The 144,179-nt window shown below is 44.7% G+C and overlaps 3 protein-coding genes and 1 pseudogene across 5 annotated transcripts; 1 reads left to right on the top strand and 3 right to left on the bottom strand.

The window, feature by feature from the left end:
* Window positions 1-25,560: 25,560 nt before the first annotated feature.
* On the bottom strand, window positions 25,561-53,475 carry mfsd1 (major facilitator superfamily domain containing 1). 2 transcript variants are annotated; one of them, XM_056267980.1, is made up of 17 exons: window positions 53,282-53,475; window positions 53,033-53,085; window positions 52,545-52,657; window positions 51,517-51,559; window positions 50,831-50,898; window positions 50,636-50,744; window positions 49,649-49,751; window positions 48,944-49,042; window positions 48,744-48,855; window positions 48,529-48,585; window positions 42,261-42,417; window positions 41,598-41,695; window positions 41,406-41,518; window positions 41,138-41,185; window positions 41,005-41,056; window positions 37,504-37,609; window positions 25,561-25,644 (listed from the first exon to the last, which is right to left on the bottom strand). In XM_056267980.1, exons 1-17 carry the CDS (start codon window positions 53,433-53,435, stop codon window positions 25,585-25,587), a joined length of 1,545 nt encoding a protein of 514 aa, XP_056123955.1. In that variant the 5' UTR covers window positions 53,436-53,475; the 3' UTR covers window positions 25,561-25,584. The 2 variants fall into 2 exon arrangements, with proteins under 2 accessions (XP_056123955.1, XP_056123956.1); XM_056267981.1 differs by lacking the exons at window positions 25,561-25,644; window positions 37,504-37,609 and adding an exon at window positions 39,105-39,474 and having other exon boundaries at window positions 53,282-53,474.
* On the bottom strand, window positions 36,076-36,192 carry LOC130102094 (5S ribosomal RNA; annotated as a pseudogene).
* Window positions 53,476-54,076: 601 nt separating the features above from the next.
* On the top strand, window positions 54,077-67,875 carry lxn (latexin). Of its 2 annotated transcripts, none has more exons than XM_056267985.1 (7): window positions 54,077-54,149; window positions 61,928-62,080; window positions 62,610-62,672; window positions 66,832-67,015; window positions 67,252-67,388; window positions 67,548-67,610; window positions 67,692-67,875. In XM_056267985.1, exons 2-7 carry the CDS (start codon window positions 61,937-61,939, stop codon window positions 67,806-67,808), a joined length of 708 nt encoding a protein of 235 aa, XP_056123960.1. In that variant the 5' UTR covers window positions 54,077-54,149; window positions 61,928-61,936; the 3' UTR covers window positions 67,809-67,875. The 2 variants fall into 2 exon arrangements, with proteins under 2 accessions (XP_056123960.1, XP_056123961.1); XM_056267986.1 differs by lacking the exon at window positions 54,077-54,149 and adding an exon at window positions 54,868-54,908.
* On the bottom strand, window positions 56,134-119,026 carry gfm1 (G elongation factor, mitochondrial 1). The gene is made up of 18 exons (XM_056267979.1): window positions 118,829-119,026; window positions 116,517-116,669; window positions 115,909-116,041; window positions 113,106-113,310; window positions 98,055-98,171; window positions 97,818-97,968; window positions 96,756-96,910; window positions 96,590-96,674; window positions 89,152-89,289; window positions 87,371-87,472; window positions 86,409-86,465; window positions 86,182-86,319; window positions 68,397-68,479; window positions 60,155-60,317; window positions 59,130-59,274; window positions 58,900-59,060; window positions 56,519-56,572; window positions 56,134-56,434 (listed from the first exon to the last, which is right to left on the bottom strand). The coding sequence occupies exons 1-18, from the start codon at window positions 118,901-118,903 to the stop codon at window positions 56,303-56,305; spliced, it is 2,247 nt and encodes a 748-aa protein (XP_056123954.1). The 5' UTR covers window positions 118,904-119,026; the 3' UTR covers window positions 56,134-56,302.
* Between the last annotated feature and the right edge of the window lie 25,153 nt (window positions 119,027-144,179).

Below are 144,179 nucleotides of genomic sequence, written 5' to 3'. Positions count from 1 at the left end.
TTAACTATATAGGGAGCCCTTAATTAAACCTTACTATAATATTAAAGGTTACAATTAACGACAGAGCCCAAATTATTATTTTTAGTTGCTATTTATTTTAATAGTCAACGCTCAAAAAAAAAAAAAAAGTACTGTAAATTGCACATAAGACAGGTTTGCATTAACTTCTAAATCTAATATATAGTTAATTGTCTACTCCAATTTATTTTTTTAAATATAATAATTTAGACAGTGGCTGTCATAACTTGTTTTCATGACAAATTTATTTAAACATACATTAAACAATCAAGACATTACTAACAGGCTAAGTGAATATAATGAATATGCTAATATAGTAGTGCATATGCAAAATATGCCTGAGGTTTATGTAATGCTACGTGAGATATTATTCTCAAGTTGTTTTATTGATATCTTTCCACAGCTGAAACACTGGTTGAGAAATGTAAACATACCCATAGATATCCATAATAAAGGCTAGATGTCTCGTCCGCGCTGCTGGCCAATGGAGGTCGACGTCCACACTGGCGGCCATCTTGTCACAGGCAGCTCGCTCACTCGTAACATTGTGTTTTAATGGTGCATGTACTTTTTAAATAACCATAACTTGCTCAATTTCCTACCGATTTTTAAACGGTTTGGTTTGTTATAAACGTCAGAGATGTAGTTATGACACTGCACACTTATGAATAATAAGTGTATCAATAAATAATCATCCAGAATTATAGCCACGTTAATAACGTTTGTAAGAAACCAAACCGTTTGTAAATCCGTCAAGATTTCACCGAGATGAGAGTATTTGTGTTCGTGCTGATCACTCATCTTACATCAGGCACCACAGAGCCCGGCAGAAAGCTTGCCTGTGACAAGATGGCCGCCGGTGATGACGATAGAGACTCCGCCGTAAGACATCTAGCCTTTATTATGAACATCTATGAACATACCATCTTCATTTCTTCTTCTTCTGCGCTGTTTACTGTTAGCAAACAGCGTTGCATTGCAGCGCCCCCTTCTGGATCGGAGTGTGGATTGGGGAGTGTGGTCGAGCTTGGCCCTGTCTGCCGCCCACTAAATTCGACCGTATCATTTTCTGAAACTGGATGCAATGTGCAGTTTGTCCCGTGGCAGCAGTGATGAAAAGTGGGATTTATTGTGCCCTAATATTTCAAACTCTGTGTAGAAGACATTACACATGATACGGGTATGAATCTTTTTGATAAATCAATTTGATTCAAATGGTTTTGATTCAAGAATGTTTTTTGCAAATTCAAAATGATTCTATTGATTATTTATTGATTATGTAAAAATGCTTCTAATGTGTCAAGGGTAAGAAAAAGAAAAAAAACGACTTAAGTTTGTATATTGTACAAAGTAACTTGAAAGCATGTACATGCAGGATATGCCAATAAAATATTTTAGACCAAGGAAAATACTCTTTTTTTATTATTTTTTTACAAAGATTATCTCTATGAGTTTTCTTGGTTTGAATTGTCTTGATTTAAAGTGATCGTGGGAACCCCTGAGTCAGTAAATGAATCCAAATATTACATTATTATCTAATGCATTCCATTACCTCACAGTCTCATATGCAAATAAAGAAAAGAAAAAAGAGCCCTTAAATGCCTCTACTCAATCAAATAAACAGTGATAGCAGGAAAATGGCTCTATTTTATTATAGCAACATAAAACAATGAAAGGACATCTGTGCAGTGAAAGCGTTGTATGTCAGCAGTAGTGGCCACGTTATGAGCCGGCAGCTTTATCACTGGTTTGAGTGTGAATAAAGCTCTATTGAGAGTCAGCAGTAAGCAAGAGAGCTGCGATTAATTCGATTTTTTGCATTTTAATTTATTATTCAGAAATCCATGTTTCAAGATCAATACATACTGGCAGGCTTTAATCAATGCACCAGGGAAACAAGAGGATTGTTACAGCCCTACTTAAAAACCAGCGCAAAGAAACGAAAGCGCATGACGAGACTGCGCGAGTAACAGGGACGGATGTTCATCATTCTGCTTGCGTTCATCCAAAGGGTTTTAAAAACACAAATGGTGATTATAAAGGTTGCTAAATATCAAGGATTGTGTATGATGACTGGCTCAGCGACAATTGAAAATAGGTTTAACTGCTTATATCTACCTCTCCTGCACTTTGATCCGGAGATTCTGTACAACAGTGGGAAATTCCCCCAATGTCTGGGAAGTGTTGTGTCACAAATTACGGAAAATTCCCTCAATGGCAGAGAAAGAGTTAACAAGTTGTTCGCCAGAACAGTTCCACAACTTTACAGTTTTATTTAACCTTTATTTAACCAGGAGAGAACCTCACTGAGATTAAAATCTCTTTTACAGGAGTGTCCTGGCCAGTTATACAAATACACATATAACAATAAAACAATACAACACACAATAAGATATCATTAAAAGTACAATCTTAGAAGCATTTGCAAATCACTAAATCTTTTTCTAGTGCATGCATAAGTGTTTTAAAATTTCTGAAAGACACCAAATGATTTAGCCTCAATTTCATTTGGAGAGCGTCTCATTCTGAAGGTGCAGCGGATTTAAAAGCTGTTTTACCCAGATTACTTCTAGCCGGAGGTACACGGAGACTGTAATAAGACCATGAACGCAATGAATAGAACGCAACTGCTTTTTGTTGAATCATACAACAGAGATAAGGTGGTAAAAAAATAATAATTGCTTTGTATATCAATAAGTACCGATCCATTTTCCTTCGAACAGCAAGAGAAGACCAAGCAACTCTATTATATAATGCACAATGATGTGTAGCAAATGTGCAATCCGTAATAAATCTTAAGGCACCATGATACACAGCATCCAGTGAGGCAAGAAGATGAGGAGCATGCTGATACACTACATCCCCATAGTCAAGAATCACAAGCTTCTTCCTATTATTAAATGAAAAGCAAGACTTATTTCTAAAATAAAATCCTAGATTGTTCTTTATTTTTTGTTTCAAGTAATTAATGTGTGAATTAAAGGTGCGTTGCGCAACTTTTCATGTTAAAAATACCTGTTTTTCTATCCTATACATGCTTAAAGAACTGCCTGATGGGCTGAATGAGCCCTTCTCTGCGCACTGAGATTGCCTCTATAATCCTGCTCTCCGCATCAGCGAAGACAACTCGTGCGTCAAAGGTAGAAGATGGATTCAAAGAGACCGGCTTGTAGTCCATTCCAAACCCCAACACAAACTCCACGTAAAGTAAAGAAAAGAAAAACTTTGTCTAGTGCCACCAAAAGGTCCAAATTGGAGTCAGACAGGCGTCAGAGTAAGACGAGAGTCAACCTTGGGAAGGCATCCAACAAATGGAGAGATCTCCGGTCTGCTCTTGGTCTCAAACGGGATCCTCAGTTGGCTTTTTTCTTGATAAAACGGTAAGATATAGCCCAGTCTCTAATGTCTGATACGGCCAATCTATGTATGACAACAAATGACGATGCGTAAAATGTGTAATGCTTTAGCGTAAGCTAGATACATGTACAATCAGAATTGGTTTTACTACCATTGTTAGTGAACAATTTCATAAACTAGGAATTGTGTTCGGAAGAATAGTACAACATGAAACATAAAACATATCCAATAAAAGATGCGTGTGGTCCATGAGCGTGCACAACTCTGGTTGCAGTTTCGCTTGTCGCCAGAGGGGGCGTAGTTCTGCAAAAACTCAGAGACTTGCGTTTTGCACCTTTAAAATGTAATGTGTCATTAATTATGATGCCTAGGTATTTTTACTCTGACACTAATGTAATCAGTTTCCCTTGCAAAGTTCGAAGAGCAATAGAACTATCTAAAGATTTTCTAGCATTGGAGAACCACATAAATGTAGCTGACACCACATGATGCTGAACTGATGCCTGTCCTCAGCACAAACAGAGAATCGCAGCACAGAAATAAAGCTGTTCTTCACAGAGACTGTCACCATCTGCTCAACACACTTCAGTGTTCGCTGGAGTAGTGTGGAGGAAACACAGAGCCTTTGCCCTCATCAGTGGCTGGAGAGAACACCTTCAGATGGAGTGACGTGAAGGTTGAACTGTGACCGGTTTACTGCCGAGTGATCCAGTGCACCGATCTTACACACAGACACATTTGTAGCATCTGGACCCATCAGACACACACAAATTATTCATTATATTTAATGAATAATCCAGCAAACTCACTCTCCCAACAAAGGTCTATGAAACGTCCCCCAAAACTAACATCACAAATGAAGCTAACACACTGGCAGAACCGGTGTCCTGTTACAGGACCAGGGACGTCGTTAGGCCTATTTTAGGGGGGCTGAAGCTACCCCAAAATGTTCCTAAGCCCCCCTAAATAGGTAATAAGAACAACAATAACAATTCGATTTATCAATAACCGTATCCTCATTCATATTTTGAATTAGATGCAACAAATGATATATATCCAGCTACAAAAAATAGCCGAAAAGTCGGAAGTTGGACATAAGTACAGAGTCGTTGTGCTATCAAGATGATGGAGCGCACGTCTCGTTGCATTGGTGTGAACTCTGGCAGCTTTCGGAGCGTTGCAGACCGGAGCGCTGCACGTAACTGGAGGATTCATCTCGTCTCGTCGTTAGTTTGGTCTGAAGTTGAACTCGCTGTGCACCCTCCCGTCCACTAGGGGTGTAACGGTACACAAAAATCACGGTTCGGTACGTACCTCGGTTTTAAAGTCACGGTTCGGTACGTTTTCGATACAGCAAAAAGTAAGAAATGCCAGAGAAATTTCCTATTTGTTAAAAGAAATTTTTTTTTTTAATAAGTGTGCGTTTTACTACATCTTGAAACTTTCAGGTTTATAAATGGGTGTCATCTTTGAAGGATGAACAAATAATGTTTTGGTCATCACATTAAAAATAACATTTAAATATATGAAGAGTTCAGATGCAAAAGCCATTTGAAATTTTCTTCTAGAATGATCATTTTTATCAAGCTTGTATATTTAAGTTCAGTAATTTCACTTAAATGGCAATGAAGATTACCTATTAATTGTCATTTGAGTGAAATTACTGAACTTAAATATACAAGCTTCATAAAAATTATCATTCTAGAAGAAAATTTCAAATGGCACTTAGAGGCTTTTGCATCCGAACTCTTATATTTATTTATATAATATTTGAGTTTTGAAGTGCTGGAAAAAGATGTGTGAAGTACTTGAAAGCATTTCACTATTCCAGCCAAACTGGTTACAGTTAGTGTTACTATATTAAATCCATGGTGAATGTTGCTGGTCTGTGGACGTAAAGTATTACTAGTTCATTCACGGCACAATATTTCTCCTGGTGTCCACGTCAGCGCTGTTTGATCTAATAGAGATCTACGGTTAATAACGGAGAAATGTGAATGCTTCTCACTAGATCTCGCGCAGCGATGTTATTACTTCAGTGGCGAATTCAAATGTTTTCTTCACTGGATCTCTTAGCGCGGTGTAGTAACACTGTCGCTTGATCGAGATCGGCTCGCGCTGCACAGATGTTGCTGGTCCGAACTGATAAACGATCCGTGAAGCACATAATGAGTAGCGCAGTTTCGTTCTGCTTTCATTACGTTTGCCATTTGATGTTGCGCAACGTTGTGGTGATCGCGCCAGTGCGGATTTTGTCGGCAGGAAAAATGGTCCTAGGAATCGTTCGGTTTGTATGCGTACCGAACCGGAAGCCTCGTACCGAAACGGTTCAATACGAATACATGTACCGTTACACCCCTACCGCCCACACACACCGATACACACGCTAATCTAATGGTGAAAGGAAGATTGGTAAGTGTCGTGATACAGAGTGAAATTGTAAGTTGTTTTTAATTACCTGCTTACCTTTAGCTACGTTTTCTTGAGGTAAAGGAAAGGGGATGTTTTGGTTTGCTATGGAAAACTGTAGTCTAGCTAGAGTGAACAAGCAAAATACAAGAAATGTTTAACTTAGCAAGCTAATCACAACTCTTTATTCTTTGCCAATAATATAACCTATCTCTATAATAGGCATGTTCTAAAACAATACCAATCCCCATAGAATGTTGTTGTCACTGAAAACTAAATGTCATAGGGCCCTGTTAATCCTATTACCGTTGTATCCTTCAATTCATTGAGCAGATGAGATGGATATTCGTAGATATTTTAGCCGAGAGAAAGAGAAGCAGCCACAGGAGATTGGCAGGACAGTTGATTCTGAGGGAGCCGGTGTGATTGAGGTCAGTAATGGTCTATAGGTCTAAGGACAGTACATACAGTAATCATTACTCCAAATCTTTTATTCCTTCCGCCATCCGGTTATTGTATTTAGACAGTAGCCACTTTAAATAGGCATCACTGCATACTTTATCATGTAAGCTATTGATACGGATCCTATTTTTTTTCCTTTTTCTTGTACTGCTATTTGTCATATTTGTTTAACTTACCAACTTTTTAGCTGTCTGGCCTCTGTTTGAAGTCCTGAAATTAGCATCAGGGTTTTTTTATCTTAAAGGATAAGACAGAAGGAGAGGCTGAGGAGGAAAAGGGTCAACAGGCAAGCTACTTGAGGCAGGCTGAGCAAGCGGGTCCAGAGACAGAGGAGCTTGAGCAAATGGAAGAGAGAGAGAGGGAGACCAAACTGATCCAGGGAGAGAGGAGCAAACAGACCTAGAGAAGGAAAATGAAGAAGCAACTGTAGCAACTTCTTCCAGTAATGTGCTTGATTTAGGTAACAAAGATACAGGGCCCTGACAGGTGAAGCTGAAGAGCTACCCACAAGTGAGCAAGTGAGATAGCAGAGAGAAGAGAGTATCTAAGGCGAATTGTTGCAGTCACTTCCATGTTAGGGAGACAGGGAATCCCCTTTCGTGGTAATAAAGAAGGCGAAGACGAACCAAACAGAGGCAACTTTCTTGCTTTTATGGAGCCTTTAAAGGAGTTCCTTCAAAAATATAAACCTCCATCAAATGCTACCTATATCTCGTCAACATCTCAGAACGAGATTATTGATTGCAGTGCTCAAGAAGTGACCAATGTCATTGTATATGAGATGACAAAATCCAAAATGTATGCCATTATGGCAGATGAGGCAAGAGATGCACGGTCAGAACAGCTGGCTGTTTGTGTTAGGTACGTGTCAGAGGGGGAAGTGAAGGAACGTTTCCTAGCACTTACAGAGATAAAGTCATTTGATGCCCAGTCCATTGCTAGAGCTGCAGCAGCAGATCCAGAAGAATGGTGTAGCAGAACTTAAGTGTGTAGCACAAGCATATGATGGCGCAGCTGTTATGAGTGGGTCCACTGGAGGTGTGCAAGCATATTTGAGAAAGTTCCATCCTAAGGCTATCTATGTGCATTGTTATGCCCATGAGCTAAACCTAGTGTTGTGCCATACTTGCAGGGCTGTTTCAGAGGCTGTAGTGCTTTTCAGCTTGTTGGAGAGTGTGTGTTCTTTTTTCAGCACCTCTCTAGTAAATCATCATAAGTTCATGGAGGCTCAGTCCAGGCTTGGATTGACAGCAGTTGAGCTCGTACAACTTTCAAACACTCGCTGGGCGTGCCAGCTGCAAACCATTAATGCCATTCTTGAGGCATTACCTTCCATTTTTGAGTGTCTCTCTGTCATTGGATCCCCCATTGCTGTTGGTCTTAGAGCAAAGCTCTACAAGTTCTCAACAGTCTATGCACTACTGATGTTTCAGGAACTTCTGTCTGTAACTCAAGGACTCCACAAGCTCCTACAGAAGGAGACTTTAGACCTGGCAGAAGCTTTTATGGGCAAAGAAGCTGTCTGTGACACACTGAGGGGCAAACACACAGATGCATTTGCCACAGAAGAAAATGGAGGATTTTGTGTTGGAGACAACCTTGGGTTCAGGTACTGAGTTGATCAGCTCAGATACGTTGAAAACCAGTTTGCTTTTCCCCTGTGTTGACAGGATGGTTAGTGAGCTTGAACTAAGATTTTCAAGTGTACATTCAGGGCTCCTAAAAGGCATCCAGGCATGCAGCCCTAAATCTGAGAACTTCTTGAGTGAATCCTACTTGGATGAGCTAGCCAGGCACTACAGCATTGACTTGAAAACAGAGGAGGTTCTCGTAGTAAAAAACTGTGTTGCCCGCAAAACAGAGGCTGGATGTCCACACCAAGACATGTTAGCTGTGCACAACCTCCTAGACCCAGACAAGTTTCCCTCTCTGAGGGCAACCATCCAAGTTGCCCTTACAGTGCCTGTGAGCGGCTGTTCATGTGAAAGGTCCTTTAGTGCACTGCGTCGGCTTCACTCCTGGCTGCGTCAAACAATGGGGCAGAAAAGGCTTCACAATCTTGCAGCCATGTCGATTGAAAATGACATACTGAAGCACATAAGTCACAACAGAGTGATAGACCGATTTGTCACCCTTAAAAACAGAAGGCATTTTTTTATGCTTCCACCAATGAAGTAGACAATAAACAAAAAGTAACTGTTGACTGTGGTTTTAACCCTCTGGGGACGGATTGGACGGTACCGCCCAAAATGGCATACTTTTACAAAAGTGTAAATATCTTAAAAACTATTAATGATAGAGAGGTGCGGTCTTTTTTACCGTCTTCCTCAGATTCCGCTGAAAACAGTGATAACTCACCCGGCTTGTAAATATACACACTTCCTTGTTGTGCAATACCACTATGTAAAGGGCCAATGAAATCGATGTTGTTTGGCAGATTCCGCGAACAACAACCAATGGAAAAATTGCCGATGGCGAAATATTTTTCTTATCCAATCAGAGGAAGGTTACCATGACGTATCTAGCAAATCAGAGGACTCTGTAGCCTTGGAAGGGGTGGTACTATATAGTTAGGGATATGACGCAAACAGCGTTGAATGGAGAGAAGGAGAGAGAGCGAACGGAGGCTTACGGAGCGGATTATCAGAGAAATATGAGAGAGACAGAACAATTATAATATATATATTTATATACATACAATTATAACATTATTTATTGTTTTAGCACTTTTATGATGGCAAGCAGTAAAGATTTACGGTGGAACAAGCTCTGGAACAATTACTGGAGAGTGACGAGGAGAAAGCATTGCTTAGAAAATTCTAAGCATTCCTAAGAAAAACACCTAGGACTATTTGTAAATAAAGTTAAATTTTTCATTGTTCTTTACACATTTTATTTAACAATTACACATGTCTGTCAAGCAAAGGCTTTGACAAATACACTACCGTTCAAAAGTTTGGGGTCAGTGAGAATTTTATTTTTATTTTTTGGAGGAAAGAAATCAATACTTTTATTTATCAAGGAATAATTAATTTGATCGAAAGTGACAGTAAAGACATTTATAATGTTACAAAAGTCTTTTGAACTTCCTATTCATCAAAGAATCCTAAAAAAAAAAAAACTGTACAACTGACAGACCAACAACTGTTTCAACATTGATAATAATAATAAATGTTTCTTGAGCATCAAATCCTCATATTAGAGTGATTTGTGAAGGATCATTTGACACTGAAGACACTGACACTGGTGATGCTGAAAATTCAGCTTTGATCACAGGAATAAATTACACTTTACTATATATTCACACAGAAAACAGCTGATTTACACTGGAATAATATTAAATACTATAACTGATTTTTGTTGTATTTTTAATCAAATAAGCGCAGCCATGGTTAGCAGAAGAGAATTCTTTCAAAAGTATTTAAAATCGTACCGACCCCAAACTTTTGAACGGTAGTGTATATTTTTTGTTCAAAAACTGTTCGCTATTGTTGTGTGATGTGTGATTTCCAGAAATAAATGACAAAAATCGAATTTCCGTTTTTGAAATTCTCTAGTTTATTGTACATTTTTCACTCATACTTCCTTTATAAACACATTACATGCATGCTTATGTTATCTTAGGGTCTTCTGAATCCATAGATACCAAACACATAGTGTTCTATCTCCATTACATTTGGTTTATAAGCCCAAATGTAAAAATAGAGAAAACGGACCAAAAAGGGCTTAGTCCCCAGAGGGTTAAACATGATTTCATTCTTAATTTTCCTTTGAATATTTGAATACTGCCTTTGTGTTGTTGATTTATATCGTACATTGTATACATCATTTGGCAGAATAAATCATCTTTAATTGAGAGACGCTCAAACCTGTGTTGTCAAATTTCACTATGACCTTAAAATTCTGGTTCTTGGGTTAAACTGTATGCAAGCCAAACTACACAGCGAAATTACACTCTGATTGAACCAATCCACAGCAGTTACAGTAATTAGTGTAATTAAATAGCATTCTGTGGACAACTTTTCTTATATAGAGAGGAATTAGATATATTATGCTATTACTTCATCATACATTTACATGAGCAGACAGATAGCATTTAAGTCATTGCTTATAGAATAACTCATCAGGAGAAAAGTCTAGCAAATTCCCCCATGCAGCTTTGATGTGTCTAAAAGCTAATATTATAGTAACTTTTCTTGAAAGAGTAGAAATGGAAGAAGAGGATATGTACAGGACACATTGATACCGATGAGTTTTACGACCCCAAAGGAATCTGCAGAGTTGTGACTCTCACTTAATTATTGCTGAGAAGGAGAAATAAACCCTTTTAATCCTATATATTCTATATATAACCACTTGAGAAATGTATAAACATATTCAACAAATTATGGTCATACTTTAGTTTAGGGTCCAAATCTCACTACCATCTAACCATTACCTACGACTTTTGCCTCAATGAACTCCTAATTACTGCTAATTAATAGTAAGTAAGGTTATTAAGTTTAGGGATTGGGTTATTAAGGGATGTAGAATATGGTCATGCAGAATAAGGCATTATTATGTGCTTTATACGTACTAATAAACAGCCAATATCCTAGAAATATGCATGCTAATAAGTAACTAGAGAATAGTTTTAAAGTTAGTTAAAATAAAGTATTATCCAAATTATGATTTCAATTGTGTGATACAGTTGAAAAGGTCAAAACCTCTAAAGTTGGATTGGCCAAAATCACTATTTTACAGACATTGAATGTGTTTGCTAAGATATGCTTTTTTTAGCTTAGATAATAGTTGCACCATTGTGGAAAGTGTCTTTGTTCTGTTAGTGTTTTGTATTTTGAGTTGATTTGTGGGATATCTCTGTCCAGATAGGCTTGACAGATGTTTTTCCCCTATACATAGCAGTACTGTAGATTCCCGATATAAATGGCATGGTCCATTATCAGTCCTCCTCCAGCAGAAGTGTATGCGCTGCAAACTGTGATCTGAACGAGGACTCGCTGAGACATGAGCCATTACCATTACAGCTCATCAATAGACTAATGGAGGGTGGGTTTGTTTAAGGCCTTCAAACTCTTTCTTCCATTAGCAATCCTGTATTGGACGCGAGATAGGATTTTCTTTATTGCTTATCAAATTGTACATTACATCCTCCTCCGACTTATTTGTGTGTGTGTGTGTGTGTGTGTGTGTGTGTGAGGCATGAGTGGTATTCACCAGATAACTGTAATGTGATCTTATCACAATGCTTGGCTAAGGATTTGATGCATATTGCAATTTTAGTGAGTGTCTTGGAATATACCAAGTATTTCAATAACTCTGATTTATTAAACTTTTTTTTATTTGGGTTGAGGATGTTATGCAACAACAATGTACTAAAAACAGATCTGTGAAAGCTTAAAACGCTGCATTGTTTCACTTGTTTATGGTTTTTAATGGGTTAGTTACATTTTAATCATCAAAAAGCATGTCTAAACAATTTATTCATAAAACTTTAACAACATAAAAAAAATTCTTTACAACAGTGTGCATTTTTCTTTATTTTATTTGCCAATTAAAGTGTTGCACAACTGCTTAATTACTGTTTAATTATAAATATAGTAATACATTTCTGTTATCATTTTTAAAATGACTTGTATATTATAGTGAAGACCTTTGAGTTTCTCTGTGTAGAGCTGCTTATAGCTGAATTGAACTTCATCACTTATGAAACATCAACACACTTATTAATCTGAACTGAAAAACACTGAGCTGAATGAGACATTATTGTCTTCTGTAGGGCTGCCTGTACAGCTGGAATTGAATTTGTTTCATAATTTATTAATTTGACATCATTAACACTATTGTAGTAAATAGCAGGCAAACAGGATGGCAACCTCTTAACACACAATGTGTGGAAAAGTTTCAGTTTAATGGGATCAGGTTTCTGTGGACAACAAACTGATGCCCTTTCTTCCCAGAACCAGTAGAACGTGTCGATGCTCGCACTCATCACGTGACCGTGTTATTCTTGCACGGACTCCATTTCCAATAGTTCATCGCCCGGTCTAATCATCCATGATCGTTAACAGCTGTGTCTCATTAGCTCATTGCCTCACCCTATATAAGCCTGGTTCTCTCAGTCATTCGTTGCGAAGTCTTGTGTATAGTAATGCTGGTAAAGCATTCTCCTGGTTTTTGATCTTCTGCCTGGTTTCCTCTGTTTCTACCTGTGCCCCTGTTATTGGTTAACCGTTGTCCATGACCTTTGCCTGTTTTCGACTACGATTGTGGATTACCCTTTTACTAACGTTGCATTTGGATCCTCAGCTTTGTGTCTCGGGGCAGTTTGTTACAGCTGGTGAGTCTCAGAGCAATGGCAGAGGATCATGTCTCATATGCACCTATTTCAGTGAATGTGTGAGACATCTGATTCATCAGCTGCACTAGTTGAATAACATAACACGTTTATAATTTCTTAAAACAGTGTAGGAAATTTGTATATGTAAATGAAATACTTAATATTAGCCTAAATATTGTTTTGCATGTTATGAATTTTCATGTTTATCTGATTTTATATTTTGTGTTTTTCCTTTTTCGTGGCAATCATAGGCAATCACACTGCACTGCAAAAAAATGTCAAAGCCTTGACGGGCAAAATAGAAATAATCAATACATATCTGTTATCATTTAGTTTCGCATTAGTATCCTGTATAATTCCCCTGAAATGAGAAAGATGACCTGCTGAATTATGGAAAATAAATGGTGGTATTGTGGCTCGGCACGAAGCAGAAACATCAGCATTTATTTTCAGTTCATCAATTCAGCCGTCCAGACACAATTATTCCACTCATTTCACACTTAACAAATATAATGTGTTAATCTAAAGAAAAATATATCTCAACGTTCTACCCAAGCCACTGTTCCTAGTCTGAATCGAATGTGCTGAAAACACTTGGAATTACTCAATAGCTGTGCAATTATAGAATAATAATCTACAGCCTTTCATCATCAACCAATCAGAATCAAGAATTGAACAATGCTGCGATATAATATAATTTCCATAATGAGAATATATCTGTGCTTGACCAAAATTATAGACATCACAGACCAACTGCTTACAAATAAACCAAATGCAAACATTGTGAAGTGAACTAGTAAGACTAGACGACATGGAGGACTGTAATAACAGAAGTCAATATGTGAGTAACTATCAGCTCAGCTAAACTCAAAGCTCACAACCAGAATAGAGCCGATGGAAACTACTAAAGCTACGACAATCATCATTCACTCAAAACACGATTAAAAGGAAAGGGCCATGTGTCGAAAGGTGAAGACATCTGAAAATCTCGTGATGAAGATGAGGTGGTTCTATACCATTAAACAGAAACCTCCCATTCAAATTAATAGCACAATATTAGGATGAGGAGCTTGATACGGTTGAGCTGTTCTAAATGAATGTTTAGTTACTAATTAATACTGCTGAAAGAGCTTAATTTTCATGAAGCATGATAACCACAGACACGGATGTGCGGTTGGATGCCGCCCTCAGTGAAGACTTTACTGCGTGCTCCAGGGCAAACACAACAGCACAATCACAACTTCATTAATCAATCAACACAATTCATCTGACTACGCTCGAATGAGGGACCTGGGCGTGCACTAACAGTGTACCAGCAGCGCTCCTACCTCAGCGAGGTCCGGCCTCAGGTCCATCAGCGGTCCTCGCGCTCCGGGGCAAAACGCCAGGCTCTGGGGATTCTGGGATGTGAAGGGCAGAAGGAGAGGTTTTCAGACGTCTAGATATTTTTGGTGTACATCTGAATGAGACTTCAAACTTCTCACAAATGAAGCTTCTTCCAGCTGTTTTATGATTTCAAGTCCCCCTGTGGTGTAAATCCAGCTTTTAATGTTGTTTATGTGTCTATGTGGTGTGTTTAATACGCTTTAAGACACACCATGTGTAAGTTCATAAGTCGACAGCATTGCTGAGTATTTTCTGCTTAAAACTGCAGTGAACCAAAGACAGTCTCAAAAACACGGTTTGAAATCGCTGGTGTTTCTGACATCACAAACGACCTTGTAACCAATCAGATCAACGTGTGATCGTCAACCAGTGGATCTCTGAGTGAGTGAGTGAGTGAGTGAGTGGAGGCGGGGCTCATTTGCATATTCATAGAACCACGTATACTAAATGAGGCAAGGGTGTCGAGTACAGGTTAAGGTTAAGGCTGATTTGTACTTCTGCGTCGGACCTACGCCGGAGCCTCTACGCTATAGACTACGCATTGGTTTTCATTCATACTTCTGTGTCGTTGTCCGTGTTGACACGCAATTACACATGCAGAGGGAGCGTGTGAAACCCGGAGAGCAATTACGGCGTGAGGTTGACGCAGAAGTATAAATTGGGCGTTACATTCAAGATATTTTAAGGCATGAAGAAATTCTTTCAAGGAAAAATCATTTAAAAATATGTAATTTTGGTGATCAAAGATGAGATTTAAGGGACAAAATGATTGACTTCAGGGGGACTTTAAGACATGTATTACGTATCCTGAAATTCAGATCTGATCATGGCCTTAATCAGCCTTCAAGTCGACGGTTAGTATTGTGTGTGATGTAACACCTCACGTTTTGATGAAAAAGCTGGTTAAGTCTTGGACTTGCACTAATGCTACATGATAGAGCTGCATAATTCTGGATAAACTGAGAATCAATTAGAGATCCCGATTCTTCCACAATTCTGAACGGACAACTAAACAATATCAGATGCAATTTACTAAAGGTTCTGGCAAAATGTTAATCGCTTAAAAACATTTTTTTTCAAAGAATGATCCAATGGCTCACTCATAAAGACTTCACTTGTTTCATTACTGGATGAATCAGCATTTTTGAATAAATCTCTTGAATGATTCAATGACAAATACCTTTTTTTAACAGTGACTTGTCGCCACCTACTGGTGTAACGATGTAATCGATACAGTCTTTATTTTAAGCATCAAGTTCAAGAGCGTAGTTTTGGGGGGTGGGGGTGAAGTGTGAACTGTTTTAGCGGGGTCCCGGGGCATATGCTCCCTCATGAGGTTTATTTATTTGTTTGTTTTGTTTGTTTGTTTATTTTTGCAAAATGGTCTTTTATGGTATCATCCACACATGCAAATTTGGTTGATATTTAACTGCAATAAAGTATATAAAAACACTGCGTTACAAATTATTATGCAAATTGGAATTAAGTGTCAAAAACATAAAAAAAAAAAAATTCAATCAAACTCATGGATGGTATTGTGTCTCCAGGCTCTTTGGATCACTGAAATCAACATCTCCATGCATGACAATGCACCATCTCATGCTGCAAAGAATACCTCATTGGCTGCTATGGGCATAAAAGGAGAGAAACTCATGGTGTGGCCCCCAGCCTCCCCTGACCTCAACCTTATGGAGAACCTTTGGAGCATCCTCAAGCAAAAGATCCCCGAGGCTGGTAGGCCGTCCGCAACAAAACAGCAGCTCTGGGAGGCTATTCTGACATCCGGCAAAGAAAATCAAGCAGAAACTCTCCATAAACTCACAAGTTCAATGGATGCAAGAATTGTGAAGGTGATATCAAAGAAGGGATCCTATGTTAATATAATAATTTGGAACAGTGCATTTTGAGTTTTTATTTTTGAAAAAATAAACCCACTGTTTTCGTTGGGTGGTTTGTTCAATGAAATTCGACTTATACCCTAATGGTTGGTGGCTGGAAAATTATACTGACTGTCATTTGCATCGACTATTTAGGAAAATCAGTGTAAAATATAATTTGCATAATATTTGGAATGCGGTGTGATGACTTGTTTACATAGGATGTATTTTATATTATTTAAGCACCTGGAACCTTATGAGTTTGACAGTATTTTCTAAATCAGTGCCATGGTCAAACCAGAGCCCGTCTACGGAGAGCCTGGCCACTCCCTATTAAGTCCTATTGTACCGAATTGTGGTTGTAGTTCCACCAGATTTCCACAGGGGGCGATCGCCCGAGTGCAAAATGAATGGGAGTCTATGGAGCTAGACGGCTAAATGCATGGGCGTCGGAACCATTGTATATTGGTGGGACAAGACCCACCCACTTTTGAAGACCAATGATATTGGACCCACTCACCTTTACTGTCTCTAATTCAGCGCATATGTCTGCTCACTTTTCAGTCACTTGCAGTGATCTCATTGATTACTATTCCCATCTTAATAACGCCATTACCGTTACTGCCAAAAAAATTCGTTACTATATTTGATAGGGCTATGTAAAGATACACCAAACCCACGATTCGGTTCGTATCATGATTTTTAATGTAATGTAAAAGTAATGATTATAAATATGTCAAATATAGCAAGGAGACATTTTAATTGTTTATTAATAAACAAGTGTTTTTGTGTGTGTCGGCTGCAAAGATGAAGTTGACGATGCTGACTGCGATCTTTGCATTAGTGAACGCGCCAGAGAGAAATGCACATTTCATACGCATTACATAAGCAGAGAGCAGTCTGTTTTCTTTCGTTTTGAATTGTTCTGTTTAAAAGCTTTCTATATATATATATTTTTTTTTTTCAGGTCTGTGAGGCAAGTAGGCTACCTTATACTTATAGGCTACGCTGAGTTTCGGTTCATTTATGAGACGAGCTCCAGTTCATGCGCCGGCGCCTCCGTGTCGTGATTATTGTCTGCTATATTTACTTCTTATTTATTAAATCCAGGAAATTGGTTGATGAAACATTGATTAAAATTAAGATAGAATTAATACAAAACGAAATTCACTTTAAAGAAAGGCTTTGTGCTTTCTGTTTGAGGTCTCTGTGAAAGTTTTAAAGCAGTCTTTAGTGCCACTTTCCCAGAGCGCTCACGTCTGTAACGGAGAACTGTCATGTGTCCTAAGCGCGAGTCTCAGGTTCCTATGGGACATCATACGAAGTTTAAAACATTTAAATAGACACATCATGTAGTAATTAATGTATATGAATCTTAGTTGATTATAGGCTATTAGAACTGGTTGCTGAGACGGAGAATTAACGCGCTGTTTGATTTGTGATCGTGCTGTGCTTATTCAATTCATTCGAGTAGCCTGTATATTGAACAAAGCTTAAATCATTTAAATATACATACAATAATATACAATATCCTATTTGAGTTGATATTACTCTTGCCAAGCTGTGGTTTCTGAGAGATGCACGCATAGACGGATTTGAGCTCGTTTCATTTTTACTCTCACTCATTCACTTCACTCATTATTGCATAGATATTTTAGATAAGGTATTTGGCTTCGGGAACACCCCTAATCTACTCCAGTAAAAAAAAAAATCTGGAGGATGACCCACCCACATTTTTTTGCTTCCGACGCCCACGGCTAAATGTGTCTCTTTCACCCGATTGCCGTTGAGAAAACTCAGATTTGAATGTAGGTTTTGCAAGTTCAACATGGGTTATAGGTCGAAAGTTGAATGAACGAGTGCTTATGTCCTTTCGATTTCTTACAGGTTGAGTTGTTGTTGCCCATAACACGCTAGCAGTTTCTCTGGTCGTACGATGTGTATGACGTCCTTGACATTTTAAAAGACTTTTTAAAGCAAATAAGTGACTCTAAAAAATCTAACATCTGGTTAAAAAATCTGCATCTCGTTTCGAATACAACATTCAAATTACTAGACAAAAAATTGTATCCTGAGAAAAGTGTATTTTGACGGGTATATCTCCATAGACCTCTATTCATTCTGCACTCGTCCTGTGAGCGCCCTTATGTGGAGCCGGAGTGGAACTGCAGCCAGTTCAGGAGCCGGACGTTTACTGAGAGTGGGAGTTCTCCCCTTATTAGACACTCTCTGGTCAAACTAACTTAACTTAACATTTTCTTATACTGAAAATGTTCAAACAGGATCCATTCAGGCAAAAACACACTTCAGCAAATACAGAGCGGTGTAAAATAACAGTCAGAAGAACTACATTTCTGTCAGGTCCATTAAGTCAAGAACACACATGACAATGAATGATGAGGAAATTGTATTGAATAAATTGCAATTCAAGTTGATCATTAAAATTTGGCGGTATGGCTCTGTTCAGGGAGTCCTCTGACCTTTCATGAGCACCATGAAATAGCAGAGAGTCAGAGGACAGCAGCAGCATTAGGGAACGCTCACAGTTTAGTACTGGGAGAGCAGAACTATTCCCCCATATGAACAGATCAGCAACGAAATGCCACGTTATACACGACAGGAGGAGCTGGGGAGGAGGTGGGTTGCAGAGAGCGAGCAGCGAGCAGTTAGGAGCGAACTGAATCTGCTTAAATAGGGCGCCCTGATTTGAGCGTAGGTATTAGCAGCGAGGGGAGATGAACAGCAGATGCGCTGATGCAGCTCAGCTGAGCGATCGCTGATGAGACCGTGTAGTCGGCCGATAGCGTTAGCAGCATCTTCACTACCTGGCCTGCCAGAACTGACGCTCAATTCATGTTATTAATAACGATTTCATCTATTCAGACGTGCATTTCTCAGCGTTCTTGTCTCTAATCATTACAACACATGGGTGTTTAACCAAGGCAGACTCCTCTCACTCGCATAGCTTGTTCTTTCGGCGATGCCGTTTCTATGACAACAGACCGAAGACAGCGTGAGACTCGAGTGTAGGTGATCCTGTAGCACACGTCTCAGACCCAGAGGGAAAACTGCAGCGTGTCGACTTTCAAATGAGTTGAGGACCAAGATGTGACATGACTTCAGTTTGATGAGATCGTGTTCAATCTATAAAATATCTTCCAGGGTCACCTTATCCTTCATATTTTGCAGTTATATGCTTCAAGGTATACGAGTTATGCCCTTATGATTAATAAAATGGTTGTTTATGTCAACCCTGAAATCACTGGATTTTGCTGCATGCGATGATTCCCTCGGAAATCTATACTTTCTTTCATTTAAGACTCTTAGATGCCATTGACAAATCATTTATACACAATATTGTTACTCTCTTTCTTTTGTGTAACACAAAAGCGGATGTTTTGCAGAATGTTCCCATCAATCTTTTCCATACAATGAAACCATATCTGAATATATGGAAGAGCATATTATCGCTGTCTTGTGAAAAACATTTTTCAAGAAGATTTCAGTTTCTCTTTTAGCTGTAAATGAGTTCAGTTTTAGTGTCAGTTCAGTTCACTCCGGAGATGTGTTTACAGGTGCAAGTCTCTGTAAAGGATCAGTTCACTTCAGAATTAAAATTTACTGAAAATTTACTCACCCCCACGTCATCCAAGATATTAGTCTTTTTATATATGTCTTTCTTTCTTCAGTGGAAAAGAAATGAAGGTTTTTGAGGAAAACATTCCAGGATTGTTCTCCATATAGTGACTTCAATGGGGTCCAACGGGTCGAAGGTCCAGATGTGAGTTTCAGTGTGATTATGTAATGTGTGTCGCATCAAGGCTAGAGCAAGACCAGCATTAGTGGTTATAAAGTATATAAATGTGTATTTTGTTATAAATGTGCGCTGGTTTGTCTAGATCAGACTCTTATTCCTCGGCTGGATCGTGTCGAGACTTTGAAGCTGCACTGAAACTCACATCTGGACCTTCGACCCGTTGGACCCCATTGAAGACACTATATGGAGAACATCCTGGAGTGTGTTCCTCAAAAACCTTCATTTCTTTTCCACTGAAGAAAGACAGACATGAACATCTCGGATGATGTTGATGTGAGTAAATTATCAGGAAATGTTATAATACAGGGATTTAATGGAATTTTAAATATACTTTTATCTAGCTTTTTACTTAGCATATTAATCTTATTTCTGATTGCAATCCATGGAAAAGAGCAGCATGAACATCCCACTAAACATCTGCTCTTGTGTTGAGAACAGCACATCTGTAATGAGCTTAAGCCTGTGTTTCAGATTGTTAAGGGCCTTTTTTCCACTTACTTCAGGACCCTTGCGTCTTATGCACTTATCATTCATGGTATGCATTTAGTAGGCCTATTGTGCTGATTACTCCTGTTTCTCTTTTTAATAATAAATGTATTTTATTACACGTGTGTCCTCCTTGTGTTGATTATACAGTAAGAGCCTCTACAAGTTACAGATATCAGACTCACACATCCTTCAGATTGGTCAGATGACAACCTCCCGTCAATTTACATCATCTTTAGTTGTTCAACAATCTTGTTCTTTATTGTCAAGGTGAAACTACTTACCTGGTTCCTCGCAATTAAATATGTTCGAACGATATCAAGTCCGGTGTAAAATGACCAGTCAGCCGGTAGTCTGTGCATTCACTGCCAAAGATTTAACACAAAGTGTTCCTGTGAGCATGGACTGCATGAAAAAGCTCAGGCAGAGGCGAGGATATATTAGCATCTTGCAAAAAGACACAGCAGAAGCTAACTGAGGAGGAAGGAGGACATTTGAGTGATGCACACTATCTTTGCGCCAGCATGTCATGGACTGAGCTCGTAAAGCTGCTGTTGTGTTTGTGGTCAGGAAAGAACAGGAGCACAATGAGCTGATGTCCGTCTCTGAGGAGCTTTCACACTGAACACGAGGAGCACAGTCTTCAGACGACCGTTCACACTCTGAGAAGAGGCTCATTCTGAACACCTCGACCACCGAGAACAACCATTAAAGTCGCTGTGAAATTAAAATTGACAGTTCTTGGGGTTTCTTTATGTAATATTGCATTGTTTATTATGAAGGATTTATGGGTGCACATCATTATTGTGTTAAATTACTGTTCCTGGTAATCTTGAATCAGAATAACAGCTCTTCTCTTCTCTGATGACGAGGGCGGAGCAACCTGTCACTCACATGAGATCAGCCAATAGCAAACCACAACCATCCAATCAACTCCCCACAGACACAATCAAGCCCCGCCCACATGTGTTCTTGTTCCTGAAGCGTTTCACTCGATATACGACACAACAGAGGAGAAAAGACCAGAGCAACTTCACTTTCATGCCGACTTTAACCTTAACTTGGAAGGCACCAAACAGTTTGATTCACAATTAAAAATGTTGTCCTGAAGATTTTATTATATAGTATCGGGTTTAAAAGCAATATTGCACTTTTAATGGCCTGCACTAGATGGCCTTATTACTTAAAGTCCCCCTGTAGTCAGTCATTTTATCCTTTAAACCTCATCTTTGATCACCAAAATGACATATTTAAAAATTTTTACCTTGAAAAAAATGTCTTCATGTCTTAAAATATCTTGAATGTAACTCGACACCCTCGCCTCATTTAGTATGCGCGGTTCTATGAATATGCAAATGAGCCCGCCTCCACTCGCTCCCTCAGCTCAGAGATCCACTGGTTGGCGATCACACGTTGATCTGATTGGTTACAAGGTCGTTTGTGACGTCAGAAACACCAGCGATTTCAAACCGTGTTTTTGAGACTGTCTTTGGTTCACTGCAGTTTTAAGCAGAAAATACTCAGCAATGCTGTCGACTTATGAACTTACACATGGTGTGTCTTAAAGTGTATTAAAAACACCACATAGACACATAAACAACATTAAAAGCTGGATTTCACCACAGGAGGACTTTTAATATTTAATATTTTAAATATGTATCATAGAACAATTAAATATAATATACAAAGCAAATATGGTGCCAAATTTGAAATGTTGAAACACATCTTTGAGGTGATGGGCATCTGTGCAATCCACTGTAACAAAACGTTTAGTTAGATTGCTTAAAAATGTGGTAACATCACTTGTTTTTTCAAATATGAAAAATATTATTGAATCAAGCAGATTAGATTGCAGCACTGAAAGTCATATTTCGGGCTGAGATCAGGTAGTCTGACAGGTTTCCCACAGTGCACCAGTGACCTCTCTATAGCAGAGCGCTCTCAGCCGAACACAGTCTGATCACAGACCAGCTGCTCCCACCAGTGAAACCAGTGCAGGAGACACGGGGAAGAGCTGCAGGCACGCTCATTACCTGGACATCCACTAACAATTACTCAAGTCTACATTCACAAACATCTCCAGGAGAGAGAACTACTGACACAGAGAGATTCGTCTTAAGGTGCTCTTCGCACGGCGCTCAAACATGACAGAATTTTTTGTATTATTTCAATGAAAGGAATGTACTATATTTTAGTTTGATTATGTTTTTTATTTCATATTTTGTATTTTTAGGGGATTTTATGGAACTAATTTATATTTACGCTGTATTTATAATTAAAGCTGAAATTTAGAGGTTGAGGTGTAAATGTGCATCTGATCAAGTGTTGCTTGACTTAATAAACGCACGCGCTGGTCAACCGCTGCTAACCTGCCTCCATGCTCTGAAGGGTAAAGCACTGACACACATCCTCACACGCAAACTTCTCTGAGACGAAGGCTAAACATCCCCTGTGTCTCATGTTCAGACACACGAGAGGACGACGACGGGCAGAAAACGAGCGCGAGATGCAGATAATGCTTTAATATGTGTAATAATCAGCTCATCAAGCTCTGAGGCTGCAGAGAGAGAGACTTGATCAGCTGCATTTACTCACGCTAAACATTTGCTTCATGCAACTTTAGTACTACCAATACAGCTTTGTCCAGTGTCCAATAACACTGCGCTTCATCTGAACGCATTTATTCTGGCTGCAGGAAGGGTTATCCTCCATACTGCAGCGTTTGAGTGAACCTAAAGTATATCAGGCTGGACCAGGGGTGTAATATAGCGCGAGGACTGAAGATCTGACATCAGATGAGCAGTGGAGTATGTGTGTTTGAGTTTGACACCTCACAGATGAAACACTCAGGCCCGGTTCCACAGACAGGGTTTAGATTAAGCCAGGATTAGGCCTTGGTTAAATTAGGGCATTAAGAAGCTTTTGCTCTAGAAAAAATCATTACTGGTGTGCATCTAGAGGCAAAACAAAGGCACTGACATATTTTAAGATATGCTTTCAGTTAAAACCGCTCAAACATGCATTAGCCTGGGACTCGTCTGTGAAACCGGGGGTGAGAGACCTGAAGGAGGACACTATATGGAGGAGATTAACAACATTTACACTCTTCTTTAAGAGTTCGTAGCATTAAGGGGATAGTTCACCCAAACATTAGCCCATGATTTACTCACCCTCAAGTCAGGTGTATATGACTTTCTTCTTTCAGACGAATACAATCAGAGTTATATTAAAAAAAGGAGTATCGTAAGCTTTGACGCCTCTGGCGGATCAAACACACAGCGCTGGGCAACAAACTCAAGCTCCTCCCACATTTCTCTTGAAAAATTACCGTTTTAGACTTCTAATTCGTGACTGGTGTTTTGTTTTGCTAAATCCATGTCACGACCCCTTTAATGTGACGATCCACCAACAACTGTAACTGACACAACAACAGAGCAATGAAGGAATAGATGGGCTGAATGTCGATTAGTTATCAACACAGCAAACAACTGATATTCTCAGTGTCTAATATATGGCACAATGAGGCAAAAGATCCTTTTAAGACCTATAAGAGTGTAAGCATCCCAAAAGTCAATCTAAAAATATCTGAATATCAATAAAGCAAAACTATTTGTGTGAAAGAAGTGGTAAAACAAGCATATTTAGAGGTATGCGATCAATGTATGCTAATATAAAGTCAGCCAGTGAGTTTTTTCCCTCATGCTTGCTCTAGCAGACAGGTATAATCTCATTTAAATATTGAGTATTCGCAAAGCTCCAGCAGTTAACACTGTTACTCAAACAAGTATTTTCATATTTAAGTAAATAAATCTTATTTATTTTATTTATTTGTCAATTTTTATTTAATGTTGACTTTATTATGCAACCCAGTTTCCATTCTGGTGTTGTAGATTTTAAAATATTACATAGTGTAAGTTTTATAAATTTGGTCCATTTAATTTTGCTGTAGTCTATATGACGTGTCTAGCAAGAAAGTAACACAAATCAAACAACTCATGTCCCTTTGGTAACAGAGTTTCACACATTTAAAAAAATTCTAAATGTGAAATAAAACTGCTCCTACAACTGATTGCTTTGCTAAGCTCGATAATCAACATGTTCTGATAGAAAGCAGCTCTTTTTACTGAAATACTAAAGGCTTGATTATTGAAGAGTTCGAGAGATGATGACGGGCGCGCGCTCACAGGATCCGGTTCGGTTCGGAACCGGATCGATGATGACGGCTCGATCATTCAGAGCAACTACTGAAGCTCGAGCTGCTGAAACACCCACGAGAAAGTTCTGCTTCACCTCGTTATTCGCATGCCTACCGTTAAGATGAATTCACACAAATACACGAGTTTAGGATTTAAATCGACGCGTGAGACGAGCCAGCTGAAGTAAAACCCGCGTCAGGTGCCGATGTCACGGTGAATAACCACGAACTCACCGCGCCTGTGATCGATCAGAACCGCACGTGCTCGAATCTCATCATCATCATCATCAACACGGAGCATGTCAGAGGAAGAGCGCGTTTACCTGAGAGATGCTGAGAGCTGACCGTCCGGCGTCTTCAGACAGTCAAACACATGACATCACCCCCGCGAGCGTCTGACCCGCGTGAGGAGCGAGCGAGCGTCGCGTCAGGACTGTCCTGGGCTCTTCCTCTCAGCCAATCAGACGCTCAGCATCAGCATCAGTCGCGCGCTCCTCCTACTGATGCTACAGGGGACGCGGGGCTAGTTGTCACACGTGTTCAGTCTCTACTGTAAGAACAAGTAAACCTGACATTCATACATTTCTGATAAACCTACGTCATTATGTGGGTGACCGTTTACAATGTCCACTAACCAAACCTTATTCTGTAAGTCGTTTTTACTAATTATATTGTGCTGAAAAATCATTAGCCTGTCATACTAATTTAGGCTATTTAATATTAGTTCATTTTAATATGGAGAGCTGTAGCCTATGTTATTTAAACATCAGGTCTAAACTTCACCACAAAGTGCATGTATATATATATATATATATATGTGTGTGTGTGTGTGTGTGTGTGTGTGTGTGTGTGTAAAAACACTTCAAAATCTTCTTCTTACAAACAAAACAAGATAAATAAATGGCATAGAACATTATCTTAATAAAATGTGCAGAATTTGAGGTTTTGGAAACCCCTAAACAAAAACCGAAAGTACTAATGAAATGAAGTGACTGAATTGTAGTCGTTCATGTTAAATTGGTGAATTTTGCACAAGGACATGAGTGAGATTGTGCTGTTCCGAACCAACTCATGTACTGAAGGGCTTTTGCTGGATTTTAATCAAACATCCAAAATGCACACAAAATTAAAGGTTTAATAATACAAGTATTTTATTTCTAGCAGCAGTGATGCGCCACATGTTGCAGTGGCACACACAGAGACACACACAGACATACAGTCAGATACACACACACACTCATTTGAGCAGACTCCTGTAGGCCAGTGAAGACAGATGTGGGGAGCAGTGGTCCGGCATCTGTTGACAGAACATCCAATGACTTTCAAAGAAGATGACAAGCATTATAGGATTTATGTACAATTAGAAATAATCCTGCATTCATGGTTGCTAGTGCTTGTTAGGGTACGTCCTATAGCTGGAGGTTTGTGTGACAAATCAATCCTGAAAACAGGGTTCGTACAGACACTGTAAAATAAAATCCAGGACTTTAAGCACAACTTTTTGGTTTTCAAGGACTACAATTAGAGATCCCCTTATCAAACAATATCGTTATTATCTTTTAAATTCAAAAAAGGTAAATAGATAAACAAAAATAAACTAATAAAACAATGGTACAAATAAAGTGCAACAAGTAATGACTGTGGCAACTTTGAATGAAAGCTGTATTTATACTTGGATATTTATACAGTATGAGCAATATCAAGCTCATAGCCATGCAAAATGGCTCTATATCTATAGCAGTCGGGTTGCAACGTTGATTTTGTGTGCAAAGATTGTTTGATCGATAAAATGAAACACTAATTTCACATATATTGTTGTTGAAAAAGAGCAAGCCATTAATATATACATTTTTAAATATAACTCAGATTGTATTCGTCTGAAAGAAGTATGTCATGTACACCTAGGATGGCTTGAGGGTGAGTAAATCATGGGCTAATTTTCATTTTTGAGTGAACTATCCCTTTAATAACCCCAATCCAGCCAGTAGGGTTAGGTCCACCTGGGGGGCCCGTGGTGGTTCAGACTAGACTCGGCTGGACACTTCAAGGCCCAACCAAGTGCTTACCACAGCAGAATGGAACCCAAACATGTGTGTTCACCACAACACTCTCCCCATCAGCTGAGCTGCATCACAAAGCTTTGGCAGCTCGCCATCTTGCATACAAGAGTGAAAAGCTGGTGGCAAGGTCTCGACAGGATCAGACTGCAATGGAACTCTTACAGGCGAAGACAGTTCGAGTGAACATAAACGGAGTTAGGCGATATGCCACACCTTTACCAGTTTATGCAGTCCATGCCAACTTTGTCTGCCTCACCAACTTCAGTCCTTGCCAATCTGTGGAGTACAGAGAAGCGCCTCCTCCGGGATCTAGACCATGCCACAGCATACAGCTCAGAAATCCAGACACTTGAACAGGCTGGATAGACCACAAACGTGAGTCAAGAAATGTGGGAGTCTTCTAGAGAGTCATGGTTCATCCCGCATCACATGGTGACTCGATGAGAAATGAGAAATAACGAATTATGTTCAACTGTTTCTTTACCCATCAAGCAAACAATTGTAATGAATTGATCCTGCCTGGTCCCAATTTAAGCTCTTCTCTGCTAGGTGTCCTGCTGTGATTCAGAGCTGTCAGCAGTGCCATTAAAAGGTTTGTTTCATCAGGTGAGGCTACTCCCGAGGACAGACCACTCTTACAGTTCCTGTCGCGTGATATGCAGAGAGACAACCCTCCTAGTGTATACGAATGGCAATTCCTGCCATTTAGGACAACTTGCTCCCCATGCTGTGCCACATATGCACTTCAGAGGCACATCACTGATCACAGTCAAGTAGGAGATGATGTGGGGGATGCTTTTGAAAGACACTTTTATGCGGACAATTGGCTCCAGAGCTCCTCTTCCCCTAAATCAGCTAAAGGATCAGTCAACAAGGTGAGAGAGCTACTGGCTAGTGGAGGAGGCTTTGAATTAAGGCAATGGGCAAGCAACATCCCAGATTTCAGCTGGAGGTGTAGGTCAGATCCCCCTGACATACAAGTCCCATCTGCAAGAAGCAAGCCCTACAACAATGAGAAACATCTACAGGGTGCTTGCCAGCCAGTATGACCCACTGGGGTTAATCCCCCCTTTCACAACAAAAGCCAAGATTCTTGTTCAACTGTTGTGGAATAGTGAGAGAGAATGGGATGACCCACTGCTTCCTGGTGATATTCTTAAAGCTTGGAAAACTTGGGAGAGCGAACTCCAACATCTGGAAAAACTCTTTTTGCCTTGCTATTATGTAAGCCTCAAACTAGACCACCCCAGCTGCAACAATGAAGACAAAATCTTCTATGATGCTTCAGAGAGGGCCTACAGGCTTGTTGTATATCTGCGTGCTGAGAATCCACACGGCCATGATGAGGTGGCATTCATTACTGCCCGATCGCGAGTAGCTCCCAAGAAACAACTTTCAATGCCCAGGCTAGAGCTATGGCCTGCCTCATTTTATTTATGCATTTGGCAGAAGCTTTTATCCAAAGCGACTTACATTGCATTTCAAGGTACACATTTATATTCCTATCAGTTCTTGCTTTCCCTGGGAATCGAACCCATGACCGTGGCGTTACTGTTTGAACTACAGGAAAGCTTGTCCCCAACTTGCCCAAGTGTTGCAGAGGGAACTAACAGTGAACAATGCCCAAATTATCCAGTGGACAGACTCATGACTTCAAGGTATTTGTAGGGAAACGAGTTGCTGAGATCCAGGATCTGACTTATACCAGAAAATGAAAGCTTTAGCGCAAGTTCTGCCGGGAAAACTCAATCGTTACGTCACTTATTACCTTTACATCTAACCACTCATGTTCTAATGCTTGCAGTATAAAAGATCGGAACTTACACATGTCTGAGTTTGCAGATGCTGACGGAAACAATTACCTCCATCCTCCCTGCCACCACCTGGATGGTCCCTAAGCCCTCCACCCTCCCCCACCACCACCAGGATGGTCCCTTCCCCTCCACCATCACCAGGATGGTCCCTTCCCCTCCACCACCACCAGGATGGTCCCTTCCCCTCCACCACCACCAGGATGGTCCCTTCCCCTCCACCACCACCAGGATGGTCCCTTCCCCTCCACCATCACCAGGATGGTCCCTTCCCATACCTCCCGAGAGTCGGCTGCGCCCCTGCCTTCGTCTTCAGTCAGGAAATGCAGAGTCCGCTACCCTTGGATTGCGCGCTGCAGACGGGGCCTACGCCAAAGAACTTTATAAATATTTGCTTGCTGGGCTGTTAATAAATATATGCTTTCGTTATATCATTTTATCTCCTGAGTCTTTCTGGTAGAACTGGTGTTATGTTGACTCCTTGAACAACCCAGCTGATGACATCAAAGGGGAAAGACCCTACTGGAGTGCTTTACAGACCTAGTGAAGGCCACTGCAGAGTACCTTCACAAGGCAACCATATCTGATTCACAAAGTCCTATGGCTGAAACCTATCAGAAAGCTTAATTGGAGGTCCTATGAGCTGCTCAACTAGAGAGTTTTCCAGTCTTACTGTTGGTAAATCAGTACCATCATCATGCCGTTTAACAATGCTGGCACTTGAACTTGACAAAGAAGTGCACATCATTCGTGTTGATGGCAGAGTACGTAGATGTAACCAGGTGGAACCAGAAATAGTTCATCCGATTGTTCTGGATCCAAAGCACTCAGCGACTAGAATGCTCATTCAGCATGTTGACAATAACTTAAAACACCCTGGTTCTGAACGACTTTTTGGGGAATTACGGCTCAAGTACTGGATACTTCGGGGTCGTGAAGCTGTTCTGAAAGAGCAACGTGCCTGTCTGGAGTCCCAGAGATGGAGAGCCCACCCAGTTCTTCCTCAGATGGCAGATCTAACTCCTGCCGCCTTCGTTTGCAGCGCCCTGCATTCTTCTCTACTGAAATAGACTGCTTAGGCCTTTTCCTAGTTAAAAAAGGTCACCGCAACGAAAAGAGATGGGGATCATATTTAAATGTTTAACTACAAGAGCAGTCCACATTTTAGTTTTGACCAGTCTAGACACCGACTCCTTTCTAATGGCACTGAGGAGGTTCATTTCTTGCGAGGCAAGCCTGCTGAATAGGGGTTATGTGCAACTTAACTTCCGTATTCTGTATAACTGATCGCATCGCTTCCGGTTCAGGTCTTTTGTATGTGCTACGTGAAAAATTAGCTGTTTTACTAGAGATCACTTAAAAGGAGCAAGCAAAGATGAGCATAACCAATGTCCCTCGCATATGCAGATTGATATCTAAAAGTTTTTTCATTTTTCTTCTTCACACTAACCAGGGCTCCAGACTGCGAACAAATGGTTGCATTTTGCGACCAAAATTTGAGAGTGTGCAACTGAATTTTATAATTTTTATAAAATCATTTAGTTCAGTTAGAGAACAGACATTATTAAACTGAACATGTCTGCTTAATAAACCGTGAGCCGAACGAGAGTCGCCGCACAGATCAGCAACAGGAGTCAGGTTTCATTCATCACCTTACCTTTTACCTTAAAAGTCCATAGATATCGGCGTCTGTTAATACACTTTCTCTGACGAGCGGATGTGATAAGACCAGTGTTCCGGTTTGGTCATGGTCATGCGACTTTCGACATATTCCCTATTACTGTCCGACCAAGGGACTAATTTTAAAGGAGGTGAGTGAGAACTCCATGACGCTTTCAAAACCATGCACTCTTCATTGCAAACTGACCTGGCTGTGCACCAGATCAAGTTCATCTTCAACCCCCCAATGCACCGCACTTTGGAGGTACCTGGGAGAGGGAGATACGTTCCATAAAGACAGCCTTAAATGCCACACTCAATGCCCAGATTGTGACTGAGGAAATGCTCAACAACATCCTTATTGAAATTGAGGGAATCCTGAATTCCAAGCCCATAGGTTATGTCTCCTCTGATGTGGCTGACCCAGACCCAATTACCCCAAATCTCCTTTTGATGGGGCGGGTAGATCCTTCATTGCCACAAACCATTTACCATGACTCCAATCTACTCAGTTGGTGGCGATGGAGGGCCTGTCAAGTCCTTGCTGACAGATTCTGGTCACAGTTATTAAAAAACTATTTGCCTGCATTGTTACCTGCAAATTAGGGAGAAATGGCAAACAGACACAGATCCCCTGCAAGCAAACACAGTGGTACTCATAGTGGACCCTCAACTGCCCAGAGCACTATGGCCAACTGGACGGATTAGCATTGTGTTCGCAAGAGCCGATGGGCGATTATGTACAGCAGAAGTTAAGGTGAATGACCAGACCTTTGTCAGACCTGTCAGCCGTCTGATCCGCCTACCCACGATCTCGGATGATGGGGAAAATAATCCCCAATAACTGCAAATTTGTGGGTGGCTGTTGAAAAGTAAAGTGCAAGCCAGTCCAGCAGAGGGCGCTAAAAGACTATTATCATCATGACTGCCTAAAAAACTATTGCGCTCTTATGCAGAAGTCTTTTCATTTGTAGTGATGCGACAGGCATAAGGAAACCAGGACTTTGAGTGTTGTTTGCTAAATTAATCTTGCTTTGGTGGATTTGTGCGTGCAGAGTTATTGTGAGTACTATCATATTTACGCACTATATGTATATGTTTGTGAGGATGATCAACTTTATTGTGTTCTCGGACTGTTTACCGTTGAAGGACACCTTTTGTTTACCGCCTGTTAGCCACACATACAGTTAATGCTTACATTTAAGTTTTGCATTGTAATTGTTGGTAAGTAATGGCAACTTGGTTGTTTGCTCTGTAAGGAAAATGATTTACCTTTATTATTATTACGGTTTATATTGAATTTTAGATTCATATGATGTGTGCTACAGCTCATTTTTATATCGTTTCCATATATTTTCTTTAAGAGCATATTATTGTCTTTTTGAACACTTCTACATTAAGAGACAATCTAATAACTATTTAGTGTATTATGTATGATTAATGTTTGTTGTGACTATACTAAGAAAATATATTATTAATTATTATTTCCTTATGTAGAATCACATCTCTATATCCACCTGTAACTTTACTGAAGCAAGTTAGAATTAAAGAGAGCTTTTATGGAGAACACAGACTCTAACAGTCTAATGTAATAGATATTTTTACTAAATGTATTTTTAATTTTTTAATGCAATGTAATATGTAATCTCTTTTAGGGTGACTTTTACCATCTGTCTAGGGACTGCAGATGAAAAATAGCCTTTAGGCTAATTCTGGCATATTGACAGTAATGTTTATGAATATGCACTGTCCCTGTAATAAAAAAATAAAAAATAAAAAAAAAGCACTTTTTATAAATATGGTTGTTTTCAAGGGTTTTCCAGGACTTAAAATTCAAAACGTCAAATTCAATTACTTTTTAAAATTACATTTTAAGCATTTTGTACGAACCCTGTGGAAAGCGCTGGTTTGTGCAGAAGCATCGGATATTTCAGTGTGTGTTTTCTCGGTAACCTGCAGGCCCAGATGTGTGTGTGTGTGTGTGTTTTCTCTGTTACCAGCACGCCCAGATGTGCGAGTGTGTGTTTTCTCAGTTACCTGCACGCCCAGATGTGTGTGTGTGTGTGTTTTCTCAGTTACCAGCTGTGGGGTACTGCTCCTTCACTTCTTCTATGACCATCATGGTCATATATCTCTAGATCATAGATCTCATATAGTTCTCTCCAGGGTTCGAAATGACTTATGACTCTTGGGGGGTCCCCTAAAATGTATGTAATTATAAAATGATAAAAAATTCTGAAGACTACCTTGCTACACTATGTAACCTACTGTAGGCAAGATAATATGGACCAATGTCAGGGTTTTTCCTGGCTCAAAATGGGAGAAAATTTTGTACATTTTAAAGATAAATTCATTAATCTGGTGCACTTTGAGTCACCCGAATCTGTTGTTAAAAATAAATAATAATCCACCCGCCAACCACCCATATTCTTTGATTTAGATATCTGCATCTGATCATCACATTACAATTATTCAATTAAGCATGATAATATGGTAACATATCACACTGAAGTAGGCTGATTTAAAATGAACATTTATTTAAATTAAAAGTTCTTCTTTTGGCAAAATTACATTTCCTTTATAGCCTAAACAGAGGCTTTACTCCCTTTAAACTTAAATTGTCAATGTTTCATTTTTGAAAACACTCTTATCTGAATAATTTATTGTTTCTTATAAAGGGCACTTTTCCCCTAATTTTATTTAATGTATTTCATTTCAAATTCTTACATTTTATTAATAGGCTACATTCAATTAAATTAATAAGACAGCCTAGCCTAGTGGCTGTTACCAATCAAATTAAATAATTTACATTGAAAAGAATGATACTTTGAAACTACTGTTACTATCGTAACCTCAGTTCCCTGAGAGAGGGAACGAGTATTGCGTAGCTATACGCAGTGGAAACTCCTTTTCCTCGATTTACTGAAGCTTATATGTAAAACGCATTTGCAGCTGCACAGCTAACACACTGAGCGTCTGGCTCGCTCATAGGCTGTGCTGCAGCAACTGCACATCTAATGGCGTGGGCGAATCTGACGTGCGACCAATGAGGTAGCCCAATGTCAGAGCCCACCGAGGGGGCGTGGCCTAGCCTATAAAAGACCCCCGAATTCGCCATTATAGCAGGTTTATACGACTGAAGCGACAACTTCACTAGTTACCATAGTGCGGCCGGCTACACAATACTCATTCCCTCTCTCAGGGAACTGAGGTTACGATAGTAACCGAGTAGTTCCCTTTCGAACGGTTAATTCATATTGCGTGGCTATACGCAATGGGGACACCATGCAAAACGCCGCAGCCTAAGTAACTGGTTGCACTGGAACTCAGGACCCCTGAGCTAACAGAACAAGCCAGAACCCAATTATATAATTATATATATAACAGACCAGACACTGTCGGGCCTGAATAATATATATGAGTCAGTAACAACTAACAGAATATACTAACAAAACCAGACACTGTCGGGATTATTAGTACAAATTTATAACCGGCCGAAGCGGGTTTTATATATATATATATATATATTGGTAGTAACAAAAATTACTGTGCATAATCACATACATGTATGTGATTATGCACAGTAATTTTTGTAGACAAGACCAGACCCCGTCGGATCTTAATCATACCGAAAGTACCTTCGCCTGCAGGGAAGGCACCTCCATATTATAGAACTTCATAAATGTGGAAGGCGAGGACCAGCCGGCCGCATCACAAATATCTTGAATGGGAAAACCAGATGACCAAGCCCACGACGAGGCCATGCCTCTGGTCGAATGGGCCTTGATACCAATGGGGCAAACCTGACCCACTGAGGTGTAGGCCATAGAAATGGCATCCACTATCCATATAGACACCCACTGAGGTGTAGGCCATAGAAATGGCATCCACTATCCATATAGACAGTCTTTGCTTAGTGACTGGATCACCCTTAGATCGGCCACCAAAGCAGACAAACAGCTGTTCTGATTGTCTAAAAGACGCAGAACGCTCCAGATAGATTCTCAGCGCCCTGACAGGGCAGAGAAGATTAACCTCCCCATCCTCGGCAGAAGGGGGAAGGGCTAACAGTGTAATAACTTGTGCTCTAAACGGCGTTGAGAGCACCTTGGGTACGTAACCATGTCTGGGCTTGAGGATGACTCTGGAGTCATTTGTTCCAAACTCCAAACATGCAGGACTCACTGAGAGGGCCTGCAGATCTCCCACTCGCTTGATAGATGCCAATGCCAACAGGAGAGCAGTCTTTAGCGAGAGTGGTTTTAGATCAACCGACTGGAGCGGCTCAAAAGGTGGCCCCGTCAGGGCCCTAAGGACCGTGGAGAGGTCCCAAGGCGGCACCGAAGGGGGCCTGGAGGGGTTAATCCTCCTAGCACCTTTCAGAAACCTTACCACCAGGTAATTTCTTCCCAGTGATTGGCCAGCCACCAGAGCATGATGCGCTGCGATGGCTGCCACGTACACTTTGAGCGTGGACAGGGTGCGGCCCACGTCCAGTAGCTCCTGCAGGAAGGAGAGCACCACAGAAACCTCACATGACTCTGGGTCAATACGATTATTCGAGCACCAGCTGGAAAAACCCGACCACTTCAAAGCATAAAGGCGCCGAGTAGACGGGGCCCTTGCTTCAGAGATAGTGCTTAAGACCCTGTCAGGAAGGTCCCCGGGTACCCGTTTAGGGGCCACACATGGAGGGCCCATAAATCGGGTCGGGGATGCCATATCGTTCCGTTGGCCTGTGTGAGGAGATCCTTCCTCATTGGAACAGGCCAGGGGATCGTGTCTGACAACTGAACCAGCTCCGGAAACCATGGTCTGGATTTCCAGAGAGGAGCCACCAGAAGGACTGGGCATCCGCTCTCCCTGACCCGCTCGATGACTTGTGGGATCATCGAGACGGGGAGAAAAGCGTAAAGGGGGCGGCTGAACCAGGAATGAGCCAGCGCGTCCCTGTTCTTCGAGAAGAACACCCTGCAGTGGGTATTGGCTCTCGAGGCGAAAAGGTCAACTTTGGTGGCTTGGGCTTGCTGGTCACGGAGCTTGAGCGTTACGGCAAGAGGTGTTGCATGGCCTAGGACGCTTTCTGTGCCTCTGTGTACATCTCCGAGAATCCCTTCACCGCTGGGCCGAAGAGACCGGAGCTGGAAACCGGGGCGTCGAGAAATCTAGTTCTGTCGGCTTCTTTGATCTCGTGAGGTTGAGCCAAAGATGGCGCTCGAGCACGACCAAGCTCGCCATGTTCCTTCCGATGGCCTGTGCTGTAGCCTTAGTAGCACGCAGCGCTAAGTCTGTAGCACTCCTCAGGTCCCGAAAGGTCTCCGGGTCCGGACCAGGCTCGTCCATGGACTGGAGGAGTTTGGCCTGGAAGACCTGCAACACGGCCATCGTGTGCAGGGCCGAAGCAGCCTGACCGGAGGCGGAATACGCGCATCCAGCGAGGGCTGAGGTGTTTCGGCAGGGTTTGTTGGGATGAGCGGCTCTAGCTCGCCAGCTAGCTGCAGTGCTCGGGCAAAGATGACCGGCCACGGCCTCTTCGAGGGGCGGCAAAGACTCATAACCCTTTTCCGCTGCGCCATCCATGGAGGAGAGCGTCGCGGAAACTGCAGATCCCACACGTGCTGAGTATGGAGCGCGCCAGGCCTTGGTGAGCTCCTCGTGGACCTCGGGGTAAAATGGCGCCGGTTTGTGACGAGGGGTCTGCTGGCGCCCCGACAGGAACCATCCATCCAGCCGACTACGAGAATGAATGAATGAATGAGGCATTTATATAGCGCTTTCATATGTACTACTGTACACCCAAAGCGCTTTACAATCATATCAGGGGGTCTCTCCTCAATCAGCACCAGTGTGCAGCATCCACTTGGATGATGCGACGGCAGCCACAGTACAACGGCGCCAGTGCGCTCACCACACACCAGCTATAAGTGGAGAGGAGAGAGAGTGATAGAGCCAATTCAGTGGATGGGGATTATTAGGAGGCCATGATTGGCAGGGGCCAATGGGTGGAATGTGGCCAGGACACCGGGGTTACACCCCTACTCTTTACGAGAAGGGCCACAGAGAGTCAGGGCCTCGGTTTAACGTCTCATCCGAAGGACGGTGCTCTTTGACAGTATAGTGTCCCCGTCACTATACTGGGGCATTAGGACCCACACAGACCACAGGGTGAGCACCCCCTGCTGGCCTCACTAACACCTCTTCCAGCAGCAACCTGGTTTTCCCAGAAGGTCTCCCATCCAGGTACTAACCAGGCTCAGCCCTGCTTAGCTTCAATGGGCAACCAGTCTTGGGCTACAGGGTGATATGGCTGCTGGCCATACGAGGCGGCTCCTCGGGCGTGGGCCACTGTAGCTTGAGGTTTGGTTGCACGTCAGAATCGCCCACGCCATTGGATGTGCATTTTTACATACTGTATAGGCTTCAGTAAATCGAGGAAAAGGAGTTTCCCCACTGCGTATAGCTACGCAATACGAAGTGACCGTTCGAAAGGGAACTAAACCGCCAGTGGGAGGCGGCAGGCGGCCGTCTTAATGAGCGAGTCATTGAGTCATTCATTTAAACAATTCGTTCAAACGGCTGATTTATTCAGAAAGAGGCGGTTTAATAATGTGTAATTGAATCTTTGACTCGAGCGATTAGTTCAAAAGACTGAATTATTCAGTAATGAATCATGGATGAGTGTTGCTCTGAGATGCGCTGTGGTTCTGTTGTTTGGAACTATTTTCGCTGCTGAAACAGAACAAAAACAGTCATTGCGTCTAAAAATGTAAGTAACTTAATTTTAACTATTTGTTTATTGAACAGTTATGAAATCAATATCTCGGTTTCAATCGTGATGGCATTCAGGAAAACAATAGCCTATAGTTTCTTAACCATAAATTAATATGTTATAAATAACTGCGCGAGCCTCAACAGCGCAACTTTGTTACGGTCCGTACATTAGCGGGAGCACCACAACAACAACTCACTCGGCTAATAGCTGCCCTGATTGCTGCCTCACGCTAGGAAATAAATTAATTACGTTTATAAATATAAAACGTCACTAAAGACCTATAATTTTCACAATCATTTTTAATGTTAAAATATATTTGTCAGGGATAAATACATTTTTATGGGGGGTCCCTAATTACTTATGGAGGGTCCGGGAACCCCCCAGACCCCCCTCATTTCGAACCCTGGTTCTCTATCTCCGTTGCTTCTAGCCACGGTGGTTAAAAATGGTTCGGTCCACAATAGGGGTGTCTGAAATCGCTTTACATTAAAATGTTCCTACAGTGAAAATAGGAGTTGACTTGTATTGTAACTAATTATATTTTTTCACAATATCAGAAAAATTATCTGACCCCCCCAAAACTGATATTTCTGTCCCTAATTCGAACAGGGGGTAGGCCTGCAGGCCCAGATGTGTGTGTGTTTTCTCTGTTACCTGCACTCCCAGATGTGTGTGTTTTCTGTTACCTGCACTCCCAGATGTGTGTGTGTTTTCTGTTACCTGCACTCCCAGATGTGTGTGTGTGAGTGTGTTTTCTCTGTTACATGCATGCCCAGATGTGTGTGTATGTGTTTACTCTGTTACCTGCACTCCCAGATGTGTGTGTGTGTGTGTGTGTGTGTTTACTCTGTTACCTGCACGCCCAGTCTGGACAGATAGCGGTTGCGTAGACCGAATGGGGACAAAGGCTTCAGATGCTCTCGATCCTCCACAGTCTCCCGATGGACACGCTGGACACCCCTGAGACAAAACTGCAGTTTCACTACACTGACATCTGACACACACACACACACTATAAAACGAACCAGTACATCTGATGTGTTTATTCTCCTCATGAGAGCCAGACTGAGAGACCAGTCTCTGTGTTCAGAATCACACACCTTCATCACGAGCTGCGCTGGACATCTTTGATCATTAGCTCAGAACAACTGATATCAAACAGTATGTCAAACACAGCATTACACGCTGAAGATGAAATATTACACAGAGATGAAGCTGAAGCTGTATAATGACACAGAATATATAGGCAATACATCTCATGACGCTGTCAACGACATGCCGGGTCATATCTCATATTTCAACCCAAATACTTCTGATAGAAAAAAAATCCACTATATTTTAAAGCAAAATGAATCGCTTACAAAATGTAATTGTACATAGATTATATATATTTGAATCATGTAAACTCTTGAAATGGTTTTAAGGCGGAGGGCTTCAGAGGAACAGCACACTATCCTACAGCTGACACTCAATGTGGAGCAAGCATCTCATTGGCTGCAGGATCAGCTGAGCCAATCAGCTGTGCCATGCCGTAATGATGTCACTGCTTTACAGATTCCATGTAAAGGACCATCAGCCTGCGCCATCTAGACTTTCATGACTGAAGTCAATTACAAATTGCAAAAAAAGTTAAAATAATAACATGACAAATCTTCCAAGAAAAATGCTTTTAAGTCAGTATAAAATGCCATTTACAATATCTATGAGCAAGGGGCCGTTCACATAGAACGCGTTCTCCATTCCACTGAGACACTTTTCCTTTGTTTTGCAACGTAGACGCACTAGACGGACGTCTTTAACCGTTGCGCTCATTACACGGCATTCTAGAAACACAGTGCTCAAGTTAAAGAAGTTCACCTTTTTAAAAAACGTGTCTCTAGACCTTGTGCTGTTTTCGTCTCAGGGTTTTAACAGCACAAACGCGTTCTGTGTGGACCGGCCCAAAGACAGGTGCTAAATCGTCAGTTCTTTGGGGATAAAATCAATCAAGTGAATCCCATGTTACTGTGCAAACAAACCAGAATGACTGAAACGATTAAAACTGAAACTAGAATAGAAACAGGCCGAGTTAAGACAGGAGCAGCTGAGTGTGTCCGAGTGTGTCCTGATGCAGGTGCGGGACAGCACAGGCTCGCCGTGTGTGGAGGACCGGCTCAGTGCTAAACGCCTCTGACTCGAGGACAAGAGAGAAGCGGTCCCGCCTGAACTTACGGACACAGAAAGCTCCTCCATGTTTATAATGGTCAAGATGCTTCCCTGAGACATCGGCTGGACCTCATGAAGAAATGTGCCTCATATTTCATCCCAAAGGAAAAGAAAGAAAGAAAGAAAGAAAGAAAGAAAGAAAGAAAGAAAGAAAGAAAGAAAGAAAGAAAGAAAGAAAGAAAGAAAGAAAGAAAGAAAGAAAGAAAGAGAGAGAGAAAAGGGGGAAGAATACATCAAGAATACTTTAGGACCTTGTGACATTATTTCCATTACAATTAACAGATTACTACAATAACACAGTGCTTAAAATCATCCTACCCTGGCACAGTTTGTTGATTAAAATCATGAGTTAAAAGTATAGGCCCTACAGGGTAATTACATGGCAGCAATATCATAAAGTATTATTAAAATGCCATATTATAAAAGTTTTTTGGCATTACAGATTTGTTTTTTAAAACTGCTGAGAATAATGTCACAGGATCGTGTAAAGTGCTTTCTGTGTGTGTGTGTGTGTGTGTGTGTGTGTGTGTGTGGTGTCCATCTGTCCGGTGCTCATCTAGAGGATTGTGGGTGATGTGGGAAAGTGTTCAGTGAAGGACGCAGTGCAGAAGAGCCGTCACCTGAAACACAACACACACACATGAGTTCTCTCAGCTCTTCGGCCATCTTGTGTTTAAGGGTTCACTGGCATTGACAGAGGGATTGTGGGATTATATGTGATGCTGTCAAAAGAAAATATTACATAAAGCAGCATTTTTATACCAGGCCCATGATCAGGGTTATAACAGGCTTCCAGTAACGTGTTCGGGAACGCAGAAGGCCGCCGCGGTGTGTGTGTCACAGTGTCACTGTTATCGTTTATATGTGGAGCGTCTCGGGTCTCATGCGTGAGTGTGTGTTGCTGACCTTCATCTGGGAACGCAGTGTGTGTGTCATTTCACAAGATTTGTAACGTCACACGTTTGTAAATCTACACCAACACACGAGAATACAGAAATATGTTTCTAAATATGCGACCTTCAATATAAAGCCCAAACTCTCGCTGTGAGTGTGTGTGTTAAACTCTCGCTGTGAGTGTGTGTGTTAAACTCTCGCTGTGAGTGTGTGTGTTAAACTCTCGCTGTGAGTGTGTGTGTTAAACTCTCGCTGTGAGTGTGTGTGTTAAACTCTCGCTGTGAGTGTGTGTGTTAAACTCTCGCTGTGAGTGTGTGTGTTAAACTCTCGCTGTGAGTGTGTGTGTTAAACTCTCGCTGTGAGTGTGTGTGTTAAACTCTCGCTGTGAGTGTGTGTGTTAAACTCTCGCTGTGAGTGTGTGTGTTAAACTCTCGCTGTGAGTGTGTGTGTTAAACACTCGCTGTGAGTGTGTGTGTTAAACTCTCGCTGTGAGTGTGTGTGTTAAACTCTCGCTGTGAGTGTGTGTGTTAAACTCTCGCTGTGAGTGTGTGTGTTAAACTCTCGCTGTGAGTGTGTGTGTTAAACTCTCGCTGTGAGTGTGTGTGTTGACGCGCACATGTTCTCGCTCAGGGAATTACAGCGCCGGCTCTTCTATCCTACAGAAGTGACCAGATATTAAGGGTTACGAATTTGCATTAAATATGTTGTTTGGCCGATATTAAAGGATTTGATCGTGTCGTAGAGCAACAATAACTAACAGCAGCGTTTATTATAGTAGTGTACAGAAGTTATGTTTATATCAGTTCATTTTAAAGGCTGTTGTTCACTTGGATCTATTTTTATTACCACAATTTTTAATCTGATTACTCGATTAATTGATAGAATAAATTGTAGAATACAGGATTACTAAAATAATGGAGCCCTATTTAAAAGTCTGGACTGCTCTTGGATTGCCTGTAGAGAACACACAGCAGCGCCAAACAATATCCGGACACTCGAGTCACACATAAAATGAGTTGTTGGCGGTTAAACGTGTCGAATTGTCATGAAATCGGTTCAGGGTGAAATCTGAGTAACGTGTGTTCTTGACACTGTGTGAGATTCTCCCTGACTTCCTTTAGCTTTCTCTCCCAGCAGAGGAACCACAGTTTCTGTTCCCTCAACGCCTCTGGCTCTGCGTGAGAAGTGTGTGTGTGTGTTCCTGGCCCTGAGGAGGCCAGATGCGTGTCTGAGGTGAAGGACAGAGGTTTACTCACTCAGATTTGAGTCGCTCGGCTCGTGTCGAGGCTGACAGGTTCAGCTCGCCCTCTGAGGACAGAAGCAGAGGAAGTGTGTGTGAGTAACGGCCCGTCACAGGCCGAGTTCATCAGGAGTGATCGCTGAGCTTACCTGTGTGATAATCGTACAGATACAGCAACACCACAGCGAGCAGAGCCACTGAAACACACACACACACACACTCTTCAGGAGTCCGTTTCATCATCACAGGCATTTGATTCAGGATGACAGAACTACAGTTTTAAGAAACTACACAACAATAGGAGACAATGCAGTACATTTTTAAAATATTGCCTTTAGAATTTCAATATAATTAGAATTTTGCTAATATTTAAGAAAGAAATGAGAAATCAGACAGCCCTAGTGTGCAGATACTCACTGCACAGGCAGGCGATGAAGAAGACCTCGAGGAAGAGGTAACCCTTGTTGTCCAGGATGCTTCCCGCAGCCATCGACATGACGGCCAGACCCAGGTTCTGGATGGACTGCATGCTGCACACACACACCAGAGCGTCAGAAACACCTGCATGATCTTCAGCAGAGGATGAGGAACATCAGAGGAGAGACTTACAATCCGTACGCCGTTCCCAGCTGATGCTCCGGCACCACAAACGCCACCATGGGCCACAGCGCACAGGCCAGCAGAGAGTACGACAGGCCTAGGAGACACTGACACACACACACACACACACACACACACAGGGTTAAAGACCTGAGGGGTCATCGGACACACACACACACACACACAGGCCAGCAGAGAGTACGACAGGCCTAGGAGACACTGACACACACACACACACACACACACACAGGGTTAAAGACCTGAGGGGTCATCGGACACACACACACACACACACACAGGCCAGCAGAGAGTACGACAGGCCTAGGAGACACTGACACACACACACACACACACACACACACAGGGTTAAAGACCTGAGGGGTCATCGGACACACACACACACACACAGGCCAGCAGAGAGTACGACAGGCCTAGGAGACACTGACACACACACACACACACACACACACACACACAGGGTTAAAGACCTGAGGGGTCATCGGACACACACACACACACACACACACACACAGGCCAGCAGAGAGTAAGACAGGCCTAGGAGACACTGACACACACACACACACACACACACAGGGTTCAGGATCTGGGGGCTGATCGGACACACACACACACACTCCCTCACACACAAACTCGCATACATAGGGGGCTTACCATGGCGATCCAGGGGTTCCAGAAGGTGAAGGCCAGCATCATGTGTGAGAGGAGTGTGGTGACGACGGCCAGCATAACCCAGAGCACGTTACGCCCGGTCCGGTCCACCAGAAACCCCAGCAGAGGAGACGCCGGCGCCGAGATGATGTACACGATACTGCACGGTTAAAGACCAACGGTGTCACACATGCACTTTCAGTCGCTAAAGCAAATAAAAATGACTGTCATTGTACTGTTTTGGGCTCATGTGTGAACAGGGGGTAAATCACTAGTTGAATTTGAAGTTGCAGCATAACCGTTAACACGACTGCTCTAGGCCGATTACGCTACAGTAAAAGATCTGACAGATAGTGAAAATAAAGCGCTTCTCCAGATGTGGGTGGATGAAGGAAAGCAGCGCAGCTTTTAAACATCATGTCCAGTGACTGACATCACTGAGTTTACTGCTGTAAACTCAGACTAGACTCAAGTGGTAAAGACTCCAGACTTGACTCAGACTCCAGTGATAAAGACTCCAGACTTGACTCAGACTCCAGTGATAAAGACTCCAGACTCGATTCAGACTCCAGTGATAAAGACTCCAGACTTTATTCAGACTCCAGTGGTAAAGACTCCAGACTTGACTCAGACTCCAGTGATAAAGACTCCAGACTTTATTCAGACTCCAGTGGTAAAGACTCCAGACTTGACTCAGACTCCAGTGGTAAAGACTCCAGACTTTATTCAGACTCCAGTGGTAAAGACTCCAGACTTTATTCAGACTCCAGTGATAAAGACTCTAGACTTGACTCGGACTCCAGTGATAAAGACTCCAGACTTGATTCAGACTCCAGGGATAAAGACTCCAGACTTAATTCAGACTCCAGTGATAAAGACTCCAGACTTGATTCAGACTCCAGTGATAAAGACTCCAGACTTGATTCAGACTCCAGTGATAAAGACTCCAGACTTGACTCGGACTCCAGTGATAAGGACTCCGACTCCAGTGATAAAGACTCCAGACTTGATTCAGACTCCAGTGATAAAGACTCCAGACTTGACTCGGACTCCAGTGATAAAGACTCCAGACTTGATTCAGACTCCAGTGATTAAGTGTCAAAATAGGCAAAAACTTGTCAAAATAAAAAGGTGAATATGATTCGTCAGTTCCTGTTAGTCCCGCCTATTACATTATAATAGTACGATTCGTGCATTTGTAGATTTGAATTTGAAAATGGCGATGCAAATAACAATCAGTAGATTTTTTAAGAAGCCTAAATTGGATGTTTCAGAAGAAACCAGGTCTACCAATGAATCTGGGCCGTCAACAAATGAAGCTAGACCACCTGCAGCTCAATCTGCATTTCCTGCTAATGAGATTGGCACGTCGACAATAATTAAAGACGGGGCATCTAATGAACCAACAGAGTCAACTTCCAATGTCTCTGGAACCCCACCACAGGACCTGTATCCCATTGCGTGGTCACAGAGAAAGCGAGGAAGCATTAAACAGGGAAAATATGATCAGGAAATTCAAAAGCGCCTTGACCAGCTGCCTAAAACTGCGACGATGACGAGCTCAGATATTCAGAATGATTTACTCGAGTCGGCCGCACAAGATAAGAACAGTTGCATGCGACACCGAACACATATTATGCCATTATGGCAGACAGGTGTACAGATCTCTCGAAAAGAGAGCTTGTTGCAGTTTGCATTCGATACTTGCATGGAGGTCTTGTGAAAGAAAGGGCCATTGGTTTTTTGGATACATGTGAAATGACAGCTGATGCGATTTCAGAGAAAATACTTAAAGTCCCTGTAAAGGCAATTTAAAAAAAAAATTCTAAACACATTAGAAATGTTAGAAATGTATTGCTAAAACATATTACAAAGACTGTGAACTGTGAAGTGCTGAATTGTGGAGTTAGACCGTTAAACAGTTTTTCACCATTGCTATTTTCCAGATTTTCTGGGCGGGGCTAAAACGGGGCTCGATGACGCACTGGAGCCCTTGAGCTCCCGGACACGCCCCTACTTGATGACGCACTGGAGCCCCTGAGCTCCCGGACACGCCCCTACTTGATGACGCACTGGAGCCACTGAGGCTGTCCGCTCCCCTAACAATATAGAGCACATTCACATCAGTTTTGCCGCTCAATCGTGAGTTACGGTCAGTACTATTAGTTACTACAGCAGCCTACAGATTGCTAGCTAGCTATGCCTTCGTCACAGAAAAGCGTAGGCCTACTACCTGGATGCGATCACCGGATCACATACAAAACAGATCGGTGTCCTTATTTAAATTTCCGAAAAACGATTACATCAAGAAGAAGTGGATTAATTTTGTGAAGAGCCGACCTTGATGGAGAGCTGAGGATCACAGCCAAAACCAGCCTCTGTAAGTAAGTGATCATTTTACACGGGATAGTTTTATAAACTTTCGTCGGAGACAACTGAGACATTTACTGATGATCCGTTGTTACTGGTGAATGGGGCCGAACCGACTATCTTCCGCCTCGGCATTCATCCTCCCGTCGCGCCGACAACTGGTGCCATCATCGGCAGTGCGTGCCCACCGTGCGAGCATCTATTCCGGCTGTAGAGTTGAGTGTGGCGACGGTAGCTTTACCGCGAGTGGGCGTGGTTTCAGCGCAGCCAGTGGACACGCCCCCAGCTTTTGAGAGCAGAGACTACTGCTCATTTTTTCAAGATTTTGATAGCTTATTTTATGTACTTGCTGGCTTTTTTTATCATTCAAATTTGGCAGGGTGGCTAATAACACATTTTTCTGTGGTGTGACAAACTCAGAACACATACAAAATTTTGACTTTACGGGGACTTTAAAGTGTCAGCACCACTTATCCTGGACCCTGAATTGTGAGTGGGATTTTGCTTTGACGGCGCCTCTGTGATGTCCGGTGCAAAAGGCGGAGTGCAGGTCATCCTTAAACGTACTTTCCCTCATGGTGTTTATGTACATTGTTGTTCACATCGCCTCAATCTTGTTCTCAGCAGTGTTGCAGAAGCATCTAGACACACGAGTACGTTCTTTGAAACACTGAATTCTGTTCATGGCTTCATGACTGGAAGCAGACGTCATGCATGATTTATGGAAATTCAAAAGGAGTTGAATCCAGAGTGGCAGTGCTTGGAGTTAGAGCGGTCCGTGCACACTAGATGGGGCTCTAAGTCAGGCTCAGTCACCATGATCTCGACACTGCTCGATGCGATCCTAGATCCTGGAGTATGCGATCCTGGAGTTAGAGTGGTCCATGCACACTAGATGGGGCTCTAAGTCAGGCTCAGTCACCATGATCTCGACACTGCTCGATGCGATCCTAGATCCTGGAGTATGCGATCCTGGAGTTAGAGTGGTCCGTGCACACTAGATGGGGCTCTAAGTCGGGCTCAGTCATCATGATCTCGACACTGCTCGATGCGATCCTAGATCCTGGAGTTAGAGCGGTCCGTGCACACTAGATGGGGCTATAAGTCGGGCTCAGTCACCATGATCTCGACACTGCTCGATGCGATCCTAGATCCTGGAGTTAGAGTGGTCCGTGCACACTAGATGGGGCTCTAAGTCGGGCTTAGTCACCATGATCTCGACACTGCTCGATGCGATCCTAGATCCTGGAGTTAGAGTGGTCCATGCACACTAGATGGGGCTCTAAGTCGGGCTCAGTCATCATGATCTCGACACTGCTCGATGCGATCCTAGATCCTGGAGTTAGAGCGGTCCGTGCACACTAGATGGGGCTCTAAGTCGGGCTCAGTCATCATGATCTCGACACTGCTCGATGCGATCCTAGATCCTGGAGTTAGAGTGGTCCGTGCACACTAGATGGGGCTCTAAGTCGGGCTTAGTCACCATGATCTCGACACTGCTCGATGCGATCCTAGATCCCGGAGTTAGAGTGGTCCATGCACACTAGATGGGGCTCTAAGTCGGGCTCAGTCATCATGATCTCGACACTGCTCGATGCGATCCTAGATCCCGGAGTTAGAGTGGTCCATGCACACTAGATGGGGCTCTAAGTCGGGCTCAGTCATCATGATCTCGACACTGCTCGATGCGATCCTAGATCCTGGAGTATGCGATCCTGAAGTTAGAGTGGTCCGTGCACAATAGATGGGGCTCTAAGTCGGGCTCAGTCATCATGATCTCGACACTGCTCGATGCGATCCTAGATCCTGGAGTTAGAGCGGTCCGTGCACACTAGATGGGGCTCTAAGTCGGGCTCAGTCATCATGATCTCGACACTGCTCGATGCGATCCTAGATCCTGGAGTTAGAGCGGTCCGTGCACACTAGATGGGGCTCTAAGTCGGGCTCAGTCATCATGATCTCGACACTGCTCGATGCGATCCTAGATCCTGGAGTTAGAGCGGTCCGTGCACACTAGATGGGGCTCTAATTGGGGCTCAGTCATCATGATCTCGACACTGCTCGATGCGATCCTAGATCCTGGAGTTAGAGCGGTCCGTGCACACTAGATGGGGCTCTAAGTCGGGCTCAGTCATCATGATCTCAACACTGTTCGATGCGATCCTAGATCCTGAAGTTAGAGTGGTCCGTGCACACTAGATGGGGCTCTAAGTCGGGCTCAGTCATCATGATCTCGACACTGCTCGATGCGATCCTAGATCCTGGAGTATGCGATCCTGAAGTTAGAGCGGTCCGTGCACACTAGATTGGGCTCTAAGTCGGGCTCAGTCATCATGATCTCGACACTGCTCGATGTGATCCTAGATCCCGGAGTTAGAGTGGTCCGTGCACACTAGATGGGGCTCTAAGTCGGGCTCAGTCACCATGATCTCGACACTGCTCGATGCGATCCTAGATCCTGGAGTTAGAGCGGTCCGTGCACACTAGATGGGGCTCTAAGTCGGGCTCAGTCATCATGATCTCGACACTGCTCGATGCGATCCTAGATCCTGGAGTTAGAGTGGTCCGTGCACACTAGATGGGGCTCTAAGTCGGGCTCAGTCATCATGATCTCGACACTGCTCGATGCGATCCTAGATCCTGGAGTTAGAGTGGTCCGTGCACACTAGATGGGGCTCTAAGTCGGGCTCAGTCATCATGATCTCGACACTGCTCGATGCGATCCTAGATCCTGAAGTTAGAGCAGTCCGTGCACACTAGATGGGGCTCTAAGTCGGGCTCAGTCATCATGATCTCGACACTGCTCGATGCCATCCTAGAAACATTTGCAGAGTATTCAGAAACTAGCCATGGTCTAACTTTTGGAGACATTGACTGATCGACTCACTAACAGTTGCATGCAAACATTATAGCATAGACATTGGTGATGCTGAGCTTGCAGTGTTCATGCAGCAACTGAAACAGAAGGCGGATGCTCGACAGGGCTTCACATCCCTCATGGACGTATTGGATAACAGTCCTGAGGACATCTTTCCAAACGTTAACAAAATGATACGAGCACTGATTACTCTGCCAATGACATCAAGCAGTGTTGAAAGACTGTTCTCCACTACAAGCCGCATAAAAACATGTCTACGGTCCTCAATGCTTCCTGGACGCCTACATTTATCTCTCCTTTGAACGTGAACTGACAGAGACACTTGATACGATGAGATCCTCTCCGTTTTTAATCAAAAGCCTCGTGGTCTCAGACTAATATTGTAGGACTAATATCTAATACTAGAGGACATGTAAAGGAAGGTAGATGTAAGTATGTATTGTAAATACAAAAATTCTCTCAATATTTTTAGTAAAGAAACTTCTAACAATAATTCATATAGGCTAATATTTATAGGCCTACTTAACAGAAAATATTAACTGTTATTGTGTTTGTTACAGAGTATATGTGCATATAGTGATACTCACCCTCAAGTTTTTGCAAATCTGAATGAGTTTCTTTCTTCTGCTGAACACAAAGGAAGATATTTTGAAGAACGAGTGGAACTTTGGCACCATTGACTTCCATAGTATTTTTTTTTCAACTGTTTGGTTCCAATCGTTCTTCAAAATATCTTTCTTTGTGTTCAGCAGAAGAAAGAAACTCATTCAGGTACGCAACAACTTGAGGGTGAGTAAATGACAGAATTTTCCTTTTTGGGTGGAGTATCCCTTTAAATGTTGTTATTAGCTGTTATGGAACGTTATGCTGCGTTGTATTTATTTATTAATTTTTTTGGTGATTAGGCGTGTAGTTTTCGTACGCTACACTGCCCACCCTGTTTTATGAAGGCCCACCCACTTTAACATTTCTGGCCTCGCCCCTGATGTGTGTGTGTGTGTGTGTGTGTGTGTGTGTGTGTACCTGTTGATGGCTCTGGCCTGGACAGTAGTGAAGCTGAACTTCTCGATGAAGAAAACTCTGTTTGTAAAGACAACATCATTCAAACCCATCCATCGTAATCTCATCATAATGATGTGCAGATGATTCTCTTCTGTCTATGTCAAGTTTTACACTCGTTTTAAATTGTTTACTGTTGTTTTTTGTTTATATGAATATTCATCTGGACAGAAACTCACTGGCCCAGTCCAATAAAGGGGAAGATGGCCACGTAATACGCCACACAGATGATGAAGATGAGCCAGAGAGAGAAGGGAAAGTCCTTGACGTCAGTCAGCTTGATGACTTCCCCTACACGAGCCACACACACACACACTTCAGTAAAACACACTCTGCTGAAGTGCTGGACTCTCTGAGATCACAGTCAGGATCATCTCACCGGTTCGGCCCTGCTCCTTCTTGAGGATCTTCTCTGCCCGTCTGTCCAGGAACCCCAGCACCAGAGCGCATGTGAGCGAGAACAGACACGTGGACGCCGCTGCACACACACACACACACACACACACACACATCACAGAGACCGTCACACACACACTCAGCTGTCATCTATAAGGGGATGTACACTTTTGAGCATTTCAGTTCCTCTCATTCCACAAGAATGTGATATTCTGAGCTGAACGGGAAAGAAGAAATCTATTGTTGAGATCTTGGTGTCTGTTTCAAAAGAAGAGTTGTGTGTTTCAGCAGGAAGGCCTTCGCCAGGGTTAACACGCGTGTCTGGATCATGAGCCGTCACTCCAGACAGGAGAAGAAACACGGGAGATTCAGTGAGACAGCAGAAGGAGAAGTGAAAGACGAGGCACACCAGGGTGTGTGTGGGTGTAACTGATCATCTGATGTGTGTGTGTGTGTGTGTGTGTGTGTGTGTGAGTCAGGACACGATCCGCAGAAACACTTAACTCAGTTTATAGATGCTCAACTCACACTTTCTAGCTCGAAAACAACTGGAGAAAAAGTTTAATGAAGGAACATTGTGACTGGTTGAGATCAGACTCATTTCCAGGCTCACAGTTTTAAAGCGCAGTGATATTTGTGATATCTGATATATATATGTGTGATATTTGTGATATTGTATGATACCCACCGATCATGAGTGTGATCCCGAGAGTGGAGTGTCCCGCTGATCCCGTCAGAGACTGAATACGGCCGTACACCCAACCGATCACGTTCATGTTCACCGTGCTGCCCTGAACACACACACACACACACACACACACACACACGTCAGTCATATTCACTGAGATCACACTGAAATAACCCTCTCCACTGATTTAGGATGGACGTGTAACGCACACATCTGTCAGCTCTCTGCAGAATTATCACCAGAACTTCATCTGAAGTTTCACATTAATCCACCAAATTGAGCTGCAAGGACGCATTAACCTGATCAAAAGTGACAGTAAAGACATTTATAATGTTGCAAAAGATAATAAATGCTGTTCTTTTGAGCTTTCTATTCATATAAGAATCCTGAAACATAAAATGTATGACGGTTTCCACAAAAATATGGACTGATAATAATCATAAATGTTTCTTAAGCAATCAGATCCTCATATTAGAGTGATTTCTGAAGGGTCATGTGACACTGAAGACTGGAGTAATGATGCGGATTCAGCTTTGATCACAGGAATAAATTACTCTACTATATATTCACATAGATTTACACTGTTATAATATTTCACAGTTTTTACTGTATTTTTGATCAAATAAATGCAGCCCTGGTGAGCGTTTAAAAAAAAACTAACACTAAAACATCATCAAACCCAAACTTCTGAAGGGTAGCGTTTAATAATAACTGTCATAGAGATATGAATATATATTGTTCTTTAATAAAATGCAGAACAGATTCACATCAAGTATGAAATATTTATAACCAGTAAATTGTTTCCTGAGCATTGATACGTTTTTGTCAACGATCATTTTAAACCCGAGAATGAAGCTGCACATCGACTGCGTTCTGTCCCTGAACCGACATGAACAAGCTGTTTAATCAGGTAGTTAGAGGTCTGAACACGTGATGCTTCTGATCTTCAACACACAATAAAACTCTGACACACACACACACACTCACCAGTCTGGCCATGCTGAGCTGCAGGCCGAACACCAGGTTGAGCTCTTTCCCTTTAAACCAGTTGACGGCATACGTGTTCTGCGCCACAGCCAGAGACTCTCCACCGATGCTGCACAGCAGAGAGGATCAGCGTTCACACACACACACACACACACACACCACAACTACAGGCTTTCAATCAGGAGACACGCTCACCCAAACACAAACCGACCCACGTTCATCAGCCAGAAGTGATTGGCCAGAGCACCGGCCGCAAATATGATCTGCAAAACAACCGTACAACTCATAAATACACACACACACACACACACACACACACACAGGTCAAACTGTGCTGCGTGAGTGTTGTGGGTGATTGACATCACTAAAGTGAGCAACAGCAGTACAGTGCACATGTGATCTATGCGGAGCATTGGGTATCGTTTTAAAATTTGCAATCGCAACAAACAGACACAACTGAACAAAGAAACGTCTGAAATAAACAGAGATGTAAGATTCAGTATTCAGGTTCAGAAACTAATCAATCATGTAAAATAACACTGCACTTTATAAATAAAATACACATTATAAATATAGTTACAAAAGCTATTCAGTCAAGAAGTTTAGTTGTTTGGTTAATGTTTAGAGACGGCAGCTGCTGTCACTTTAAGAGTTGCCCAGTATAGGTACACACGCCTGCAGTCGTCTCGCACTTCGATGGTTTAAAGTCGAAAGTCGAAATCAATGAGGAATCGTCATTTTTATTTTATAACAAGTATCCGATTCCTGAACTCAAGTATTCAATTCCAGAATTGGAATCGATGTTCGATTACCAACCCTATCTATGCATGTGTGTGTGTGTGTGTGTGTGTGTGTGTGTGTGTGTGTGTGTGATGACCTACCTGCCCTATTAACACAAACAGAGCAAAGATGACAGTCCCCAGCCTAGAACAACACAAGAGTTAGTCAGCTGACATTCAAGAGCGCATTACACACTCACAGTCCAGCAGCCATATGAACAAAGGAGATGTCATGAGATATGAGTGAAGCTTGAGTGTGTGCGAGGGCGAGGAGAGTGTGTGCGAGGCCGAGGAGAGTGTGTGTCTGAGGGCGAGGAGAGTGTGTGTCTGAGGGCGAGGAGAGTGTGTGTCTGAGGGCGAGGAGAGTGTGTGCGAGGCCGAGGAGAGTGTGTGTCTGAGGCCGAGGAGAGTGTGTGTCTGAGGCCGAGGAGAGTGCGTGTCTGAGGCCGAGGAGAGTGTGTGTCTGAGGGCGAGGAGAGTGTGTGCGAGGCTGAGGAGAGTGTGTGTCTGAGGCCGAGGAGAGTGTGTGTGCGAGGCCGAGGAGAGTGTGTGTCTGAGGGCGAGGAGAGTGTGTGTCTGAGGCCGAGGAGAGTGTGTGTCTGAGGCCGAGGAGAGTGTGTGTCTGAGGCCGAGGAGAGTGTGTGTGCGAGGCCGAGGAGAGTGTGTGTCTGAGGGCGAGGAGAGTGTGTGCGAGGCTGAGGAGAGTGTGTGTCTGAGGCCGAGGAGAGTGTGTGTGCGAGGCCGAGGAGAGTGTGTGTCTGAGGGCGAGGAGAGTGTGTGTCTGAGGGCGAGGAGAGTGTGTGTCTGAGGCCGAGGAGAGTGTGTGTGCGAGGCCGAGGAGAGTGTGTGTCTGAGGGCGAGGAGAGTGTGTGCGAGGCTGAGGAGAGTGTGTGTCTGAGGCCGAGGAGAGTGTGTGTGCGAGGCCGAGGAGAGTGTGTGTCTGAGGGCGAGGAGAGTGTGTGTCTGAGGGCGAGGAGAGTGTGTGTCTGAGGCCGAGGAGAGTGTGTGTCTGAGGCCGAGGAGAGTGTGTGTGCGAGGCCGAGGAGAGTGTGTGTGCGAGGCCGAGGAGAGTGTGTGCGAGGCTGAGGAGAGTGTGTGCGAGGCTGAGGAGAGTGTGTGCTGGACTGGACCTGATGCCGAAGACCCGGTCCAACAGAAAGCCTCCCAGGAAGCAGAGGAACACGTTAGGCCACGAGTACCAGGCGTACAGCTGCATGAAGGAGGCCGTGTTCAGACTCATATCCTACACACACACACACACACACAGAGAGAGAGAGAGAGAGAGAGAGAGAGAGACACATCAGGATCAGATGAGACGCCTGTCAATCAGTGACAGCAATACACACTCTTTCAGCTGATACTTTATTACACATTCAGTCCTTCTAGACTCAGGTAGAGCTTATTTTCTGTAATAATCCGAATCCCAATGAAAAACACAACTGGGTTTGTGTGGAGGAAACCAGGGTGAGCCTGCACCTCTCCATCAGCTGATACAAAAACAGCGAGCCCAGAACCATCACACACACATTACGCTACTGTAGACCATAAACTTACATGGTTTATTATACTTATGCATGTTTTCTCAGAGGACATGAACTGAGCCTAAATCCACACACACCTGTATGACTTGAGTCTGAAGCGCAGCTGGGTTATCATAACAGAAATAACTCCCTGCAACACAGACAACAACAGTAAACACGGTGAGTTTCACTTTCACATGAAATCTGACACCACTGAGCCCAAACATGGTAACAACATAGTAAGACCACTCTGTGAATGACACTCTATCGTGCGAATATAACGCTATATGGAGATGAATATGTGGATGGTGTGTGTGTCTTGTCGTCGGGATTGCTTGTGTTATTACCGAAGCCCAGAAAGCACATGAAGACCAGCACCAGGATCCGGTGGAGCAGGTGCCTCGGGTCACACAGCGGGCTCAGGTGCCGAGACCCCTCATCTTCTTCTTCATCTTCATCATCTCCATCTAAGAGACTCCGCTGCTCCTCTCTGTCTGCCATGTTCAAACCTATGGTTCAAACTAGCGCAGTCATGTGACAGGCAGCTGAGGGTCACGTGATCAATAGGGAACACTACAGTTTTTTCTAACTTGGACAATCTCGCATTTCCTGAACGCATGGTATATATTTATATATATTTTTCTTGTATTGATCAGTGTTGTGTGTGTGTTATTCTCACAATTAAATTCGCGTTTAAAAACACGCGTTTGTTTACACACGTCAACAGAAGCGGATGACCGTTGGAAACGCGTTCAGACCGTGTGTTGATTCGGTTCAAACACTCGAAACGGATTCAGCGATTCGTTAGAAGTGGTTAAAGTCATGCGTCGAGTCATTTAGCTTGGTGTTTTTATTTCACCATGAAACAATACCTCATAGTTTACACAAAAATGTGAATTAACTTTCATGTCAACTGATTTTACAAATTGATTAATAAAAACCATTATATATTATTATTATTAATGTTATAAGTAGCCTACATAATAGTTAAGGAAGGTCACCTAAGTGGGATCAAAGTGAAGGTTACATTTTAAATTGAATTGCTATTTTTTTTTCTTCAGTTTTATTATATTTCAGATATGTACTAATATTGTGATACATAACACTCAACCTTAAATTAGTTTATGTCTGCCAAACTCCAGTTTATGCCATAAATCACATGACCTGCTAGACGTGACATCATTTCCTTGGAGGGAAAGCAACTCCAAGAACAAAGTAAGTGTCAGTTAAACTTTTCTCTCTTTTTAATCATTTCTAGAAGACTCTAATGGCATAAAACATACCATGTCAACCCTGTTGTGTTCATACTAGACATGAACATGTTTATTTCTTTTCTTCCGAAATGTTAACCTTCTGCTAGCATGTTGTTGTTTCCTAGCTAGCAGTCAGCTTATAGCTTCAATAGCCCGTTACACATGGTCAAAGTGGACAGATTTCCTCTTTGGTCTTATAATCATACTTTGGTCCGGCCTCCAGGTGTTTTATTGTGACACTCAGATGATATATGGATCACTTTACTGTTTATAATGCATGATTTCCTGAAACAGAGCGCAAAATATTATCTTTGACTTAACAATCCGTGTCCTCAATATCACTTTCCAACATTTTACTCCTCTGTAAAGTCTCTTGAACTTGAGCCAGCTCCTTTTTGGCATCATCTTCCAGGAAGTGACATCAGTTTGGAGGGAAAACAGCAGCACAAACCTCATTGGATTGATGAATTCTGAGATGTGTTGTGTCGTCATGAACGTCCTGTGTGAATGATCTAGAGTCTGAGCGTACGCAGACTTCTGTGAGTTTGCTGAAGTGCCTCTGGATCTGTGTGAGGAAATCTCTCGTCTGGAAAGCGTCAGTGTTGTGTAGCGGAGGATGATGATGGAGGCGTTCTGGCTGCTCCTCTCTCTCTCTCTGCTTGAGCTCAGTGCGGCCCACTCCATCACGCGGCCCACGGACCCGGCGCCGACCCAGTCCCAGGTAACCAGTGCTCATTACGGCAGTCTGCGTTGGGTTCATGTTCCTGTGCTGTTTCTCCATGAGTGTTTGCTGAGGTTATTCCTGTCTTACTGTCGGGCCTGAGCATCTTCAGGGCTGTTGTGATCCAGAAAGCTTCGACGGCTGATTTGTGTCATGCGATGGTCTCTGAGGAAGCTCAATGGTCTAACGAGATACATAACTAAGTGAACATTTAATTACTACAATATTATTTCTCGCTACATTCATAAAGTGGATAAACTGACCACCGACCGCGACTTTCAGACGCCATTTTGATTATTTTCATGTAATTCGAACACACAGGATTGTGGGATATCATAAGCAGCGAAGGACACATAAACCAATCAGATGAAGGGATCTCCGTAGACAGGAAGTGACACGATCACTGGATTCAGAAGTGCTTATCTTTTAATCAGTTTTTTTATGATTGTGAACAATAATTGTTTGTTTTGATCCCTTAAAACTCATTTTTAAACATCAAAATGACATATTTAACATTTTTACCTTGAAAAAATCTCTCCATGTCTTAAAATATCTTGAATGTAACTCGACACCCGTGCCTCATTTAGTATGCGCGGTTCTCTGAATATGCAGATGAGCCCCGCCTCCACTCACTCCCTCAGCTCAGAGATCCACTGGTTGACGATCACACGTTGATCTGATTGGTTACAAGGTCGTTTGTGACGTCAGAAACACCAGCGATTTCAAACCGTGTTTTTGAGACTGTCTTTGGTTCACTGCAGTTTTAAGGAGGAAATACTCAGCAATGCTGTCGACTTATGAACTTACACATGGTGTGTCTTAAAGCGTATTAAAAACACCACATACACACATAAACAACATTAAAGCTGGACTTCACCACAGGAGGGCTGGGTAGATGAGATGGTAATGGGTATAATCAGCACTGTTCTGGCTCATCAGTGTATGTTGTCAGGTGAGCTGCGTCACACATGGCTTTATTATAACACAGTAAACAGACAGATTTGGAACTGAAGAGTGAGTTATGGTTTCGCTGTGTGTAAGCTGAGCCGGGTGTGTGGCGTAACATGCCTCCTGAAATCCCCTGGCTCTCTACATTAGGCTCACGTTTCTCCGTCACAGCAGGTCTGAGGGAATCATGCTATCGTGTGTGTGTGTGTGTGTGTGTGTAATCGCTCCAGTCAGGTGAAGTGTTACGTCTCCCCCAATGCGACTCAAGACACACTGATTTAAAACATCATCATTTTATAGTAAATCACCACATTTGCAACCATTTGCTGTACAATGACATTTACAGTTACTGAGCAAACCCTCCCAGAGCCGATCTCTGCCAATCCCCCGTGACCTTCTTGACTGTTCACTTGTTACAAACGTCCGTGAGCTGTGTGTGTGTGTGTTCAGTTCTTCCACTTGCTCTTCTTGGCGGGCATCTGTCCCGTGGCCTCCAGGTGTTTGTTGACCAGGTCCTCCTGAACGCTGGGCAGACAGGGCTGATATCTGCTGTAGTCCATGGTGTACTCGCCTTTACCCTGAACACAACACACACACACACGAGACTGTGAACATGCATCATCACTCTACATCAGCACTGAGTGAGTGTGTGTGTGTTTTACCTCAGTGCAGGAGCGCAGCTCTGTGGAGTATCCAAACATGTCATTCAACGGGATCTGAAACATCACGATCACAAGGGTTTAATCCCACACACAACTACAGAAGCAGAAGCAAGAACACACTGTAAATGTGTGTCATTCACACAAAAGCTCATTCCCGTTACTACTGTACAACGCGTCTGAATGTTTTCCTTTGTTTTTTTGCAATTTCCAATCTCTTACTGTAAAAAGGAAAAAAGTACAAAAACAACGTGTGTAAATACAGTTAGACTTTATTTTAAGGTGTCCTTGTTACAGTGTAATTACACATTTAAGTACGGAGTAATATTAATAAACTACATATACTTGTATGGTCTCACTATAGTTGGAAAGTACATGTCAAATGTAACAAGGACACTGTAAAATAAAGTGTTACCTGTAATACATATTTTGTGCTTTACAGTAAATTATATGTTGAGATTTTGTCACAGGAAATGAGGATTTGGACTAGGCCTGTGAAACGATTACAAATAAACTGTTTACACAATGTGTGTGTGTATAATTATTTTGTGTATATAAGTACACACACATGCATGTATATATTTAAGATATATTTGCATTATATACATAGTATATACTAGGGATGGCCCGATACCGATACTGGCATCGGGCCGATACTGTCCTCATATACTCGTACTCGTACTCATAAAAATTCGCCGATACCACGTACATTTTGCAAAACGAAACTGGCCGCCGCGAGTGCTTTGTCGAGGTGAACTGAGGCATAGGAAAGTATAATGTCGGCGGTTTGGGCTCATTTCAAGATAAGGGATGATGACAACAGCAAGGCAGACTGTGAGTTATGTTCAGCTAAGGTGTCGAGAGGAGGGAAAGAAAGTACATCGTTTAACACCAGCAATCTAATTAAACATCTGAAGACGCATCATAGATCTGATGGCCGAGCGCGGGCGCGGGCGGTAATGCACTCACTCTGTGTGCGCGGGTGCGGGAGAATAAAACGATTCGCGGGACTCCCGCAAACTAGAAATATCTATGAATAAAACATAAAAACTAATAGATTTTTATTCATCTCTTGCAGAAAAGCAACAAGAACAACTACAACAAAATAGAAACGATTTACAGGCCAGAGTTTCTATTCATAACATGGTTACAGCGTTGAGCGATGTAGCCAATCACAGACATATGTGTTGATTTCTTGAACGCAATGGCCAATCAGAAGCATTTAAGATAGACTCCCCTCACCGCTCAAAACGGACTTTTTTGTTCAGTGCTGAATTCTGTATGCTGGCAAATCCTCTAATTATAACAAACAAAGTGTGGATATTATGAAAGATTGATTGTGCAGTCAGCTTCATTGATAATAACAGAGATGTGTGAGATCGTGATGAACTGTCAGCTTTTAGGATTTATTAAGGGAGCGCACTTTGCGCGCATTCAGTCATGCCAGACCATGCACGCAGTATCTGCTTGCTTTTATGTTAAATTAACAGTGGTTTGTGTGTTAATACATTTATTATTTTACAACTTTTTTTTTTTTTTAGACTTGTTAAAACAAGCAGAGAAGAAAATAAAACAGTCTTCTAACCTGTGTTCTAAAATAGTCGTCTTCTTTTCTGGGAGCCTATTACTTTTGCGGTAGAAATATCGGTATCGGTACTCGGTATCGGCAAGTACACAAATGTAAATACTCGTACTCGTATCGGTTTGAAAAAAAATGGTATCGGGCCATCCCTAGTATATATATATGCAAATATTTCTTAAATATACATGCATGTGTGTGTATTTATATACAAAATAATTATACACACACACACACGTTATGTAAACACTCTTATTTTGGATGAATTGTTTCACAGCCCTAATTTGGACAGGAAAGTGCTGAATTGTCAAAAGTATCACAATGCAAAGAATCTCGAGTGTCTTAAAATAGACTTTTACACTAGCGAAGCACAACATATCAGTGTCGGCCGATATATGTTCATTTTTAATGCCATCATTCTCGACCCGATAAGGAAATGTGTCCGATATGTTAAAGCCGATAGATGGTGTGTTATTTCCCTCAGCTGAGGCGCTTTCAGATGCGCACTGTTCAACATGATGGCTTTGAATGGCTTGAAATATGATTGGAATCACTTTGAGGAAAATACAGTTCAGTGCAACGTGTGTGTCTCATAGGCGACATATCTGAAGTGTTTCAAGCTTCAATCAAGCTCTCAAAAACTATATAAAAGTTTGGTTTTAGATTTATCGGCCGATATATCGGTTATCGGCTTTCAAAGATAAAGAGTTGTCGGCCCACATTTTCCCATCCCTGGTGTAAACTATAATGCGGTGTGTGTGTGGTCCGCTGTAGTGGAGGTCCAGCGGTGTACCGAGTGACTCACGTCTGCGTAGAGTGTGAAGTAGCCCTCGGCCCCGTCCTGTCCCGTGATCACGCCGTGCCTGCGGTTGACCCCTGCGATCACGGACCCCTGGAACTCGTTAGGAGCCACGATCTCCACTGACATCACCGGCTCCAGGATCACCACACTGGCCTTCTCCAGCGCTGCGCACAGAAACACACACGTCAACACACACACACACGGGAGCCGCAGAAGAGGAGAGGTGCACATACCCTGTCTGAGAGCGCCCTCTCCTGCCCGGATGAAGGACATCTCGTTGGAGTCCACCATGTGGTGCGCTCCGTCGTCCAGCACGAACCGCACGCCGGAGATCCTGTGTCCCGTCAGCGGCCCCTTCTCACTCGCCTCCCTGAAGCCCTGAGGACACACACACCGCCCTCCAGTGAACACCCTTCTAGTCCACCTTCATTTAAGCCGTTAGTCCTCTAATCGTGCGTTTTTATTAATAAGCCGTAAATCATAATAATGCGCCTTTAATTGCCTAATCAGCGCACAAATTCAGACATAAAGCTTGCCACCGCGCACTGGCAAACGCAATGATTATGAATGTCTCGTGAAACAAACAGAACGAGACGGTCTAAACATTTTAATAATTTATTGGTTCTGTGTTTTCGGCTGCAGAGATTAAGTAACGGTGCCGACTCCGCCTATATGCACGTTTCCTTCGGATTACATAATCGAGAATATACATTTCTTCCATTGGAATCTGTTCATGCATAAGTAGACATGTCAAGCTTTCTATAGATATATTTCTCACGTCTGTGAGGCGAGTATACGCTGAGTTTGGGTTCATTTGTGTGATGAGACCGAGACGGCAGAAAGCACCATTGTTTTACACAAACACAACGTTTAGGTGTTACTGTGAGTTTTCAAAAATAAAAGTAGACCCTGTATAGTTTGCATTACTCTTATCTGAATGGCCAAACATGAGGGAGTGTTTTAAGCTAAATGCGGAGATTGCGCCTGTAATAATGCAGTAAACGGGCTCTCCACACTAACACTAATAATAGCACACATGTATCTAGGTTAGAGAACGGACTTGTAAAGTTGCTGCTACTTACATGTTTCAAGTGATATAAGCCATATTTGAGGTCGATGAGTGATAGGCGAATATATTTGGATTTCCTGCCGTTAACGATCTGTCCGTTACAGCCTGCGGATTTTGCCCCTTTTTCAAGTTTTTTTCCTGCGACTAAACGACTAAGACATGCGAGACTCTGCTGAGATCCTCTCTCACCTTCTCCACGGCGGGCACGAACTGCTTGGGGATGTTGGTGCCCACGGTCTGGTCACTGAACTCCAGTTTGGTGTTGTTCTCGGGCTCCAGCGGCTCCAGGACGCCCACCACTTTACCGTACTGACCCGAGCCTCCAGACTGCTTCTTATGGGTGAAGTCGAACCTGCAACACACACACCCCTGCGTCACTGCTGGAACACACGTCCAGTATTCACACTACACTCCGCTCTCTGTGGATGCTGATGTGGAAATAACCAGCAATATCGTGATAACATCAACAGTTTTGAGTGATGAAGCAATATCTGTGTGTATACTTTACCCTCTGGTGCTCTACGGTCATTTCTGACCGAACAAATTAACACCTTTTTTGGTCAGATTTTTTTTTTTTACTTCATCGGAATGGTACGAAACTTGGTAAAGGTTTTGGCACTTGCTGTGTGAACACACACATAAATCATGGACATGACTGGAACAGGTTTAATGGTCCTGAAAACAATAGTCCCGCTTGTGCTCCACTGGAAACGAATGGAGAGTTTCCTCTAGTGGAAGCGTTCGGTACTGCAGCCGAACACACTCTCACTGAACGCTCGTCTACTGAGATATCAGCCGCACATGCGGAACACCACTGGTGTAGATTTATGGCTTTGATTTGCTTTGAGTAAAACATGTTTTGGAAAATATATATTTCATATATTGCACATTTTTCATAATAAACGTAAAATTCTGTAACTTTTTAAAAACTTTTCACTTCAGCAATAATCTGTCAAGTGTCGTCTTTGAAAAAAGATCAAACTTCAGTCTGTCGCTCTAAAGCGTTCAAGATTTACAAACGTTTAAGTTAGAAATGTAATTTTCAGGGCTATGCTCAAAGTGAATAAATGGATTATAAATACAGCGTAAATATATTTTAATACCATAAAATCCCCTAAAAATACAAAATATTAAATAAAAAAACATTATCGAACTAAAATATAGACCATTAATTTAATTGAAATAAAAAACATAAATTTAGGTCATTTTTGACCGACACGTGAAGAGCACCAGAGGGTTAAAATGCTTCTGTGATGTATAAACTGATTTGTTTATTAATTGTATTATATTGGTGATAAACACATTCACACACACACACACACCACTAAAATGTACTGTATATGAAATTTAGTGCAAAACATGCATTGATTGCATAAACTGTATTTTACTTCCTGCAATAAACATTATGAATGTAACTGGCTAAACTGTTTGGTTGCAATAACGGTTCCTCAGTTCAACTCGCCACTACAGATCTTTATCATCCAGCCATTTTCCTCTGTGTAAGAAAAATATCCATATTTAACACGTTACGAACGCATCACTCCCCTTCAGAAGGCCTTTATTAACCTCCCGGAGCAGTGTGGAGCACTTTTATCATGGACAGATGCTTTTTCATCATGGATGGATGCACTTTAATGAACTTCAAAACAGAAACAGCCATTCACTGCCATTATAAAGCTTGGAGGAGCCAGGACATTTGTGCTGAGAGAGAAACAGTGCAGTGTCTCTTTAAAAGAGGGCGGGGCTACAGCACAAAACAGGAAGTGCAGAAACTCTTACTAGCAGCTTCTACATTTCTGCTTGTGTCTGAACACTTGAGCATTTCTTCATCTCCTCGTTTTGACAGTGATCACATGCTTTTGTTACACAACTGTTAGAGACTCAAAGTCCAGTGTAAGCCACACACACACACCCTGTGAGTGAGGTGTGTCTCAGTGCTTGTGTGTGCCTCTGCTCTCTCAGACACAGACGATGGCCACTGGAGAGCTGGTTCCCACACACTTCCCAGCGCGGCGGGCGGCTCAAGTGGCCCTGCATCACCTGAACACACACCACGGCTCGCCCTTCAGGGTGTTCGGCCTGCAGCGGGTGCACACGGCCACGGCGGAGGACCAGGTGAGGCGAGCTCGCAGACACTTCAGCTCCGTCACTGCAGAGACGCTCGTGGAGGGAAAGGAGAAGCAGAACTCCAGAGCTCGCAGATGTCCATTTCAGAACACATACAATAGTCACAAACCTGTACTCTGAATTTGAAGTTGCAGACAAGTAGTTACATGTAAGTTTTGCATCTAATACAAGTTGCAAGTGCCTAAGTGAGGTTGTACTGCGAATGTGAATGAAATGATAAGTGCAAATATGTACAATAAGTTTGTGTCTGTCATTGTATATCTGTGAGTGGCCTTTTACACATTTCTAACTACTGCTTGTCTGCAGCTTCAAATTCAGAGTACAGGTTTGTGACTATTGTCTGCGAGTGCAAATCTCAACATTCAACTTCAGATTTTTATTGTACAAGTTCTCTTTTCACATCTACGTGCTCTGGAGTTTTGCTCCTCCTCTACCTTCAGCGAGACTGGGCCTGTGGGTGTTTGCTAAAGGATGACTCTTGTGTTTGCTAAAGGACTGCTGACTCTTGTGTTGACAGGTTGTGGGAACCGGAGGGAGGAAGTACAGCCTGGATTTCTCCGTGACGGACTATGGAAGCTCGGTACGTTTCAGATCCATTACAGACGAGGTGTAAAACCAGTCAACAACACAACTCACTCCTGCCAAACCCGCTGAAAGAAAGAGTCTTTGATACTAAATCAATGCATAAACTTCTGTCATTGTTAGAGAAGAGAGTATCTGTTACAGCTTCAGTACGATTTGATCATTCATTTTATGACCGCAATATGATTTGATTTTGGTATGATATTTTAATTATGTTTCTAGCCCTACTTTACAATAAGGTTTGTTAGTTAACATTTTATCTACAAGTTAACTACATTAGCCATCTAACTTAAAAGTACAAGAGTATTAAAGTGCCCCATTATGCTATTTTAAAGGTTCCTAATGTTGTTTTGGAGTCTCCTACAACAGCTTTACATGCAGCAAAGATCAAAAACACTTTAATTCTCTCATAATATCCAATCCATCAAGGATTCAGTCTATTGAAACCCAGCCAAGTCTAAGTTATGTAACACGGATGTTGCGTTAATCTAAAAAAATGTTTCATCATTAACTATTATCTGTCATTTTGACAGATAACAAGCATTGTGTTTCTCCCTGCTTTAGAAACATGCCTGAAAAGCCACAGATATTCCTGTGAGACTGACGTCTGATTAAAACACCAAGATTTCCGTTATTTTCCTGATGGATAAAAACAGATTCTGACGGAAAACATCCAGCTCATTCAGTCAAACTGATGGATCAGGATTATTTGTGTCATAAACAGCCATTTTGAGTGGCAGTTCCCGGACAGGAAGTGCCAGCCATACTTTAAAATTGGGATATTCTCCAAATATTCCATTATAGTAACAGCAATATATATTTAAGTAATATTATTAAACTCCTTAATCGATGCATTACAAAAAGTTTTGGGGTCAGCGAGATGTTTTAATGTTGTTTTTTTTTTTAAGAAGTCTCTTCTGCTCACCAGCTGCATTTATTTGATCAAAAATACAGTAAAACAGTGAAATATTATTCCAATGTAAATCGACTCGGTTACTAACGTAACCTCGGTTCACTGAGATAAGGGAACGAGTATTGCGTCTGCTAGACGCGATGGGGAAAACTCATTTTTCTCAGAATACTGAAGCCTTTTATAAAATAACGCAGTGCTACTGCACAGCCATAACAGTCCAGAGACTAATCGCACGCTTATTGGCTGGTCAGTGGGAACTGCACGAGCCTATGGCGGAGCGGCGCAACTGCGCGAGCCAATCGGGGCTGGGCATCTGCCTGTAAAAGACGCTCATTTCGCCATAGGATTCAGGTTAAATCGACTGAAGCGACGAACGGCAAGTCGTGTGCGACATAGCTCGGCCGTCTACGCAATACTCGTTCCCTTATCTCAGGGAACCGAGGTTACATTAGCAGCAGAGTCGTTCCCTTTCAAACGGTCAGTCGTATTGCGTCTGCTAGACACGACGGAGAACCAATCCAATCACGCTGTTCAAGCATGTTCTATACCTGAGCCTGGGACGCTTGCACAAGGGTCCCAAGGGCAGAGGGCTAATGGGGCAATAGCTCCCTGAGGGGGTACAATAGAGTCAGAACCCTTAAGAATAATAGTGGGCCGGGCTTGCACAGAGGCCGGCTTCAACTACACAGAAAGGATATGTGCCTGCAATGCAGGGACTTCCAAGTTATAAAATCTGGCGAAGGTGGATGGCGAGGACCAGCCGGCTGCCGCACATATATCGCTAATAGATACCACTGGACCACACCCAGGAGGAGGCCATGCCTCTGGGGGATTGTGCTCTGACGCCGATTGGGCATTGCAGGCCCATAGAAGTGTAGGCTAGAGTGATACCATCCACTAGCCAACGGGACAACCTTTGCTTTGTGACCAGAAGCCCTTTGGTGCGGCTGCCGAAGCTTACGAAGAGCTGCTCCGACTGTCTGAACGCAGCGGAACGCTCTATATATGTTCTCAGGGCCCGGACCGGGAGGAGCAGGTGTAATTGTTGCTCGTCTTCCGACGTGAGGAGCAGTACTTGAGCTTTGAACGGAGTTGAAAGCACTTTGGGCACATAACCATGCCTTGGCTTAAGGATGACTTTAGAGTCGCCTGGTTCAAACTCAAGACATGAAGCACTAACAGAGAGCACTTGGAGGTCCCCTACTTGCTTGACCGATCTAAGGCTAGCAGTAGTGCAGTCTTGAGCGAGAGTGGCTTCAATTCCGCCGATTGTAGCGGCTCGAATGGAGGACCTTTGAGGGTCCTGAGGACCGTTGATAGGTCCCAGGAGGGTACTCTGTGGCGGGTTGGGCCTCCTTGCTCCCCTTAGGAAGCGAACAATTATGGTCACTTTTCACTAACGACTGGCCGGCAACTGGGGCATGGAAAGCTGCAATGGCCGCCATGTAGACTTTGAGCGTGGATGGGGTACGGCCCGCATCCAGTAGCTGTTGAAGAAATGAAAATACCAGTGGTACTTCGCATAAGCAGGGTCTAGGCTCTGGGCTGAGCACCAGCTGGAGAACACAGACCACTTAAGGGCCAGATCATTTGAACCATCTGGGAAGCGCAGGTTGCCTCGTGCCCATAAGAGGAGACTTCTGGCTTGCCTGTACAAAGGTCTCGACCTGAGCCCACCCTGGCGGTTTATTTAGGACACTATTGTCGTGTTGTCCGATTGGACTAAGACATGGTGACCTGCCAGGTGTGCTTAGAAGGTTTTGAGGGCCAGTAAAACCACCAACATTTCTAGGCAGTTGATATTCAGCCGTTTCTCCGTGCTCATCCAAGAGCCGGAGGTCAGTTTGCCCTCGCACAGAGCTCCCCAACCTATGTTGGAGGCGTCCGTGGTGACCACCATCCTCCTAGAGACCGTCCCCAAGCTTACCCCAGACTCATGATAGCTGGGGTCTCTGCAAGGGGCCAGGGCTCTGATGCAGCCATGGTCCACCCTGACATGAAGGTGGCCTGAGCGCCACGCTCGGGTAGGGACCTGGAGTTTCAGCCAGTACTGCAAGGGGCGCATTTGTAGCAGACCCAGCGGAAGTGTTAACAGCGGAGGTCATGATGCCTAGCATCCTTTGAAAGGTTCTGAGGGGGCGACGGCCCCTTACTCTAAAAGAGCTCGCGAGCTGCTGAATAGTCTGGGCGTGCTCGGGTGTCAGCCAAGCCTCCATTTGGGCTGAGTCTATAACTGCACCCAGGAAGGAGATCCTCTGACTGGGGAACAGTGAGCTCTTGGCTATGTTGATTATGAGTCCAAATGGCTGAGGAGCACAGATCTGTTGGAATTTAGTTCCGCCTCCGTCTGGGCCAGAATGAGCTCGTTGATGTAGTTCAAGATGCTCATTCCCTTCTGTCTAAGGGGGGATAATGCTGCATCCATGCACTTCGTAAAAGTGTGTGGGGCCAGGGACAGTCCGAATGGTAGGAATGTATACAGGTAGGCCACCCCTTCGAACGCGAATCTCAAAATCAGTCTGTGACGGGGAGGAACACTGGGCTTTTTGGAGGGTGGTCCGGCCACAGCGAGACTTAACCCTCCCCTCTTCCTGTCTGGATGATCAGGACTGCTTCTTGGGCTCAGGGTCCAGCGTAATTCTAGGCTCGGGGTCCCTGACGCTTAGGTGGGAAGTGTTTTGTCTGATGAGGGCGCTGCTGCTGGATGAGGCTGAGAGACTGCAGGCGCTGGTTTGGCTGGCTGCTGAGTCTGGAGCGGTAGCCTGCGATGCCTTCTGTGCAGTCATGAAGCGCTCAGCGAAGCCGTCCACCGCAGGGCCGAAGAGACCAGTGGAAGAAATAGGAGAGTTGAGGAAGGCACCACTTAACTGGCCATAGCCCTCCCGATGGCCTGGGCGGTGGCTTTCGGTGCGCGCAGAGCCAGGCCATATAGTAAAGTGCAATTTATTCCTGAGATCAAAAGCTGAACTTTCAGCATCATTACTCCGGTCTTCAGTGTCACATGATCCTTCAGAAATCATTGCAATTATTTTCAGTGTTGAAAACAGTTGTGCTGCTTCATATTTCATATTTTATGAATAGAATGTTCAAAGAATGTTCACATTTTTGTAACCTTACAAATATCTTTATAATGAAAAAAGGTCTCGCCGACCCCAAACTTTTGAACGCATGTGATCAAGTGATCTAAGCCCAGGTTTTCCATCATAACACGTTTCTTGTGTGTGTGTGTGTGTGTGTGTGTCAGGGCTCAGTGCTGCGCTGCTCAGCGGACGTGTTGTTCCCCCGGACGGAGACACACACACACACTCCTCCGGAGGTGCATCTGCGCTGTGAGGATCTGACACAAATCAGCAGCTCGCCGGAGGAACTCGCTTTCTACCAGAAACACACACCGCCTCACAGCGCCGTCTCTGCGCATGACCTGCCAGGTGTGTGTGACACACAATAACACACCTGCACTACCAGTCAAACGTTTGGGATCGGAAAGATTTTTAATGATCTTAAAAGAAGTCTCTTCTGCTCACCAAGGCTGCATTTACAACTTTAAAAATCTTCCCGACCCCAAACTTATGAACGTTAGTGTCCATCACACACACACACACACACACACACACACACACACAGGGCTCAGCGCTGAACTCTCTCTCTCTCTGTGTGTGTGCAGACAGCTATGGGAACATCAGTCAGGACATGCAGCCGTTCTGGCATCTGGCTCGTGTGGCTGCGTCCTTCATCATGCTGAGAGAGTCCAGCGAGAACACCGAGTATAACCTGGCACAGGTGGCCAACCTCACACAGCAGGTGAGAGCTCGACACACACACTCGACTTGTCCAGACCTCACTGGGAAGGAGATCTAGAGACCGGAGCTCTTGGACTTTAATTGATTACCCCTGCTTTAACGTGTTGTAAGTGATTGCCGCATGTTACGAGAGGCTGAAGAATAACGTCCTCTATCTTAGGAGACGAGCGAGAAGCAGCTGATGCTGAAGTACCACGTTCTCCTTCATGACATCGTCTCACAGGTGAGAAACACAGATCATTAAAGCGGATCGAGGTCTCGGACAGAGGACGAGTGTGTGTTAATGTCATGATCTGTTGTGCAGGAGATCATCCGTTGGAAGCTGTTATGCTCCTGGTCTCCTGAGGGGGGCGTCAGAGTGCTGGAGACCGAGTGGCTTCCCAAGTGCCCTCATGAGACCGGCCCGCCAACAGCAGACTGAGCGCACACACACACACACACACACACGCTGTCTGTTCACGCATCAACACTAATAAACAGAGAGAAATTCATCAGAGAAAGCCCCTGATTCTGACCGCACTGCTGGACACATGCAAACATATGCCATATTTTGAATTAGATTTTATATTTCCTGTGTTCAATTCAAGTCAGTTAAAGTTTTATTTGGGTTTTTTAACGCAAATTTGATTTTTAAAAAAATCTTATTTCAGTTAATGTTTACTTTATTTCAAATGAATTTGGTTAAACTATTTTAATGTTTCCTTTTAACAGTTCAATTCTACATTTAAGTACTTAGTAATATTCATTAACAACATGTGCTTACTATAGAGTTAGGGGTTTGGTTTAGGGTTAGTTGTAATTATGCATAATTTATAGTTATCACTACTAGGGCTGTCAAAATGGCTGAAAAGCTAAATCCGAATTTTTCTTTGACAGCCCTAGTCACTACAGTACCTATATGTAACACGTGTAACCACTGTAAAATAAAGTGTTATGGTGATTTTGGCTTGAGTTGAGGATAATCAGATGATATGAATGATTTCTTCATGTGTGTAAGTGCAGGACTTACGGCACAGCGCTGGTCACCGTCTCTCTGAAGGCCACCTTTGGCTTCCCCATCACACACGGACAGTTATATTCCCTCTCCATCCTCTATAACACACACACACACACGGACAGTTATATTCCCTCTCCATCCTCTATAACACACACACACACACACACACACACACGGACAGTTATATTCCCTCTCCATCCTCTATAACACACACACACACACACACACACAGTTATATTCCCTCTCCATCCTCTATAACAAACACACACACACACACACGGACAGTTATATTCCCTCTCCATCCTCTATAACACACACACACACACACACACAGACAGTTATATTCCCTCTCCATCCTCTATAACACACACACACACACACGGACAGTTATATTCCCTCTCCATCCTCTATAACACACACACACACACACGGACAGTTATATTCCCTCTCCATCCTCTATAACACACACACACACACACACACACACACACACACGGACAGTTATATTCCCTCTCCATCCTCTATAACACACACACACACACACACGGACAGTTATATTCCCTCTCCATCCTCTATAACACACACACACACACACACACACACACACACACACACGGACAGTTATATTCCCTCTCCATCCTCTATAACACACACACACACACACACGGACAGTTATATTCCCTCTCCATCCTCTATAACACACACACACACACACACACACGGACAGTTATATTCCCTCTCCATCCTCTATAACACACACACACACGGACAGTTATATTCCCTCTCCATCCTCTATAACACACACACACACACACACACACACACACACACACACACACACACACACACACACACACACACACAGACAGTTATATTCCCTCTCCATCCTCTATAACACACACACACGGACAGTTATATTCCCTCTCCATCCTCTATAACACACACACACACACACACACACACACACACACACACACACACACACACACACACACACGGACAGTTATATTCCCTCTCCATCCTCTATAACACACACACACGGACAGTTATATTCCCTCTCCATCCTCTATAACACACACACACACACACACGGACAGTTATATTCCCTCTCCATCCTCTATAACACACACACACACACACACGGACAGTTATATTCCCTCTCCATCCTCTATAACACACACACACACACGGACAGTTATATTCCCTCTACATCCTCTATAACACACACACACACACACACACGGACAGTTATATTCCCTCTCCATCCTCTATAACACACACACACACACACACACACACACACACACACACACACACAGTTATATTCCCTCTCCATCCTCTATAACACACACACACACACACACACGGACAGTTATATTCCCTCTCCATCCTCTATAACACACACACACACGGACAGTTATATTCCCTCTCCATCCTCTATAACACACACACACACACACGGACAGTTATATTCCCTCTCCATCCTCTATACACACACACACACACACACACACACACACACACACACACACACACACACGGACAGTTATATTCCCTCTCCATCCTCTATAACACACACACACACACACACACACACACACACACAGACAGTTATATTCCCTCTCCATCCTCTATAACACACACACACACACACACACACGGACAGTTATATTCCCTCTCCATCCTCTATAACACACACACACACACACGGACAGTTATATTCCCTCTCCATCCTCTATAACACACACACACACACACACACACGGACAGTTATATTCCCTCTCCATCCTCTATAACACACACACACACACACACGGACAGTTATATTCCCTCTCCATCCTCTATAACACACACACACACACACACACACGGACAGTTATATTCCCTCTCCATCCTCTATAACACACACACACACACACACACGGACAGTTATATTCCCTCTACATCCTCTATAACACACACACACACACACACACACACGGACAGTTATATTCCCTCTCCATCCTCTATAACACACACACACACACACACACGGACAGTTATATTCCCTCTCCATCCTCTATAACACACACACGGACAGTTATATTCCCTCTCCATCCTCTATAACACACACACACACACACACACACGGACAGTTATATTCCCTCTCCATCCTCTATAACACACACACACACACACACACACACACACACACACACACACACACACACACACAGTTATATTCCCTCTCCATCCTCTATAACACACACACACACACACACACGGACAGTTATATTCCCTCTCCATCCTCTATAACACACACACACACACACACGGACAGTTATATTCCCTCTCCATCCTCTATAACACACACACACACACACACACACGGACAGTTATATTCCCTCTCCATCCTCTATAACACACACACACACACACACACGGACAGTTATATTCCCTCTCCATCCTCTATAACACACACACACACACACACACACACGGACAGTTATATTCCCTCTCCATCCTCTATAACACACACACACACACACACACACACACACACACACACACGGACAGTTATATTCCCTCTCCATCCTCTATAACACACACACACACACACACACACACACACACACACACACACAGACAGTTATATTCCCTCTCCATCCTCTATAACACACACACACACACACACACACGGACAGTGATATTCCCTCTCCATCCTCTATAACACACACACACACACACACGGACAGTTATATTCCCTCTCCATCCTCTATAACACACACACACACGGACAGTTATATTCCCTCTCCATCCTCTATAACACACACACACACACACACGGACAGTTATATTCCCTCTCCATCCTCTATAACACACACACACACACACGGACAGTTATATTCCCTCTCCATCCTCTATAACACACACACACACACACACACGGACAGTTATATTCCCTCTCCATCCTCTATAACACACACACACACACACACACACACACACACACGGACAGTTATATTCCCTCTCCATCCTCTATAACACACACACACACACACACGGACAGTTATATTCCCTCTCCATCCTCTATAACACACACACACACGGACAGTTATATTCCCTCTCCATCCTCTATAACACACACACACACACACACACACACACACACACACACACACACACACACAGACAGTTATATTCCCTCTCCATCCTCTATAACACACACACACGGACAGTTATATTCCCTCTCCATCCTCTATAACACACACACACACACACACGGACAGTTATATTCCCTCTCCATCCTCTATAACACACACACACACACACACACACACACACACACACGGACAGTTATATTCCCTCTCCATCCTCTATAACACACACACACACACACACGGACAGTTATATTCCCTCTACATCCTCTATAACACACACAACACACACACACACACACACACACACACACGGACAGTTATATTCCCTCTCCATCCTCTATAACACACACACACACACACACGGACAGTTATATTCCCTCTCCATCCTCTATAACACACACACACACGGACAGTTATATTCCCTCTCCATCCTCTATAACACACACACACACACACACGGACAGTTATATTCCCTCTCCATCCTCTATAACACACACACACACACGGACAGTTATATTCCCTCTCCATCCTCTATAACACACACACACACACACACACACGGACAGTTATATTCTCTCTCCATCCTCTATAACACACACACACACACACACACACGGACAGTTATATTCCCTCTCCATCCTCTATAACACACACACACACACACACACACACACACACACACGGACAGTTATATTCCCTCTCCATCCTCTATAACACACACACACACACACACGGACAGTTATATTCCCTCTCCATCCTCTATAACACACACACACACACACACGGACAGTTATATTCCCTCTCCATCCTCTATAACACACACACACACACACACACACACGGACAGTTATATTCCCTCTCCATCCTCTATAACACACACACACACACACACACGGACAGTTATATTCCCTCTCCATCCTCTATAACACACACACACACACACACACACACACACGGACAGTTATATTCCCTCTCCATCCTCTATAACACACACACACACACACAGACAGTTATATTCCCTCTCCATCCTCTATAACACACACACACACACACACACACACACACGGACAGTTATATTCCCTCTCCATCCTCTATAACACACACACACACACACACACATGGACAGTTATATTCCCTCTCCATCCTCTATAACACACACACACACACACACACGGACAGTTATATTCCCTCTCCATCCTCTATAACACACACACACACACACAGGACAGTTATATTCCCTCTCCATCCTCTATAACACACACACACACACACGGACAGTTATATTCCCTCTCCATCCTCTATAACACACACACACACACACACGGACAGTTATATTCCCTCTCCATCCTCTATAACACACACACACACACACACACACACACACGGACAGTTATATTCTCTCTCCATCCTCTATAACACACACACACACACACACACACGGACAGTTATATTCCCTCTCCATCCTCTATAACACACACACACACACACACACACGGACAGTTATATTCCCTCTCCATCCTCTATAACACACACACACACACACACACACGGACAGTTATATTCCCTCTCCATCCTCTATAACACACACACACACACACACACACGGACAGTTATATTCCCTCTCCATCCTCTATAACACACACACACACGGACAGTTATATTCCCTCTCCATCCTCTATAACACACACACACACACACACGGACAGTTATATTCCCTCTCCATCCTCTATAACACACACACACACACACACGGACAGTTATATTCCCTCTCCATCCTCTATAACACACACACACACACACACACACACGGACAGTTATATTCCCTCTCCATCCTCTATAACACACACACACACACACAGACAGTTATATTCCCTCTCCATCCTCTATAACACACACACACACACACACACACACACACGGACAGTTATATTCCCTCTCCATCCTCTATAACACACACACACACACACACATGGACAGTTATATTCCCTCTCCATCCTCTATAACACACACACACACACACACGGACAGTTATATTCCCTCTCCATCCTCTATAACACACACACACACACACACACACACGGACAGTTATATTCCCTCTCCATCCTCTATAACACACACACACACACACACACACACACACACACACACACACACACACACAGTTATATTCCCTCTCCATCCTCTATAACACACACACACACACACACACGGACAGTTATATTCCCTCTCCATCCTCTATAACACACACACACACACACACATGGACAGTTATATTCCCTCTCCATCCTCTATAACACACACACACACACACACATGGACAGTTATATTCCCTCTCCATCCTCTATAACACACACACACACACACACGGACAGTTATATTCCCTCTCCATCCTCTATAACACACACACACACACACACACACACGGACAGTTATATTCCCTCTCCATCCTCTATAACACACACACACACACACACACACACACACACACACACACACACACACACACACACAGTTATATTCCCTCTCCATCCTCTATAACACACACACACACACACACACGGACAGTTATATTCCCTCTCCATCCTCTATAACACACACACACACACACACGGACAGTTATATTCCCTCTCCATCCTCTATAACACACACACACACACACACACACACACAGACAGTTATATTCCCTCTCCATCCTCTATAACACACACACACACACACACACACACACACGGACAGTTATATTCCCTCTCCATCCTCTATAACACACACACACACACACACACACGGACAGTTATATTCCCTCTCCATCCTCTATAACACACACACACACACACACACGGACAGTTATATTCCCTCTCCATCCTCTATAACACACACACACACACACACACGGACAGTTATATTCCCTCTCCATCCTCTATAACACACACACACACACACACACACACACAGACAGTTATATTCCCTCTCCATCCTCTATAACACACACACACACACACACACACGGACAGTTATATTCCCTCTCCATCCTCTATAACACACACACACACACACACACGGACAGTTATATTCCCTCTCCATCCTCTATAACACACACACACGGACAGTTATATTCCCTCTCCATCCTCTATAACACACACACACACACACACGGACAGTTATATTCCCTCTCCATCCTCTATAACACACACACACACACACACGGACAGTTATATTCCCTCTCCATCCTCTATAACACACACACACACACGGACAGTTATATTCCCTCTCCATCCTCTATAACACACACACACACACACACGGACAGTTATATTCCCTCTCCATCCTCTATAACACACACACACACACACGGACAGTTATATTCCCTCTCCATCCTCTATAACACACACACACACACACACGGACAGTTATATTCCCTCTCCATCCTCTAAACACACACACACACACACACGGACAGTTATATTCCCTCTCCATCCTCTATAACACACACACACACACACACACACACGGACAGTTATATTCCCTCTCCATCCTCTATAACACACACACACACACACACACACACACACGGACAGTTATATTCCCTCTCCATCCTCTATAACACACACACACACACACACACACGGACAGTTATATTCCCTCTCCATCCTCTATAACACACACACACACACGGACAGTTATATTCCCTCTCCATCCTCTATAACACACACACACACACACACACGGACAGTTATATTCCCTCTCCATCCTCTATAACACACACACACACACACACACACGGACAGTTATATTCCCTCTACATCCTCTATAACACACACACACACACACACACACACACACACACACACACACACACACAGACAGTTATATTCCCTCTCCATCCTCTATAACACACACACACACACGCACACACACACACACGGACAGTTATATTCCCTCTCCATCCTCTATAACACACACACACACACACACGGACAGTTATATTCCCTCTACATCCTCTATAACACACACACACACACACGGACAGTTATATTCCCTCTCCATCCTCTATAACACACACACACACACACACGGACAGTTATATTCCCTCTCCATCCTCTATAACACACACACACACACACACGGACAGTTATATTCCCTCTCCATCCTCTATAACACACACACACACACACACGGACAGTTATATTCCCTCTCCATCCTCTATAACACACACACACACACACACGGACAGTTATATTCCCTCTCCATCCTCTATAACACACACACACACACACGGACAGTTATATTCCCTCTCCATCCTCTATAACACACACACACACACACACACACACGGACAGTTATATTCCCTCTCCATCCTCTATAACACACACACACACACACACACGGACAGTTATATTCCCTCTCCATCCTCTATAACACACACACACACACACACACACACACACACGGACAGTTATATTCCCTCTCCATCCTCTATAACACACACACACACGGACAGTTATATTCCCTCTCCATCCTCTATAACACACACACACACACACACACGGACAGTTATATTCCCTCTCCATCCTCTATAACACACACACACACACACACACACACGGACAGTTATATTCCCTCTCCATCCTCTATAACACACACACACACACACACACGGACAGTTATATTCCCTCTCCATCCTCTATAACACACACACACACACACACACGGACAGTTATATTCCCTCTCCATCCTCTATAACACACACACACACACACACACGGACAGTTATATTCCCTCTCCATCCTCTATAACACACACACACACACACACACACGGACAGTTATATTCCCTCTCCATCCTCTATAACACACACACACACACACACACACACACACACACACACACACACACGGACAGTTATATTCCCTCTCCATCCTCTATAACACACACACACACACACACACACAGACAGTTATATTCCCTCTCCATCCTCTATAACACACACACACACACACACGGACAGTTATATTCCCTCTCCATCCTCTATAACACACACACACACACACACACACACGGACAGTTATATTCCCTCTACATCCTCTATAACACACACACACACACACACGGACAGTTATATTCCCTCTCCATCCTCTATAACACACACACACACACCTCAGATGCAGCTCTAAGGTGTGTGTGTGTGTGTGTGTGTGTGTGTGTACCTGCGAGTAGATCTCCAGATGCAGCTCTAAGGTGTGAGTGTGTGTGTGTGTGTGTGTGTGTACCTGCGAGTAGATCTCCAGATGCAGCTCTAAGGTGTGTGTGTGTGTGTGTGTGTGTGTACCTGCGAGTAGATCTCCAGATGCAGCTCTAAGGTGTGTGTGTGTGTGTGTGTGTGTGTGTGTGTGTACCTGCGAGTAGATCTCCAGATGCAGCTTTAATGTGTGAGTGTGTGTGTGTGTGTGTACCTGCGAGTAGATATCCAGATGCAGCTTTAATGTGTGAGTGTGTGTGTGTGTGTGTGTGTGTGTACCTGCGAGTAGATCTCCAGATGCAGCTCTAAGGTGTGTGTGTGTGTGTGTGTGTGTGTGTGTGTGTGTGTGTGTACCTGCGAGTAGATCTCCAGATGCAGCTCTAAGGTGTGTGTGTGTGTGTGTGTGTGTACCTGCGAGTAGATCTCCAGATGCAGCTCTAAGGTGTGTGTGTGTGTGTGTGTGTGTGTGTGTGTGTGTGTGTGTGTGTGTGTACCTGCGAGTAGATCTCCAGATGCAGCTCTAAGGTGTGTGTGTGTGTGTGTGTGTGTACTTGCGAGTAGATCTCCAGATGCAGCTCTAAGGTGTGTGTGTGTGTGTGTGTACCTGCGAGTAGATCTCCAGATGCAGCTCTAATGTGTGAGTGTGTGTGTGTGTGTGTGTGTGTGTGTGTGTGTGTGTGTGTGTGTGTACCTGCGAGTAGATCTCCAGATGCAGCTCTAAGGTGTGTGTGTGTGTGTGTGTGTGTGTGTACCTGCGAGTAGATCTCCAGATGCAGCTCTAAGGTGTGTGTGTGTGTGTGTGTGTGTGTGTGTGTGTGTGTACCTGCGAGTAGATCTCCAGATGCAGCTTTAATGTGTGAGTGTGTGTGTGTGTGTGTGTGTGTGTACCTGCGAGTAGATCTCCAGATGCAGCTCTAAGGTGTGTGTGTGTGTGTGTGTGTGTATGTGTGTGTACCTGCGAGTAGATCTCCAGATGCAGCTCTAAGGTGTGTGTGTGTGTGTGTGTGTGTGTGTGTACTTGCGAGTAGATCTCCAGATGCAGCTCTAAGGTGTGTGTGTGTGTGTGTGTGTGTGTACCTGCGAGTAGATCTCCAGATGCAGCTCTAAGGTGTGTGTGTGTGTGTGTGTGTGTGTACCTGCGAGTAGATCTCCAGATGCAGCTCTAAGGTGTGTGTGTGTGTGTGTGTGTGTGTGTACTTGCGAGTAGATCTCCAGATGCAGCTCTAAGGTGTGTGTGTGTGTGTGTGTGTGTGTGTGTGTGTGTACCTGCGAGTAGATCTCCAGATGCAGCTCTAAGGTGTGTGTGTGTGTGTGTGTGTGTGTGTGTACCTGCGAGTAGATCTCCAGATGCAGCTCTAAGGTGTGTGTGTGTGTGTGTGTGTGTGTGTGTGTGTGTGTGTGTACCTGCGAGTAGATCTCCAGATGCAGCTCTAAGGTGTGTGTGTGTGTGTGTGTGTGTGTGTACCTGCGAGTAGATCTCCAGATGCAGCTCTAAGGTGTGTGTGTGTGTGTGTGTGTACCTGCGAGTAGATCTCCAGATGCAGCTCTAAGGTGTGTGTGTGTGTGTGTGTGTGTACCTGCGAGTAGATCTCCAGATGCAGCTCTAAGGTGTGTGTGTGTGTGTGTGTGTACCTGCGAGTAGATCTCCAGATGCAGCTCTAAGGTGTGTGTGTGTGTGTGTGTGTGTGTGTGTACCTGCGAGTAGATCTCCAGATGCAGCTCTAAGGTGTGTGTGTGTGTGTGTGTGTGTACCTGCGAGTAGATCTCCAGATGCAGCTCTAAGGTGTGTGTGTGTGTGTGTGTACCTGCGAGTAGATCTCCAGATGCAGCTCTAAGGTGTGTGTGTGTGTGTGTGTGTGTGTGTGTGTGTGTGTGTGTACCTGCGAGTAGATCTCCAGATGCAGCTCTAAGGTGTGTGTGTGTGTGTGTGTGTGTGTACCTGCGAGTAGATCTCCAGATGCAGCTCTAAGGTGTGTGTGTGTGTGTGTGTGTGTACCTGCGAGTAGATCTCCAGATGCAGCTCTAAGGTGTGTGTGTGTGTGTGTGTGTGTGTACCTGCGAGTAGATCTCCAGATGCAGCTCTAAGGTGTGTGTGTGTGTGTGTGTGTGTGTGTACCTGCGAGTAGATCTCCAGATGCAGCTCTAAGGTGTGTGTGTGTGTGTGTGTGTGTGTGTGTGTGTGTGTGTGTGTGTGTGTGTGTGTGTGTACCTGCGAGTAGATCTCCAGATGCAGCTCTAAGGTGTGTGTGTGTGTGTGTGTGTGTGTGTGTGTGTACCTGCGAGTAGATCTCCAGATGCAGCTCTAAGGTGTGTGTGTGTGTGTGTGTGTGTGTGTGTGTACCTGCGAGTAGATCTCCAGATGCAGCTCTAAGGTGTGTGTGTGTGTGTGTGTGTGTGTGTACTTGCGAGTAGATCTCCAGATGCAGCTCTAATGTGTGAGTGTGTGTGTGTGTGTGTGTGTGTGTGTGTGTGTGTGTGTGTGTGTGTGTGTGTGTGTACCTGCGAGTAGATCTCCAGATGCAGCTCTAATGTGTGAGTGTGTGTGTGTGTGTGTGTGTGTGTGTGTGTGTGTGTGTGTGTGTGTGTGTGTGTGTGTGTGTGTGTGTGTGTGTGTGTGTGTGTGTACCTGCGAGTAGATCTCCAGATGCAGCTCTAAGGTGTGTGTGTGTGTGTGTGTGTGTGTGTACCTGCGAGTAGATCTCCAGATGCAGCTCTAAGGTGTGTGTGTGTGTGTGTGTGTGTGTGTGTGTGTGTGTACCTGCGAGTAGATCTCCAGATGCAGCTTTAATGTGTGAGTGTGTGTGTGTGTGTGTGTGTGTGTACCTGCGAGTAGATCTCCAGATGCAGCTCTAAGGTGTGTGTGTGTGTGTGTGTGTGTGTGTGTGTGTACCTGCGAGTAGATCTCCAGATGCAGCTCTAAGGTGTGTGTGTGTGTGTGTGTGTGTGTGTGTACCTGCGAGTAGATCTCCAGATGCAGCTCTAAGGTGTGTGTGTGTGTGTGTGTGTGTGTGTGTGTGTGTGTACCTGCGAGTAGATCTCCAGATGCAGCTCTAAGGTGTGTGTGTGTGTGTGTGTGTGTACCTGCGAGTAGATCTCCAGATGCAGCTCTAAGGTGTGTGTGTGTGTGTGTGTGTGTGTACCTGCGAGTAGATCTCCAGATGCAGCTCTAAGGTGTGTGTGTGTGTGTGTGTGTGTGTGTACCTGCGAGTAGATCTCCAGATGCAGCTCTAAGGTGTGTGTGTGTGTGTGTGTGTGTGTGTGTGTGTGTGTGTACCTGCGAGTAGATCTCCAGATGCAGCTCTAAGGTGTGTGTGTGTGTGTGTGTGTGTGTGTACCTGCGAGTAGATCTCCAGATGCAGCTCTAAGGTGTGTGTGTGTGTGTGTGTGTGTGTGTGTGTGTGTACCTGCGAGTAGATCTCCAGATGCAGCTCTAAGGTGTGTGTGTGTGTGTGTGTGTGTGTGTACTTGCGAGTAGATCTCCAGATGCAGCTCTAATGTGTGAGTGTGTGTGTGTGTGTGTGTGTGTGTGTGTGTGTGTGTGTGTGTGTGTGTGTGTGTGTGTACCTGCGAGTAGATCTCCAGATGCAGCTCTAATGTGTGAGTGTGTGTGTGTGTGTGTGTGTGTGTGTGTGTGTGTGTGTGTGTGTGTGTGTGTGTGTGTGTGTGTGTGTGTGTGTGTACCTGCGAGTAGATCTCCAGATGCAGCTCTAAGGTGTGTGTGTGTGTGTGTGTGTGTGTACCTGCGAGTAGATCTCCAGATGCAGCTCTAAGGTGTGTGTGTGTGTGTGTGTGTGTGTGTGTGTACCTGCGAGTAGATCTCCAGATGCAGCTTTAATGTGTGAGTGTGTGTGTGTGTGTGTGTGTGTGTACCTGCGAGTAGATCTCCAGATGCAGCTCTAAGGTGTGTGTGTGTGTGTGTGTGTGTGTGTGTGTGTACCTGCGAGTAGATCTCCAGATGCAGCTCTAAGGTGTGTGTGTGTGTGTGTGTGTGTGTGTGTGTGTGTACTTGCGAGTAGATCTCCAGATGCAGCTCTAAGGTGTGTGTGTGTGTGTGTGTGTGTGTGTGTACCTGCGAGTAGATCTCCAGATGCAGCTCTAAGGTGTGTGTGTGTGTGTGTGTGTGTGTGTGTGTGTGTGTGTGTGTGTGTACCTGCGAGTAGATCTCCAGATGCAGCTCTAAGGTGTGTGTGTGTGTGTGTGTGTGTGTGTGTGTACCTGCGAGTAGATCTCCAGATGCAGCTCTAAGGTGTGTGTGTGTGTGTGTGTGTGTGTGTACCTGCGAGTAGATCTCCAGATGCAGCTCTAAGGTGTGTGTGTGTGTGTGTGTGTGTGTGTGTGTGTGTGTGTGTGTGTACCTGCGAGTAGATCTCCAGATGCAGCTCTAAGGTGTGTGTGTGTGTGTGTGTGTGTGTGTGTACCTGCGAGTAGATCTCCAGATGCAGCTCTAAGGTGTGTGTGTGTGTGTGTGTGTGTGTGTGTGTGTGTGTGTGTGTGTGTGTGTGTGTGTGTGTACCTGCGAGTAGATCTCCAGATGCAGCTCTAAGGTGTGTGTGTGTGTGTGTGTGTGTACCTGCGAGTAGATCTCCAGATGCAGCTCTAAGGTGTGTGTGTGTGTGTGTGTGTGTGTACCTGCGAGTAGATCTCCAGATGCAGCTCTAAGGTGTGTGTGTGTGTGTGTGTGTGTGTGTACCTGCGAGTAGATCTCCAGATGCAGCTCTAAGGTGTGTGTGTGTGTGTGTGTGTGTGTACCTGCGAGTAGATCTCCAGATGCAGCTCTAAGGTGTGTGTGTGTGTGTGTGTGTGTACCTGCGAGTAGATCTCCAGATGCAGCTCTAAGGTGTGTGTGTGTGTGTGTGTGTGTGTACCTGCGAGTAGATCTCCAGATGCAGCTCTAAGGTGTGTGTGTGTGTGTGTGTGTGTGTGTACCTGCGAGTAGATCTCCAGATGCAGCTCTAAGGTGTGTGTGTGTGTGTGTGTGTGTGTGTGTGTGTGTACCTGCGAGTAGATCTCCAGATGCAGCTCTAAGGTGTGAGTGTGTGTGTGTGTGTGTACCTGCGAGTAGATCTCCAGATGCAGCTCTAAGGTGTGTGTGGTGTGTGTGTGTGTGTACCTGCGAGTAGATCTCCAGATGCAGCTCTAAGGTGTGTGTGTGTGTGTGTGTGTGTGTGTGTGTGTGTGTGTGTGTGTGTACCTGCGAGTAGATCTCCAGATGCAGCTCTAAGGTGTGTGTGTGTGTGTGTGTGTGTACCTGCGAGTAGATCTCCAGATGCAGCTCTAAGGTGTGTGTGTGTGTGTGTGTGTGTACCTGCGAGTAGATCTCCAGATGCAGCTCTAAGGTGTGTGTGTGTGTGTGTGTGTGTGTGTGTGTACCTGCGAGTAGATCTCCAGATGCAGCTCTAAGGTGTGTGTGTGTGTGTGTGTGTGTGTGTGTGTACCTGCGAGTAGATCTCCAGATGCAGCTCTAAGGTGTGTGTGTGTGTGTGTGTGTGTGTGTGTGTGTGTGTGTGTGTACCTGCGAGTAGATCTCCAGATGCAGCTCTAAGGTGTGTGTGTGTGTGTGTGTGTGTACCTGCGAGTAGATCTCCAGATGCAGCTCTAAGGTGTGTGTGTGTGTGTGTGTGTGTGTGTGTGTGTGTACCTGCGAGTAGATCTCCAGATGCAGCTCTAAGGTGTGTGTGTGTGTGTGTGTGTGTGTGTACCTGCGAGTAGATCTCCAGATGCAGCTCTAAGGTGTGTGTGTGTGTGTGTGTGTGTGTGTGTGTGTGTGTGTACCTGCGAGTAGATCTCCAGATGCAGCTCTAAGGTGTGTGTGTGTGTGTGTGTGTGTGTGTGTGTGTACCTGCGAGTAGATCTCCAGATGCAGCTCTAAGGTGTGTGTGTGTGTGTGTGTGTGTACCTGCGAGTAGATCTCCAGATGCAGCTCTAAGGTGTGTGTGTGTGTGTGTGTGTGTGTACCTGCGAGTAGATCTCCAGATGCAGCTCTAAGGTGTGTGTGTGTGTGTGTGTGTGTGTGTGTGTGTGTGTGTGTGTGTGTGTACCTGCGAGTAGATCTCCAGATGCAGCTCTAAGGTGTGTGTGTGTGTGTGTGTGTGTGTGTACCTGCGAGTAGATCTCCAGATGCAGCTCTAAGGTGTGTGTGTGTGTGTGTGTGTGTGTGTGTGTGTGTGTGTACCTGCGAGTAGATCTCCAGATGCAGCTCTAAGGTGTGTGTGTGTGTGTGTGTGTGTGTGTGTGTGTGTGTGTGTGTGTGTGTGTGTGTGTACCTGCGAGTAGATCTCCAGATGCAGCTCTAAGGTGTGTGTGTGTGTGTGTGTGTGTGTGTGTGTGTGTGTGTGTGTGTGTGTGTGTGTGTACCTGCGAGTAGATCTCCAGATGCAGCTCTAAGGTGTGTGTGTGTGTGTGTGTGTGTGTGTGTGTACCTGCGAGTAGATCTCCAGATGCAGCTCTAAGGTGTGTGTGTGTGTGTGTGTGTGTGTACCTGCGAGTAGATCTCCAGATGCAGCTCTAAGGTGTGTGTGTGTGTGTGTGTGTGTACCTGCGAGTAGATCTCCAGATGCAGCTCTAAGGTGTGTGTGTGTGTGTGTGTGTGTGTGTGTGTGTGTGTGTGTGTGTGTGTGTGTGTACCTGCGAGTAGATCTCCAGATGCAGCTCTAAGGTGTGTGTGTGTGTGTGTGTGTGTGTGTGTGTGTGTGTGTACCTGCGAGTAGATCTCCAGATGCAGCTCTAAGGTGTGTGTGTGTGTGTGTGTGTGTACCTGCGAGTAGATCTCCAGATGCAGCTCTAAGGTGTGTGTGTGTGTGTGTGTGTGTGTGTGTGTGTGTGTGTGTGTGTGTGTGTGTGTGTGTGTGTGTGTGTGTACCTGCGAGTAGATCTCCAGATGCAGCTCTAAGGTGTGTGTGTGTGTGTGTGTGTGTGTACCTGCGAGTAGATCTCCAGATGCAGCTCTAAGGTGTGTGTGTGTGTGTGTGTGTGTGTGTGTGTGTGTGTGTGTGTGTACCTGCGAGTAGATCTCCAGATGCAGCTCTAAGGTGTGTGTGTGTGTGTGTGTGTGTGTGTGTGTGTGTGTACCTGCGAGTAGATCTCCAGATGCAGCTCTAAGGTGTGTTTGTGTGTGTGTGTGTGTGTGTGTGTGTGTGTGTGTGTGTGTGTGTGTGTGTGTGTGTGTGTGTGTGTGTGTGTGTGTGTGTGTGTACCTGCGAGTAGATCTCCAGATGCAGCTCTAAGGTGTGTGTGTGTGTGTGTGTGTGTGTGTGTACCTGCGAGTAGATCTCCAGATGCAGCTCTAAGGTGTGTGTGTGTGTGTGTGTGTGTGTGTGTACCTGCGAGTAGATCTCCAGATGCAGCTCTAAGGTGTGTGTGTGTGTGTGTGTACCTGCGAGTAGATCTCCAGATGCAGCTCTAAGGTGTGTGTGTGTGTTGTGTGTGTGTACCTGCGAGTAGATCTCCAGATGCAGCTCTAAGGTGTGTGTGTGTGTGTGTGTGTGTGTGTGTGTACCTGCGAGTAGATCTCCAGATGCAGCTCTAAGGTGTGTGTGTGTGTGTGTGTGTGTGTGTGTACCTGCGAGTAGATCTCCAGATGCAGCTCTAAGGTGTGTGTGTGTGTGTGTGTGTGTGTGTACCTGCGAGTAGATCTCCAGATGCAGCTCTAAGGTGTGTGTGTGTGTGTGTGTGTGTGTGTGTGTACCTGCGAGTAGATCTCCAGATGCAGCTCTAAGGTGTGTGTGTGTGTGTGTGTGTGTGTGTGTGTACCTGCGAGTAGATCTCCAGATGCAGCTCTAAGGTGTGTGTGTGTGTGTGTGTGTGTGTGTGTGTGTGTGTGTGTGTACCTGCGAGTAGATCTCCAGATGCAGCTCTAAGGTGTGTGTGTGTGTGTGTGTGTGTGTGTGTGTGTGTGTGTGTGTGTGTGTGTACCTGCGAGTAGATCTCCAGATGCAGCTCTAAGGTGTGTGTGTGTGTGTGTGTGTGTGTGTGTGTGTGTGTGTGTGTGTGTGTGTGTGTGTGTGTGTGTGTACCTGCGAGTAGATCTCCAGATGCAGCTCTAAGGTGTGTGTGTGTGTGTGTGTGTGTGTGTGTGTGTGTGTGTGTGTGTACCTGCGAGTAGATCTCCAGATGCAGCTCTAAGGTGTGTGTGTGTGTGTGTGTGTGTGTGTGTGTGTGTGTGTGTGTGTGTGTGTGTGTGTGTGTGTGTGTGTGTGTGTGTGTGTGTGTGTACCTGCGAGTAGATCTCCAGATGCAGCTCTAAGGTGTGTGTGTGTGTGTGTGTGTGTGTGTGTACCTGCGAGTAGATCTCCAGATGCAGCTCTAAGGTGTGTGTGTGTGTGTGTGTGTGTGTGTGTGTGTGTGTGTGTGTGTGTGTACCTGCGAGTAGATCTCCAGATGCAGCTCTAAGGTGTGTGTGTGTGTGTGTGTGTGTGTGTGTGTGTGTGTGTGTGTGTGTGTGTGTGTACCTGCGAGTAGATCTCCAGATGCAGCTCTAAGGTGTGTGTGTGTGTGTGTGTGTGTGTGTGTGTGTGTGTGTGTGTATGTGTGTGTGTGTACCTGCGAGTAGATCTCCAGATGCAGCTCTAAGGTGTGTGTGTGTGTGTGTGTGTGTGTGTGTGTGTGTGTGTGTGTGTGTGTGTGTGTGTGTGTGTGTGTACCTGCGAGTAGATCTCCAGATGCAGCTCTAAGGTGTGTGTGTGTGTGTGTGTGTGTACCTGCGAGTAGATCTCCAGATGCAGCTCTAAGGTGTGTGTGTGTGTGTGTGTGTGTGTGTGTGTGTGTGTGTGTGTGTGTGTGTGTGTGTGTGTGTGTGTGTACCTGCGAGTAGATCTCCAGATGCAGCTCTAAGGTGTGTGTGTGTGTGTGTGTGTACCTGCGAGTAGATCTCCAGATGCAGCTCTAAGGTGTGTGTGTGTGTGTGTGTGTGTGTGTGTGTGTGTGTGTGTGTGTGTGTACCTGCGAGTAGATCTCCAGATGCAGCTCTAAGGTGTGTGTGTGTGTGTGTGTGTGTGTGTGTGTGTGTGTGTGTGTGTGTGTGTACCTGCGAGTAGATCTCCAGATGCAGCTCTAAGGTGTGTGTGTGTGTGTGTGTGTGTGTGTGTGTGTGTGTGTATGTGTGTGTGTGTACCTGCGAGTAGATCTCCAGATGCAGCTCTAAGGTGTGTGTGTGTGTGTGTGTGTGTGTGTGTGTGTGTGTGTGTGTGTGTGTGTGTGTGTGTGTGTGTACCTGCGAGTAGATCTCCAGATGCAGCTCTAAGGTGTGTGTGTGTGTGTGTGTGTGTACCTGCGAGTAGATCTCCAGATGCAGCTCTAAGGTGTGTGTGTGTGTGTGTGTGTGTGTGTGTGTGTGTGTGTGTGTGTGTGTGTGTGTGTGTGTACCTGCGAGTAGATCTCCAGATGCAGCTCTAAGGTGTGTGTGTGTGTGTGTGTGTGTGTGTACCTGCGAGTAGATCTCCAGATGCAGCTCCCCCATGCCGGAGATGATGGTCTCTTTGCTCTCCGTGTCGAAGTGAACTCTAAACGTGGGATCTTCCCTGGTGAAGCGGTTGATCCCCTTGGAGAACTTGTCTGTGTCGTTCTAGAGGACAGAAGAGGATGACGATCACACACTCTTATAGATGAGGACAGAGAGAGAGCGGGCGAGCGAGGGCTTCAGTGGTTCTGTACCTTGTTGGAGGGTCGTATGGCCATGGAGATCACAGCCTCAGGAACGTGGATGGACTCCTGGAACACACACATTATTCCTCACATTACTACACAGATGTTCTTAACGCGTGTCCGGGATCAATCTCACACAAAAATATTAATTAAAACAATCATAACTCAATAAAAACACAGGGGAAACAGGTTAAACACATTAAATGTAAGTGAAACACAGGGGAAATACAGGTGAAATAAAAATAATAAAAAGACACTATTTCAAATAGATGCTGTTCTTTTGAGCTTTCTATTCAAAGAATCCTGAAAAACTAAGTGTATGACGATTTCCACAAAAATATGAAGCAGCAAAACGGTTTTCAACACTGGTAAAAATCATAATAATAATCATAAATGTTTCTTGAGCATCAAATCATCATTTAGAATGATTTCTGAAGGATCATGTCTGAAAACTGGAGAAATGGATAAATCTCTTATTTTAAAGGCAGAGCTCTTCTACGGTTATATAACGTTAGAATATTTTCTTCATTTTTATGTGTTAAAAATAAACGACTCTCCAAGCTGATAAGCAATGGGGAAAGAATGGGATTGGGAAAAAGCGGATTCAAACTCGCATCAACAATTAAAATCACTCTTTTTGCCGCTGTTATTGTTACCACACGGGTTTCTTCTGAAGTTTGTCCGGCTCAACGATCATTTAAACACCCTTTGCCAACAACAGACACTCTGGATATTAAACAATCGGTTTGGCATTTTTCAGATGCCGAAGTAAAATTCTCACAAAAACGACTCCAGAAGTATATATTTAAAGAAAATCAAGTTTCTACATTATTTTTCTGTACATTGACTCACTGGGGGCTCTAACCTGCAATATGCCCTTTAAACTGTAATAATATTTCACACATCACTGATGTTCACACACCCTGTGTTTCTGAGCAGGTTTAGGGTGTTATTCTCGTTTGATCACGTACCATGGAGAGGTTGGCATTAGTGCGGGCAGTGAATGTGTCTCCGCTGGCACAGTCGATGCCAAACAGGGCACAGATGTCTCCAGCAAACACCATCTCTACGTCCTGAACAACACAAGAAACACAACCACACACTCTTCATCTGAAGAACAGTCTATATCAGGCCATCCTTAAAAATATTTTGGTTTACAGTAACAGCAAAAAAAAAAAAAAAAAAGGGTTGGTAGGTAGGTCTATTTTTTTTTTTTTTTTTTTTTTATGAAAAAAAAAAGGACAATTTTGGTCATGGTAGTTACGTCGGTATGAATTTAAACAAATTTGCATATCGTGACGCCACTTACTGTGTCTTCAACCCATGCCTTTGGGCGCACCATTGCGAATCTCATTCTGATACAGGTTATAGACAACAAACAATTTAAAATCTTTGTCAAAAAACATGTTTATTGCATTAATTCCAGCTGCATTCATTTGGGGAAAAAGAGTGGATTTTCAGAGGGAAACAAATAAATTAAAATGACTAATCTCACCAGTGCCGCGCCGACCAATAAAGCAGCGCGTTTGGCACTATTCGTTTAAATTGGACCCATAAACATCTGCTATTATTAACGGAAATCAGTGAGGTCAAATGGCGAGGCGCATTGTAGAAACTATATTAAGTAGTCCTGACATATTATGGAATGGTCGATTTTCTGTAGAGTAATTTAGTACATTTCGGTATGGGATGTGCTGTTTTATTGGTCAGCGCGGCGCTGGTGAGATTAGGTCCCGCAAGCAAACACTTCTCCCTGCGCTGTCGAGTCTGTCGCGCTCGCGCGTCTCGGTCCATTGAGCCGCACAGATTACATGTCCGCGCTGCGCAAACTCTATAACACCGCGCCGTTTCGTCCCACTTTCGGTGTGTTTGGCTTCCCATACTTATGTGTGTTTGTTTGTCAGAGCCTGCAGTTGCTGTGTGACGCGCGTTCGCGGCGGCCATACCGTGACGAGCTGCTGGATGGGCTCCGAGAAAAGGCCGTTAGCATCTATTCCCTATTTGACCATTAAGAATTTCGAATAATGAGCGCCTAAATGTAGGCTCATACAGACGTATTTCACAAGCAGCCGCGCCGCAGCCATCATCACCGAGCGCGAACCATTGACAGTGAATGAAATGAAGCGAACGCACAGGCCATAGTGTGACATGCGTAAACCAATGGTGTAAACATAATCATCCTAGATGACGCCACGGGTTTTTATTTAAAAGAAAGAACGTAGCCTATGCAATTTATATTCACAATACTTACTATAATATAATTGATATTTTATTGCATTTGTATTAGTTGTTTGAAGAGTAAAAAAAAAATCGGTCGGTCTTAATGCAAGTTTACAACCGGCAAGTCGGTCGGACAAAAAAAAAAAAAAAAAAAAAATTTGGGTCGGCCCTAAATTGACAGGGTCGGTCGGGTTACGGCAAACAAGAATATTTTTAAGGATGGCCTCATTGCATATGCGCAGTCCTTTCAGTTTCGGTTTTCAATCTGATCAAGTGTTTACATGTTCTCTCGATCAGATTAGAAAAGGAATGAACCACCCCTTTCAATCCGATCAAAATCTCATTGGGATCGAGCTCAATCGGATCGATTAAGGTGTTTACATGAAGGCTTTTCAATCCGATTGAGCCATTAATTCGATTACTAACGGATTATTTGGTTGCATGTAAGCGTAGCGAGTGAGAGAGAAACACACGGAGTCTCACCTCCATCTGATGAACTGAACAGTCTCACTGAGAGAGAAACATGTCTCACCTCCATTTGGTCTGCGTGGAGTCGCACGAGTCTCTGAACTCTCACCCTCTTCCCCGTGCGGGTGTTATAGATGTACTCGGTCTTCCTCAGACAACCCTGATATACACGCACGTACGTCAGCTGACCGAAGCGCCCCGCCTGCAGAACAACACAAGGGAAACACAGGTGAAACACAGGTTAACACAGGGGAAACGTCAAACACAGGTGAAACACAGGTGAAACAGGGGAAACGTCAAACACAGGTGAAACAGGTGAAACACAGGTGAAACACAGGTGAAACACAGGTGAAACAGGGGAAACGTCAAACACAGGTGAAACAGGGGAAACGTCAAACACAGGTGAAACAGGTGAAACACAGGTGAAACACAGGTTAACACAGGGGAAACGTCAAACACAGGTGAAACACAGGTTAACAGGGGAAACGTCAAACACAGGTGAAACACAGGTTAACACAGGGGAAACGTCAAACACAGGTGAAACAGGTGAAACACAGGTTAACACAGGGGAAACGTCAAACACAGGTGAAACACAGGTTAACACAGGGGAAACGTCAAACACAGGGGAAACGTCAAACACAGGTGAAACACAGGTGAAACAGGTGAAACACAGGTGAAACACAGGGGAAACGTCAAACACAGGGGAAACGTCAAACACAGGTGAAACGTCAAACACAGGGGAAACGTCAAACACAGGGGAAACGTCAACGTCAAACACAGGGGAAACGTCAACGTCAAACACAGGGGAAACATCAAACACAGGGGAAACAGGTCAAACACAGGGGAAACAGGTCAGAAACAGGTCAAACACAGGGGAAACGTCAAACGAGAAACACAGGTCAAACGTCAAACACAGGTGAAACACAGGTGAAACAGGTGAAACACAGGTGAAACACAGGGGAAACACAGGGGAAACACAGGGCAAACAGGTCAAACACAGGGGAAACGTCAAACGGGAAACACAGAGAAACACAGGTCAAACACAGGTCAAACACAGGTGAAACACAGGGGAAACACAGGGGAAACACAGGGGAAACAGGTCAAACACAGGGGAAACACGTGAAACACAGAGAAACACAGGTCAAACGTCAAACACAGGTGAAACAGGTCAAGCACAGGGGAAACAGGTTAAAAACAGGGGAAACGTCAAACGGGAAACACAGAGAAACACAGGGGAAACACAGGTCAAACGTCAAACACAGGTGAAACAGGTCAAACACAGGGGAAACGTCAAACACAGGGGAAACAGGTCAAACACAGGGGAAACGTCAAATGGGAAACACAGGGGAAACGTCAAATGGGAAACACAGGGGAAACACAGAGAAACACAAAGAAACACAGGTCAAACGTCAAACACAGGTGAAACACGGGTGAAACAGGTCAAACACAGGGGAAACAGGTCAAACACAGGGGAAACGTCAAACGGGGAAACACAGAAACAAAGGTGAAACAGGTCAAACACAGGGGAAACGTCAAACGGGAAACACTTGAAACACAGGTGAAACACAGGGGAAACAGGTCAAACACAGGGGAAACAGGTGAAACAGGTGAAACAGGTCAAACACAGGGGACAGGTCAAACACGGGGAAACAGGTCAAACACAGGGGAAACGTAAAACGGGAAACACAGGGGAAACGTCAAACGGGAAACACAGTTGAAACAGAGAAACACAGGTGAAACAAAGGGGAAACAGGTCAAACACAGGTGAAACACACGTGAAACAGGTCAAACACAGGGGAAACAGGTCAAACGGGAAACACAGAGAAACACAGGGGAAACACAGGTCAAACGTCAAACACGTGAAACACAGGTGAAACACAGGTGAAACAGGTCAAACACAGGGGAAACAGGTCAAACACAGGGGAAACAGGTCCAACGGGAAACACAGGGGAAACACAGAGAAACACAGGTCAAACGTCAAACACAGGTGAAACACAGGTGAAACAGGTCAAACACAGGGGAAACAGGTCAAACACAGGGGAAACGTCAAACGGGAAACACAGGGGAAACACAGAGAAACACAGGTGAAACAGGTCAAACACAGGGGAAACAGGTCAAACACAGGGGAAACGTCAAACACAGGGGAAACGTCAAACACAGGGGAAACGTCAAACGGGAAACACAGGTGAAACGCAGGTGAAACACAGGGGAAACAGGTCAAACATAGGTCAAACACAGGGGAAACGTCAAACACAGGTGAGTCAAACACGGGTCAAACACGGGTCAAACACGGGTCAAACACGGGGAAACAGGTCAAACACAGGGGAAACAGGTCAAACACAGGGGAAACATCAAACAGGTCAAACACAGGGGAAACGTCAAACACAGGTGAAACACAGGTGAAACAGGTCAAACACAGGGGAAACAGGTCAAACACAGGGGAAACAGGTCAAACACAGGGAAAACGTCAAACACAGGTGAAACACAGGTGAAACAGGTCAAACACAGGGGAAACAGGTCAAACACAGGGAAAACGTCAAACGGGAAACACAGGTCAAACACAGGTCAAACACAGGTCAAACACAGGGGACAGGTCAAACACGGGGAAACAGGTCAAACACAGGGGAAACAGGTCAAACACAGGGGAAACAGGTCAAACGGGAAACAGGTCAAACGTCAAACACAGGTGAAACACGTCAAACACAGGTCAAACACAGGTCAAACAGGTCAAACACAGGGGAAACAGGTCAAACACAGGGGAAACGTCAAACGGGAAACACAGGTGAAACACGTGAAACAGGTCAAACACAGGGGAAACAGGTCAAACACAGGGGAAACGTCAAACGGGAAACACAGGTGAAACACAGGTGAAACAGGTGAAACAGGGGAAACAGGTCAAACACAGGTGAAACACAGGTCAAACACAGGTCAAATACAGGTCAAACACAGGTCAAACACAGGTCAAACACAGGTGACAGGTCAAACACGGGGAAACAGGTCAAACACAGGGGAAACCTCAAACGGGAAACACAGGTCAAACACAGGTGAAACACAGGTCAAACAGGTCAAACACAGGGGAAACAGGTCAAACACAGGGGAAACGTCAAACGGGAAACACAGGTGAAACAGGTGAAACACAGGTGAAACACAGGTGAAACACAGGCGAAACAGGTCAAACACAGGGGAAACGTCAAACGGGAAACACAGGTGAAACAGGTGAAACACAGGTGAAACACAGGTGAAACACAGGGGAAACAGGTCAAACACAGGTGAAACACGTGAAACAGGTCAAACATAGGGGAAACGTCAAACACAGGGGAAACACAGGTCAAACACAGGTCAAACGTCAAACACAGGTGAAACACAGGTGAAACACGTCAAACACAAGTGAAACAGGTGAAACACAGGTTAACACAGGGCAAACAGGGCAAACACAGGTGAAACAGGTCAAACACAGGGGAAACAGGTGAAGTACAGGTGAAACACGGGAAACACAGGGGAAACAGGTGAAGCACAGGGGACACACAGGTTAACACAGGGGAAACAGGTCAAACAGGTGAAACAGGTCAAACACAGGGGAAACGTCAAACACAGGGGAAACACAGGGAAACACGGGTCAAACACAGGGGAAACGTCAAACACAGGGGAAACACAGGGAAACACGGGTCAAACACAGGGGAAACGTCAAACACAGGTGAAACACAGGTGAAACACAGGTGAAACACGTCAAACACAGGGGAAACAGGTTAACACAGGTCAAACACAGGGGAAACAGGTTAACACAGGGGAAACGTCAAACACAGGGGAAACACAGGGGAAACAGGGGAAACACAGGGGAAACACAGGGGAAACAGGTCAAACACAGGGGAAACAGGGGAAACAGGGGGGAAACAGGTGAAGCACAGGGGACACACAGGTTAACACAAGGGAAACAGGTGAAACACAGGTGAAACAGGTCAAACACAGGGGAAACACAGGGGAAACACAGGGGAAACACAGGTCAAACACAGGTCAAACACAGGTCAAACACAGGGGAAACGTCAAACACAGGTGAAACACAGGTGAAACACGTCAAACACAGGTGAAACACAGGTTAACACAGGGCAAACAGGTCAAACACAGGTGAAACAGGGGAAACACAGGGGAAACACAGGTCAAACACAGGTCAAACACAGGGGAAACGTCAAACACAGGTGAAACACAGGTGAAACACGTCAAACACAGGTGAAACACAGGTTAACACAGGGCAAACAGGTCAAACACAGGTGAAACAGGGGAAACACAGGGTAAACACAGGTCAAACACAGGTGAAACACAGGGGAAACACAGGGGAAACACAGGGGAAACACAGGGGAAACACAGGGGAAACAGGTGAAGCACAGGGGAAACAGGTGAAGCTCAGGGGACACACAGTTGAAGCACAGGGGACACACAGGGGAAACACGTCAAACACGGGAAACACGGGGGGAAAACAGGTGAAGCATAGGGGAAACAGGTCAAACACGGGAAACACGGGGGAAACAGGTGAAGCACAGCGGAAACAGGTGAAGCACAGGGAAACACAGGGGAAACAGGTGAAACACAGGTGAAACACAGGGGAAACAGGTGAAACACAGGGGAAACAGGTCAAACATGGGAAACAGAGGGGAAACAGGTGAAGCACAGGGGAAACAGGTGAAGCACAGGGGACACACCGGTGAAGCACAGGGGACACACAGTGGAAACACAGGTGAAGCACAGGGGAAACAGGTGAAGCACAGGTGACACAGGGGAAACACAGGTGAAGCACAGGTTAACAGGGGAAACAGGTCAAACACAGGGGAAACGTCAAACGCAGGGGAAACACAGGGGAAGCACAGGGGAAACACAGGGGAAACAGGTGAAGCACAGGACACAGGGGAAACAGGTCAAACACAGGGGAAACACGGGGGAAACACGGGGGAAACACGGGGGAAACAGGTGAACCACAGGGGAAACGGGTGAAGCACAGGGGAAAAAGGTGAAGCACAGGGGAAACAGGTCAAACACAGGGGAAACTACGAACACGGGAAACGCAGGGGAAACGCAAGTGAAACACAGGGGAAACGTCAAGCACAGGGGAAACGTCAAACACAGGGGAAACGTCAAACACAGGGGAAACGTCAAACACAGGGGAAACGCAGGGGAAACAGGTTAACACGTTAAACACAGGGGAAACGCAGGTGAAACACAGGTTAACAGGGGAAACAGGTCAAACACAGGGGAAACACAGGGGAAACTGGTGAAACACAGGTGAAGCACAGGGGAAACACAGGTTAAACACCGGGGAAACACAGGGGAAACACAGGGGAAACAGGTGAAACACAGGTGAAGCACAGGGGAAACGTCAAACACAGGGGAAACGCAGGTGAAACACTGGAAACAGGTTAACACAGGGGAAACAGGTCAAACACAGGGGAAACGCAGGGGAAACAGGTTAACACGTTAAACACAGGGGAAACGCAGGTCAAACACAGGGGAAACGTCGAACACAGAGGAAACGCAAGGGAAACATGTTAACACGTCAAACACGGGGGAAACAGGTGAAACACAGGTGAAGCACAGGGGAAACACAGGTTAAACACCGGGGAAACACAGGGGAAACACAGGGGAAACACAGGGGAAACAGGTGAAACACAGGTGAAGCACAGGGGAAACACAGGGGAAACACAGGGGAAACGTCAAACACAGGGGAAACGCAGGTGAAACACTGGAAACAGGTTAACACAGGGGAAACAGGTCAAACACAGGGGAAACGCAGGGGAAACAGGTTAACACGTTAAACACAGGGGAAACGCAGGTCAAACACAGGGGAAACGTCGAACACAGAGGAAACGCAAGGGAAACATGTTAACACGTCAAACACGGGGGAAACAGGTGAAGCACAGGGGAAACACAGAGGAAACGCAGGTGAAACACAGGGGAAACGTCAAACACAGGGGAAACGCAGGTGAAACACGGGGGAAACGCAGGTTCAACACAGGGGAAACACGGGGGAAACAGGTGAAGCACGGGGGAAACACAGAGGAAACGCAGGTGAAATACAGGGGAAACGTCAAACACAGGGGAAACGCAGGGGAAACAGGTTAACACGTTAAACACAGGGGAAACGCAGGTGAAACACGGGGGAAACGCAGGTGAAACACGGGTGAAACAGGTGAAACACAGGTGAAACACAGGTGAAGCACAGGGGAAACACAGGTTAAACACAGGTTAAACACAGGGGAAACACGGGGGAAACAGGTGAAGCACAGGGGAAACACAGAGGAAACGCAGGTGAAATACAGGGGAAACGTCAAACACAGGGGAAACGCAGGGGAAACAGGTTAACACGTTAAACACAGGGGAAACGCAGGTGAAACACGGGGGAAACGCAGGTGAAACACGGGGGAAACAGGTGAAACACAGGTGAAACACAGGTTAGCACAGGGGAAACACAGGTTAAACACCGGGGAAACACAGGGGAAACACAAGGGAAACACAGGTGAAACACATCAACACAGGTTTAACAGGTCAACACAGGGTAAACAGGTTAACACAGGGGTTGGGGAAACAACAGGGGAAACACAGGTTAACAGGTCAACACAGGTTAACACGTTAACACAGGGGTCGGGGAAACACGTTAAACACAGGTGAAAAACGTTAAACACCGGGGAAACACAGGTTAAACACCGGGGAAACAGGTTAAACACAGGTTAAACACACAGGTTAAACACACAGGTTAAACACACAGGTTAAACACACAGGTTAAACACAGGTTATACACAGGTTATACACAGGTTATACACAGGGGAAACACAGAGGAAACACGTCAACACAGGAGAAACAGGTTAACACAGGGGTTGGGGAAACAACAGGGGAAACAGGTCAACACAAGTTACCACAGGGGTCGGGGAAAACATAGGGGAAACACAGGTGAAACACAAGGGAAACACAAGGGAAACACAAGGGAAACACAAGGGAAACACAAGGGAAACAGGTGAAACAGAGGTGATACACAGGGGAAACAGAGGAAACACAGGGGAAACACGTCAACAGGTCAACACAGGTTAACACGGGTCGGGGAAACGGGAAACACAAGGGAAAAAGGTTAAACACAGGGGAAACAAAGGTTAAACACAGGGGAAACAAAGGTTAAACACAGGGGGGAAACACAAGGGAAACAAGGGAAACAGGTGAAACACAGGGGAAACAGGTTAAAACAGGGGAAACAGGTTAAACAGATTAAACACAGGGGAAACACATGGGAAACAGGTTAAAACAGGGGAAACAGGTTAACACAGGGGGTCAACATAGGGTAAACACAGGGTAAACAGGTTAAACACAGGGTAAACAGGTAAACATGTTAAACAGGTTTGACACAGGTTTAACACAGGTTTAACACAGGTTTGACACAGGTTTAACACAGGTTTAACACACTTAAAACACAGGTTTAACACAGGTACACGATGCGGCTCACACATGACTTGACTTCAGAAGTTCACCTCGAGTTTGAAGGCCAAGCCGACGAAGGGTTGAGCGTCATCTCTTGTTGGATCCATCAGAATCTTTGAGCCCTCTCGAGCCTCCCTGTAAACGACACACACACATTAACACACCTGTAACTCTGTCTAACGGTGTGTTTCAGTGAGCTGCAGCTCCAGCACTCACTCCTGATTGAGGATGGCGTAGTTGCTGACTTCAGTGGGGTTGGGCAGATACTCCAGCACAGCATCTAACAGGGGTTGAACTCCTTTGTTCTTCAGCGCACTACCCACTAGCACAGGAGTGAACACACGCTTGATCGTCACCCTGCGCACGGCCGCCTGAAACATCAGCATACACACGCTTTCAGACCCCTACATACACAGCAGGACTACAGATAGTGCTACAAACACAGGTATAGGAACATCAAATCATCCAATCAACTGTGTCGCTGAGATACTGAGATATAGTTTATAATCTGTCACTTACGAGTTTCAATCTTAGATGAGGATGCTGGGTAACACTTTATGTCCTTGTTACACACGTTAAACATACTTAATACAGTAGTGGTGCAACGGATCACATAAATTTAAGAATATTTGCATGCATATACTGAATATATCTATACATAATATATATTATATATAAATAAAACAAATCGTAAATATACACACATGTAAATGTATCCATTTATATATACAAAACAAGTATACAGTACACACACATACTGTATATTAGGTAAACACAAACTTTTGGGGGGGGGGGTTTATTCGGTCACTTTAAGACCGAATAAACTGACAAACATCCGATTTCTTTCTCAACTGTTCTCTCATGACATAACCGAGAGAATTATTGCGGAGACGAATATATTTAGACATAATTTTGTGCGTATATGTCAGTTCAAGGGCAAGGAAATCTCTCTCTCTCCCTCTCTCTCTGTGTGTTTGCGCGAGTCCCGATTTTGGCCTCTTCTTCCACATTAAAAATTGTTTGAATGTATAAATTGACAAGACAAAACACATCCAAATGATAAACTTTCACTCTATGGCGGTTAGATTTAGCAGTTAATCCGCGAGTCACATGCGTGCCGAACCGTGGAGCGCTGATCCGTCCGGTGCACCCCTACATAACAGTAAATTATGCACAATTACAAGCTTATTACAACTTACCTTAAACCTTACCATTACTTGTTAATTACACTGTAACAAGGACACATTAAAGTAAAGTGTGTGTATGAAGCAGACAGACCTTGAGGTCGTCCACAGTGGGAACTCTCTCCTCCAGAAACATCTCTCCGAGCGTCTCGTCGGCGTTGGCCACACACTCCACCAGCTCCTGTCTGCGGTCGGACGCCTCGGACCGCATCTCCGCCGGGATCTCGGCAAAGCGGATGCTCTGGCTTCAGTCAAACGAGAAACACACAGATGATGAGAAACCATGTGATCGGCAGCACTCACGCTATACAACACCAAACTCATGCTCTACCCGAAGGGGCCGTCGAAGAAGATGCTGCGCTCCTCGATCAGATCCACGATGCCTTGCAGATTTCCCTCCAGCCCGATGGGGATGTTGACAAACGCTGCATTTTGATTCAGTTTAGTCCTGCAGGAAAAATTAAAACAACCTTATTGAGAGCCTGTAAGATCTGAGCATTAATAGACATTCATCAATGCTGCACCAGCTCTAGGCAGGAGGAGCTGGGGAGGAGGAGGGGTTCAGAGGAACAGCACACTATTCTACAGCTAACACTCAACCAGACTATTCAAATGTGGAGCATCTCATTGGCTGCAGGATCAGCTGAGCCAATCAGCTTGTGCCATGCCGTAATGATGTCATTGCTTGCAGATTGCATGTTAAGGACCATCAGCCTGCGCCATCTAGAGTTCAACGGCCCCACCACAAAAAAAGGAATAAAAAAATAAAGAGGCTTAGTTATCGTTTTTGTTGTGTTTTTGACCCATAACCTTGATAAATAAGGTTGTGACACCAAAAACTACTAATCTAACTCACATAAATATCAAATATTGTTAAAGACAAAGTAAACTGTCAATAATAAAATAAGAACAAAATCAAATTACGAGCAATAGCACAAAAAAACAGTAGAATAAACATACAAAATACAAATAAAATAAACACTGCTTTTCCTAAGGAATCCTTATTAAAGGTACACGTTTTTCAGGCAAAAGCAATGAGTGCATTTTTTCTTTGTCCTTTGTTGTTTGATCATTACATCAAAACACAATATTTTTGTATATTTTGATCAAAACAGATGGCAACAGGAATATTAGGCTGCTGTCACTTTAAGAGCTAATGCACGGATCCAATAGACTGTTACACATGCATCTTATTTCTCAACTGTTTATGTTCACTCAAGATATAACAGACTATGTTTACTAGGATAATTTTGTATAAATATGTCCATTCAAGCGCAAGAAAATGTGAAAGAGCTCAATTAATATATTATCATTATTTACATATATGTGTGAGTGCAGTAAATATATCCATCTGTTTGACTGCCGAATTAAACATACATTTACTCACCATTATTTCCTTCAAAACCCAAGACTTTCGTTCATCTTACACAAATGCACAGATTTTTAAGGGAACCAATAAGGTTTGTTCTCGTGCGTCAAGCAAGTACGTTTGAGCTTCTGTTTATAATATCTGATGTGCTTTATGTATGTGCTATGATCAATTTTATATGCGGATAAAAGCCTAAATTAAAGTTTTGGGTGAATAAACCTTCGTAAGTGTTCTGAAGAGAAACGAAAGTCATATGGGTTGGGATGACAGAATGTTAATATTACACGAGATTTGTCCGGAAGACCCCTGCTGTCCGTGACCTGTGACCTCTGACGGCCTGTGTGAGAGTGTATCACCTGAGCTGCTGAATGACCTCTGACGGCCTGTGTGAGAGTGTATCACCTGAGCTGCTGCATGACCTCTGACGGCCTGTGTGAGAGCGTATCACCTGAGCTGCTGCATGACCTCTGACCTCTGACGGCCTGTGTGAGAGCGTATCACCTGAGCTGCTGCATGACCTCTGACCTCTGACGGCCTGTGTGAGAGCGTATCACCTGAGCTGCTGCATGACCTGTGACCTCTGACGGCCTGTGTGAGAGCGTATCACCTGAGATGCTGAATGACCTCTGACCTCTGACGGCCTGTGTGAGAGCGTATCACCTGAGCTGCTGCATGACCTCTGACCTCTGACGGACTGTGTGAGAGCGTATCACCTGAGCTGCTGCATGACCTCTGACCTCTACGGCCTGTGTGAGAGCGTATCACCTGAGCTGCTGCATGACCTCTGACGGCATGTGTGAGAGCGTATCACCTGAGCTGCTGCATGACCTCTGACCTCTGACGGCCTGTGTGAGAGCGTATCACCTGAGCTGCTGCATGACCTCTGACGGCCTGTGTGAGAGCGTATCACCTGAGCTGCTGAATGACCTCTGACCTCTGACGGCCTGTGTGAGAGCGTATCCCCTGAGCTGCTGCATGACCTCTGACGGCCTGTGTGAGAGCGTATCACCTGAGCTGCTGCATGACCTCTGACGGCCTGTGTGAGAGCGTATCACCTGAGCTGCTGCATGACCTGTGACCTCTGACGGCCTGTGTGAGAGCGTATCACCTGAGCTGCTGCATGACCTGTGACCTCTGACGGCCTGTGTGAGAGCGTATCACCTGAGCTGCTGCATGACCTCTGACCTCTGACGGCCTGTGTGAGAGCGTATCACCTGAGCTGCTGCATGACCTGTGACCTCTGACGGCCTGTGTGAGAGCGTATCACCTGAGCTGCTGCATGACCTCTGACCTCTGACGGCCTGTGTGAGAGCGTATCACCTGAGCTGCTGCATGACCTCTGACCTCTGACGGCCTGTGTGAGAGCGTATCACCTGAGCTGCTGCATGACCTCTGACGGCCTGTGTGAGAGCGTATCACCTGAGCTGCTGAATGACCTCTGACGGCCTGTGTGAGAGCGTATCACCTGAGCTGCTGAATGACCTCTGACGGCCTGTGTGAGAGCGTATCACCTGAGCTGCTGCATGACCTGTGACCTCTGACGGCCTGTGTGAGAGCGTATCACCTGAGCTGCTGTATGACCTCTGACGGCCTGTGTGAGAGCGTATCACCTGAGCTGCTGAATGACCTCTGACGGCCTGTGTGAGAGCGTATCACCTGAGCTGCTGAATGACCTCTGACGGCCTGTGTGAGAGCGTATCACCTGAGCTGCTGAATGACCTCTGACCTCTGACGACCTGTGTGAGAGCGTATCACCTGAGCTGCTGAATGACCTCTGACCTCTGACGGCCTGTGTGAGAGCGTATCACCTGAGCTGCTGAATGACCTCTGACGGCCTGTGAGAGAGCGTATCACCTGAGCTGCTGAATGACCTCTGACCTCTGACGGCCTGTGTGAGAGCGTATCACCTGAGCTGCTGAATGACCTCTGACGGCCTGTGTGAGAGCGTATCCCCTGAGCTGCTGAATGACCTCTGACCTCTGATGGCCTGTGTGAGAGCGTATCACCTGAGCTGCTGAATGACCTCTGACGACCTGTGTGAGAGCGTATCACCTGAGCTGCTGAATGACCTCTGACCTCTGACGGCCTGTGTGAGAGCGTATCACCTGAGCTGCTGAATGACCTCTGACCTCTACGGCCTGTGTGAGAGCGTATCACCTGAGCTGCTGAATGACCTCTGAAGGCCTGTGTGAGAGCGTATCACCTGAGCTGCTGCATGACCTCTGACCTCTGACGGCCTGTGTGAGAGCGTATCACCTGAGCTGCTGAATGACCTCTGACGGCCTGTGTGAGAGCGTATCACCTGAGCTGCTGCATGACCTCTGACCTCTAACGGCCTGTGTGAGAGCGTATCCCCTGAGCTGCTGCATGACCTCTGACGGCCTGTGTGAGAGCGTATCACCTGAGCTGCTGAATGACCTCTGACGGCCTGTGTGAGAGCGTATCACCTGAGCTGCTGCATGACCTCTGACCTCTGACGGCCTGTGTGAGAGCGTATCCCCTGAGCTGCTGTATGACCTCTGACGGCCTGTGTGAGAGCGTATCCCCTGAGCTGCTGCATGACCTCTGACCTCTGACGGCCTGTGTGAGAGCGTATCCCCTGAGCTGCTGCATGACCTCTGACGGCCTGTGTGAGAGCGTATCACCTGAGCTGCTGCATGACCTCTGACCTCTGACGGCCTGTGTGAGAGCGTATCACCTGAGCTGCTGCATGACCTGTGACCTCTGACGGCCTGTGTGAGAGCGTATCACCTGAGCTGCTGCATGACCTCTGACCTCTGACGGCCTGTGTGAGAGCGTATCACCTGAGCTGCTGCATGACCTCTGACCTCTGACGGCCTGTGTGAGAGCGTATCACCTGAGCTGCTGCATGACCTCTGACGGCCTGTGTGAGAGCGTATCACCTGAGCTGCTGCATGACCTGTGACCTCTGACGGCCTGTGTGAGAGCGTATCACCTGAGCTGCTGAATGACCTCTGACGGCCTGTGTGAGAGCGTATCACCTGAGCTGCTGAATGACCTCTGACGGCCTGTGTGAGAGCGTATCACCTGAGCTGCTGCATGACCTGTGACCTCTGACGGCCTGTGTGAGAGCGTATCACCTGAGCTGCTGAATGACCTCTGACGGCCTGTGTGAGAGCGTATCACCTGAGCTGCTGAATGACCTCTGACCTCTGACGACCTGTGTGAGAGCGTATCACCTGAGCTGCTGAATGACCTCTGACCTCTGACGGCCTGTGTGAGAGCGTATCACCTGAGCTGCTGAATGACCTCTGACGGCCTGTGAGAGAGCGTATCACCTGAGCTGCTGAATGACCTCTGACCTCTGACGGCCTGTGTGAGAGCGTATCACCTGAGCTGCTGAATGACCTCTGACGGCCTGTGTGAGAGCGTATCCCCTGAGCTGCTGAATGACCTCTGACCTCTGATGGCCTGTGTGAGAGCGTATCACCTGAGCTGCTGAATGACCTCTGACGACCTGTGTGAGAGCGTATCACCTGAGCTGCTGAATGACCTCTGACCTCTGACGGCCTGTGTGAGAGCGTATCACCTGAGCTGCTGAATGACCTCTGACCTCTACGGCCTGTGTGAGAGCGTATCACCTGAGCTGCTGAATGACCTCTGAAGGCCTGTGTGAGAGCGTATCACCTGAGCTGCTGCATGACCTCTGACCTCTGACGGCCTGTGTGAGAGCGTATCACCTGAGCTGCTGAATGACCTCTGACGGCCTGTGTGAGAGCGTATCACCTGAGCTGCTGCATGACCTCTGACCTCTAACGGCCTGTGTGAGAGCGTATCCCCTGAGCTGCTGCATGACCTCTGACGGCCTGTGTGAGAGCGTATCACCTGAGCTGCTGAATGACCTCTGACGGCCTGTGTGAGAGCGTATCACCTGAGCTGCTGCATGACCTCTGACCTCTGACGGCCTGTGTGAGAGCGTATCCCCTGAGCTGCTGTATGACCTCTGACGGCCTGTGTGAGAGCGTATCACCTGAGCTGCTGCATGACCTCTGACCTCTGACGGCCTGTGTGAGAGCGTATCCCCTGAGCTGCTGCATGACCTCTGACGGCCTGTGTGAGAGCGTATCACCTGAGCTGCTGCATGACCTCTGACCTCTGACGGCCTGTGTGAGAGCGTATCACCTGAGCTGCTGCATGACCTCTGACGGCCTGTGTGAGAGCGTATCACCTGAGCTGCTGCATGACCTCTGACCTCTGACGGCCTGTGTGAGAGCGTATCCCCTGAGCTGCTGCATGACCTCTGACGACCTGTGTGAGAGCGTATCACCTGAGCTGCTGCATGACCTCTGACCTCTGACGGCCTGTGTGAGAGCGTATCACCTGAGCTGCTGCATGACCTCTGACGGCCTGTGTGAGAGCGTATCACCTGAGCTGCTGCATGACCTGTGACCTCTGACGGCCTGTGTGAGAGCGTATCACCTGAGCTGCTGCATGACCTCTGACGGCCTGTGTGAGAGCGTATCACCTGAGCTGCTGAATGACCTCTGACGGCCTGTGTGAGCGTATCACCTGAGCTGCTGAATGACCTCTGACCTCTGACGGCCTGTGTGAGAGCGTATCACCTGAGCTGCTGAATGACCTCTGAACTCTGACGGCCTGTGTGAGAGCGTATCACCTGAGCTGCTGAATGACCTCTGACGGCCTGTGAGAGAGCGTATCACCTGAGCTGCTGAATGACCTCTGACCTCTGATGGCCTGTGTGAGAGCGTATCACCTGAGCTGCTGAATGACCTCTGACGGCCTGTGTGAGAGCGTATCCCCTGAGCTGCTGAATGACCTCTGACCTCTGACGGCCTGTGTGAGAGCGTATCACCTGAGCTGCTGAATGACCTCTGACGGCCTGTGTGAGAGCGTATCACCTGAGCTGCTGAATGACCTCTGACCTCTGACGGCCTGTGTGAGAGCGTATCACCTGAGCTGCTGAATGACCTCTGACCTCTACGGCCTGTGTGAGAGCGTATCACCTGAGCTGCTGAATGACCTCTGACCTCTGACGGCCTGTGTGAGAGCGTATCACCTGAGCTGCTGCATGACCTGTGACCTCTACGGCCTGTGTGAGAGCGTATCACCTGAGCTGCTGAATGACCTCTGACGGCCTGTGTGAGAGCGTATCACCTGAGCTGCTGAATGACCTCTGACGGCCTGTGTGAGAGCGTATCCCCTGAGCTGCTGAATGACCTCTGACCTCTGACGGCCTGTGTGAGAGCGTATCACCTGAGCTGCTGAATGACCTCTGACCTCTGACGGCCTGTGTGAGAGCGTATCACCTGAGCTGCTGAATGACCTCTGACCTCTGACGGCCTGTGTGAGAGCGTATCACCTGAGCTGCTGCATGACCTGTGACCTCTACGGCCTGTGTGAGAGTGTATCACCTGAGCTGCTGAATGACCTCTGACGGCCTGTGTGAGAGCGTATCCCCTGAGCTGCTGCATGACCTCTGACGGCCTTTGTGAGAGCGTATCACCTGAGCTGCTGAATGACCTCTGACCTCTGACGGCCTGTGTGAGAGCGTATCACCTGAGCTGCTGCATGACCTCTGACGGCCTGTGTGAGAGCGTATCTACTGAGCTGGTGAATGACCTCTGACGGCCTGTGTGAGAGCGTATCACCTGAGCTGCTGAATGACCTCTGACCTCTGACGGCCTGTGTGAGAGCGTATCACCTGAGCTGCTGAATGACCTCTGACCTCTACGGCCTGTGTGAGAGCGTATCACCTGAGCTGCTGCATGACCTCTGACGGCCTGTGTGAGAGCGTATCACCTGAGCTGCTGCATGACCTCTGACGGCCTGTGTGAGAGCGTATCACCTGAGCTGCTGAATGACCTCTGACCTCTGACGGCCTGTGTGAGAGCGTATCACCTGAGCTGCTGCATGACCTCTGACGGCCTGTGTGAGAGCGTATCACCTGAGCTGCTGCATGACCTCTGACGGCCTGTGTGAGAGCGTATCACCTGAGCTGCTGCATGACCTCTGACCTCTGACGGCCTGTGTGAGAGCGTATCACCTGAGCTGCTGCATGACCTCTGACGGCCTGTGTGAGAGCGTATCACCTGAGCTGCTGCATGACCTGTGACCTCTGACGGCCTGTGTGAGAGCGTATCACCTGAGCTGCTGCATGACCTGTGACCTCTGACGGCCTGTGTGAGAGCGTATCACCTGAGCTGCTGCATGACCTCTGACGGCCTGTGTGAGAGCGTATCACCTGAGCTGCTTCATGACCTCTGACGGCCTGTGTGAGAGCGTATCACCTGAGCTGCTGAATGACCTCTGACGGCCTGTGTGAGAGCGTATCACCTGAGCTGCTGAATGACCTCTGACCTCTGACGGCCTGTGTGAGAGCGTATCACCTGAGCTGCTGAATGACCTCTGACGGCCTGTGTGAGAGCGTATCACCTGAGCTGCTGAATGACCTCTGACGGCCTGTGTGAGACCGTATCACCTGAGCTGCTGCATGACCTCTGACCTCTGACGGCCTGTGTGAGAGCGTATCACCTGAGCTGCTGCATGACCTCTGACCTCTGACGGACTGTGTGAGAGCGTATCACCTGAGCTGCTGAATGACCTCTGACCTCTGACGGCCTGTGTGAGAGCGTATCACCTGAGCTGCTGCATGACCTCTGACGGCCTGTGTGAGAGCGTATCACCTGAGCTGCTGAATGACCTCTGACCTCTGACGGCCTGTGTGAGAGCGTATCACCTGAGCTGCTGCATGACCTCTGACGGTCTGTGTGAGAGCGTATCACCTGAGCTGCTGCATGACCTCTGACGGCCTGTGTGAGAGCGTATCACCTGAGCTGCTGCATGACCTCTGACCTCTGACGGCCTGTGTGAGAGCGTATCACCTAAGCTGCTGCATGACCTCTGACCTCTGACGGCCTGTGTGAGAGCGTATCACCTGAGCTGCTGCATGACCTCTGACCTCTGACGGCCTGTGTGAGAGCGTATCCCCTGAGCTGCTGCATGACCTCTGACGGCCTGTGTGAGAGCGTATCACCTGAGCTGCTGCATGACCTCTGACGGCCTGTGTGAGAGCGTATCACCTGAGCTGCTGCATGACCTGTGACCTCTGACGGCCTGTGTGAGAGCGTATCCCCTGAGCTGCTGCATGACCTCTGACGGCCTGTGTGAGAGCGTATCACCTGAGCTGCTGTATGACCTCTGACCTCTGACGGCCTGTGTGAGAGCGTATCACCTGAGCTGCTGCATGACCTCTGACGGCCTGTGTGAGAGCGTATCACCTGAGCTGATGCATGACCTCTGACGGCCTGTGTGAGAGCGTATCACCTGAGCTGCTGCATGACCTCTGACCTCTGACGGCCTGTGTGAGAGCGAATCACCTGAGCTGCTGCATGACCTCTGACGGCCTGTGTGAGAGCGTATCACCTGAGCTGCTGAATGACCTCTGACGGCCTGTGTGAGAGCGTATCACCTGAGCTGCTGAATGACCTCTGACGGCCTGTGTGAGAGCGTATCACCTGAGCTGCTGAATGACCTCTGACGGCCTGTGTGAGAGCGTATCACCTGAGCTGCTGAATGACCTCTGACGGCCTGTGTGAGAGCGTATCACCTGAGCTGCTGAATGACCTCTGACCTCTGACGGCCTGTGTGAGAGCGTATCACCTGAGCTGCTGCATGACCTCTGACCTCTGACGGCCTGTGTGAGAGCGTATCACCTGAGCTGCTGAATGACCTCTGACGGCCTGTGTGAGAGTGTATCACCTGAGCTGCTGCATGACCTGTGACGGCCTGTGTGAGAGCGTATCACCTGAGCTGCTGCATGACCTCTGACCTCTGACGGCCTGTGTGAGAGCGTATCACCTGAGCTGCTGCATGACCTGTGACCTCTGACGGCCTGTGTGAGAGCGTATCACCTGAGCTGCTGCATGACCTCTGACCTCTGACGGCCTGTGTGAGAGCGTATCACCTGAGCTGCTGAATGACCTCTGACCTCTACGGCCTGTGTGAGAGCGTATCACCTGATCTGCTGAATGACCTCTGACCTCTGACGGCCTGTGTGAGAGCGTATCACCTGAGCTGCTGCATGACCTCTGACCTCTGACGGCCTGTGTGAGAGCGTATCACCTGAGCTGCTGCATGACCTGTGACCTCTGACGGCCTGTGTGAGAGCGTATCACCTGAGCTGCTGCATGACCTGTGACCTCTGACGGCCTGTGTGAGAGCGTATCACCTGAGCTGCTGAATGACCTCTGACGGCCTGTGTGAGAGCGTATCACCTGAGCTGCTGAATGACCTCTGACCTCTGACGGCCTGTGTGAGAGCGTATCACCTGAGCTGCTGAATGACCTCTGACGGCCTGTGTGAGAGCGTATCACCTGAGCTGCTGTATGACCTCTGACGGCCTGTGTGAGAGCGTATCCCCTGAGCTGCTGAATGACCTCTGACGGCCTGTGTGAGACCGTATCACCTGAGCTGCTGAATGACCTCTGACGGCCTGTGTGAGAGCGTATCACCTGAGCTGCTGCATGACCTCTGACCTCTGACGGCCTGTGTGAGAGCGTATCCCCTGAGCTGCTGTATGACCTCTGACGGCCTGTGTGAGAGCGTATCCCCTGAGCTGCTGCATGACCTCTGACCTCTGACGGCCTGTGTGAGAGCGTATCACCTGAGCTGCTGAATGACCTCTGACGGCCTGTGTGAGAGCGTATCACCTGAGCTGCTGCATGACCTCTGACCTCTGACGGCCTGTGTGAGAGCGTATCCCCTGAGCTGCTGCATGACCTGTGACCTCTGACGGCCTGTGTGAGAGCGTATCACCTGAGCTGCTGCATGACCTCTGACCTCTGACGGCCTGTGTGAGAGCGTATCACCTGAGCTGCTGCATGACCTGTGACCTCTGACGGCCTGTGTGAGAGCGTATCACCTGAGCTGCTGCATGACCTGTGACCTCTGACGGCCTGTGTGAGAGCGTATCACCTGAGCTGCTGCATGACCTGTGACCTCTGACGGCCTGTGTGAGAGCGTATCACCTGAGCTGCTGAATGACCTGTGACCTCTGACGGCCTGTGTGAGAGCGTATCACCTGAGCTGCTGCATGACCTGTGACCTCTGACGGCCTGTGTGAGAGCGTATCACCTGAGCTGCTGCATGACCTCTGACGGCCTGTGTGAGAGCGTATCACCTGAGCTGCTGCATGACCTGTGACCTCTGACGGCCTGTGTGAGAGCGTATCACCTGAGCTGCTGCATGACCTCTGACCTCTGACGGCCTGTGTGAGAGCGTATCACCTGAGCTGCTGCATGACCTGTGACCTCTGACGGCCTGTGTGAGAGCGTATCACCTGAGCTGCTGCATGACCTGTGACCTCTGACGGCCTGTGTGAGAGCGTATCACCTGAGCTGCTGCATGACCTGTGACCTCTGACGGCCTGTGTGAGAGCGTATCACCTGAGCTGCTGAATGACCTGTGACCTCTGACGGCCTGTGTGAGAGCGTATCACCTGAGCTGCTGAATGACCTCTGACCTCTGACGGCCTGTGTGAGAGCGTATCACCTGAGCTGCTGCATGACCTCTGACGGCCTGTGTGAGAGCGTATCACCTGAGCTGCTGCATGACCTCTGACGGCCTGTGTGAGAGCGTATCACCTGAGCTGCTGCATGACCTCTGACCTCTGACGGCCTGTGTGAGAGCGTATCACCTAAGCTGCTGCATGACCTCTGACCTCTGACGGCCTGTGTGAGAGCGTATCACCTGAGCTGCTGCATGACCTCTGACCTCTGACGGCCTGTGTGAGAGCGTATCCCCTGAGCTGCTGCATGACCTCTGACGGCCTGTGTGAGAGCGTATCACCTGAGCTGCTGCATGACCTCTGACGGCCTGTGTGAGAGCGTATCACCTGAGCTGCTGCATGACCTGTGACCTCTGACGGCCTGTGTGAGAGCGTATCCCCTGAGCTGCTGCATGACCTCTGACGGCCTGTGTGAGAGCGTATCACCTGAGCTGCTGTATGACCTCTGACCTCTGACGGCCTGTGTGAGAGCGTATCACCTGAGCTGCTGCATGACCTCTGACGGCCTGTGTGAGAGCGTATCACCTGAGCTGATGCATGACCTCTGACGGCCTGTGTGAGAGCGTATCACCTGAGCTGCTGCATGACCTCTGACCTCTGACGGCCTGTGTGAGAGCGTATCACCTGAGCTGCTGCATGACCTCTGACGGCCTGTGTGAGAGCGTATCACCTGAGCTGCTGAATGACCTCTGACGGCCTGTGTGAGAGCGTATCACCTGAGCTGCTGAATGACCTCTGACGGCCTGTGTGAGAGCGTATCACCTGAGCTGCTGAATGACCTCTGACGGCCTGTGTGAGAGCGTATCACCTGAGCTGCTGAATGACCTCTGACGGCCTGTGTGAGAGCGTATCACCTGAGCTGCTGAATGACCTCTGACCTCTGACGGCCTGTGTGAGAGCGTATCACCTGAGCTGCTGCATGACCTCTGACCTCTGACGGCCTGTGTGAGAGCGTATCACCTGAGCTGCTGAATGACCTCTGACGGCCTGTGTGAGAGTGTATCACCTGAGCTGCTGCATGACCTGTGACGGCCTGTGTGAGAGCGTATCACCTGAGCTGCTGCATGACCTCTGACCTCTGACGGCCTGTGTGAGAGCGTATCACCTGAGCTGCTGCATGACCTGTGACCTCTGACGGCCTGTGTGAGAGCGTATCACCTGAGCTGCTGCATGACCTCTGACCTCTGACGGCCTGTGTGAGAGCGTATCACCTGAGCTGCTGAATGACCTCTGACCTCTACGGCCTGTGTGAGAGCGTATCACCTGATCTGCTGAATGACCTCTGACCTCTGACGGCCTGTGTGAGAGCGTATCACCTGAGCTGCTGCATGACCTCTGACCTCTGACGGCCTGTGTGAGAGCGTATCACCTGAGCTGCTGCATGACCTGTGACCTCTGACGGCCTGTGTGAGAGCGTATCACCTGAGCTGCTGCATGACCTGTGACCTCTGACGGCCTGTGTGAGAGCGTATCACCTGAGCTGCTGAATGACCTCTGACGGCCTGTGTGAGAGCGTATCACCTGAGCTGCTGAATGACCTCTGACCTCTGACGGCCTGTGTGAGAGCGTATCACCTGAGCTGCTGAATGACCTCTGACGGCCTGTGTGAGAGCGTATCACCTGAGCTGCTGTATGACCTCTGACGGCCTGTGTGAGAGCGTATCCCCTGAGCTGCTGCATGACCTCTGACCTCTGACGGCCTGTGTGAGAGCGTATCCCCTGAGCTGCTGAATGACCTCTGACGGCCTGTGTGAGAGCGTATCACCTGAGCTGCTGAATGACCTCTGACGGCCTGTGTGAGAGCGTATCCCCTGAGCTGCTGAATGACCTCTGACGGCCTGTGTGAGAGCGTATCACCTGAGCTGCTGAATGACCTCTGACCTCTGACGGCCTGTGTGAGAGCGTATCACCTGAGCTGCTGAATGACCTCTGACGGCCTGTGTGAGACCGTATCACCTGAGCTGCTGAATGACCTCTGACGGCCTGTGTGAGAGCGTATCACCTGAGCTGCTGCATGACCTCTGACCTCTGACGGCCTGTGTGAGAGCGTATCACCTGAGCTGCTGAATGACCTCTGACGGCCTGTGTGAGAGCGTATCCCCTGAGCTGCTGAATGACCTCTGACGGCCTGTGTGAGAGCGTATCCCCTGAGCTGCTGAATGACCTCTGACGGCCTGTGTGAGAGCGTATCACCTGAGCTGCTGCATGACCTCTGACCTCTGACGGCCTGTGTGAGAGCGTATCACCTGAGCTGCTGAATGACCTCTGACGGCCTGTGTGAGAGCGTATCCCCTGAGCTGCTGAATGACCTCTGACGGCCTGTGTGAGACCGTATCACCTGAGCTGCTGAATGACCTCTGACGGCCTGTGTGAGAGCGTATCACCTGAGCTGCTGCATGACCTCTGACCTCTGACGGCCTGTGTGAGAGCGTATCCCCTGAGCTGCTGTATGACCTCTGACGGCCTGTGTGAGAGCGTATCCCCTGAGCTGCTGCATGACCTCTGACCTCTGACGGCCTGTGTGAGAGCGTATCACCTGAGCTGCTGAATGACCTCTGACGGCCTGTGTGAGAGCGTATCACCTGAGCTGCTGCATGACCTCTGACCTCTGACGGCCTGTGTGAGAGCGTATCCCCTGAGCTGCTGCATGACCTGTGACCTCTGACGGCCTGTGTGAGAGCGTATCACCTGAGCTGCTGCATGACCTCTGACCTCTGACGGCCTGTGTGAGAGCGTATCACCTGAGCTGCTGCATGACCTGTGACCTCTGACGGCCTGTGTGAGAGCGTATCACCTGAGCTGCTGCATGACCTGTGACCTCTGACGGCCTGTGTGAGAGCGTATCACCTGAGCTGCTGCATGACCTGTGACCTCTGACGGCCTGTGTGAGAGCGTATCACCTGAGCTGCTGAATGACCTGTGACCTCTGACGGCCTGTGTGAGAGCGTATCACCTGAGCTGCTGCATGACCTGTGACCTCTGACGGCCTGTGTGAGAGCGTATCACCTGAGCTGCTGCATGACCTCTGACGGCCTGTGTGAGAGCGTATCACCTGAGCTGCTGCATGACCTGTGACCTCTGACGGCCTGTGTGAGAGCGTATCACCTGAGCTGCTGCATGACCTCTGACCTCTGACGGCCTGTGTGAGAGCGTATCACCTGAGCTGCTGCATGACCTGTGACCTCTGACGGCCTGTGTGAGAGCGTATCACCTGAGCTGCTGCATGACCTGTGACCTCTGACGGCCTGTGTGAGAGCGTATCACCTGAGCTGCTGCATGACCTGTGACCTCTGACGGCCTGTGTGAGAGCGTATCACCTGAGCTGCTGAATGACCTGTGACCTCTGACGGCCTGTGTGAGAGCGTATCACCTGAGCTGCTGCATGACCTGTGACCTCTGACGGCCTGTGTGAGAGCGTATCACCTGAGCTGCTGCATGACCTCTGACGGCCTGTGTGAGAGCGTATCACCTGAGCTGCTTCATGACCTCTGACGGCCTGTGTGAGAGCGTATCACCTGAGCTGCTGCATGACCTCTGACCTCTGACGGCCTGTGTGAGAGCGTATCACCTGAGCTGCTGCATGACCTGTGACCTCTGACGGCCTGTGTGAGAGCGTATCACCTGAGCTGCTGCATGACCTCTGACCTCTGACGGCCTGTGTGAGAGCGTATCACCTGAGCTGCTGCATGACCTGTGACCTCTGACGGCCTGTGTGAGAGCGTATCACCTGAGCTGCTGCATGACCTCTGACGGCCTGTGTGAGAGTGTATCACCTGAGCTGCTGAATGACCTCTGACGGCCTGTGTGAGAGTGTATCACCTGAGCTGCTGCATGACCTCTGACGGCCTGTGTGAGAGCGTATCACCTGAGCTGCTTCATGACCTCTGACGGCCTGTGTGAGAGCGTATCACCTGAGCTGCTGAATGACCTCTGACGGCCTGTGTGAGAGCGTATCACCTGAGCTGCTGCATGACCTCTGACCTCTGACGGCCTGTGTGAGAGCGTATCACCTGAGCTGCTGCATGACCTGTGACCTCTGACGGCCTGTGTGAGAGCGTATCACCTGAGCTGCTGCATGACCTCTGACCTCTGACGGCCTGTGTGAGAGCGTATCACCTGAGCTGCTGCATGACCTGTGACCTCTGACGGCCTGTGTGAGAGCGTATCACCTGAGCTGCTGCATGACCTCTGACGGCCTGTGTGAGAGCGTATCACCTGAGCTGCTGCATGACCTCTGACGGCCTGTGTGAGAGCGTATCACCTGAGCTGCTGCATGACCTGTGACCTCTGACGGCCTGTGTGAGAGCGTATCACCTGAGCTGCTGCATGACCTCTGACCTCTGACGGCCTGTGTGAGAGCGTATCACCTGAGCTGCTGCATGACCTGTGACCTCTGACGGCCTGTGTGAGAGCGTATCACCTGAGCTGCTGCATGACCTCTGACGGCCTGTGTGAGAGCGTATCACCTGAGCTGCTGCAGCGCTCGGCCCGGATTGGCCCCCTGCCGGTCCAGCTTGTTGATGAAGGTGAGGAAGGGCACGCTGTAGCGCTTCATCTGCCGGTTAACGGTCATGGTCTGACACTGCACCCCCCCGACCGCACACAGCACCAGCACTGCCCCGTCCAGCACACGCAGGGACCGCTCCACCTCGATGGTGAAGTCCACGTGACCTGGACAACACACACACCAAACGCTATCACCACGACCAGGGTTTTAAATTAACACCCGCCAAATGCGGGTAACACTGTCAAATCACCAGACAATTTAGCCTGTTATTTTATTTACTCACTTTGAGGGAGAAGTTCGTGCGAGTCAAATCTGCCCAGATTTAGTCCCAAATAGTGCCCAAATACTCATGAGTCATCATGATCTATTAAATACAGCGTATTGCGCAGAATCTGCTCATATCTGGCTAACTTGAACACACACAAGTCACTACGCAACAAATAACGGTGCGCTTGTTCATTTGCATTGAAGCAACAGCGAAGATTAAAAAGCATTTGGTTAACAGAAAAGACTTTTTTTTTATGTTGTTCGTACTGTATTGATCTGTTCATAAACACATTTTTGGTGAAAAGGAGGAGGATGAAAGAGGAAGCTGGAAATGGCTGGATGACAGGATTTTGATGTAATAATCCAAATGTTATAATATACATAGTTAGTTAGTTAAGTTTATTTCTGTCAACTTCAAAAGAAAGGAAAAAAAGAACAACAATTTACAAGCAAACATAGAAATGAAAATTAAATTACAATGTAAACAATATTTTTAAAAGAAAAGAGTTGCTTGACCGAGGTGTCGGCTGAAGCTTATGCTTACAGCGCCGATCCTTTTTACACTTTATTTATTTTACACACAACACCAAACACCAAAGTCATCTTGCGTACATAAAGAATGACTGAAAGAAAAAAAAGCTAAATTCATTCAGCTTTGTATAATGTAATCTTTTCTTTTTTATATAATTTCTTAAAGCGAGTTCTTCAGAGACTGTTCCAGAGCACAACCCCTGAACACACACACATCTCTGTGTAACGCATGAACACACACACATCTCTGTGTAACCCCTGAACACACACACATCTCTGTGTAACCCCTGAACACACACACATCTCTGTGTAACCCCTGAACACACACACATCTCTGTGTAACCCCTGAACACACACACATCTCTGTGTAACCCCTGAACACACATTATTTTGGCTATTTTTAATTCTACTAAGTCATACATTTTAATAGGTTAGAGTTTATGAATAGCTTGTTTGTTGGGTGATAATCTGTTTTATTTATAATTCTTATTGCACGTTTTTGCAGAATAACATCTGGTTTTATTGTTGTGTTGTGTGCATTTCCCCAGATCTCTACGCAGTGAGTCATTGTGGACAGGAAAGCCAGAGTGTTTGAGTTTTCTAACTTTATGTGGGATTTCCAACTGAGCTTGTGGTCTATAATGACACTTAAGAATTTAGTTTCACTTACCATTTCTAGTTCAGTCATTTCAATTCTGATCTGGACATTTGTATTTATTTTTTTATTACTAAATAAAATAAATGTAGTTTTATTTATATTTAACGACAATTTATTAACATCAAACCTTTTTTTTACTGTTTTCTGCTTCCACTGTGTCCAGAAGCTGTCCCAAACTTTGATCGGAACAAAATAGAGTTGTATCGTCTGCAAAATAGACACAATGTAATTGCGTAGACGCCTTACAGATGTCCTTGATGTATGATGAGAATATCTTTGGTCCCAGGATTATATATTTTTTTATGAAACTGTCTAGTCTTATTTCAAATAGTTTTTCTATTATTTGTGAGAATTGTGGAAGGAGAGAGATTGGTCTACAGTTTGAGAGAGTGATGGCACTATAGTTTGGAAGAAATGTCATAACGGCCTTATCCAGTGCCATGTCTATATCATTAACATCTGTAGATTTTTCATTTTTACATTTATTTATTGTATTTATTAGTTAATTTTCTTCAACTGACTTTAGAAATGTCGAGTTAGTATTTGATTTAATTATGTCAACATCCACACCTACTTTTAATTCTGGTTGCACAATATTGTTTGCTAGATCTCCTACATTTACAAAATAATTATTAAATTCATTAGCAATATCGATTGGCTTGGTTATAGTTTTCCATTGATTTGAGAAGTACTTTGGATTTTCACTTTTCTTAGTGTTTCCTTTTCATTTCAAGATTCATTTGGATCATTAGTTAAGTAGACTTCATTCCAGTGTTTAAAGGCTTTTATGGATGTTGCTGTTTTGAGTCGTTTTAGACTATATGCTTCTTGTTTCTTTGTATTGGTATTCTGAAAGAAGTGTTGCGGTGTAGTAAAGACAGGGAGATGATCACTTCTGTCGTTTATGAGGAGGCCACTTTCTATTCTGCTGTCAACTGCATTCGTAAAGATGTTGTCAATTAATGTAGAACTACTGGCTGTAGTCTTGATGGTTTTAAGATAGTGGGAGAAAGACCATAAATAAATACCATTACTTCCACTGTAACACATTCCATAATATTATCTATTATCTTGTTTACTCATTTACAGTTAAACCCACTACTCATCTGTAAAGCTACACCACCTCCTTTTGTGTTAGATCTGTTCACATTAAATAGGTGTAGTAGAAGTTCTGAATGGCCAGAACTTAAAAATGTGGTAGCCAAATCGTCCGGTGAGTAAAATAATTCCTATAAGCAGAAGTGTGTCAGACGGCAGGAGCGAGTGTGTCCTCTCAGGAGGCCACGAGCCCTGGATGGAGGCTCACCTGGCGTGTCGATGATGTTGATGTTGTGACGTCTCCACATGGTGAAGGTGGCGGCGGACTGGATCGTGATTCCTCTCTGTCTCTCCAACTCCATCGAGTCCATGATCGCTCCCACTCCATCCTTCCCTCGCACCTGACAGGAGACACGTGATGAAGACGTTACAGGGAAGAGTACTTCTGGAGAACCCTGTCAGCGCTCTGAGAACGCTCTTAGCTGCGTTTAAAGGGGACGTATCCTGAAACTCGGAGTTTCGGGTCCTGGTGCTTCTACCGACACGGAAAACAGTAAAGCGAAACCCAGTCACTCTGTTTAGGCAAGGGTTACGTGCTAGCATTTGTTCCCTCCCCTTTTGTTATTGGTGCGTTTCTCCCCTCTTGTGTAAAGGCTCCGCCCTCTTCTGAACGGAGGCGGAGCTGCAGCTCATTTGCATTTAAAGGGACACGCACACACACACCCTTTAAGCGGCAACTTTGACAAGCTATAATAAATGATTTTGAGCTGAGATTTCACAGACTCATTCTGGAGACACCATAGATTTATAGTACATCTTGTGAAAAGGGGCATAATGTGTGACCTTTAAAGACCGCCGGGTGTTTGCGAGGCTTACCTCGTGCATCTCCGCGATCCTGCCGGTGTAGTACAGCACGCGCTCGGTCAGGGTGGTCTTCCCCGAGTCGATGTGCGCAGAGATGCCGATGTTCCGGATCAGCTCGTTCGGCGTGAACCCATTCGAGCACGAGCGACAGCAGCGGACCAACACCTGAGACACACACGCACACACGATCAGAGAGAGACACACACACAGAGCACAGCAGCGGATCAACACCTGAGACACACACACACACACACACACGATCAGAGAGAGAGAGACACGCACACAGAGCACAGCAGCGGACCAACACCTGAGACACACACACACACACGATCAGAGAGAGACACACACACAGAGCACAGCAGCGGATCAACACCTGAGACACACACACACACACACACACACACACACGATCAGAGAGAGAGAGACACGCACACACGATCAGAGAGAGACACACACACAGAGCACAGCAGCGGATCAACACCTGACACACACACACACACACGATCAGAGAGACACACACACAGAGCACAGCAGCGGATCAACACCTGACACACACACACACACACACACGATCAGAGACACACACACACACACACGATCAGAGAGACACACACACAGAGCACAGCAGCGGATCAACACCTGACACACACACACACACACACACGATCAGAGAGAGAGAGACACGCACACACGATCAGAGAGAGACACACACACAGAGCACAGCAGCGGATCAACACCTGACACACACACACGATCAGAGAGAGAGACACACACAGAGCACAGCAGCGGATCAACACCTGACACACACACACACACGATCAGAGAGAGACACACACAGAGCACAGCAGCGGATCAACACCTGAGACACACACACACACACACACACGATCAGAGAGAGACACACACACAGAACACAGCAGCGGATCAACACCTGACACACACACACACACACACGATCAGAGAGACACACACACAGAGCACAGCAGCGGATCAACACCTGACACACACACACACACACGATCAGAGAGACACACACACAGAGCACAGCAGCGGATCAACACCTGACACACACACACACACACACACGATCAGAGAGACACACACACAGAGCACAGCAGCGGATCAACACCTGACACACACACACACACACACACACACGATCAGAGACACACACACACACACACAATCAGAGAGACACACACACACACACGATCAGAGACACACACACAGAGCACAGCAGCGAATCAACACCTGAGACACACACACACACACACACGATCAGAGACACACACACACACACAGAGCACAGCAGCGGATCAACACCTGACACACAAACATGATCAGAGAGACACACACACACACACTCACTCACTCACACACACACGATCAGAGAGACACACACACACACGATCAGAGAGACACACACACACAGACAGAGCACAGCAGCGAATCAACACCTGAGACACACACACACACACACACGATCAGAGACACACACACACACACACGATCAGAGACACACACACACACACAGAGCACAGCAGCGGATCAACACCTGAGACACACACACACACACACACACGATCAGAGACACACACACACACACACGATCAGAGACACACACACACACACAGAGCACAGCAGCGGATCAACACCTGACACACAAACATGATCAGAGAGACACACACACACACACACTCACTCACTCACACACACACGATCAGAGAGACACACCCACACGCGATCAGAGTGGCACACACACACACAGAACACAGCAGCGGATCAACACCTGAAACACACACACACACACACGATCAGAGACACACACACACACACAGAGCACAGCAGCGGATCAACACCTGACACACAAACATGATCAGAGAGACACACACACACTCACTCACTCACTCACACACACACGATCAGAGAGACACACACACACACACTCACTCACTCACTCACACACACACGATCAGAGAGACACACACACACACGATCAGAGACACACACACACACACAGACAGAGCACAGCAGCGAATCAACACCTGAGACACACACACACACACACACACACAATCAGAGACACACACACACACACAGAACACAGCAGCGGATCAACACCTGACACACACACACACACACACACACACATGATCAGAGACACACACAGAGACAGAGACACAGACACACACACACACACACACACACACACACACACACACACACACACACACACACACACACACACACACATGATCAGACAGACAGCTAATATGCAGCTGAATAAGTGTGTGTTCTGAAGTGTGTGTTCTTCACACACGCACCTGTTTTAACGTGCCGTGTCCGGGCTTGGGCGGGTGCAGTCGTGTTAAAGCTGTGGCTGCTCTCAGAAGCCGCATTTTGAGTTACAGTAGATGTGTGTGAGTAGTGTGTGTTTACTCTGGTGTCACACACACATGAGCTCAAAGTCACGCCGACCGGCTGCTTGTGAAACAGGTTGCTTCCGGTTCTACGGTGAGCCGACAGGGAAAAAACTCAATTTCCGAAACGCGTTTCGTGCAGCCTCGGAACCTTTTGTGAATGCAGTGATTCTGATCTGAGCGCGTGTAAACGAGGCTACGTCGCTCCGTTACGTCACAACTGTTTAGAAACGTTTATTTTTAACTATCTATCTCTTTTTAGCATTATTTCGCTATAGAAAATGTAAGGTACCTAAGCCTTTATCTTTTGTCTTTCACCTTTATTTATCCTCTTCATAAATGAAGGCTTTTTTATTGAACATTATCAATTTATAAACTGAAGTAAGGAACAATAATAATGCATTTGAAATATACACAAATAACATGTAATTAAATCTCCATTCGTATATCTGTGCATACAAGCCAATAAATGTCAGCATTGGTGGTACAATAAACAATAATTTTCTAACATTTAATCGGGGTTGCAACCTTTAAGGAGAGAAGTATTTTATGGATGCTAGACATTTTTACATTCATTTTAAAACAAGTTACAGAAGACTTACTTTATTCCACTTGCTTTTATATAGGCTATATTATATTTACCCACAGTAATAATAACAACGTTTGACATCAATGACATGTTTTTTGAGCGACCATAAATCAAAACCTGGAATAAGTTTAGTGAAGGAATTTCAGTAGCCTATATTATGTGTAAAGATCCTGCCAGAACTGTGAGAAAAACATAAATCTTCAATGTTTTCAGGCTCTTTGAGCAAAATCCACATAAATCGCCTTTAATCTGAATCTTCTGCGTATGATTTCAGCAGCTGGATGAACATGATCATTATACACTCAATGGCCATTTAAGATAATAACAGTACCTGTTTCTAAATGTTGCATTAAACATTTTAACTTCTTCTGGTGTGTTGAAATCGTAGAATAATTTATATTTTAATACATTTCCCTTTTTTTGTCATTGCACTTTGTATCCCGAAAGTTCACGTCTCCAGTCTTCACCTCGGGCAGTTTAACAAATTGACCAGCTTCATCGAACAAATCAACAACATATAATAACCCTTTTTCTCGTGCACTCTTGTTTGAGTAGTCTTCATATTCAGTGTAATGGCTCTATTATTCCACAAGGTGGAGCCATCCAACACAGCAGGAGACTCCTAAGCGGATCCGCGTTCAAGTCGCCAAACCCGCGTAACTGTCACATTCGTTTTGGGGCCGCCCAGAGGATCAGCTCCGCCTCCGGGAGGCGCCGTAAATTCTACTGTCAAACAACGGATCCAGTGCGGACCCATGTCGGATCCTAGGATGCGGACGCGCCTTTACTGGGACACGGTTGCGCTGAACCCTCTTTTGAGTAAGTAAGTTATTTATATATATAAGTTATATATTGCGACATTGACTGTAAACATTGTTTTTTTTATCATCATGTAAATTATTGTAATGTCGTTGTTTGAAATTATTGACAACTTAAACATGTTCACTCGTGGATAATGATTTAGCGCTAGCTTCTAGCTAGCTGTGCATTACATAGTTTAACAACAAATCAAAACGCTAAGTGAACATTATTAGCTAACGTTACGTTTATCATGTTGGTTTTAAAACAGTATCGTTAATACAGCGTGTCGGAGCAGCGTCTCCTGCAGCGGGGAGTCACAGGCAGAGGGTCTCTGCAGCGTTCGCTAACGTTAGCTTCTTGTCTTGGGACTGATAGCAGTAAACACTAAATTCATCAAATTCATAAATAAATTTATTTTCCAATAAACTGTAACGTTAGCTGTCATATTTCACGGCAACCCTACCCACGTGAGTGCGGATTTCAACGCTGTTCGTCACTTTGCCTATAGGCAAATATATTATAATATATTATATACACTATAAATAAGATTCAGTGACAAGTAGTAGGCCTACTCGCCCTGTTTAATTTGGTTGCCATGACTTCGCGTGGGACGACGTCCTGTCAGTTGCTCGAGAGGGAGGGATGACAGCTTATTTGACACATAAAAGTCAAGTCTTGTTCCGTATTGAACTGATACGGAACGCACTTTGTTCCGTATTTTTGATAATCAATTCAGTGCAAATCCATGACAGACACATAGCTTCTAAAATATAAATGTCAGACAGACTATGAATGAACGAAGACCTGCTATAATGGAAAATTCGGGGACTTGGCGCCCCCTTGGCGGGCTCTGACGTGTAATGACGTTGAGTTGGCTCATTGGTCGCACGCAGCTCGCACGTCAGAGGCGCCCGCGCCATTGGATGTGCAGTTGCCCCAGCACAGCCAATAGCCGCCTTTCCACTGCACACGACATTCGCATACGATTGTCGCATTTCGCCTCCTAGTGTCACAGTCGAACGGAACTTTGAGATTAGTCGTGAAGCAACCGTTAAGTTACCCTCGGATATTCACAATGGTTAAAGGCCATGGTGCAGGTTAAACACCACTGTCGATTAATGGGTACATAAAGCAGTTAAGATATGTATATAAAGTTAGAAATGTCTCCAAAATTGTGTTAAAGTCCAGTTTTTGACGTTTTTGGTTAGTAACGGTTATTTTTTTACGCGACTCGGCGATGACGTCACATGAGGTAGACGCAGGCAGCGGCGCGCTTGGTTTAGTTACAGTTCTGATGGTTCACAGCCGAGGAGATCGATGTTCTCGTCAGGGCCGTAAAATAAAGAGAAGTGACATTGGGCCGGGGATGGGACAAACCCACCCAAATTAGCTTCGGTTAAACATGCACATAATAATTTGGGTAAATGTGTACGCTTTATGCCTATTTTTCCTATCGTCATGAACACAACAATGATTTCACTCGTGTTTAAATAGTTTTCCTTATAATAATGTATCATTTGCAAAAAGTAAAATGCATCTGTGTAGATGAGAGAATCATCTACAGTGTATGCGCGTTGTTCATTCTGTATTATGGCCAAGCATGCGCGCTTAAAATAGCATCTGAATGTACGCGCTAGACCTAGACTTTAGACTAGGTTAGGGTGACCAACAGTCCTGTTTTCACGTCCTGTCCTGGCTGGGTTTTTTTTTTTAATTATGAAAATGTCCTGGTTTTCAAAACTTCTGGGAAAGATCAGCTCTAAAGCAAAACAGATGGGCAAACAAGGAGAATGAGGAAGAAAAACAGGATAAAAAGGAAGACTAAAGATACATTTTGTTAGTTTGTTTTTGTAAGCTTGTGAGAGCTATTTTTGTTAAATTTGGAGGTATTTCTTTTAGTTATTTCTTATTTATATATTTATTTTTCTAATACAGAAGAGACATTATTTCATTCATTCAAACCTGTAATAATTATATTTTTCTTTTTCTAATACAAGAGACATTTCATTCATTCAAACCTTTAATAAAACAGGCTCTGAGAAGGCTATCTGAATTTGTGTCTTGTAATATAACCATTTTCTACAGAGGAGGCATAGGCTACTTTAAATATACTGAAATTAATAAGGCATCGAGTAAATTTCGAGTTTAATTTGAGTATCTGTTTGCCAGGCCGAGTGTCCTGCTTTCACCTCTATCTCCAGTGAAAATGTTGTTTGCAAACGTAGCTGACGACGAGTAGGCTGGTCATGTCTTCAGTCAGTGTGATTATTGTTGATAGTGCTAACTAGTTTTCCTCATGACTGTCATTGACACCGTCAGGCTTACCAGGAGAGGGAGTGAGTTGTGGGCGGTGTCGTCCCATGGAAACTGTGGTGGAGAGCTTGTGTTGTAGGGAGGTGAGCGCGTTTTGGTTGCTGGTCGAGGACCTCACCCCGCGGCCAGCAGTTGTAACGTGCCTAACGCAGCATCCTGGATATGAGGCATAATGCCTGAATCCATTTGTGCTACACATAGCATACTCTCACTTCATGCAGGATAATGGTCCCCTTCAAGCCAGCACGCACGAGTATGTTCATGGTTTATGTTTACTTTACCTTTTTATTTTTTACACTGAGTCCTTTGAACAACAGCTATAGGTGACAGGAGATGTGTTGCATACACAATAAACATGCATCAGAGACGTTTCCAACCTACTTACAGAATTTAAAACTTAAGAATCTTTCCTACTTATCCCTAGGCAATACCGGTACACTGCGTACAGGCAGGCTATACGCTGGCCTGGGCTTGGAGTTTTAGGCAGGAGTATAAGAAGCCTCTCGTGTGGTTTCAACCATCAGACAACAATTCCAAAGTCGTGACCAGACCTATCAGGGCTTTCAATCGCCTCGTTTGGATCAAAATGTATAAAAATAATAATTGCTTATTCTGTTGTGATCGCCCAATTTGCCCTCAAAATGTTATAAAGTACACAGAACACATGAATTTCTATAAGAAAAAAAAAAAACAGTTTATTGGCATTGCTTGTAATAGTTACTAAACATTTACTGAACAAGGACAAAGATTACTGAACAAAGACACAGGTTGCAAGTAAACAAATCTATATAAAAAAAAGCCAACTGATGTAGGGCTAGACCTGAAACGTTTGCACATTGTTTCTTTTGCCTGCAATAGTGTGGTCCAGAGCCATAGAGAGAGAGAGTTGCGACACTCCCATAGACCGCCATAGGAACTTAAAAATGCGCAAGTAACGCGTGTCGTGGAGCAGCCAATAGTTCCAAACACTGATAGTTCCAGCATTGAACCCCATTCATTTTCAGTGCTTCCGAAGTACGCTCGCTGGTAAAATAATGAAATTACTGTATTTTTTTTACTTTTACACACATTAGCCGACCTCTCGTGAATCTAGTCAGTATATTTTATGTAGCCAGTTTTAGTTAATGCTTATTGGAAGATAATGGGTTACTTGCAGCTAGCTATAGCTCACATGACCAACTCTTCATTAAAGTTCGCTAACTTCTGGTAACCTGAAGTATATATTATATTATTTATAATATATATGCATAGCATATGCATGTATGTATGTTTGTACGCCTATGCATGTATACACACATAACCCTAACCCATTTAAGTAAATGAATTGTGTGTGTGTGTGTATATATATATATATATAGTTTATATTTACCGAACATTACTGCAAATTTGTACATGCACACTTATATTTTATGTTGGTTGTAATTGAAAATCATTACAAAAAAGTAATGATTTTGTGCAAAGTAAAACCAAAGCAACAGCACACAAAGAAAAAAAAAACATGCAGAATGCAGGAAACCACCACTAAATGAATACTTACAACTAAATCATTGGACTTGTCTGTGGAAAGAAAATAATGTGAAATTAGGTTCTTGTAGTGTGACTGCCGGGCTAGGTAGAGGCTGACGGCCTCCTCAGGAACCTGTTTGAAGGATGTGGCGATGGGGGCGGGTGCATCAGGACAAACTGGCGCTAACCTCTCAAAGAGCTGCAGGTGAATTGGTGTAGCTTTCCCGAAGGGCCTTCATTAATGATGTTGCATAACCTGCAGACATAATAATAATACTGTATAAAGATCATTGACACTAATGGAAACACATGAAATTGTCCTACATATGAATTATAGCAAACATAAACAGTAAACAGAATGTTACGAGATTGCCAGGGAGATTACAGTACAGTGGACCCTGATATGCGCTACTAAATGTTTTAAAAATACATAAAAGAAATTCAGAACATATTTGATTATTTGAATGTTACAATTAAATGTTTACACCAATACTAGTGGTAATACATGTGGTAAAGTTACATAAACTCTACGAGGTAGTGAATTTACTGAGAGGTAGCTAAACTCTGAAGTGAGAAGTGGATAAACTGTTTCTGACATAATTTCAGCGGTGGGTAAACTGCGTTTAGCCTCCACTACAGCCCTGACGACACGGTCACGGTCAAATGTGAAAGAGAACCGTAGCAGTCTAACACAAAAAAAGCAAACACACGATTGCGAAAGCCGCTTGATGATCATCACCACTGATCCAAACACTAGCCATGAAGCTTTCATGACGATATGGACATTTACTTCAGGGCAATTTTGTTTTGGCTCAAATTCGTGAATCACGAAAAATGCTCTTCTAATGTCAGAGTGATCGTGCTTGTAGTGGAGGCTGTGTCAAAGGGAACACGGTAGCTATACAAAATACACACAGAGCTAGCTAACACGCAGCTTGTAAACATTAACGTTAGAATGAACTTACCGTGGCAATATCTCGCTTGCGGCAGACGGTGTCTCTCGACCTCGGGACAGGGCAAGCAGAGAGGTTTGCATTCACAGACGGCACGGCGGTAGGAAGTAACTTAGCCATCCTCTCACTCTTTAAACTAAGTGAGACCATCTTGGCATCCCCTGCGTGGTAAATTAATCCTCCTCTTTGAAATGCGCGCTGCATATTCTCGAGTAGGCGGCGACAGAGCTAATTTAGCTGAAAAATCTGCTCGCCTAATCTTGACAAATTGCACCCAGCTTCGGAAGCTCCCTTTGTCCTTGGGGAAACAATGGACCCCATGTCCAGTTTTGATAAAGTTTTTGCACCCGCCACAAACACAGTAATAAACCATTTTGTCTACTTATTATCTAGCTTACTCTTCTCTATCTCTAAGCTGTTATGCTATGCTATCTCTCACTATCTATATATGTTATGCTTATGATATCTATCTATCTATCTATCTATCTCGATATATTTACTTATCTGACACTGTCACTCTTTCACTAGCTACCGTTAGCTAAGTTACTACTCGCGGCGGGGCTTTCGTCTGTTGTCCAACAGCGAGTACCTCATGTGACGTCATGCAATGCATTGTGGGAGAAATTAGAATCCTCGCTAGGCTAGTGGTAAATGCTAACACATCACCGACTTTTCCGTATTATATTTCTTTTTTGTAATCCCCTACAACATAAAATACAAAGGATAACTGTTTAAATGTTTATTACCAACTAGAAAACTGGCAAAAAAAAAAAAAAAAAAAACCTGCACCATGGCCTTTAAATTAATGATTTTAATGAATGTGCTGTAATGCATGCATGAATATCCACACAAAACAAATGACCCTCAATACATCTAAAATAAAAACATTGTAGATTTTATAGAGCTAATCGATATAATTATTGATTTAATAATTATTATTTTTTTTAAATCTGCCATAATTATTAATAACCGTCATTTGACAGAAATAGCGTTTACAGAATAAAAATGATGCACTTGTTTATACAAAAACAGGTAATTAGTCAAATGTACTGTCAGTTATTAAAATGGCATATTACATGTGCATCAGATACCTGTGTGTGTTTACAGGGGATTCACGAGAGATACCTGTCCTAACTGTATTACATGTGCATCAGACACCTGTGTGTGTTTACAGGGGATTCACGAGAGAGACGGACATTTTGCAGGCCATGCAGCAGTGAAGAAATGGACCAAAACAGTGGATCTCTTCCTCTATGATCTAGTTCTTGTTCCTTTGCACCTTGACTTGGCTGTAAGTAATTTATGAATAGTAATGCCTTTGTAACAGATTGTTTCCATATTTATACTGTATGATTAAAAGTGTAAAAAAATTATATTTACCTTTACACTATTTTTTTTAACCTTTGACCTCCATTGCTTATCACCAGGTAATTTATTTCCAGTGCTATGACTCCATGGTCAGAGACATGATGAGATCTGCCAGATATTGTTGTGAGTTATGTCCAATTACAACTTTGGTTTTAACCTCAAACGGCTTTGAAGGCATGTATGCATGTCTCGTGTGATTATTTAACAGGAAATACCTCATGGAGGAGAACAAAATCAAAAAAGCCTGCTGCTTTGAGGCTTCCAGATGGACCATCGGCCGAATAAGAACCAACGTATGCATGCCCTCATATAATAAGTTATACAAATAATCTTTAAACTGTGCCCATTTGTTTACCGTTATACTTACTTGGAATTTTGTTTCTAGGCAATTCCCAAACAGCCAAATGGAAATGACTGTGGTGCTTTTATCTGCAAATATGCAGACTTCCTTTCTCAAGGAAAGCCACTTACTTTCAGACCGGTACATGACCAAGCTACAATATTTATATTTCTCAGAAACCTGATTCTTAACACTTGTTTGACTTTATGGTAACACTTTAGAATACTGTTTCTTACTTACTGCATAACTAATAAGGAATTAGGTGATTCTTTATTAACACTTAAGTCACTACTGTTTACTACTAAGGAAGATGTGTTAACTAATCAGTATGTAATATAATTTTATGATTGTGTTAATATCTGTCTGTTTGATTACAGGTGCTGTGAGAAAAAACTCGGTGACGCGGTCAGCCACAGATGCTCAGATGCACAGGTCACCAAGCATGCTATCAGGTGGTTCAACCTGGCTACAGATCGGGCAACAAGGAGACGTGTCCCGCCTCCATCCACACAAACTGAGTAATAGGAGAAATGATTAAACATTAAACCATCTTTTTATTGAACTTCTTGTTGTTCACCAGTTATTCATTTTCTGATATTTTAGCTGTACATAGTGCAGCATTTCATTGAAGTTGTAGCCTAATAGATAAAATATGTTATGTTTACACCGACCTAGGCCTATAAAGCACTAAATTAGGTTTTGACCACAAAATGAATGTAGATTAGCCTGGCCCACATAGGCTACTTAACAAACCAGAATAGGCTATAACCTATAACTTTCCATAAATGTAAATGTCAGTTTTATATTTCCATTGAGTAGTGATTACTTTTGTACAGTAAATTGATGTCTTGTATCGAAACTTTTATGTTAGGCCTATTTACAATATTGTTAGGTTAAAAATACAAGGCGATGCAGATTTAAGCTTAGGTCTATATTGCTGTAGTACTAGCCTAGGCTAGCCCTATAGTTTTTGGTTTTATCCTATAGTTTAGTTTATCCTATTCTATTCTACAGCAAGAACAGAAGGGATTTTAAAAATGAGATAAACGGGTCCAAAACGGACCCGGGCCAGATGAGCCAGAATTTTATGAGTCCGTTGCGGGTCCGCGGCGGATGTATGTATTAATTTGCGGGTCCCAAACGGACCCGCCGCAGAGGTAAGGTTTTAATGGCGGATGCGGAGCGGATGCAGCGCGGAGCCACGGCGGGTCCGCGATCCGCCTTCGTTGCGGATCCGTCACTGCGAGCAAGTGGACGCCGATACGGGTCCGTTTCGCGGGTCCGTTTCGCGGGTCCGTTCCGGAAGCCGCGATACCTCCGCGGTAGATCCGCCGCGGAGTCCTTTTGCTGTGTGGGATGCCATACAAATATAATTTTCCATAAGTGTGGAAATCTGAACGCAGTTTAAAATCGCATTTCAGCAAAAAGTATAATCCTCCACTCTCTTGAAGACACACTTTGGTATATGAAACCAAATTGATTAGCTAGGCTGTGTTAAATATGATTTTATCCAGTTCTCCAATCAGTGGCTTTCAGACCTCCGTTTTACAGTGTTAATCATCTGGGAATCGGGATGCTTTAATATAATGAGTTTTGTTTTCCATATAAAATGAAACAGTATAGAAGGGAATAGTAGAGAGAATAAGGGAATAGTTTAGATGTTTCTTCTGCTTTGCTCAAAGGGATTCTGCCAGACAGATCTCTCATAACATAAGCCAGTGATTCAGAGACTTCTCACACTAGCTCTTGTATTTTAATCTTTAGATAAGGTTTCACTTCAGATTTAATCAGGAATGGATTCTGTGCTTTCCTCATCACATGAACACAGAGGAAACGGTTCACATTTCTCTACATCTAAGCATCTTGACAAAACTGAAATAATGTACAGCGAATCTTTTAAAAACATGAATGTGTCCTCCGCAAACTGACTAACTCCATACTCATAATCAAAAATGGTTATTCCTTTTGTAATGTATTGAAGACAGGAAACCGCATGTGGTTGAACTGAACTCTCTTTACTTGTGTGTCTGTCTAACACAAATGGTGACGCATAGCGCCTCACAGCGTTCACACAATTACACTACAACATGTACACATAATACATGACATCTCTTTTTTTTTCTTCTTTTTTTTCATTAACATAACTAGCACACAACAATAAACTTAAGCTACTCGTAGGACTTGGTACTAAACTGTTTTACTCCCGATACCTACTAGGCACTCTGATAGGTCTACCAAATCTTGACAGTCTCTCATTACTCACTGCATGAAATTGACCATTTCTTACAGGTGAACTCTTGGCATTCACAGAAGACGAACAACCTGCACTGGTGTTATTGTCCACAATGTGTTCCTGCTCTAAATTCAGCTCAAAATCTGTTGAAGGAACAGGTAAGTCTTCCACAGCTTCAGTTTGAGGTGAAGGACACATTGTCTCCTTTGTTTTCAGCAAACCTCTTCTATTTCTTCTGAAGATGCGACTGTCTGGTGTTTGAACAATGTAAGATCTTGGTTGTTGAAGTTTGTCGAGAACCACTGTAGGTTGCCATTTGGTATCCTGTCTAATTCTCACTCTTTCATTTTTCTTCAACTCAGGTAGCTTTCTTGTCCCACGATCAAAGTATTTCTTTTGCTTGACTTGCCTGTTACTCAGTCTGTTACACACCTGTCTGAAAACCTTGGGCATCAGCAGTTTCTTTGACACTGGAATCTTTGACTTCAGTCTTCTTCCCATGAGTAACTGTGCAGGGGAAAGGCCTATTCCATTCAACGGTGTGTTTCTATACTCCAGGAGAGCAATGTACGGGTCTCTGTCACTGTCTTGTGCTTTTTTTCAGCAGATTTTTTATTGTTTGCACTGCCCTCTCTGCCTGACCGTTTGACTGTGGAAATCCAGGACTTGAGGTAGTATGAATGAACTCCCAGCTGGCTGCAAACGCTCGCATTTCAGCACTTACAAACTGTCTACCATTATCTGAAAAGAGTTCATCTGGCACTCCGTGTCTGGCGAACATTGACTTGAGAACCACAATGATTTGCTTGCTTGTCATATCATTTAACTTAGCGATTTCAGGGTACTTGGAAAAGTAGTCCACACAGAGGAGGTAATCAGCATCTCTGAAGTGAAACAAATCCATTCCAAGCCTTGACCATGCTCTTTCTGGTACAGGATGTGACACAAGTGGCTCTCTGGAATTGCTGTTTCTGTACTTATTGCAGATGTCACATTTACTGACAATATCTTCAATTTGCTTTGCCATCCCTGGCCAGAACAAGACGTCTCTTGCTCTTTCCTTGCACTTTACGATACCCATGTGTGCTTAATGGATTCTTTCAAGCATTTTATCTCGCATTTTTTTTGGGACTACTAGTTTACCATTTTTGAACAACAGTCCATCTGTGTAACTCAGTTCCTCTCTAAAAGTCCAGTACTGCTGTATAGATTTTTGTACTTGGCTTCTTGAGTTTGGCCACCCTGACTGAACCGCTTCTCTGACTAATCTCAGTTCTTCATCCTCTAAAGTTGCTGACTGAAACTGTTCTTTTTTTTCCTTTGAAACAGGTAATTGGTGAAGTATAAAACTTACTTCTATCTCTTCCTCTTCTCTGCTGTCCTGAGTGCAATGCTCTTGAAGAAACGCTCTGCTCAATGCATCCGCAATGTGCAACTCCTTTCCTGGAACATATCTCACCATCAGGCTATACTTTTGCAGTCTCATCATCATTTTCTGAAGTCTGGATGGAGCTTTATGGAGTGGCTTCTTGAAAATGATCTCCAATGGCTTGTGGTCGGACTCAACCTGAATGCAGCATCCATACAGATATTGGTGTAATTTTTCACAGCCACGCACAATTGCTAACAGCTCTTTTTCAATTTGTGCATAGTTTTTTTCACAATCTGTTAGTGCTCTCGAGCCGTACGCTACTGGCTGTCCCTCCTGAAGAATCACAGCTCCTAGACCTTCTGAGCTCGCATCCACAGATAAGGTAACTGGCTGGCTCACATCATAAAATTTCAACACGGGTGCTGTACTCACTAGCACTTTCAGACGATTGTAGCTGTCTTGTTGTTCACTCTCCCAATGCCAGAGTGTTTCTCCTTCCAGCAGCTTTCTGAGAGGTGCAGTCACTTCTGAAATATTTGGGATGAACTTTGCTAAGTACTGCAACATGCCTAAGAACCTCTGCAGGGCTGACTTGTCCTGTGGCTCCGGCATCTCAAGAATAGCTCTCACTTTTTCATTGTCAGGTTTCAGTCCGTCTTTGCTCAGCACATGACCTATGTAGCTGATTTCACTTAGGCCAATCTTGCATTTGTTTCTGTTCAGTTTCAGGTTTATGCTTCTCAGTTTTTCCAACAACTTCCTCAGTCTGCAGTCGTGTGATTCTTTGTCTTCTCCCCACACCAGAATGTCATCCATTACATTAACTACTCCTTCCATTCCTTCCAGATGCTGAGACAAACACCTTTGGAACACCTCTGGAGCTGATGAAATCCCAAAAGGGAGCCTTGTGAAACTGTACCTCCCCAAGGGCGTGTTAAATGTACAGAGTTTAGAACTGTCATCATCCAGCCGGATCTGCCAAAATCCCTGATTTGCATCCACCACAGAGAATATCTTGGCTCTGGGCATTTCTGCGACAACTTCCTCAAGCGTTTTAAGAGGATAATGTTCTCTTCGTATTGCTCTGTTTAGATCTTGAGGGTCTATACAGATCCTAATCTTGTTGGGTTTTACTATTGTCACCATACTATTTACCCATTCTGTGGGCTCAGTCTGTTTTTTTTATGACACCCATCTCTTCCATACGTTTCAGTTCTCTTTTAATGTCTTTTTTCAAGGCCACTGGAACTTTCCTGGGTGCGTGAATCACTGGCATGACCTCAGGCTTTGTCTGAATGTGATGGACCCCTGGAACACAACCCAGTCCTGTAAACAAATCTTCAAATTCACTCAGAATATCTTTTGATGTGTCTCTTGTTGTTTCATATATCCTTTTTATCACTCCCAAGATGTTGCATGATTCTCTTCCCAGAATTGCACAGGCATTTTTCTCTATGACCTGAAATTCAAGAGTGTACAGCTTGTCTTTGTACTGGCATTGCAGGCGTTGCTGACCCAAGGGCGACATCTTGTGGCCTGAATACGTCACTAGTTTACATCCTGATTTTCTTATGTCACTTCTGTCAACCTTTAATGCATCCAGGTCTCGCACTGATATGACATTACAGTCTGCACCTGTATCTAACTTTACAATCAGCTTCTGGTTGTTTACCTTGAGGGTTTCAGTCCACTGTTGTACTCCAGTTAGTTCTTTCATTTTCACTTCATCACTGATTTGATACAGTTCAGTCTCCATCTCAATGGTTCCAAGAAACATTTCATCGTCTTGATCGATTCCATGAATTCTTTGTTGTTTCTCTGTTTGTGCTCGAGTCATGCACTTCTTTGCATAATGATTCTTTTTGTGGCAGGCTTTGCATATCTGTCCGTATGCAGGGCATTTTTTTGGTTCGTGTTTGTATCCACATCTCGTGCATTCTCCTAATGACTTCTTTGGCTGAATAAATTCTTTTCCTTTTTTCACATTCTTCTGTTTGTGAATTTTGTGCACTGGGATTTCAATTTCTTCTTGCAGTGATTTTAATTGGTTTTGACTCACTTCACTGGCACGGCAAATATCCACTGACCTACGCAGAGTTAAATCGGGTTCCCGTAACAGCCTGCCTCTGATCTGGTCATTTGTTATCCCACAAACAATTCGGTCCCTTATCAGTGACTCGGTAAGTTCTCCAAATTCACAATCCTTCGCTTTATTCTTTAAGTCTGTCACATAAGCATCAATTGACTCTGTTTGGCCTTGTGCTCTAATAAAGAACAAATGTCTCAGGTATGTCAGGTTTTTTCGTGGTTCGCAGTATTTGGCAAACAGCTCTTTTAATGTCTCGAAGTCGTCAACATCATCATCAAATGTAAACGTGTTGAATACCTTGATAGCATCGTCTCCTGCGATGTGCAGAAAAGTGGCACACTTTATTTTTTCCGACTTCTCTGAGATTCCACTCGCGATAAGATACAGTTCAAATCGCTGGATCCAACCTCTCCAGTTTTCGGCTAGGTTTCCTTCTAAGCACAGAACTCCCGGGGGCTTCAGCTGATCCATAATTTATCATTTTAACCACTTCTGACACCATGTAATGTATTGAAGACAGGAAACCGCATGTGGTTGAACTGAACTCTCTTTACTTGTGTGTCTGTCTAACACAAATGGTGACGCATAGCGCCTCACAGCGTTCACACAATTACACTACAACATGTACACATAATACATGACAAGTTTTGTTTTCCATATAAAATGAAACATTATAGAAGGGAATAGTAGAGAGAATAAGGGAATAGTTTAGATGTTTCTTCTGCTTTGCTCAAAGGGATTCTGCCAGACAGATCTCTCATAACATAAGCCAGTGATTCAGAGACTTCTCACACTAGCTCTTGTATTTTAATCTTTAGATAAGGTTTCACTTCAGATTTAATCAGGAATGGATTCTGTGCTTTCCTCATCACATGAACACAGAGGAAACGGTTCACATTTCTCTACATCTAAGCATCTTGACAAAACTGAAATAATGTACAGCGAATCTTTTAAAAACATGAATGTGTCCTCCGCAAACTGACTAACTACATACTCATAATCAAAAATGGTTATTCCTTTCAGTAGAGGATAGTTGACAATTATAGCATTTGAGTGCATCTAAAAATATTTGGAGAAATTGAACAGCCCTGTCTAATTCCACGTTAGATTTCAATTAAAGGAGTCAATTCCACACTGAAAAAAAAATCCGGTACAATGTACCATATTAATTTGAAGAAATTTTCCGTATTTGTCTTTTACAGGACTTTTACGCGTGTTTTGAAATTACGCATTGCATTGTGGGACCAAGAACCTCAGTCGGCGCGAAATGCGATTCAAACGCCATTACATACAAGGATCACCGTTACGTTTCAGTCAGATTTCGGAGAAGGATAAACCTCACGCTGCTGTGGTAAAACTTAAGATTAACATTTTGTTTTTATATATATGTTTTGCCACATAACCTGGTTTAGTAACGCTAGTATTGCATTTTAGGTGCTATAAATCTGGCTCGTTTGTCAGATCCATCGCGTGTAAGTTAATGTCCTCGCAATTATGTAGCATTGGTTCAGATTTAGTTGATATTTGTGAATGTATATGTTACTGTGCCCTTTATTTATTGAATTATTAACTTGTATTTGTTGGTGGTGTCGTTTATTTAGAATTGTTCCGTGCTAAGCATGGCCTATGTTCTAACGTAGTAACGTTAGCCTTAACGTTAGCTGGAGCAAATGAATTGCAATATTTGTTTGTGTTTTAGACAGTTAGGGCCTTTATCGTAACGTTTCTACTAATGAAATGTAAGTTGTCGGTACAACTTTTTTTTTTTTTTTTTTTTTTTTTTTTTTTTTTTTTTTTTTTTTTTTTTTTTATCTTGACAGATCGTGAATCGGTCCTTCAGGTGAGCTGTGATTTACAGCAGTTGACGTTAGCTTAACGCAGTTTTTAAACGAAGCGCGCTGATGATGATTGGTGCGCGATTAGATAAGGCAATTTTATCGTTATGTTGACTTGCAGTGTTTGTGAATTCAAATGCGTTTCATTGTCTGAATATCTGAAGCACTGCAGAACCCACAGACATGTTAACAATGTGTTTTTCTCGTGTGGCCATAAAGGTTGTGGAAGAAAGTTTTCCTCATGTAACTGCTTTGCTGTTCATATGTCACGAACACATCCAGACAGGAGGGCAACACAAACTTGGAACCGGAATGTGTCTGTTCAAGTAACGTGTGCAATGAGTTTGTGCAGTGCAGAATATGCAGATGTTAAAGGGCTTGTGTCTCACTTGAGTAGCCACACACAAGAAGGCTGACTGTAACTTGTCCTTTTGATGGATGTTCTAAGACTTTTAATGTAAAGACATCTCATATTTCCAGATATCACAGAAGGTGGGATGCCACCCAGATAACACCTGTTCATCTATGTGAAGTTGCAGAACAGTCTTCTCCAGGTGAGGGAGCACATGATGTTGATAGCATACCTGAAGAAATTGATGTGATTAATACAGACCAAAGTAACAATGAAGTGCAAGATGCCTACACAAACAGTCTAGCTCAGTTTTACTTGGGTTTGCTAAACAATTAGTTCCAGCCTCCACAATTACAAAGATAGCTAATTAAATAAATTCTTCAGGATATTCAACAGGAATGTACAATTGATGTGCTGTCTCGGGATCTTGAACAGTATGGTGTTTCTGCAGAGATCTCTTGGGGAAAGTGCATATGAGCAGAGTCCTATGCACAAGGCCTTACATGCTAATGGTCCTTTAACTACCCACCATAGACGGTTGCAGTATTACAAAACACAAAATAACTTTGTTCAGCCTGTTGAAGTCACACTTGGTTACAATGATAGAGGCCAGAAGAGGCACTATCATTACAATCGGGACATTTGAGGTGGCTAATCCTCTGGGATCTGCCAAGCAAAACCACAAAGTTTTAGCTGTCTACTTCACTCTGGGAAATTTCTATCCACACAACTGATCAACTGTTGATCAAATACAGCTGGGACTACTCTGTATAGAGAAAGACTGTAAATATTTTGGAGTGGACAGAATTTTCAGTAAGCTTGTGTCAGACTTGTGTGAGCTGGAGGTAAAGGGCATATCTGTTGAGGGAAAGATATATACCGGCACTGTTGCATGCGTAATGGGAGATAACCTGGGCTCCCACATGATTGGTGGTTTTACAGAAAATTTAAGCACTGCTGAGTATTTCTGTAGATACTGTCTAATGACAAGAAATGAATTTCACTCTAACCCTCTCACAGTTGTCACTCAGAGAGATCCTGGTGATTATAATGAGTCTGTGCAGTTTTTGGAGAGACACCCTGAAGTTACCATGCATCAGGGCATTAAACACAACAGTGTTTTCAACAAATTGTCTAACTTCCACGTGCGTCACCCTGGATTACCACCCTGCCTAGCACATGATTTGTTTGAGGGTGTTGATTATGACCTAGCGATGTGCTTGCACTACTTAATTAAAACGAAAATGTGGTTCAGTTACGAGTCACTAAATGACAGACTCAGATCATTTCCTGGTGAAAGCAGCAACAACCCAAATGCTCTACCCATCAAAGGAGCAAAGCTTGGAGGCCATGCGGCCCAAAACAGGTGGCTATTGAGGTTCTTGCCTCTTCTGGTGCATGACCGAATTGCAGATGCTGAAAATGCTGTTTGGCAACTGGTACTACAACTGAGGGAGATTGTTGAATTTGTCTGTGCACCCAGACTTTCAGAGTCTCAGATTGCTTACATGAAAGTGCTGATCGAAGAATATGTGGAAATGAGGCAACGGTTATTTCCACATGTAAATCTCAGACCTAAACACCACTATCTGCTTCACTATGCTGACTTGACTTTACAGTTTGGTCCACTTATACATACTTGGACCATGCGCTTCGAAAGTAAGCATAGCTATTTCAAAAGGTGCATCAGGTCAAGTCAAAACTTCAAAAATGTGACTAATTCCCTTGCACACAGACATCAGTTGTTCCAAGCATATCAGAGTGGCGGCAATTTATTTTGCCCACATGTTCAAGTTTCAGACTCCACTAGCTTTTATCCAGAGCTCTATGATAGTAGCATAAGAGAAGCAGTTGCAGACTTTTGACTTACATCAATTAACACAGTTGTCACAGATAAAGTCCAAGTTAGAGGCACTTCGTACACAAATGGTATGCATGTCTTACTGAAATACACCAAAAGACAGCTACAGTTAGGGCAAATAGATAGCATTTTCATCAAAGGTGAAACAACTGCCTTGCTGTTGCTGCGTGGAAAAACTGCCAGCTGGCTGCCTGAGCTTGGATTGTACGAAAGTGATAAAAGCAGTTCTGATAAGCTCATCTGTAAAAATCTTGACAAGCTCAGTGATTACACTTCACTTTCTTTTTACCACAAGGGTGCAAGGCTACTTCTCCCACTTAAGCCTCTAGGCGCCACGGTCGAGTGTACTCGACAAGATGCGGCACTGAATAAAACGGCCGATTTTGTCAAATTGTGTGTCAAATTTCGTTCAACCTCCCCTCCACTGGATGGCAGACATGTCATACTTCATCCCTGAATTAAAAAAAAACGTCATGTTTCTATACAAAATGTTCGAGTTAGAGCGCATTAAATCAGTGCGATCAAAAGCGGAGCTAGTGTGCGAGTGAGCCATGTTATCAGATCCTCTCCGCAATCGCGGCGACAGTATTGTGGTGGAGACTTTGTCTAATGCCACTAGGTATGTTAGACGAGGTCGAAGTATTCATAGGACAGTTAGGAGGCAACGTGGAGGCAGGGTGAGGAGTCGCAATGACAATGACAGTAGTCCGAGCTGTGCACACTCGATCTGGCCGCGCTGCTCGTATCATGTCACCCATGATCTGTGCGAGTGAGCGTTTGAACTAAACAGGTCTTGTCTACTTGTGTTTGTATGTCATTTGAATAATATATATGTGCCCCATACATGGAATCAGAGTGCCTACTGTATGTAGTAAATGGAAAATCTCTACAGCAAAAGGCCAATCACTACATGCATTCGGTTTGTTTCTACCATTTATTAGTAATGACACTGTTTGTTTACTACTTACTATTTACCTGAGCATTCAGTATTGTGCAATATAGCATACAGAAGGTGATGGACATTTTGGGGGAAAGAAGTGCTGCATTTTATCATTTAAACATGTGACTTTTCATGAAAATTCTATAATCCAAGATTGCCGCCACCATATGACGTCATAATATGCAAATTAGATGGGAAAATGTAATCCCAACATAAACTTTGGGTCATCCTTAATATTTCTCTAGTTTACAGAAAGTCTCTATCTTTTATCACTTTTAAGATATAGCCTTTTGAAATTAAGATGTCAAAATCGAACGTTTTAGGAAAAAACCTCTGGCGCCTAAAGGGTTAAACATATGCCACTTGTTGTGAACTTTTTTCTTCTAAAGTGTAGGAAACTCAAACCGAAGACCAAGAGACTCGGGTGTATCTTTTTAAGCAGGGTTCTTCATTGCTGTAGTCTGATTCGTCCAAAAATCTTAGCCAAGTCTGACCTAAGCTAAAATACCTTGTGTTCATATACCTTTCAAGGGGGAGGGGTTACATAGAGGTGGAGACACTCTGAAACAAAGCATGTTGATTCAGCTGGTTACCTGATTTCATCAGCATAATAGTGTAACTCAGAGCCTTGAGATGCTAATCCAATCAGCCTGATTAGATCAACAAAAGGCTCAGCTGACCTTTGAGAAGTGACAAGAGGTTAATGTCCGACACCTTGATTGCCTCAAAATGCAAAACAGTGAGCAGAACTTTCTCAGTTAAAATACTACTGTACTGGAACCTAAATTAAACATTTTAATACATTTGTAATCCTACATTTCCCCCTTTGAGAGTTCTCCTCCACAAAATACAAATTTAGACACTTAAAAGTTCATTCTTGTAACCTGTGATGGTTACAGGCACATAACTCATGCTCTGTGTTTGCTTTTCTGTAATTGCATGCTGACACAGAAAACAAACATGCAATTAGGGTCCGTGAAGTTCTTACAGATAATAGTCTTTTCTGGTTGGAACTGTGATTTTCAGAAGGCGTGATTCATTTGTTGAATGAAAAACTTGATACTGTGGACGCATAGATAATACGCCAGTAGAACAAACAACAACATCATTGCTATTTCCTTTATACACAGCCAGGGTTTACCAATCAAATTTCCGAACCGTGAAGAATTATCTTCAGTCATCTTGATGTAATTTTGCTGAAAGATCAAGTATGTCTTGTTGGACCACCCTGGAGTCCTGAAATGCAGCCATCTTCGGGTGTGGCATGCAAAAATTCTTTCCAGCAAACAAGGCGTTTTTGACATATTCATCAGCTCTAAGAATATGTTGTTTTTGGAGTCCAGACTTTGTGCGATGTCCATGATGGTTAGTAGTACGACAATCTTGATCATGTTGGTGGATGACTGAAGGCTCCGTATAATAATAATAATTCATTACATTTATATAGCGCTTTTCTCGGCACTCAAAGCGCTTTACATAGAAGGGGGAATCTCCTCAACCACCACCACCAGTGTGCAGCATCCACCTGGATGATGCGACAGCAGCCATATCGCGCCAGAACGCCCACCACACACCAGCTTACTGGTGGAGAGGAGACAGAGTGATGAAGCCAATTGGTATATATATATATATATATATATATATATATATATATGGGGATTATTAGGAGGCCATGATGGACAGAGGCCACTGGGCAAATTTGGCCAGGATGCCGGGGTTACACCCCTACTCTTTCGAAAGACATCCTGGGATTTTTTGTGACCACAGAGATTCAGGGCCACGGTTTAACGTCTCATCCGAAGGACGGTGCTCTTTGACAGTATAGTGTCCCCATTACCATACTGGGGCGTTAGGACCCACACAGACCACAGGGTGAGCGCCCCCTGCTGGCCTCACTAACACCTCTTCCAGCAGCAACCTGGTTTTCTCAGAAGGTCTCCCATCCAGGTACTGACCAGGCTCAGCCCTGCTTAGCTTCAGTGGGCAACCAGTCTTGGGCTACAGGGTGATGTGGCTGCTGGTATGTGGGTCTCTGCGTTGTGTTTTTTTTTTTTACTTTTGTGATAGTTGGCTCGGAAGTGGGTCTAGTTGTTTTCTGGAACGTTGTGGCTTCATACGCAAGTGAGGAGGTCGGTGTATATGGATCTCGGGACACCCATCAAGTGGTATCTGCACAGAGGAAGAAAGAAAACAAAAACAGAGAGCAGTATTTCTTCAAACACTAGGGTTGTAGCAGTATTTGTTTAAACAGGGTTGTATCCTTTTCCGAGTCTGCTATTGTTGTTCCTTCTTTCCCTAGTTCTCAATTCTTGCAAAACCTAAAGAAACAGTGAGGTAAGGATGGACTGTGGAGGGGAAAGGCCTATGAGGGAGTCTTTACCGCAGGGTTTGGCCACCGACGCCTGTTGCAATCGGATCTTCCCTGGCCTCCTCACTGTCCCGTGCCCTATCCTATCCCTGTGGGTGGGGGAACAACTTTACAGTGTGATACATGAGTCCAGGTTTTTATTCCCTAACACAATACTGCAGCTGATGTAATCAACATCACTTGATGTGGTCCGTGCCATTTAGGCTCTAATGGCTTGCGACATTCTAGACACTTCCTTGACTACCTGTCTTGTGAAGTGTGTACCTTGATCTGCGTAACACAATCGTGAGTCATTGCTCCTACATCCTCTAACACAACTTCAGTCATTGTAGACATCATACATGAGGATGGGTTTGTGACTGGTGCACGCTTTACTGTGAGGGTAGTTAACCAATTTCCCCAATGGGAGGAGGTGACAAAAGTGACTTTTGCTTGATTCATTATTGCGGTCACTACATGAGGGCATTTTACGTTTACAACCTAAACTCATTATTGATGAAGGGCCTGTGCTGTAGCATAACATTTAAGGCTATAAGTCTACTTAACCAGTGTCCCCCAAAGGAAAGCTGAGACAGTCACTTTACTTTTGTTCTATTAAACAAAAATAAGTCTTTTATCTCTGTTGTAAGTTACTGTGAACATTAAGCACTCACAGCCCAAATGGTTAACACCTCAACACGCTGCCCCACCCGTTTAATGACGTGGGTAGGGGCTGCTTAAGAGTAGCAAGAAGACTGAGTAGGAGCTGAGCAACATTGTTAACTTCTCTAAAGTTCTTTTTGCTTTTCCTACACTCTTTTCTCCAGTGTCCATGCTTACCACAGTAATAACAACTGCCCTCTCTCTTAGGACATTTACCTTTCTATTGCTTCTCTGCGTTGACCTTAAAGGATGCTGCTGCTACTCTCACTTTGGCTTTAACATCAGCATATCTTTCCCATGCAGCCAACCTGTCTAAATTACTTCTGAGAGTTCTGTTAGACCAAGTTAGATCTAGGAATGGCAAAGCTTTTCTGTATTCGGCTACAAGGCCATCTGACCAGATGCGGACTAGAGGTCCTTTGTCCAATAACACACTTTCAGAATCATCAACCATTCCACTGTATGTTACGGCTGACTGACAAAACCTTTCAGTGTATTCATTCACAGTTTCTTCTTTCCTTTGCACACAGTTAGTGATTTTAGACCAGTCTATTTTGGGTCCCACAATTCAGATTCAGTTAGAATTTGTGACATCAGCTGTGTGACTTCTGCCAATGGCATGTTATAGAGACACATTTTGCTGATCAAAATTTTGCTGATTTTGCTGATCAAAAATGTGTGCCTGCTGAGGGTAAGCTCTGCGATATTCTCTCTATATCTCTAGGTCCTAGCGCTTTGGCAACAGTTTGGATTTGGACAAGAGTTGGGAGGAACACTTTCCGTCTCCTCAATTCCCTGTGATCTTTTTCTAGCGCCACATACCTTCACTGAATTTATAGGCTCATCAGTTACTGGTTGGATGGCTACATCGGTTTCAAACAAAGCTTGTAAGTCAGTGTAATTGTTATCAGGCTGACTATTTTCTTCCACATAAGTTTTTGCTGCAGCTTTGTTGCAGTTCAATTTCTTAGTCAAACAGGATACTCTAGCATGGAGCTCTTTGATCTGTTTCTCTAGCTCTGAGTTGCGTTTAGACTGTTGTGTAGCTAGGGCTAAACCAAATTCTTTGTGACAACAGATAATTCCTTCCACATTGTTCTTGTGAACACTTGCTCCTTGTACCTTTTTACATTCATCTACCGACCAAGTCTTGTCTGGCTGAATCTCATATTTCTGCGTTAGTTCCTGTCTAACTTTATCAGTTACTTTTAGGTTCATTTGTACTCCTAACGGTGATTTGAATTTGCTATCTGACCACAAAGGAGTCGCAAGACCACCTTTTTCAGTTGTTGGAACCAGCCTAGCATTCCTTCTAACCATTTTGTGATGTTTCTTTGTTATCACACAATCAAAAACACTAAAACTTCTCTGATCAACAAGAGGCTACACTTGTTAACACAGATCAACTATTGTTAACCTTCCTTGGCAGAGCAAAGGATAACACAACTTACTAGCACTTTACGCTCATCGTCCCTGCCTGAAAAGGATTAAACAAAATATTAGCATGTAATGCTAACCTTCTCTGTGAACAGAGGATGAACAAAAAAAAACAAAAAACAAATAACTAGCACATAATGCTAATCCTTCTCTGTGAACAGAGGATCACCAAATATTAACACGTAATGCTAATCTTCCCTGCCTGACAACAGAGGATCAACTTTCATCTCTAAAAGAAAATTTTAGAGTTTAACACCAGTTAGCCAAACTCTTCAGCTGTCTGTTAACCTTTCTCTGGCGGCGCAGAGGAATAACAAATTTGTACTGGTCTTCAGTGGTTCTTTGAATAGAGAGAAAACTCACCAAATCGTTAGTGGTACGGAAAGATTCCGTCTAGAACTCAGTCAGAAAAGTTCTTCTTTGTTGAGATCTCTGTTGAGCTTGAAGTTTAAATCTGGATCCAGGTGAGTAGCTTCTATCCGGGTCACAGGGCACCATCTGTTGTGAACTTGTTTCTTCTAAAGTGTAGGAAACTCAGAAGCGAAGACCAGGAGACTCGGGTTGTATCTTAAGTCGGATTCTTTTATTGAGAACACGAGCTGTTGCGTTGCTGTAGTCTTTCCATCCAAGTCTTACCCAAGTCTGCTAAGGCAGTATACATTGTAGTTGATATACCTTTTTAAGGGGGAGGGGTTACATAGAGGTGGAGACACTCTGAAACAGAGCATGTTGATTCAGCTGGTTACCTGATTCCATCAGCATAATAGTGTAACTCAGAGCCTGATTAGATCAACAAAAGGCCCAGCTGAAGTTTGAGAAGTGACAAAAGGTTAATGTCCGACACCTTGATTGCCTCAAAATGAAAAGAACAGTGTGCAGAACTTTCTCAGTTTATATACTATTGTACTGGAACCTAAATTAAACATTTTAATAAATTTGTAAGACTACACCATGGAGCTTGTGAAAGATATGGTTGAGAAAGCTTTGCCATCACTCAACAATGATCTGATGGATTCACTTATGGCTAGACTGGAGTTGATTGGAGTAAACTGTGTAGATGACCTTAGCTTTGTCAAGATTGAGGACGTCGATGGAATTCTGCCACCGATTCAGTGTAGAAGACTAATTCAAGCTTTCAATTCAGGTAAGTTTTTATTTAATAAAGTTTAATAAGTGTAAAAATAGATATTCAAATTGATTGAATGCTTTTTATTCATCTTAAATTAATTGTGACAGCATTAACCTAATCTTTTTGCACTGCTTCAGTATCCTATAATTAATGGGTTACAATTTAAACATTGTATCTACCTTAAATTCATTTGTGTTGTTCATTTTAGCTAATTTGATTTTACTTGTATCTCATTAATATTATTATTATTAAAAATAAATCTGCCCCAAATCTTGGTATATTATTTTGATCAGAACTAAAGTGATTAGAGCTTTAGAGATTAGAGGCCATGACATGTTTTTGCATGTACCATAGATTGTATTGTTATAGCTTAAATAATGTCCATTGCTCATGTTGTTAATTTTTGGTCATGTATGTTATGCGTAGGGTCACAAGCTGTGCTTGGCTCCGATTCTACATATCCTTGTCAGGATTTCCATGTGCCCCCAACATCATCTCTGACACAAAGTTCTATAGAGTGTTCCACAACCCATGAGGTATATGTTGTACCATGGCACAAAATGCCTCCAATGCTTGCCCTAAGTGAAAAGAAAATGCCAAAGCCCAGTGAGAGAAGAGTTCGCATCGTCATGGATGATGTACTCCATAAAGAGAATGGAAGGCCTGGAAGAGCAAAGCTGCGGGACATTGCAAAGCAGATTGTAGACAAATATCCCTGCTCTTTCCAAGACAGAGAGCTCAATTGAACAAAAGTAATTGGAACAGGATTTGATGCTCTCTTTATACAGCTTGAAAACAGAGTTGAAAATGTTCGGAGACCCTTAACCATCAGCTCAAAGAGGCCAGCAGAGGATGGAGATACGGTGAGGAGAAAATCCACACATTCAGATCCTTATGGATGTGTGGAGTGGTAGCCTGCTATTGAAGCTACAGATGAACTAAAATCTAAACAAGATGATTTGAAAAGTGTCTTTATATCCCATGATCTTCAGGAGTCCTGCATTAGAAAAATGATGGGTGAAATATATTGCATCCAGCGTGCAACCATCAACAAAGGAAGTACTGTAAAAACTGTAATGGAAGAGTGGCCTTTCCTTTTTGAAACCGTTCACCTGTTTGATCACACA

This window comes from Rhinichthys klamathensis, unplaced genomic scaffold (assembly GCF_029890125.1).
Source record: "Rhinichthys klamathensis goyatoka isolate OS25496 unplaced genomic scaffold, OSU_Roscu_1.1 h1tg000267l_1, whole genome shotgun sequence".
Lineage (NCBI taxonomy): Eukaryota > Metazoa > Chordata > Actinopteri > Cypriniformes > Leuciscidae > Rhinichthys > Rhinichthys klamathensis.
This window is presented reverse-complemented; position numbering and strand designations above follow the sequence as displayed.

Bases quoted from the DNA above. Each gene is read 5' to 3' on its own strand.
- mfsd1 (XM_056267980.1), bottom strand. From the start codon at position 53,435: ATGGCAGACAGAGAGGAGCAGCGGAGTCTCTTAGATGGAGATGATGAA. The intron at 53,086-53,281 runs GTAATAACACAA...TCTGTGTTGCAG, and splicing joins CATGTGCTTTCTGGGCTTCG to GGAGTTATTTCTGTTATGAT. The intron at 37,610-41,004 runs GTGAGTAAACCT...GTTTTGTCTCAG, and splicing joins GCCGAGCGACTCAAATCTGA to GGGTGTCCAGCGTGTCCATC.
- lxn (XM_056267985.1), top strand. From the start codon at position 61,937: ATGGCCACTGGAGAGCTGGTTCCCACACACTTCCCAGCGCGGCGGGCG. The intron at 67,016-67,251 runs GTGTGTGTGACA...GTGTGTGTGCAG, and splicing joins CTCTGCGCATGACCTGCCAG to ACAGCTATGGGAACATCAGT. The intron at 67,611-67,691 runs GTGAGAAACACA...TCTGTTGTGCAG, and splicing joins TTCATGACATCGTCTCACAG to GAGATCATCCGTTGGAAGCT.
- gfm1 (XM_056267979.1), bottom strand. From the start codon at position 118,903: ATGCGGCTTCTGAGAGCAGCCACAGCTTTAACACGACTGCACCCGCCC. The intron at 96,911-97,817 runs GTCTGTCTGCTT...CTGATGTTTCAG, and splicing joins CCACTGTGGACGACCTCAAG to GCGGCCGTGCGCAGGGTGAC. The intron at 87,473-89,151 runs GTGAGACATGTT...TGTGTTGTTCAG, and splicing joins TCCACGCAGACCAAATGGAG to GACGTAGAGATGGTGTTTGC.